Source organism: Benincasa hispida, chromosome 8 (assembly GCF_009727055.1).
Source record: "Benincasa hispida cultivar B227 chromosome 8, ASM972705v1, whole genome shotgun sequence".
In the NCBI taxonomy this organism is placed as follows: domain Eukaryota; kingdom Viridiplantae; phylum Streptophyta; class Magnoliopsida; order Cucurbitales; family Cucurbitaceae; genus Benincasa; species Benincasa hispida.
In genome coordinates this window covers 23,628,940-23,755,710 of record NC_052356.1, presented here as the reverse complement: position 1 = coordinate 23,755,710, position 126,771 = coordinate 23,628,940, and the positions used below count along the sequence as shown (strand labels likewise).

The 126,771-nt window shown below is 33.0% G+C and overlaps 4 protein-coding genes, 1 long non-coding RNA gene and 2 other non-coding genes across 12 annotated transcripts; 2 read left to right on the top strand and 5 right to left on the bottom strand.

Moving 5' to 3' along the window:
• Window positions 1–8,411: 8,411 nt before the first annotated feature.
• LOC120083208 (acetyl-CoA acetyltransferase, cytosolic 1) lies at window positions 8,412–20,989 on the bottom strand. 2 transcript variants are annotated; one of them, XM_039038861.1, is made up of 15 exons: window positions 20,865–20,985; window positions 20,688–20,757; window positions 20,441–20,539; window positions 20,185–20,358; window positions 19,976–20,081; window positions 18,795–18,933; window positions 18,105–18,182; window positions 17,957–18,022; window positions 11,945–12,030; window positions 11,488–11,587; window positions 11,301–11,411; window positions 11,170–11,211; window positions 9,869–9,955; window positions 9,533–9,618; window positions 8,412–8,700 (listed from the first exon to the last, which is right to left on the bottom strand). In XM_039038861.1, the coding sequence occupies exons 2-15, from the start codon at window positions 20,722–20,724 to the stop codon at window positions 8,667–8,669; spliced, it is 1,245 nt and encodes a 414-aa protein (XP_038894789.1). In that variant the 5' UTR covers window positions 20,725–20,757; window positions 20,865–20,985; the 3' UTR covers window positions 8,412–8,666. The 2 variants fall into 2 exon arrangements, with proteins under 2 accessions (XP_038894789.1, XP_038894788.1); XM_039038860.1 differs by lacking the exon at window positions 8,412–8,700 and adding an exon at window positions 8,773–9,246 and having other exon boundaries at window positions 20,865–20,989.
• Window positions 20,990–24,948: 3,959 nt separating this feature from the next.
• Window positions 24,949–25,873, bottom strand: LOC120083460 (protein C2-DOMAIN ABA-RELATED 11-like). Its single transcript, XM_039039229.1, has 3 exons — window positions 25,724–25,873; window positions 25,521–25,619; window positions 24,949–25,441 (listed from the first exon to the last, which is right to left on the bottom strand). Exons 1-3 carry the CDS (start codon window positions 25,841–25,843, stop codon window positions 25,163–25,165), a joined length of 498 nt encoding a protein of 165 aa, XP_038895157.1. The 5' UTR covers window positions 25,844–25,873; the 3' UTR covers window positions 24,949–25,162.
• A 19,680-nt stretch (window positions 25,874–45,553) lies between these two features.
• On the bottom strand, window positions 45,554–46,800 carry LOC120083625. 2 transcript variants are annotated; one of them, XR_005483482.1, is made up of 2 exons: window positions 46,198–46,800; window positions 45,554–46,050 (listed from the first exon to the last, which is right to left on the bottom strand). It is a non-coding gene; the product is annotated as an uncharacterized LOC120083625 (long non-coding RNA). The 2 variants fall into 2 exon arrangements; XR_005483483.1 differs by having other exon boundaries at window positions 45,554–46,016.
• A 33,793-nt stretch (window positions 46,801–80,593) lies between these two features.
• Window positions 80,594–108,516, bottom strand: LOC120082433 (sister chromatid cohesion protein PDS5 homolog B). 4 transcript variants are annotated; one of them, XM_039037599.1, is made up of 33 exons: window positions 108,119–108,514; window positions 106,781–106,984; window positions 106,504–106,685; window positions 103,920–104,046; window positions 103,614–103,832; window positions 101,736–101,952; window positions 101,008–101,153; window positions 100,754–100,899; window positions 98,824–98,973; window positions 96,208–96,256; window positions 95,937–96,128; window positions 94,766–94,948; window positions 93,138–93,292; window positions 92,933–93,059; window positions 92,674–92,823; window positions 92,528–92,587; window positions 92,221–92,357; window positions 91,991–92,108; window positions 91,675–91,809; window positions 91,363–91,559; window positions 90,614–90,770; window positions 90,347–90,490; window positions 88,391–88,486; window positions 87,672–88,307; window positions 87,407–87,514; window positions 85,770–85,849; window positions 84,012–84,063; window positions 83,789–83,875; window positions 83,651–83,688; window positions 82,412–82,474; window positions 82,179–82,333; window positions 81,179–81,660; window positions 80,594–81,093 (listed from the first exon to the last, which is right to left on the bottom strand). In XM_039037599.1, exons 1-33 carry the CDS (start codon window positions 108,209–108,211, stop codon window positions 81,052–81,054), a joined length of 5,127 nt encoding a protein of 1,708 aa, XP_038893527.1. In that variant the 5' UTR covers window positions 108,212–108,514; the 3' UTR covers window positions 80,594–81,051. The 4 variants fall into 4 exon arrangements, 3 of the variants coding, with proteins under 3 accessions (XP_038893527.1, XP_038893525.1, XP_038893526.1); XM_039037597.1 differs by having other exon boundaries at window positions 81,179–81,672; window positions 108,119–108,512; XM_039037598.1 differs by having other exon boundaries at window positions 81,179–81,672; window positions 88,397–88,486; window positions 108,119–108,512.
• Window positions 86,701–86,921, bottom strand: LOC120084310. Its single transcript, XR_005483673.1, has one exon. It is a non-coding gene; the product is annotated as a small nucleolar RNA U3 (small nucleolar RNA).
• Window positions 108,517–116,330: 7,814 nt separating the features above from the next.
• On the top strand, window positions 116,331–122,759 carry LOC120082575 (tRNA (guanine(9)-N1)-methyltransferase). The gene is made up of 3 exons (XM_039037811.1): window positions 116,331–116,859; window positions 119,878–120,237; window positions 122,285–122,759. Exons 1-3 carry the CDS (start codon window positions 116,440–116,442, stop codon window positions 122,516–122,518), a joined length of 1,014 nt encoding a protein of 337 aa, XP_038893739.1. The 5' UTR covers window positions 116,331–116,439; the 3' UTR covers window positions 122,519–122,759.
• A 2,076-nt stretch (window positions 122,760–124,835) lies between these two features.
• TRNAT-CGU lies at window positions 124,836–124,907 on the top strand. The gene has a single exon. It is a non-coding gene; the product is annotated as a tRNA-Thr (tRNA).
• Window positions 124,908–126,771: the final 1,864 nt, after the last annotated feature.

Here is a 126,771-nt window from a genome sequence, read left to right as displayed (position 1 = left end):
GCTCTTTTCATTGGTCCTTGAGGCATAATGATTGCCTCATGATTGGATTGACTTGGAAAGTTCTCCCATGGATGTTTAGCTTGAGATCCAATTAAGCTAGTTTGAGCTTGGTGAGCTTCATTTTCCTTTTCATTTGAGTTGGTTCAATCTTGCTGAGCTTCTCGGTTGGTCAGTTCCTTATCATTCTCCCCCTCTTCATAAGGATTCGTCCTCGAATCACAATTATCTACATCAAACAAGGATAAGTCAGCAACATTAAATGTAGCACTCACTTGATACTTACCCGGAAGATCAATTTTGTATGCATTATCATTCATCTTTTCTAAAACTTGGAATGGTCCATCTCCCCTTGGATGTAACTTGGACTTTCTTTGGTTTGGAAAATGCTCCCTTCGAAAATGAACCCAGACCCAATCTCCTGGTTTCAGAATAAGTGGTCTCCTTCCCTGATTCACTCTTTTGGCAACCTTTTCATTATGCTTCTCAACTCTTTCTTTCACTTGCTTATGCAGCTTCTTGAAAAATTCAGCTTTTGACTTGGTATCAAGATGAACAAACTGGTTAGTTGGCAAAGGTACTAAATCAAGAGGTGTCTTAGGGTTAAATCCATAAACTATTTCAAAAGGTGAACATTTAGTTGTGCTATAGACAACCATATTATAAGTAAACTCAACAAACGGCAAAATTTCCTCCCACATACGAAGATTCTTCTCAAGAATTTCCCTAAGCAACATTATTAACGTCTTATTGACAACCTCAATTTGACCGTCTGTTTGTGGGTGACATGTGGTAGAAAACAACAACTTAGTTCCTAATTTTTCCCACAAAACTTTCCAAAAATGACTTAAGAACTTGACATCTCTATCGCTAACAATTGAATTAAAAATGCCATGCAACCTCACAACTTCCTTAAAGAACAAATCAGCAATGTTCTTGGCATCATCAATTTTACGACAAGCAATAAAATGTGACATTTTGCTAAAATGATCAACAACAACAAATATGTTATCATGCCCTCTCCTAGTTCGAGGTAGACCCAGAATAAAATCCATAGACAAGTCACTCCAAGGTGCATTAGGAACAGGTAAAGGTGTGTACAAGCCATGTGGCCTAGACTTAGATTTAGCTTCTCGACAAGTAATGCATGTACTACAAACTTTGTGAACATCGTGTTGCATGTGTGGCCAATAAAAATGACGCTTGAGTTCATCATATTTTTAAATTCAGAAAAATAACCCATCAGACCACCCCCCATGTGCTTCCTTAACAAACAATTATCTATATGAACCCTTCGGAATGCAAAGTTTATCTTTCTTAAACAAGAATCCATCAAAAACATAAAAATTATTTACTGTCATTCCATTCACACATTGGGAAAATAAATTACCAAAATCATCATTGTTTCCATACATTTCTTTCAAAAACTCAAATCCTATTAATTTAGAAGATAAAGTTGATAGCAAACTATATCTCCTAGATAATGCATCAGCCACAATATTTTCCTTGCCACTCTTGTACCTTATAACATATGGAAATGATTCAATGAATTCAACCCATTCAGCATGATGACGATTTAGCTTATCTTGTCCCTTGAGATGCTTCTAACTTTCATGATCAGTATGGATGATAAATTCCTTTGGCCATAGGTAATGTTGACAAGTTTGTAATGCTCTTACCAAAGCATACAACTCTTTATCATAAGTTGGATAGTTTAAAGCAGCACCATTCAATTTCTCGCTAAAGTACATAATGAGTTTTTGTTTCTGCATTAAAATGACTCCAATCTCTATTCCACTAGCATTACACTCAATTTCAAATGTATTTTCAAAGTTAGGCAAAGAAAACAAAGGTGTAAAGCTTCATTTTTCTTTCAAAACTAATGCCCTTTCTTGAGATTCTCCCCATTTGAAAACAATATTCTTTTTATTAACCATCTCATTCAATGGTGCAGCAATGGTATTAAAGTCCTTGATGAACCTCCCATGAAAAGATCTAACTTCACTAGCATTTTTAGGTTGTGGCCATTCTTGGATAGTTTTAACTTTCTCATTATCAACTTCAATACCATTTGCAAAAATAACAAATTCAAGAAAGTTAATCTTATCTAGACAAGACAAAATGCACACTTTTTTAGATTGGCAAACAACTGAGCTTTTCTTAATGCAAGTAAAACCTTCCTAACATGCTCCACATGCTCTTCTAAAGACGTGGAATAAATCAGAATATCATCAAAGTAAACTACCACATATTTTCCTATGTATTCACGCAAAACATGATTCATGAGACACATAAAAGTACTAGGAGCATTGGTAAGATCAAAAGGCATAACTAACCACTCATACAATCAATGCTTAGTCTTAAATGCAGTTTTCTATTCATAGCCAACTTTCATCCTAATTTGATGGTATCCAGACTTAAGATCAATTTTAGTAAATAAAACAGATCCATGCAATTCATCTAACATATCATCAAGTCTGGGTATAGGATGACGATACTTTACCGTAAATTTGTTGATGGCTCTACAATCCACACACATTCTCCAAGCTCCATCTTTCTTTAGAACCAAGATGACAAGAACATAATAAGGACTGAGACTTTCTCTCACATATCCTTTGGCAAGCAACTCATCAACTTGCTTTTGAATTTCTTTTGTCTCGGTGGGTTAGCTCGATAAGTTGGTCTATTTGGAATGATTGCTCCTAGAAGGAAGTCAATTTGATGTTCAATCCCCCTTAGTGATGGCAACCCACTTGGTAGATCTTCAGGAAAAATGTCCTTAAATTCCTGCAACAATCTAAGAAAAACACTAGGCAAAGAAGTTTTTGAGTCACTAGTTAGAAAACATGGCCTTTGCACAAAAGTACAAAGATTGGTTTAGTAGAAACCAAAGCTTTTCTAACCTCACTATTTCTAGCTATCAGACTCTCTGTTCTTTTTTTCTCTCTTTGGGATGTTTTTCTTTCTTTCCACTCCTTTCTTTTTCTTCACAATTATTTTTCTCACTCTCATCAGGAATTTTCTCTTTTTCTTTCAAATTATTTTCTTTTTTTCTTTTGCCATTCAATGAATTTTTTTTCCTCTTTCTCATGTTTTTCAACTTCCACTCTCATTTTCTCTAACTTGCATTGCTCATCATACACATCTCTGGTTGACAAAGGAAGAAGAATGGTTTTCCTTCCATCTTTAGTGAATTTGTAGCGATTAAGATAGTCATCATGAATTGCTTTTCTATCAAATTGCCATGGCCTTCCCAATAAAATCTCTCCAGCATGCATAGTTGCAACATCACATAAGATACTATCATTGTATCTTCCAATAGAAAAAGACACAAGACATTGTCTATTGACTCTCACTTCCCCACTATTGTTCAACCACTGAAGTTTGTATGGTCTAGGATGTGGTATCGTGGTTAAACCCAATCTTTTGACAAGTAATGTACTAACAACATTAGTACAACTCCCACCGTCAATGATTACACAACATGCCTTTCCATTTACATGACATCAAGTATGAAACATTGTTTCCCTTTGCGCCTCCACTAGATCTTCTTTGACTTGAGCACTTAAAGCTCTTCTAGTAAAAAACACATCGCCTACAATTGGTTCTTCATAACTTCCATTACTAGTCTCTCCTTCTTCAGTTATTTCTTCCTTATCCTCCTCATTTTCACTTCCCTCTCCCTCAGTTACTACCTCACCATTATGGATGATCATTGTCCTTTTGTTTGGACAATCTCTACTGACATGCCCTAACCCTTGACCTCTCTAGCACTTAATATCTCTATTTCTCTCTTTATGCTCTTCTAATTTAGTCTTCCCTTTCATAGAAGACTCGTCTTTTTCTTTAGAATTTTCTTTCACAAATTTATCTCTACTTCTAAAATCACTTCTATTCTCCTTTTTCCATGATGAGTTGAAAGAAGAAGAAGGTTTAGAAGAAGTGTACCTTGTTCTTTTGGTACTCAATTGTTTTTCCACTTTGATGGCAAGATGCAACATCTCCTCTATGTCAAAGTATGGCTACAAATCAACCTTGTCAACAATCTCCTTGTTGAGGCCTTTCAAAAATCGTGCCATGAGAGTCTCCAAGTCCTCATCAAGATCCGATCCATCAAAGTGTCCATCTCTTTGTTCTTCCACAGACTTGTTCCCTTGCCTCAATGCTTGAAGCCTTTGTGCCATATCCCTTTGGAAATGATTTGGAACAAAGTGTTTCCTCATGGACTCTTTGAATATCATGAAATAATTGGTGCTTCAAGATTTCTTCTCCTTCCTGTCATTAACTTGTCCCACCAAGTTTAAGCGTAATCCTTAAATTTAGCAACACAAAATTTAACCTTCTGCTCGTCACTAAAATTATGGCAAGCAAACACATTCTCCACCTCTTTTTCCCATTTAATGTAATCCTTTGGATCAGTTTTTCCAAAGAACTTTGGAATTTTAAATTTGATTCCCCCCATATTATGATCAATCGGAGCTACTTCTTGTTAAGCTCGCCTTTGAAAGTTTTGATATCCTCTCTCTCGACCTCTTCTTCTAACCACTTCTTGCTCAACACGTCTTTCTCCTTTTAATACCTCAAGTAATGTAACTTGGTCACCATCCAACGCGTCAGAACCATCACCCTCATATTGGTCATCATTATGGTGAATTACCACAGGTTGTGGTGGAGGAGGCAACACTCTTTCCCTTGCCCAATGCTCAATCTCCAACCTATCCAAATGATCTGTCAATGCTTCCATAGTACGAATCATTCGCACCATAACTCCTTGTTGTGCCTCTCTCAAACATACTTCATTAACTTCAACATCATCTTGATTGGCCATCCTGCAAAAGAAAAAAAAAGTAAAAGAAAAAATGGACCTCACTAGCACTCCCTCACGTGATTACTCTCTAGAAGATGAAAAAGTCACTCGTGTTTGCACTCAATATATATATAGAATTACTCCTAAGACTAGAAATATCTCAAACTTCAGCAAGTCTTATAGTATTCTTATGAGAATCATGCAAGAACAATATCAATTTAGCTAGAAGGTGGAAAGTCACAAAAATCTCAAATTTAGAAACATAAGTGTGACGTACTGGAATGAACTTTTAAGAAGCAAATCTATAGGAGCTAAAAGAAAATGAAGACAAAGAAATTTGGTAAAGGATCACAAAAATATATCAGAATGAGCAAAAGGTGTGAATGAAAAGATGGAAATGACAAAAGGATGTAGATATGATTCTTTTTTTCTTTTCTTTTTTTTTTTGGACTCCTTTCGAATACTCACAATGCTTTAAAACTTGCTTGAGATTTTTTTTTAAAAGCATAAAACAAGTGAAGTAGAATATGAAAAGTCAAAGAAGATGATAAGTCACTTTTAACCATTCCTTTTTCTTTTTCTTTTTCTTTTTCTTTTTTTTTTTTTTTTTTTTTTTTTTTTTTTTTGCAGCAAGCACAATAACGTATGAAACAAGAAAAAAAATGAGAAGATGAAGAGTCACAAGAAATATGAAAATAGATGAACAAAGAAAGATGATATAGAAAAGAAACAAGTAAGGATATAATCTCTTTAGAGCCAAAGCTCTTATACCAAATGATAAAGGGAACTACCTCAATCACGTTTGAGAACTCCCCCCTAAGCAAGGTAAACCCCGACAACAGTAATAAGAATAATCTCGATTAACTATTTAGTAAGCAACCCCAAGAAAGCTAAACAGATTTGGCTTGGAAGATTGATTGATGATCAAGAAGAAAGGAGAACTTGTTCCTAACTTCAAGATTTCGAACTCTCCACAATCTAATTGATCAAACTAGATTGAAAGTTCTAATACATGCATTCTAAACACAAGAATACAAAGAAAAAGCATAAAGCTTGAGAGAATAAACTCTAATGAAATTTCATTCAAATTCAAAGTGTGTTCCAATGACCAAACTACATAGGTATTTATACTAATTGAAAAGACAACTTGAAAGGATACAACTTTTCACCTAATTGACTAGGTTCAACAAAACTCTTCAACTACATACATGAACCTTAATAAATGTAAATACATTGAAATAAATTAATACATCAAGCATTAAATATGGGGATGAATCTGAATTTCCAGATTCATTAGGACTTTTGGGTGCCCAAGTGACTCTTGGAGCTTGAAGGATTGCAACTCTTCATGATGGGCTGAAAATTTAGCTTGGAAACAAGCATTTAATCCATCTTCAAGTCTTTTAGCTCTAGCTCTTTTCATTGGTCCTTGAGGCATAATGATTGCCTCATGATTGGATTGACTTGGAAAGTTCTCCCATGGATGTTTAGCTTGAGATCCAATTAAACTAGTTTGAGCTTGGTGAGCTTCATTTTCCTCTTCATTTGAGTTGGTTTGATCTTGCTGAGCTTCTCGGTTGGTCAGCTTCTTATCAACTTCTATCACCTTGAGGTTTAAGAGGTCTTTAATATTTTCTAAGGAAGCAATGTTTGCTTCATATCTCTTAGGTAGTGAAACTAGAATCTTCTGAACCAATATATTGTCAGATAAATCAGTTCTTAATGCTCTTGCCTTGTTAGTAGTCCCAATCAACTTATCTGAGTACTCTTTAATAGACTCAAAATCCTTCATTTGCATTCTCTTGAATTCTCGCACTAAGTTCAACACCTTCATGCCTTTAATCATCTCATCACCTTCATACTCACTTTTGAGGAACTCCCATATCTCCTTCACTAACTTCAAGGCCATAATTCTATTGAATATGGCGAGAGACACAGCTTCATATAGGCAAGCTCGAGCCTTTTGCCTTCCTGGTGACCCTCTCCTTATAAGTCTTGATCTGATGTATTATTGGGTTATTAGGAAGTGGAGCAATCTCATAGTCTTGCTCAATTGCTTCCCAATAATCATAACCCTCTATGTAACCTTGTATTCTGATAGCCCAGCTTGGTAATTCTCGCCATCAAACACAAGTGGGGCTAATGAAGAAAGATTACTTGGTCCTTACTCCATCTCACTCAATAAACAAGTGTATCACTCGGTTTCTCTTAGGGATATCTCACTCTCACTCTCACTCACAAGTCCCTTAAGAATTCAGCTCTAATATCAATGTAGTTCTAACTATTAAGAGAGAAATGAGAAAATGGAAAGTATATTCATTTCATTCTAAAATGCTCCATATAAATACACATTTTAAGTCTAAAAATAGATTCCACAATGTTAGTAACGAATCTCACTAACTCCATAAGAAACTTAGACTCGACTACAACTAAAAATAACCTCTAACTATTTCCTAGAAACCAGGAATTGACTAAACCAACACAAAACTAGTTTGCAGTTTTGAGTTAGTAACGTATATACTGTGTTAAAATATAATATTATGCCTAAGATAAATTGTGATATATACGAATAAGCTATATATAATAGTAATAATATATTCATAAAATTCTTAATCATATATGTTGCGTATATGTACGGAATATGAATATATGGCCTGTGAATATCGATTTAAATTAATAGCATAAAACTTACAGACTGAATTTGCAAAATAAAAAGGATGGAAAGACGATGAATATTGTTCTGAACTTGGACGAAGTTTTGAAAGTAGATAATTATATATTAATAAGGGAATGAAAAAAATGAAAGCAAAGAAATGGAGAAGACAATAAATCAATGCTTACTTAAGTGAGCTTATTACTGTGAAGTATCCCGTTACTGTGGATGTCACCAATATTATGAAACAAACGACGTGAAGAATGAAAAACGAAGAAAATGGCTAATACCAAAAATGATAAATTTAGAAAAGAAATTGTATATGGCTAAAATAAAGGAAATTAAAAATAAATTTATATAAAATTGAATCTGCATCAAATACTTTTGTTTAAATTTAATAAAATCGTGGAGAAGTACTAAATTTATGGAAGGAAATAGTTGAGAAAAAGTTTCATAAATGAATCTCATACGTTGGTCAAGAGGATAAATTCTCCATATTTTCATTTAAAATCTAAACATGAAAATGTTAAGAAAAAAATTTGTGGACATTTATGAAATTGTGTAATATGACCTCTTTACCTAAATATTCATTTTAGAAAAAAAGATTACTATAGTAAAATAAATCTAACTTATTTACAAATATAACAATATAACAAAATGTTACTATCTTATCTATTCATATATCTTGTTGATAATTTTGAAAGACTAAAAACTCTCTTTTTTTAATTTCTTTCTAAATAATAGCTGGGATAATGTCGTGATTCTTGCCATCTTCTAAAAACGTATCTAGATTGCTTTTTTCATTGTTATTTCTTTCTAAATAATAGGATAATTTATAAATGAGCTTCAAACAATGGATTTCTAACTGCAGCCATCAGACAAGAGTGTAAATCTAGATCTATTTGGTCTCTAATAAGACATAGTTACCCCTTTCTATACCTGCAAATTAGAAAATTGCTTGCTATATTTGCAATTAATTTACTTCTGCTCTATTTCCCAAGCACTGCATAATTTAATAATCTCTTGCCTCTTGAACTTGATGATGGGACTTTTTTAACACTAAATAGAAGCAATGTCGCAAAAAGAAGATGAAAGAAACCTTTTATTACATGCCTAATTTTGCTGTATTACATATGATACACTGAATCATTAGTCCTCTTTCTTTGAATGTAGAACCCAACTAATGCCTTTTGAGAAGACCAATTTGGATCACAGCTTGGAATGTCGAACTCGAGCCGCATGCCTGCAACACCTTAACTCAACTCAGGATATATTGAAACTTAATCTTTCCCTAAGAAATATAATGACCATCAAAAGTAGTAAAAGGAAGTCGAATTATGAAGCATCTGGTAAATAATATCTCTACAGCGTTGCAATCAGGACTTTCACAAGGAACAAGGCACATGAACAAGCTACAAAAGAAATTAATCCCATGTGTTAACTATTGCTTAAACTTAAGAACCAGTTCTAAAAACGTCCCGTCATATTGAAAACAACGTTATCGGCTAAACATGATGTTTCTAAAAATGTTTTAAACATGACCATATCTAACTTAAGTATAATGCCAAATATGATATGCCAACTTAAGAATCAGTTTTTTCATAGACAAAAAAAGGTCTCCAATCCAAAAGAAAATGGAATCTCAAAAACATTTCAGCTCATTACCTTCGAAGAAATGCTTAAAAATTTTCAATGTCAAGCATAGTAGGCTACTCGGTAGTTTCTACAGATAAATAGCCCAGTCATTCTTATAAAGAAGAAGAAAAGGACACCAACTCCCATAAGCAATCTACATAGGATAGATTAGCAATGCAATGAAGTTCACTGTTGTTTAAGTTCATACATGATGAAATTCAAACTTGTAACTTCCTAGTTGATGATATATTATATGCAAGGTCGATGATATATATATGCCTACACCAATTAAGCTATGCTCAAGTTGCTATGAAGTTCAATGGTTATTGACAATGATTTTCATTTGATTTGCTTAGTGAAATCGTATTCTATAAAACATCAGGAACTAGCTAATATAATCTATAAACGGAATATTTCCTTCCAAGTTTAAAGGAGCTTACATGAGTTCAACCACAAGAGCAGATGCTCCTCCACCACCATTGCAGACAGCACCAACCCCATACTTGCCATTTCTCTGTCTTAGTACCTGTATCAAAGATGCTTCTTCAATAAGAATGCAACCGTAAGATAAGGCAGAGAACAGCAGTGAATATTGGTCAAATATACTTCCGCCTTATCAGCAGTCGTCCTAGTCTCTCAACTATTATAGTTATTAAAGGAAACGTGACAGGAAATATGGAAGAGAGACAAAGAAAAGGAGACATCAAGAGATTTATCTTTAAAAATTTAACCAACTCTCCACTACTGCCCAATCTGCGGGAAGTAACAAAAATTACCCCTAACAATGTGACCAAAATCCGAGCTCCACTACAGCCCAATGGGTGTCCCAAAGATACAGCTCCCCCATGAGCATTAACTCTATCCTGCATCCAACCACATGCACCAAAATAAGAAATCACAAAGGAATTTCATTTCCTTTCTGTGTATCTACTATCTATATAAAACAAGACAAAAGCTCATAGCTGGAAACGTAAAAACATTCAAAATATTGATCCCCCATGTGTAACAAGCCAAAGATCTTCGTTTTCTTCTGTTTTTCCCCTTTCCCAGCTTAGCAAGGGGGTCCCAACAATAAGGACAGATTTAATATGGGCCCGGGGGACTTGAGTACCCCTCAACTTTATGCTCTTTATATAATTATATATATATATAAAGAAAAAAAACTGGCATAGTATTAAAACCACTAGCTAGCTCAACAGTAAAACTGCCTTATCGCCATTTAGACCCAGGTTTGAGCCTCATTCTTTACATTTATTTTTACTAAATAATATAAAGTCCCGGCAACAAAATTTCTGGATCCGCACTGCCCAACACCAGGGGAGGAAACTAAGCATTTCAGAAAAGAATTACAAGAGAAAAATCTGTACCCAAGATTCCACAACCAACAAGTAACAACTGTTTTAGCCCAGAAGGAAGCAGAAATTTGAAATAATGGACAAAAGAACGAAGAATCAGACAGGAAAAAAAAAAGACAGAAGACAATCTTTTGCATCCAACAGTCCACCCAGAATGGAATAAAATTCACATCCCCCAACTACTACCATGAACTTCTCAGATAAAAAATATATATATATTTAGAATAAAAGATGTCGGCAAGGGAACTTTCCGATTCAATTTCTTTTTCCATCAAAGTTTCTTTTTGAAACTAAGGGTCACTTAAGAGACCTATGTGGATATAAAAGAAAAATGGAACCTCCTTCAACCATTTAAAGTGTAAAAGAACGTATTATTTGAATTGAGCTACCCAGTAACCAACCCTCCGAGGAATAAGATCTAGACACCATCTACGTATCAATTTGATACAACCTGCCCATTCTCATCACACCTCATGAAAATTCTTCACCAAAGCCCCTTCTTTCTTCCTGGCACCAAAATAAGGAGTTCCTGAAGTGGACAGAAAAATGCAAACGAATAGTAGCAAAAACACTACGGAGTGAGCCTTCTACCATGGGACAAACGACATGTCCAACAACCAACTTTATGCATCAATAACCATATTGCTAACCAGTACATAATTAGTTGAACCCTGAAGAATACCAAATGTGTGATAAATTTAATAAATGACAAGAAAACTCACAGGATCAAGACCAAGCAGCTTCTGATTGGCAAGAGCCACGACCTGAAGAGAAAAATTATAACAAGTTAACAAAAAAATCGTGCATGATGTAAAAAAATGCAATTGCAGTAAATGAGAGGACAAGTTCTTACGGAAAAGGCTTCATTAATTTCATAATAATCAATTTGAGAAGCATGTAAACCAGCATTTGAGATAGCTTTTGGGATAGCTAGGGCAGGAGCCGTTGTAAATAATTCAGGAGCCTGGTAGTCATTTTTCTTCTGTAAGCCACATGATCTTACTCCAAGAAGAGGATAATAACATCAAGAACTTAATTACCTGAGCTGCATCAGCATATCCTTTAATTACAGCAATTACTTCTAAACCAAGTTCAAGCGCCTTCTTCCCACTCACCAGCACTAAAGCAGCAGCACCATCACTGTCCAAGATCAAATTATCAAATATAATCCAGCTGCCTACAACTCCTCTCTATGGCATCAACGGAAGAATGGAAAGTAAATTTTCAAGGTACTTCACAAATCAGTGGCTGAAGAAAGTAAACCCACTGATAACCAAATCTTTCCAAAACTTATGAATTTAAGCAAGTTTCTTGTGTGCTTTGAAAATAAAATTAACATGATACCAAATAAATAACCGAATAACATTGATGGCTATGCATTTCTGCATTCAGTTCTGCTCAAGAATCACCTCAGGACCATAAGTGATCTCTTCAAGACAACACATACAAATTTAATTAACAGCAAATATGCAAATACAATTTACAAGAGAGAGAAACCTTATGATAGAAGCATTGCCAGCAGTAACAGTACCACCATCCTTTTTAAAACTTGGCCTGAGCTTTCTTAGTTTTGCAGCATCGAACTAGCAAGACACAAGAAAATTGGTTGAATCAAGGTAGAATGTAGCTTCAAAAGTCCATATTCAGCAAAATGGAAATTCTCAATATTTCAGAAAACTAGTAACCTCCCAGAAAAAAAATATTTTCAAAAGTAGAGAGAAGAACCCTAACCACACAAAATGAATAACCCCCATTCTATTTATACACTTCATTTTAATCTTATTTCCATCCTATCCTGCCTCTCACATCAAACTATAAGGCTACAACAGAGCAACAGAATCCCTTTTTACCCCTACGAAACAGAAATCTTTTGTTAAGGTCAAAACATAAAGTAGATTAGTGAAAAACAACTCCAATGTAGATTAAAGGAATAGGTAGTGTGATTGAAAAAAAAAAAAAAAAAAAAAAAAGATAAAAAAAATAGCTAGAAGCACTCAAAGTTGAGGTTTTAACTTGTACCAAAAAAAAAAAAAACATCAAGATTTCTGTACGTATTATTAATCTTCTTGTTGTTCTACCATGGCAGCCAAAGAAGAACATCCATTGACTTGAGACTCTAGAGCTCTACCCTTGAAAAAAGAAATTCCACTCTTTGGCAGCAAAATCAAAGTGAATAAACAGATTATCCATATGAGGATCTTTCTTTCGCACGTTAACCTGTATTAAGACTCTTAGGAGCTGTTTGGGACGCAAAATTGAGATAGAATGTCTGAAGTTCATATGTATGTGGAGTTCATATATCTGTATTTGGAGTGCAGAGTTATTTGGTCTGAGTTCATATGTATCTATGTTTGGAGTGTAGAGTTGAGTTCATATATCTGGATATCTGATGCAGTTTTTTAAACTCTAAATAATATGCTTTTATGATTACTATTTTTGTTTTGAAACTTTTTATTCAATAATTCTACCCATCTTTGTTTGAATAAAATATGGATTGCAATTTTTTTCTTTTAATTTTTAAAACTTTTCTTTCTTTCTTTCTTTCTTTCTTTCCCTTCTTTTTTGGACAATGAATAACAATTAATCCATTACATTTCTTGTAGAAATATGGTTAAATAAAATGAGAAACTAAACCGAAATCAAAACTTTTGATTCTAGCTCATTTTTCTCCATAAATTTCATTATCTTCTTTTTCTTCTTCTTCCTACTGTTGCTCTATATTTTTACTATATCATGATTTTTTTAATTAAATCTCCCCCATCATCTAACAACCAATGGAATGTCACCACATTTCTTCAATAGTCTCACTTTCATTTCCTCTAAATTTTGGAGGGTCTTTAGAAAACAAATCTTTATTGTTCACTAATTCTTGTTAGAAAATGTGATAGACCCCGAGTAAAGAAAGTATATGAACAATAAAGGAAGACCAAGGAGAGGCTAGGTAATGAGAAAGATAAAGTGTAATAAAAATAGATGTGGACCCTAGGAATATTGTTAGTTGAGGGGGGAGGGGAGGACGTCCACAAGAGAGGAGGAGAGTATTTGTAAGGCCATTGAGGCCATGGGAAAGGTAGGAATGATTTTGTGAGTAGCAATCTCTCTTATGAGATTTAGAGGAGAAGTAGGGAGCTCTCGAATACTCCCTTGCTGTTGATAAATAAAGGCAACTTGACTTAGGCCTATCAACATGTTCCAAATTTTTTTTCCATTTTGTGGGGGTTTTTTTTTTTTTTGGTTATATGTTACATACATACTTTTCGTCTAAATATTCTTAACACTTATTTGATATGTGAATTCATTACGTATAAATATTGCACTTAACGTACGCAAAATAATATTTTTTATATAATCAACAACCTTACAACATACTTTAACAGTCATCAGTCTTATAGTAGTCGGAAGTGGTTGTCGAAGTGGATTAATCGAAAATGATTTTTGTTAGAGTTTATAGTCGGAAGGTGGGTTGGTAAGATGCTGAAGTCGATCAACATGAACGTGTATTGGAGTTGGTTGTCGAAGTTTTGTCATCGGATGTGGAATTTTCAATCCGGAGTTGGTCGGGCGAAAGTGGTCATCAAATTGATCATCGAAGATGATTTTTGCTGGAGATTATTAGTCCGGTAGGTGAACTGTCGAGCCCCAAAGTTAGTCCCGCATGAAGGTGGTATTAGAGTTGGTTGTCGGAGTTTGTCCGGTTCAAGGATGTTGTTGAAGCCGTCTGAGTTTGGCCGTCGGAGTTGCTTTGCCTCAAAGGTGATCAGAGGTGATTTTCATCAAAGTTTGTAACGAAGTGGTGTCAGAGCCTAAAAGGTGATTTTCAAAGTTGGTTATCTAAGTTTGTTGTGGAGCCAATTGGTCGTCGGAGTTGGTAGACGATAGGTGGGTCATCCGGAATTGGGCACCGGTGGTCACAAGAGAGGAGGAGAGGATATTTGTAAGGCCATTGAGCCATGGGAAAGATAGGAATTGTGAGTAGCAATCTCTCTTATGAGATTTTAGAGAGAGGAAGGAGCTCCTCAGAATACTCCCTTGCTGTTGATAAATACAAGGCCAACTGACTTAGGCCTATCAAATGTTCCAAATTTTTTTTCCATTTTATGGTTTTTTTTTTTTTTTTTTTTGTTATATGTTACATACATTTCAACTATATATATTTTTCGTCTAAATATTCTTAAACCTTATTTGATATGTGAATTCATTACGTATTAATATTGGTACTTAACATACGCAAATAATAATTTTTTTATATAATCAACAACCTTACAACATACTTTAACAGTCATCAGTCTTATAGTAGTCGGAAGTGGTTGTCGAAGTGGATTATCGAAGATGATTTTTGTTGGAGTTTTATAGTCAGAGGTGGTTGGCAGAGCCTGAAGTCGATCATGAACGTGTATTGGAGTTGGTTGTCGAAGTTTGTCATCGGAGGTGGTTTTCAAATCCCGGAGTTGGTCGGGGCAAAAAAGTGGTTCATCAAAATATTAATCGAAGAGTGATTTTTTGTTGGAGATTGGTAGTCGGAGGTGTCTGTCGGAGCCCGAAGTTAGTCGCATGAAGGGGTATAGAGTTGGTTGTCTGGAGTTTGTCATTGAAAGGTGGTTCTTGAAGCCTGCGAGTTGGCCGTCGGACATTGCTTGCTCAAAGTGATCATCGGAGGTGATTTTATCATAAAGTTTGTAGTCGAAGGTGGTTTGCCAGAGCCTACAAAGATGGTTTTCGGAGTTGGTTTATCGAAGTTTGTTGTCGGAGCCAATTGGTCGTCGAGTTGGTAGCACGAAGATGGTCCATCGGAATTGGGTCACTGGAGGATCCACAAGAGAGGAGGAGAGTATTTGTAAGGCCATTGAGACCATGGGAAAGATAGGAATGATTTTGTGAGTAGTAAACTCTCTTATGAGATTTAGAGGAGAGGTAGGGAGCTCTCGAATACTCCCCTTGTTGATAAATAAAGGCAACTTGACTTAGGCCTATCAAAATGTTTCCAAATTTTTTTTTCCATTTTATGATTTTTCTTTTCTTTTTTTTTTATTATATTTTACATACATTTCAACTACATATATACTTTCGTTTAAATATTCTTAACAATTATTTGATATGTGAATTCATTACATACAAAATATTGCACTTAACGTACGCAAAATAATATTTTTTATATAATCAACAACTCTACAACATACTTTAACAAGTCATCAGTCTTATAGTAGTCGGAAGTGGTTGTCGAAGTGGATTATCGAAAATGATTTTTGTTGGAGTTTATAGTCGGAGGTGGTTGGCAGAGCCTGAAGTCGATCACATGAACATGTATTGGAGTTGGTTTGTCGAAGTTTTTCATTGGAGGTGGTTTTCAAATCCTGGAGTTGGTCAGGTGAAAGTGGTCATCAAGTTGATCATCGAAGATGATTTTGCTGGAGATTGTAGTCGGAGGTGACCGTCGGAGCCCGAAGTTAGTTGCATGAAGGTGGTATTAGAGTTGGTTATCGGAGTTTGTCGTCAAAGGTGGTTGTTGAAGCCTCGAGTTGGCTGTCAGAGTTGTTTGCTCAAAGGTGATCATCGGAGGTGATTTTATCAAAGTTTGTAGCCGAAGGTGGTTGTCAGAGCCTACAAAGGTGGTTTTCGGAGTTGATTATCGGAGTTTGTTGTCGGAGCCAATTGGTCGTCGGAGTTGGTAACACGAAGGTTGTCGGAGGCTAGAAATTCGTTGTCGGAGTTGATCGCGCGAAGGTTGTCGGAGTTCAGAGTTGGTCGTCGGAGCTGTCATCAGAGGTAGTTGTCAGAATCCGAATTTCGTCTCTAGAATTGTCATCGAGGGTGGTTGTCAGAACCCGGAGTTGGTCGTTGGAGTTATCATCAGAGGTGATTGCCGGAGCTTAGAGTTAGTTCTCAAAGTGTGACAGTGGCGATGGGTGGAACCACTGAAAATGTGGGAAGAAGGGTGAGTTGGTAAAATATATCAACTCAATTCCACCAACATTTAAAGTTGTGTTCAAACAATGAGCTAGTATATTATACCAACTCAACTCAACTCATGTTGTGAGCCAAACACCCCTTTATAGCTATTAGAATAGATAAATATGGGGTTCCATATCAAAACCAACCGACAATGAGAAGAGTAACTCAGGTAGATTATAAATCTTCATTTTTTCAAAATATGGGATTTTCAATATGCCCATCAAGATGGTGTCTCTTTCAATTGAATTCCACTAGTTTTTTTTTTTTTTTTTTTTTTGGGGGGGGGGGGGGGGGGGGGGGGGGGGGGGGGTGGGACTGAATACCATATTAAATTATATGGAGTTCTATCTCAATTGATTTTGAGACTGAGTAACCCATGCACCTTTATAAAGATTTTGAGGTCTCCCATCTTTTCTAATGTGGGACTCTCAACATGCCCCTCACAATGGTGCCTTTTTGGGCTTGGGTCAGATCTTTTTTTCCTTCTTTGAACCAAAGACTCATTTGAGTTTTATGGGCTCTCTAATATAATATTAGATAAACATGGCATTCGATCTTAAAACCAATTGGCAATGAAAGGAGTAACTCATGTACCTTATAAGGATTGTGAGGTCTTTTCATCTTTCAAATGTGAAATCATCCACAATAGCAACAACCAAGGAAAAACTTGGTTTTCTTTGAATTTCTCCTTCCTAGACCAGGTCGTTTGTAGGTTTTTCCAGTTTACTATCACCTGTATTAAGGAGAAATTTTAAGGATTTGCAAGAAAACGCACCCTTCAGACATGCATGAACTTTGACTGATTCTTACAGTAAAGAGACTCCCCCTAATTTTTAATTGAATCTATAGCCCATTCCTGAATTTCACTATTCAAAAAAAATTCTTTTCAATTGAAGATCTCGAGTAACATAACTCACTAATAGTCTTCTCTCAACACAATAGTACACCCATGTAGATAAGCGTCTGCATCTTGATCTCTCCTGCAGAACTATTACTTTGCACATTATTATGGAATTGTTGTTGAAACTTGTTCTGGATTTGCTAGGCTTGCAAGAGAAAATTTTGTTTCCCCACGAAGGAGCTTCTTTTAAATCCTCCCTTCCAGTATAAGTGTAAAGTCCTTTGGTATGTTTTTCTTTTCTTTCCCCCCATTTTGTGAGAAATTTCGCTTGAGAGGAATTATTGTTGCCTACAAAGAAATGAGAGGGGGAACAACCCATTTCCAATTATCCATATGATTTCGAGTTCCAACAACCATACTATGCCCCTACCTGGAAAGTCTTTAAGAACTTTTTCCAGAACTTACTAATGTTAGCAGGAACCTGAAGTCAGTTCCTAACTTGAAGCAACAAACTCATAATTTTCCTTATAAATGCTTCATTCTAGGCTCAAACAACATCTCTCCTAATCAACTAAGAACCATTTTGATGCCAATTCCCCTGGTTCTCTATGGTACCCTAGCTACATTTTCTTAAGCATGTATACAATACCAAGTGTTTGTTAATTGCGTGAATAAAATGAATATTGCAGTGTTTTTTACTATAATTAGTGACACCCTACCTGTCTTAGGCTTTCGTCCTTGTCAAAAATTGAAGATGGCTTCCCTCTTCCGGAAGGAACCTTGACCTAAAAAATTCAAGCCATTAGTTGGGTTTGATTTATAATAGAGAATTCTGAATGCATTCTTATAACGGAATAGAAACCTTACCGGAGCTATTTCCCAGGATAATAGACCATTATTTTGTGCAGCAAGTCCTCGCTCAAAGCTCTTAATAGCATATGCATCCTATTGAGGATAAATAAGAAACATAAAAGAGAGTACCTTACAGAAGGGTTATTAAATTGTGTAAAATTACTGATGAAACCAAAAGTGTAAGCTTATAGATTTTGAAAATTTTAATATTTATGTTCAAATTCTAACACTCGGCTCACAGTTGGAAATTAGTATAAGGTCCAACAAGTGAATATTAGTATTAATTGAGGAGGAAATGACATTTCCAAGAGTTTGAAACAAGACATTTAATAGCCTGCCAAATTGCCACTAAACTAAAAAGCTTACCCTCATGGGTTATGTTTACGATAAATTTGAACTTTTATTAATACTTTAACATACTGTTATAAAGATGGATCATTTCTCAAAAACATATAGCCATAAGAAGAAACATTTCCCAGAAAATCAGAGTATTTCAAGCTAAGTGTTTCTAACTGGCTTGTCCTATCACAAAAAAGTTCCGTTTGATGGCATTAAAAAGTTTGAGGCTCACAAATCGAATTTTGAACAAAATTAATTAAGATCTTAAAACTTGCGAGGGAACTAAATTACCTGCTCAAATTGAACTAGTAAAACTTATTAATAGTACTAACTACTAAGCGAGGCTCCCCATCTGATAAAGTCTACCTGCTCTTCTCTTGTAATGGAATACTGGCTGGCACATATCTCAGCACAAACACCCATGGCAAAGTCGTTGTAAGCATCCCAAAGACCATCTTTAAGCATACCATCTACAACAGTATCATTTCCAAATCGAGACCCTTTTCTGTTCATAACTTTGAGTCAGGATGAAAAGTAGATATTCCTCTTTGAAAACAAGAGCGATAAAGTCTTTCGTTCTTCTCAATGAAAGCTAAGTTCCATTGAAAGTGGAGAATCAAATCAACAATTTAGGTGCAATAACAAGTTTATGGCATTGAAAGTGGAGAATCAAATCAACAATCAACAATCAAATCCCAGATTTTATAAAGTGTCTACTAAGTCTCTGAATTTTCAATTTTTTTAATAGGTGCTTGATCTTTAAGGATTTTCTAGGTTCTTAAAATGTGTCCAATTGGTCTTTTAATTTTCAATTTTGTGTCTAATAGGTCCCTGACCTATTCAACATTCTTTTAAAATCCAAAAACTACTATACACAAAATTGAGAGTTTAAAGTCTCATTAGATATAAAATTCAATTATATATCTATTAGATGAATTATTTTAAAAAAAACATTTGAATATTACAAAGTTCTGTTTAATACAAAATTGAAATTTCAAAGACCTATCAATCGAAATTGAAAGTTTAAGGACTTATTAGATAGTTTTAAAATTGAGAGACCAAATAGATACAAATTTGAAAGTTTGTTTAACCTTATTTTTAAAGGATGAATGAAGAGTAAAGAAAATATTTCAACAACCATAAAGATAGTAGCTCAAGGAGAAAACAGCAAGCCATATACCAAAACAGAACATAATCAAAATTTCGACTCCATGAATAGGAAAACTCTGAGTTTGAATTCTCCAAATAAAGTTTTGTTTTCTTGTAAAGGGGGGGAACACTGTGTTTGACAATTCACCCTGTTCTAGCAATTTCATATTTGCATTTGTTCATAATAATCTATAGTCAATCAGATAACCAATTTTTTTACATTGAAGCAAACGTGTTTTATTGAACTATATCCTTGGATTAAAGTTCATGAGAGCAGCAACAAGAAGAAAGGAATGTCAGCAACCATGGGAACTTCATGATGTTTTTCTAATTCAATCTATCAAGTGATTAATATAAAATAGAACAATTTAAAAATGGGGAGAGGAGAAAAGGCCAACCTTACTTCTTGGAGATATTTGGGCGCATTAGACATACTTTCCATACCACCAGAAACAACAACATCATTTATTCCTAACTGGATCGTGTGCGCTGCAATCATTGTAGCTGTGCCAACAAAAAAGAAACAGAAAAAGGAGCGTTACATTTTCAGAATCCAGTACTCATATTCTATAACAATCACAATTTTGATGGATGAAGAAACAAACACCTTTCATGCCGGATGCACAGACTTTATTAATAGTGGTGCAAATAACAGAGTTTGGTATACCAGCACCCAAAGCAGCTTGCCTAGCAGGAGCTTGCCCTAAATTTGCACTGAGAACATTTCCAAAGAATACCTCTTGCACAAGAGACGGATCAACATTTGCCCTCTTAAGGGCACCTATAAACATCTTTCCACTTCAAAATAGGGTAATCCATTCAGGAGAAAACATTGAAGTTCAATTAATACGATAAAAACTTACATTCAATCGCTATAGAACCGAGTTGGGTAGCCGAGAAAGATGAAAGTGAACCAAGGAAGCCACCCATTGGCGTACGAGCAACACCCACGATACAAATATCTGTGCCAACATAAATAAGCACCGCAAATTACTATCAACTGTAAAAAGAAGAATATAGAGGCGATCCCAGTTCATGATTTCATCCATGGAAAAGGAAAGACAGTTCAATCAAAACAATTATTGTTTAAATAGAGGTGAATTAGAGAACCTCGGGGGTTGATAGAATCGCAGGAAAGAGGAGCCATGGGAGAGGTAGGAAGAGAAATCAGAAAGAAAACCTGTACAAATAAAAAGGAGAAGAGAGGGTGAAATTAGGCGGTTAACAGAGAGAGCATACTAGTAGTAGTTGGATTAAAAATGGAGAATTGGAGAAGAACATGATCACCTGTGAAAATGATTTCGAGAGAGAGACAGAGAGAGAGAGAGAGAGAGCGAGAGAGCGAGGCAAAATAAAAGTTAGAAAGACGTATGTAGAAGTTGGAACTTGAAGACGTCTTTATCCATGGAGATGCGTGCCCATTGAAAATGTCAAGTATTGAATTATCTTTCCGACTTTGTAATTAAAAGTGTTGATGTGAATATGAAATGAGAAATGTGAGTTGATGGGAATAATGAAGTAACAAATCTCTTTAATAATTGGTAAATTAAACGATTGATAGATTTTTTTGTATAAAAAAAATGTTAAATTATTTACAGAGATGATATATACTTATAAACCGACGATTAATAATAAATTTCTATCAATGATAGCTATTAATAGACTTTTATATTAAAATTTTGTTAGTTTCTTCTATTTTTCTATTTTGGAAAATTCCTCTAAATGATTTCAATCACAAATTTTTTTATCATTAATGTCTCGTTTGCTAACCATTTTGATTTTGATTTTGGGTTGTTGAAAATTAAGTTTATTTCCTTCTTATTTCTTATATTGATTTGCATCTTACAATTGTTGAATTCTAAGCAAAATTTCAAAAATAAAGACAAATTTTGAAAAACTACTTTTTTGGTTTTCAAAATTTGGATTTGTGTTTTAAACTATTGACAAAAAATAGATAACAAACTAAGAATTCTGGGAGTGTAAGTAGTGTCTAAAGCCTTAATTTTTAAAAATAAAAATAAAAACAAAAAACAAAATAATTACAAAATGGACTCAAATATATTCTTATACTATGGTAGACTCAATTCGACATTCATCACTCTACTAAACAAAAGTCAGAAATTTTTTTTCTTTTATTCTTCCTTAGGACAATTACCTTGGGAGCCGTTTAGTTTGTTTAGTAGATACTTAGAAAAAAAATGGTATTTGAGAATAAAAGATTTATGTATGTATATTTGATGAAAGAATCATTTTTATTGAATAATTACTAATAAGTATTATTAAAAATTAAACACATTAAATTGAGTTAGATGTTCAATTGAACTATACCCATTTAAGCAGGAAGACTTATATTAAAATTAACTAATTAATTTTTTTAAATATTCTTGGTTACACTGATTTAGTATATTTTTATTAATAAAATAATTAAATAAGTATATGTTATTTATTTATTACAATCTAATTATTTAATTTTAGTCAATTAGATTTTAACATCATTAATTACAAAATTTATTTGCATCCATTAATTTTTAATTACATATAAAAATATATTTTAATCATCAATGTACAAAAAAATTAATGTAAGAAAAAAAGAGAACAAAATATGATACGTTAATAATGAAAGTATATAACTACTAGAAAAATACTTTAAAACAATTGCATGATGGATTAATAATGAAGTATCTACTTATAATAGCTCTCAATAAATAATTGATTGATTAAAAAAAAAATAGGTAGTCGGTTATAATTATTGAAAAATGAATTTTTGTACAAATTTAATTTATGCCTATGCCAGTGTGAAATGGTGGAAGCCATGTTGAAACTGGGGATTTCATCTTTTCGGATTGACAGTATTAAGGATTGTATTTCCACATTGAATTTCTTGGTCCTAGTCAATGGAAACCATATAAGAAGTTCTTCCCCCAAAGAGGAATCAGGCAAGATGACATATTGTCCTTTTATTTGTTCATCCTTTGTGTTGAGAGCATATCCTCGATCTCTAAAGGGAGTCCAACCAATGAAGCAAACACCCCTTTAGAGATCGAGGATAGGCTCCTAAGCCCAACCTTTGTTTGGGGCTATGGTTTAGGATGTCAGATTTTTTATACTCTTCTCTATGGGTTTGAATAGTAATGTTATTCAAATCCATGGATTACACTTTTTTCTATTTTTTTTCTAATTCAATCTTGGAAGTTTGTCGACCAACTTCCAAACCCCATCTTTAGTAATTGTCATCGGCCAATTTCGACTGCCACCTCCGACGACCGTCGCCAGCCAACCTCCAATCACCACTTTCGTTGACCGCCATCAAAGAACTTCCGGCCACCATCGGCCGGAAGGAACGATGAAGTTCCATTGCGAAAACGGGGATCGACCGAATTTTTAACTTTCATAGAACAATAAAACTACAAAGAACATTATGCATTATCACATAAAAATACAACACACATAAAAGAGGAGGAAAAGAGAAATAAGGGTTTGGAAAATCTTACCGTTGAAGAACCATCTCCGCAAATTTCCTCCTCTGATCATAAACAATCACGATCCAAGATGACCACCACCACAAAATCTTCCTCTATATTCTCTTTAGAGGAAGAGAATCACATGAGGTCTGTCAAATGAGAGAAAAGAGGGAAGGGATCCCACCAAAATTAAATTCAAAATTTTAATTTTTAACAAATCTAATAAAAATTAATATATACATTTAAAGTTGGTATAGAGGTAAATGTATAATTATATTTAAGTTTAACTTTGGTAAGTTTTATATTGAGTTTGAGATTGACGTATGTAAATTTGAGTTGGTTTGTTTCAATTCATTAATGTTCTTAGTTGAGTTTTAAGTTCTATCTTCATTTTGAGATTGGTATAAGGTATATTGAACATTAAACTTATTTAAATTTGTATTTTGTAGGTACCTTAAGATTTATGTTGAAGATGCATCTCTCGACAAGCTAAGCTAGGTTGTAAAATTATGTTTTATAGGTAATTTGTGGATATTATGTAATTTTATTTCATAGTTAATAATTTGTGGATGTTATGTTATATTTAAGACAAATAGTATTAGTAGTTGTTTATTTGAAAATTTCTTAAGATTCAAATATCTTTTCTAGATATTATTTAATATTGTAGACATCTAATTAATTTTAGTAATTTTTATTTTAGTTTATTGGATATTTGTAAGATTCAAATAGGTATGAAATTTGTTTAAAAAAACAAATATAAAATTTAGTAAATAAAGAAAAAGATATTTCCAATGCCTAAATATGTAATTCTGACGATACAGTGATCGGAAAAAATGTAATTTTACCGATGGTTGATTCATAGTTTAAGCATTGGAATAAGTAACCATCTCCCGATACCAGTTGGAACAGTCAACATAAGTTGACTTCTCCCAACGACAGAAAATTATTCTTACCGTTGGGAGAAATAACTTTTCCCGATGGTATCATTTAGGGTCGGCAAAAGTCTCAATCTTTATTCTGTTAATATATCTGTTTTTCCCTATGACAAGGCTTTTTCCAGTCGGGGAAGGTTTTCCTGACGACGTTGTCCTGACAATACTGTCAACGATTGGATTACCATCGGAATAGGTTTCTCCAACGGCTTTTTAAACTTTTTTCAATGGTCGCCATCGTCGGCAAAAGTCCGAATTCTTGTAGTGTTTCTCACACACACCTCCATGTCCATATGTTGTCATACACATACCTTCTTTTCCTATCGTCTTTACTTGTGAAAAAAAAAAAATCATTCCACCTACAATTTTGATACTCTAAACTTCTCGTACTATATTAATTTTAACCTTAAATTTCATCAACTTGTACCTCAAACTTAAGCGAGTTGAATTTTTAACTTGAAAGAAGAAAATGTTATAATTTTTATTTAATACAAGTTGTTGCTTGAAAAATAATTAAAAAAGAATAACTCTCATATAATTTCAATGAATTATAAAATTTATATGACAAGTACGGACGAATTGGTTCATTTATGCAAATTAAGCTTGGGATTATTGAAATTAATGATTTATATTACATTACATTTTGTTAATTGAACTGAAAATATCAACATAGGATTTAATTATATAAAATTGAAAGTTTATTGTAAAATATGATGTAACATAACAAGTTTATTGGATAAATTTCAAATAAATGGAGAAGTTTCATTATTATTATTTTTTATTTTTTTATTTTTTTTGCCAATATATATAGTGAGACTTTTGGCACCTTGGATATTCCAATTATCTTACGCTCTACATTGGTTATGTTAAAATAAAGAGTAACTTACGGTTGATCATCCTTTGTTCATATTTTACTACTTTATCAAATATTTGAACATATATGTCAACAAGAACGTAGTTCAATTGGCATGGTATTTATACTATCGACTTCGATGTTCGAGATTCGATTCCTCCATTTCACACTTTAATTACAATATCTTTTAAAAAAAAATTGAACATAATTGAATTCGAGTCCAATAAATACGGGGTGGACGAATCAAAGTCTTAACCTAGAAAAATGTGATTAGAACCTATCCTAAGTTAAAAATTGTTCCTTTCAAATTTCCCCCTTTACAATTTGTAACCCTAATTTCTACTCTTCTACGTACTTCATTCTCACTTGAATCTCTCCGGACTCCACTCCGCTGAGGCGCAACCAAACATCTTGCACCACCTCGCCGTTGATACACCGTATGGAGTATTCTTCTGCCACGCAGTCGTCTTTTCCCGGAACCACCTTCCTCAGCGTCGTCTCGCCGACCGACATTCTCAGAATCTTACTTAATCGACTTGCAGACTGCATTGGTTGAAGGTTAATCGATGCTCGTCCCATCTTGTCGTCTCGCTTGAACAAATCTTTGTCGAACACTTCCTGCGCAAGAAGAATCAATCCTGATGAGATTTGGAAAGAAAAATAGAGAGATTAATCTCGAGATTGCAGAATCACTTACGAAGTTTAAAAGTCTGGTAGGTTCAGAGCCGATTGTGAAATTGAGTTCTTCATTCCATATTGGATTTAAGTTACTTTTAATTACTTTGGTCTTTGCTTTCTGTGTAGATTAGAAATAGAGAATGGTTAATCGATTGCGATTGTAAATTGCATAATGAGATTTTGGAAGAATAATTGAGATTGATAATTGAGAATCAGAATCACCTGTTTCCCCAATTTCACGACGACGTACGGATCGCTACTTCTGAAATCTCGAATTACGAGATTTTTCCCTTGGACTATGATCACTTTCAGCCGCCCCGATCTCGAAGCCTCCATCGCCATTACTGAAATTTTGAATCGCTCTTCAAAAGTGGAGTTGAGAAAGCTTGTGTTGAGGATGGATGAACAAGACAGAAAAGATTTATGGCTTCAAAGATGAAGAAATTCTAGATTTTAATACACAGAGCCAAATCCATAAAGGTAAATCTCATCTTGAATCTAATTTTCCTTTTAATTGCAAACGCAATTGGAAATCCACTTAACAAAGTGACAAAATTCCGCTTATTAGTAACAAAGAAACAAATTAGATGCAGAAATGCTAAATTTTGGTTCATTGCTATGGATCATAAAAGTTTAGAGAACTACTAATCCTAAAAGTGGTTTTTAACCGATGATTCGTGTCCCTAACCTTAGATTTCTGTTCATCATTCTAAACTAATTTTAATTTAACTACTTTTTTTTTTTGCATTATTATTATTATTTATTCCATGGGTTTGTACTTTGTAGTGGATACTTTTGGTCGAATTCCAACTTAGATTATGTAACTTTAATGTTGGAGTAATTTTTAATTTATTTAAATTATGGTTGTTTAGTTTTATCGTTTAATACGCGTGGACAGAATTTTGCATAATACACTATTATTGATGCAAATTGGATGAGGTCAACGGACTTAGAGAGCAGATTTTTTTTTTTTTTAATTTTTTTTAATTTTTTAATTTATTTTATTTATTTTTTACTTTCTCTTGGAAAGTTGTAAAAAAAAAAACCGTAATGCAAAAATGTTACTCTCTTAGTTCTATTACGATTTTTTTTTCTCCTTCCGTTTTTACCCGACACATTATATAAATCTTTATACAATTATTCACCTATAATAAAAAAAACCATTCAATCAATTATTACAAAATAATTTTATAAATATTTGAAAATATTTCTATATTTCTATATATACGTAAGAAAAAAATGGACTAAATTTTAAAATTTAAATAAATTTAAATAATTCAGGTATGTATATATTTATATATATTGAGAAATTATAAATATGAATATGTTCAAAATAGAAATAAAAAATGTGCCACCTTGTATTGAACCATTATCCTTAAATTAATCCAACTACATAGCCATGTGCCTTCTAAACACTAAAGCACGGTCCAATCTTTTGTACCTCACAGTTGAGGGGCACGTGCCCCCTATTCCTTAACAGATCCACTCCTATTCGTAATTAGGATTAAAAAAAAAAAACTTTTAATGACCTGTTTGGTTCATGAGAATAAGAGATGGGAATAGAAAATAATATTTTATCACTATGTTTGTTTCAAGTTTTTTAACCGTGGGAATGAGAATATCTTATTCCAAAATATTTTATACTCTCATATAGAGGTTTTGCATAACTATCCAAAAAAGGTGGTTTTCTCCAATTCCAATAGGTTCTCTCTCTCTAACTTTTCATTTTATTTGTTTTTTTTTCTTTCTTGATAGTTGATATTGTATAATTGATTTAATAATTATAAATATGTTTAAATTAAATTTATAATTAACATATGTAATTAATTTTATTAATAACAATGCTAATATAATAGTTTATTTTATTACTATGAACTAATATGAATAAAAATAATTATATTTGTTTAAATCTCTTTTTATTGGCAATATATATTAACATCATAAATTATTTATTAAAATTATTAATTGGTCTTTTAAAAAATATTATTTAATTAATTAATAATAAAATAAGTTAATTTTTTAATTAAATAATCTTGTACACTTATACTACTTTTTAATTTATAATTATAGTTGTTTTTTAATTAAAAACATTGCTCTCTGATTTAAAATTAATTAGTCTATATCAACTTGTTTTGTATATATATAGAAGGGTTATAATTGACATTAATCTATTAGTTAGTTAATTCTTTAATTAACACAGCTACAGAAAAGAAGGAAAAAAAATGGATAAATTAATTGCCAATATTATTTTCATTAAAAAAATTGATGATATAAATGTGTAACATAAAAAATTTAATTGATAATAAATATATTATAATTACATAGTTATTTTTGTAATTCATCTGTAGTAGTACTAATAGTAATAATAATAATAGTAATAATAATAATAATAATAATTGTTTGTTTAAAAAATATTTAACTAATTTTAATTGATAAGTAATTCTGATAACATTTCTACATAAAATTAAACACAGGAATTCTTGATTCCCAGACATTCTTAATTCCAGGACATACACAAAATCTTAAACCAAACGGCCTTAAAGGTGTATTTGGCTCAAGGAGTTGTGAAGTGTTGGAAAGTAAGAGTTACGAACTTCACTTCTTATTTGGCCCGAGGAGTTGGTAGGTCCCATTGCTAAAAACATCGATTTTATATCTTATCAAATCCTGGAAATCCAGGATTTTTAGGATTTCCAGCTTCCTAAATTTCATTACTCCTTACTTTTCAACATTTCACTCCTTATCCCAAACACCCCTAAAATTTAAAAAAATTAAATAATATCCTTAAACTTTCAAAAAAAGTTAAAAAAAAATACTTGAACTTCATAAAAGAGTTCAAAAAATACTTTTACAGTTAGTTTTGGATGAAAAGTCTTATGAGCCCTTTGGTTTAAGGTTTCATAGATGTTAAGACTAAAAATGCTTGGGAATAGGATACTTGACAATATAGGAATCAAAGATTGATGTATTTGGTCTTGCATAAGAAATGCTATTAGAATTTGATGAACAAAAAATTTGTTTTTTTTATGAAATTAAGCATTATAATCTTATAAAAATTTAATATGTTAATTAATTATACAATAAATGTCATTCAATATATTGATAGAAATTAATTAATTAAGAATCAATAATAATTTTAGTTATAAATATTTGCAGAATTGAATAATCTATCATTAAATTAATCAATTAATATATTTAATAAATGTCGTATTAATAATCATTTTTAATGAATTAAGTTCAACGTCAGTAATTTTAAATTTAATTAAATAATATAAACATATATTTAAATAAACAATATATTATATATAAAAGTGAAAATGAGATAAAATATGATATGCTAATAAAGATATCATTTTTTTTTATAAATATGATATGTTAATAATGAATGAAGTAACAAAAATTAATCATAATAAATAATTAACCGATTATAAATAATCAATAAGATCATATGTTCACAATGAAAGATCAATTAAAATTAATCTCAATAAATAATTGTTTGATTATGAAAAAAATCCAATAAGCAAGCAATTATATTTGTTGAAAAATAATTTTTTTTTATCTAAATTTAAATAATCTCAATTTATTAATTAAATGTATAAGATATCGTTAGTTAATTAATTAATAATTTATATAAATAAGTAATTGCATTCATTTAATATATTTTTATCGTAACAATAAAGTAAGTAAATATTTTAATACATTATTATTTACTTATTAAAACAAATATTTATATTAATTTTGTTAAACTAATACTAATTAATTAACTATATTCAAAATAAAATTATATATAAAATCAAGAATAGAAGAATAGGGAAAAAAAAACCTGCAATTTTAGAAGGAAAAGAAAATCGTGTGGAAACCATGTATGTGAATTGCTTATTCCTAAGCAAAGTATTGAAAACTAGGAACAAACATGGATTTGGGATGTCTATGTCAATTACCATCCAAAACCCCCTTAAACCAAACAGTCACTTAAGGGGTATTTGGTGCACGATAAAAGCAAATAGTTGAGTTGAGTTGGTAATTATTATCTGGAAAGTTAAATTATCTAGAGAGTAGAGAGTTATATTGTTTGTGTTTGGTTTACAGAGTTGAGTTGAGTTGGTAATTATTATCTGGAAAGTTAAATTATCTAGAGAGTAGAGAGTTATATTGTTTGTGTTTGGTTTACAGAGTTGAGTTGAGTTGGTAATTATTGTCTGTGTTTAGGGGCAGGGTTAAGTTATGTTGACTTGGGGTATTTGATGCTATTTTTCTAAATAAAATTGATTTTGTTTTTTTTTTTCTTTTCTACTATTATTGATTTTAATTTTCAAATATACACATATTTTCCTAATCTTTCCAAGATAAAAACAAAAAAACTTCGAATTCTTTTTCATTCTCAAAATATAAGAAATTCTCTACGAAGTAGTCATATACAAAACACAATTTTAAATTCAACCTTTTAAACACTCAAATAGGATTATTCCATTCAAAAACCTAACTTAATCATTAATTACCATAAAAGTTTTTTTTTTTAAAAAGGGGAAGGATTAGTGCCATCAAATGAAATTATTGGCATTGTTTTAGATAGAAAGGATGACACTTGACCAATTTGTACAATATGGATTTACCTTTTTCTAAAACCATTGAAAAGATTTTAGAAATATTGATGTCTATTTTTTCAACTATTATGTTGTATTAGTGTACAAATTATCTTTTTTTTTAAAAAAAAAAAAAAAAAAAAACTTGAACCATAATTTTAAATTTCAATATTTCATTAGAATTATGTAATATTTGAAAACATCAAGGGATAGGTTGTTTAAAACATATGGTAGTTTTGTTTAGTGAAACAATAATAAGACGTCATATGTAATATTTTTTAGATCTAAGAAAAAAATGAAATATAAGAAGAATAATTTTTTTTCGAATAGGTAGTATTATTATACAACAAAAAAGGGATCCTACAGCCAAGGCACCACAAAAAAAAAAAAAAAAAAAAAAACCCTATAAAAACAGTGCACAGACGGAACAAGTAGAACAACCCAAAAGAACGAAACACTATAACAAACCAAAGTCTGAAAACAAACAAACCAACCAGAAGAAGAAAACAAAAACAAATAAAATCCACAAACCGGGGACAACACAAAAACCATAGAAACCAAAAGGAAGCTAAAGACAACGAAAACAAATAAGATAGAGAAGGTCATGAAGATCAATCCACCAAGAAGCAGCACGCGCACGAACCATAAAGACAATAAGCTAAAACAAAGTAGACGTCGTTCTTGGACGCCCGCCATACAACCGACAATTCCTCTCTGGCCAAATATAGTATATTGATGCAAACTAGGAGACTCGAAATAACTTACTCCGAACACCCTTACCAGACCCCATCCGACACACCCAACTCAACTCCATATCCCACCCAGAAACTCGATGAGACGAACTCAACAGACGCACCACACCCTCCCAAACCTCACCCCTAAACACACAGTCAAAAAATAAACGATTATGAGATTCTATCCCACCCACACAAAGCAAACATGACTCATCCACCAACTGATCCAACCTCCTCAACCAATCCCGAGTACCTAATCTATCATTCATCGCCAACCAGGCACAAAAGAAATGCCTCGGAATATTACTCCATACCAAACTAGACATGCCCAAGACATCCTAGGACGCTTAGGACACAAACTCTCCCAAGCACTAGCAATAGCAAAATGACCATTACCACTCGGAACCCAAACCCAACTATCATCAACACTCACCTTCAGCACCACATCTTGAACCAGTCCCCACAATTCAAGAAGTTCCCAAGTAGTCATAGGCCAAAACCAACAACCATCAACAGATAAGAAATCTGACAGTCTAGTCTCACGACGGGTGTCAGTATCATAAATCACACACTCTTCATAATTTTCCAGGATAGACCCCCTAAGCAACCACAGATCCCACCAAACAAAACATCTCCTCCCATTACCAATATGCATTCTGACAAATGGTTTAAGCCTATCACGATAGCGCAAAATTGCCCTCAAACACTACGATCACCCCACCTCAGTACGAATCGTCCACAACGACTGGCCCCAAAGCACATACACCTCCATCTATGCAACCTACAAGGAACCAAACTGCACCAGCTATAACCATAACAATTTCAAAATAGCCGCCACATTCTAGGAAGTAGTGTGATGGATACCCAAACCCTTTTCAGATTTCGGCAAACAAATCTCATCCTAAGAAACACGCACACCCCCTACCATCAACCCGCCCTCTCTACAAGTAAGCCCGTAAAATACGATCAACCTCATGGCCAATAGAAATAGGCAGCACAGACACACTAGACCAATATAATTGGAAACTCCGCAACACCGACCAGACCAACTGTAGACGACCCACAAAAGAAAGGGATCTCGTAGCCCAACTCTTTACTCGAGTAGTAATCTTCTGAATCAGAGGTAGTAGAAGAAGAATAATTAGATCTAAAAGAATAACCATATAAAGAAAATAAAAAAAGAGAAAGAAAAGGGAAAATAAAACCCATACAAGCCAGACAGAGAAAGAAGAGAGAAAATGAGAAAGATGAACCAAAAGGCGGAAAAAGAGAGAAGATGAGTAAATATTAAGAGACGCATAATAGATAGAAATGACAAAGTAATTGAGGGAATTAGGAAAGTAATGAAAATGTATGGGAAAATAGGTGAAATAAGAGTGATGAAATGGTGGATAATTAAACCCACCGCTTTATTTTTATCAGTGGTCATTGAAATTGGGCAAACGGAGGTGGTAGTTGGAGTATGTCGCCGAAGTTGCTTGTGCGAAGGTAGTCGTTGGAGTTAGTTGCTAGAGTTATTGTCGGAGGTAGTTGGTGGAGTCCAGAGTTCTTCGTCGAAGTTGGTCATGTGAATGTGGAAGTCAGAGTTGTTTTGTACCAAGGTGGTTGCTGGAATTGGTTGTCGGAGTGTCGTCAGAGGTGGTTGTTGGAGCTCGGAGTTAGTCATTGGAGTTAGCCATCGAAGGTGGTCATTAGAGTATGTCGCCGGAGTGTGGTGGCGGTAATCGCCAACGGAGACCGATGGGTGGAACCATTAAAAACATTAGAGGGAGAGAGAATTGGGGAGAGTTAGGGTGAGTTGGTAAAGAACCAACTCAACCCCACCAACATTTAAAATTGGTTGTCAAACGTTGAGTTGGTAAAAAATACCAACTCAACGCAACTCTCCTTGGGTTGTCAAACACCGTCTTAGTGTTTTGTTTTAAAAATACCTAAAACTTTCAAAAGTTTCAAAAATATCATTAAACTTAAAAAAATATCATAAACATTCTTATGATTAGTATATAAAGAAATCATTAATACCTCATTAACCTCATTAAAAAAGTAATGCTAAACTTTACAAATTTACATTGTTACTCTAAACCTTTAAAAACTAAATTAAAATACTCTCATAGATCGTATAGTGATCAATTGTTTGAAGTTTTATTGAGTTCTAAAATAACTAATCTTAAAGAAAATTATATAGATATTCTTGTTTTTCCGTATAGACACTCTCATTTTTTTCTATTTATCTAATTCTTACCTCAATTTTTTCAAGAATCAAATATAAACCATAACTTTAAGTTAAAACATAAAACTCAATAAAATCTTACAAAATCTCACAAAATTTCAAAGTCAAAATCTTCTCTTAATATTTACCAAAACAACAAATTAATGTTCAATTTTTTCTAATAGTTGAGAGAATTCAACCTTTAAATTCAAAAACAATAATATAAGACTATAAGTTTTATATCACTAAAACTATGCTTATCTTGACAAAATTAAAAGAAAAATTATAAATTAATTGTAAATTAATGCCCATTGACACGATCATATATGTTTGCTTATGCAAAATTTCTCAACTTCTTACAATGAATTAATGGAAGATGTATGAGATAAATATGAGATGCAAATTTTTAGATTCATCTCATATAATGGAGGATGTATCTAAAAATTATGTCAACTTCTTACGATGAATTAGATCTTTTTTAAATAAAAGAGTTGATTTTTTAGCTAAATTCGAAAAGGTAAGAATTATTTTTTTAAAACTATTTTTTTAATATTAAAAATTTAGTTTGGTTTTTAAAAAATTAGACAAAAAAATGTTAACAAAATAAGATATTAAAAGGTAAAAGAGTGCTACCGACTTATTTTAAAATTAAAAACTAAAAACCAAATTATTCTAGAATAAGATCTTAAAAATCAGATTTGTTCGAACTTTCAAAATATATATATATATATATTAGGGAGCATTGTTTTGGAGAATTGAAGTCGGAATTGAAAATCATCACCTTCTTTTTGACATACACAATGTGTAAAATATGTATAAAGAAATTCGACTACGTACTTTTTTGATCGTGAACTAATAAATATATCCTATAATGTATGATACGAGAGTGTAGTTGATGACCAGGGTGATACAAATGCCTATAACCAATGTACTTTTATCTTCTTCTACATTTAAGTACTATCTTTTTATTTCTAAAAAAAGGTACTATCTTTTATATATATTACAAAAATAGATGTCTAATGAAGTGTTCTAAAAGCCATTTGTCACTCTTCTGTCTCCCCATGTGTCATTTCTCATGTTGTCCATATCTATGTTGTCCATGTATTTTGTAATTATACATTCTTAGTATTCATGTAATTCTAGTACTTGTCAAATTGCCTATTTATAGTGAGATCTTGCCACTTCATAATTCCACTCTAAATTTCCACATTATCTTATTTATCTCTTTTCTAAATTTTAGTTATTTATTTGATATATTTAATATTATATCTAAAGATTAATGAGATTTCAATAAACGATGTCATGACAAGAAAAAGATAGAAGCGAACTAATGTAGTTATTGACAACATTTTTATGTATAATGTTACACTTGATATTATATATGAAAATGAGGATTATAAACCTTAGTCTGTTGAAGAATGTCAATATAGAAAAGATTGGCTCCAGTGGAAAGAATGAATCAAATTCACTTTCAAAACATCAGGTTTTTCGACTAGTAGGGTGAACACCAAAAGGTGTCAAACTTGTGGGATACAATTGAGTATTGATTATGAGGAGACGCGTATCCTCCAGTGGTGGATGCAATTAGATTAAGATATTTAATTGGTCTAACTGTGTATGAAAGCCTGGACATGGATTTTATGAATGTTGTCACAACATGTTTATATGAATCTCTTGATAATAACATTTTTATGAAAATCCCAAAAAGATTTAAGATACCTGAAACATATAAATCAATTTCTTGAGAATTGTATTCAATAAAATTTATAGATCATTATACGGATTGAAATAATCATGACAAATGTGGTACAATCATCTGAGTGGATATTTGTTGAAAGAAGGATATCAAAACAATCCAATATGTCCATGTGTTTTTATAAAGAAATCATAGCTAGAAATTGCTATTATAACTGTATAGATTGATGACTTAAATATAATTGGGACCCTTGAAGAGGCTTCAAAAGTAATAGAATATCTTAAAAAAGAATTTAAGATGAAAAATATCAGAAAAACATAATTTTGTCTTGGCTTGCAAATTGAACATTTAGCAAATGAGATATTCGTTCATCAATCAACTTATACAGGAAAAATCTTAAAAAGATTCTATATGGACAAAGTACATCCATTAAACATTCCAATGGATATTTGTTAACTAGACATGAAGAACTTCTTGGTCTTGAAACATCATATCTTAGTGAAATTGACACATTTATGTATCTTGCTAATAATACAAGACCAGATATTACATTTTTAGTAAATTTATTAGTTAGATATAATTATTCTCTAACAAAAAGACATTAGAATGAAATTAAGCATACACTATGTTATCTCCGATGAGCGATTGATATGAGTTTGTTTTATTCAAACAAATTAAAATTTGATATAGTTGGTTATGCAGATTCTGGATATTTATCTAATCCACACACAACTAAATCTCAAACATGTTATTTATTCATATGTGGAGGAACTGCTATATACTGGCGATCAGTGAAACAAATCATAACGATCACTTCCTCAAAGCATGCTAAAATTCTTGCAATTCACGAGGCTAGTCAAGAATGTGTATGACTAAGATCAATGACTTAGCACATTCGTGAAACATGTGACTTGTCTTCTAGTAAAAATCGAAGACAACACAATATGTATAACCAAAATCAAAGGAGGATATATTAAAGGAGATAAAACAAAACATATTTCACCAAAGTTTTTCTACACCCATGATCTCGAAGAAAATGGTCTCACTGTACAATAAATTTGTTCGAAGGATAACCTAGTCACTTATTTACAAAAGCATTACCTACCACAACCTTTGAAAAATTATTCAACAAAATTGGAATGCGGCGATTCAGATATTTCAAGTGATGTTTCCACGAGGGGGAGAAAATATATTGTATTCTTTTAGGATTATTAAATTATATGAAATATTTATACTTTTTTCCTTCCCTGGGATTTTTTTTCCATTGGGTTTTTTTTCTAGTAAGGTTTTAAACGAGACATATTTCATATATAATGGACATCTAAAGAAGAGTATTATATATATTACAAAAATAGATGCTCAATATTCAGTGTCCTAAAAGCCATTTGTCACTCTTCCATTTGCCCATGAGTCATTCTTCATGTTGCGTGTGTCTTGTAATTATACATCTTTAGTATCCATGTAGTTCCACTACCTACTTACCAAATTGTCTATAAACAATGGCATTATGTAGATATTGAAAGTATACACATTAGTGAGAAAATTCACTTGATTATTCCACTTTGAATTTTTGTATTATCTTATTTATTTCTTTTCTAATTTTTAGTTATTTATTTTATATATTTAAAATTATATTATATTTGTTTTCGTGAATCTATTGTGCATCGTTTCACACCTCAATTTCACAACACTATCTTAGATCTTTATTTTATTTTTATTTATTTTCTTTTTTCTTCTCTCTTTAATCACTAAGACATCTCCGATCAATTTCTGGCCTTATTTTTTTTTTTTTAGAACATCCAAAATTATCAATCTCTTCCCACATCATTTCTCATGAACTATATATACTTTATACAAATTCTAATTTCTTTTTAAGTTTTCGTAATGATTCTCTTTCTTATTGTTTTTTGCAGGAAGAACTCCAAACAAGTCCTCTTTCTCCGCATTTATTTATTTTTGAAAAATTACTTATCACCTTTTCTTTTATATTTTTTGTATCGTTTATGAACATTATATAACTTGCAAATGTAGTATTTCGTTATGCGTTCTTTAGATAACTGTTATTTATGGTCTCCAAATATCTTTAATTAATGCTTCTAACATTTTAAAGGCTTAAATGAAACTGGTCACTTGATCATGAAAATATTAAATCTGCTCAGAAAGATTTATCTAAGAATGCTATAGGTTGGTCTCTCTACTGAAAAGGGAGTTATTTCTCTAGTATCTATACGATGGGATAAATAGAGTTTATTTAAACTAATTAAAACTTTTTAACAACGTGAACCCAATTTAAACAAATGGATATATTTTATGCTAGCAAAGTAATTTAAACAAGAAATTCATGTAAATAAATTCAATCCAAAATAGCCAAGTAATTAAAACTAACACTTTTAACTTTTAAGCATCTAATTTAATTTTAGTAAAAAGATTGAAATGAGGTATGTAAAGATAAATTCAACCAATCTAAATAGACAACTAGGATAAATTATAGCAATTAATTTCATGCAAATAAATAATAATAATAAATTAATTGCAAAACTAAATAAATTGACACCATGATTTTAATAGTGGTTCTACCCAACCTTTCTACATCCACTTTCCAAGCTTTTCTTGGGTATGTCACTACTAACTTGACTCTTTCCACGGCTTAAGAGTCGAACCGTGTTATGTTCTTTTTTCAGGTGCAAGAACAAACTCGATCCTTCCACGGTTGAGGACCAAACCGTTACTCTTTTTCTAGGATCAAGAGAAATTCTTACAATAGTTTACCAAAAAAATAAAAATAAAGAACACACTTTTAACTCTCTCAATAGAGTGATTTAAAAGTTGTAATACACAATAAATTAATCCTCACAACTTAAAATATCTCTCTCAAGAAAAAGATAAAAAGAAGAAAATTGAAACTTGGAGAGAACAACAATGGAGGCTATGTGTTTTTGGAGAGGATTGAAAATTAATGAAAAATTGTTGTGTATAGATAAGAAGATGAGTTTAAAAAGAGAGAGAAGAGGAGAAAATCAAATTCAATTTGGGCCTTTAGATCTTGATTAAAAAGAAAAATCAATGATGGAGATTTTTTTTCTTTTTGAAATAGACATAAACAAAAAATGATATTAAATTTATTTTCTTTTTAAAAACCCAACAAAAAGCAAAAGTCCATCATGTGTCCAAAATTAACCGTTAGACACAAAACATAAAATAATATTAAATTCATTTTCTTTTTAAAAGCAATCAAAAATCAAAAGGTCATCATGTGTCGCTTCTCTGTTACTACAAGTGGCATCTTTCAATTGGTCCACTTTGATGAGAAAACCACGATATCAGCTCGAGATTTTTTCATTAAACTTGTTTTGGTTATATCTTCTTTGTTTGAACTCGATTTGAGTGATTCAAGTTGCATTAGAATCGTTGTTCCGAGCTCTATGCAATGGACACTTTGAAACACCTAAATTCTTAAAAAATAAAAGTAGATTTGTTATCATCAAAACGTTAATTAATTAATTAATTGAAATTATGTGTGATTAAGGGCCAAAAAACTAACAGATTCCTCACACCTCTACTAAGAGAAAAACTTTTAGCCCCTAATACTCCACAACACTGCTTGCCATATCCATATCAAGATTGTCTTCCAACCTGGTACAACTTGCATAAATTATGAAATTTGGAGGGAGAGAGAGCCAAATGTCCAATATTTTTATATTTTTGGCAACCCTTGCTACATTTTTGTAGATAGGGAACTTAGAAGAAAGTGGGACCCGAAGAGCAATGAAGGTTCTTGGGGTACTCTACAAAGAACAAAGCATATAAGGTATTTAATAAACGTATTTAGTGTTTTATGTAGTTAATAATAAGTGATGAAGATGATTAGCTGGTTCTTCCTAATGTCGCAAAAGATGTTCACACCATGCCTACGGACAACAATGTGAGCGATGGTTATGAAAATGAGGCCTCTGATTCTGAAGAGGATCACAAAAACAAAAGCCTCTAATTTTGTTGCACATTACAACAGATATAATATTAGTTCTAAACTATCATCGTAGATTACAATAATAATGACTATCAAACGTCATCTAAACAAAACAACTTGGAATAGAATCAATGTCGGTTTACAACTGTCATCTAATATGCATACAATTTTGGGATACAATATAACATCATAACAAACCATCATCGTATATATATGGTAACATGAGTATGATGTTGGTTACCAACTAACTGTGGGGATTTATGTCCTAAATCTTGTAGTCTGTAAATCTTTGTAAACAAATTATTAATAAATAGATTATTATCTATTTTCAAATAAGTGTTATTTGTTATTTACATAACTCAAAATCTAATAAACTAAGATCCAAGGTCATTTATTGTAACTTGAACAATATGTAGAGTGAATTGTGCTTAAGAAATAACCTAAAAGGTCTATAGTATATGGATAAGGTTTGATGCCTTGTCCGGGTAAACTTATATATATGACCCAAGTTGTAAATATTACAAATGTTATAAGTGTTACAAATGATTTGATCCAAATCATTTATGTCAAGACATGTTAGTGGGGGTATCCTATACAATGAGTTTGTATAAGACCAGACCATGAAATATATAATTTCTCTTTATAACACCATTAATTAAAGAGATTTATATTTCAAACGATAACCAAGTAACTCGATCTCAATCCTGAGTGAGTTATGAACTCCTGCTCATGAGCATCGTTCTTTGATTTGTATAGGTGAGAACAGTCTTAGCTGAGTGAGTTATTATTCCATCAATCTTAAAGAGATGTTTCATTGAAGTAAGTAGATTTAGTTTAGATTAGGTTTAATTCTTGATTTTCTTAGTTTGAGGCATGAACTTTCAAAGTCAATGCTTGATTTTCTTGGTTTAAGGCTTGAACTTTCAAAGTTAGGGCTTAATCTCTCATGTATATTCTTGAATCTACATGTGATATTATAACTTTCAAAGTTATTGACATTGTATTATGGTGCATGTGGCAGGACATGCTGATTTAGCTGAGAAGTTTGATTTGAAGACACTATGTGCTATTGGTATGTTGCATTTCTTCCATTTTTCATTACCTCTAGTCATACATTTTGTCTAGAAAGTCGCACATTTAAATATGGCTTGATTACCATTTCAAAAGTTTATTACCTTCTTGGTTTAAATCCGCTTGATTACCATTTCAAAAGTTTATTATCTTCTTAGTTTAAATACAACTTTGGCTGAGGACCTCTCTAAAATTAGTAGGAGCAGGGGAAAAAGGAAAAAAAAAAAGGTAAAATGGAGATTTTTTGCTTGCATATTTTTAAATTATTATTTTGATATTTCTTGCTTTATTTGAAGTCATTTGCACTTTCTCTTTTGTATTGTAGTTGGGCAATGACTTGCAAATGTATTTTTTTTTATTTTTTCAATTTTTATAGAAATAAACTTCTTCCTATGTCGAAAGTCATTCTTTTTGTGGTAACTTGTTACGTAGTTACATTTATGTTGAAATATGTTGAATTAGCCCTAAGGGCATTTTTGTAGTTTACTCTATATTTGCTAAATTAGGGTTTCACCTCATCCTATTTATATCTGAGCTTGGGGTCTCTTGGATGTATGACATTAAAATAATAAGACATTTTCTATCGTGGTTTTTCTTCCCTGAATTAGGGTATTCCACGTAAATTGTTGTGTCGTTTCTTTCTTTTCTATTTCAATATGGTATCAGAGCAAGGTGATGAAACCCTAGCCCTGATAGAAGAAACTCAGTCATCAAACTTGATAGGTGAAGGTACACTGGCAGACACAGCTAATGTGGCTGTGATTCAAGCAGCAGTTGATCGATATCTCCAAACCATCTTAAACCTAGCGCAACTCGACCCATCTGGAGCCCCACGACCAGATTTCAATAACCCAGTCGGCGCCACCTTGAACAGCTTCAATCGTCGAGCATCATCAACCTAGTCAGCGCGTATCTCGGACCTCAAACTCGGCTTGAATTGCGTTCGATACAGGGCTCTGGTGGATTCGCTCCAGCCGGCACGCCGAACAGCTCCCAGACGCAGCAAACGCAGCGTACCAGCCCGTTCCAGCTGAACATCGTTAATGAGGGTCCTTCGACTTCGCACACGATCAGTCTTGACTTCGCACATGATCGGGTTTGCTCCAGACAGCCGTGGGTTTGTTCCAGCTGCCGGATCGGGTCAGATCGGCGCGTTTTCTTCAACCTCACAGCCGATCGCCGAGCCCTCTGTCCGATACCCACTGTTGCAGCCGTCTGGAAGCAACGTTGATCACCGGTCGCCGTATTTTGCCGCCGATGGGATTCCGACAGTAGCCTCTTCACAGTACCATGGTGGACAACCTCTTCCTCATGTGTACCAATTCAACCTCAGTTTTGAATGGACAATTCCGTTGAAGAAAATCCCATGACCTATGGACAGAAACACTCCAGATCTGAATCTCATGGGGAACTCCAACAATAATTGGTTAGTCTCCAATAACAAATGGCCGCCCTTGGAGCCAGATTGAATGACCATGATTCTTCCTTGATTTATTCAGAAAATCTGGTATCAATGTTTCCTACTCTTCCTACTGCTAATCTTTTATCTGGGACTATAGGAAACTCTGCAGGAATGATCACAGGAGAGAAGCTGAATGGACAAAATTACTTCTCTTAATCCCAAACAATTAAAATAGTTCTTGAGGGACGCCATAAGTTTGGATATTTGACTGGAGAGATACCACGACCGAATCCTAGAGATCCTCAAGAGCGTGTCTGGAAGGCAGAGGATTCTTTGCTCCGCTTGATGTTGATCAGTAGCATGGAACCACAAATTGGGAAACATTTACTCTATTCAGCCACTGCCTGAGATATTTGGGATGCAGTCCGACGGTTATATTCGAGGCGTCAGAATGCATCCTGCCTGTATACTTTACGTAAACAGGTTCATGAATGCAAACAAGGGAGCATGGATGTAACGTCATACTTCAACAAGATGTCTTTGTTATGGCAAGAAATGGATCTATATTAGGAGATCATCTGGAATTGCCCACAAGATGGAATTCAATAATCGAAGATAGAAGAGGTTGAGCGTGTGTATGATTTTCTTGCAGGGTTGTACCCCAAATTTGATACAGTTCGGAGTCGAATACTAGGGCAAAAACTAATACCGTCTCTCATGGAGGTCTGTTCAGAGGTTAAATTGGAAGAAGATAGATCAAGTGCAATGAATGGGTCGGGTGTTACCACTGTAGAGTCAGCTGCCTTTGGGGTGAAATCCGCTGGATCTGATGGTGACAAGCAGAATAGTAAAACACCCCCAGTTCGTGAGCATTGCAAAAAACAGTGGCACAAGAAGGATCAGTGCTGGAAACTGCATGGTCGCCCTCCGAATGGTAAATGTCGCCCTCCAAATGACAAGTCGAAATCTGGTCGTGCTCTAGTGAGTGAATCGGTTGAGAGGGCCACAAAACCTTAGACACAGCCTCTAGTGACCAACCCTGGTGATTCAGGTACCATAGGGATCGGAACAGATGCTCAATCAGGTAACCCTCAATTTTTTAGTTTCCTTGTTGAAGGGAATGAGTTATAGATTCTAGATCCAAGAGCGACCGATCACTTGATTGGCTCATCCGATCGATTTCTCTCGTACTATCAAAGCGCTGGAAATGAGAGGATTCGAATTATGGATGGATCCTTTGCTCCTGTTTCTGGAAAAGGCAAACTGTCACCATTTCAGGGATTAACTCTACAAAATGTCCTACATGTGCCCAAAATTTCTTACAACTTGTTATCATAATAACAAAAAAATTGAACTGTAGAGTTGTCTTTTCACCAGATGCTGCTTTGTTTCAGGACTATAGGGTCTTGCGATGACCAACTTTCCCCTTGATTCCCTACGGGTGCCTCATTATTATTATCCATGATTCTTCTCTGCTTAATTCGGCCCTGATGTGCTCTTGTGCGAAAAATACACCTGATCTCTGGGTCAGCTTAGAATTTCTGGACGCTCAAGTACTCATAAACCGTCAGACTGCTCTCCGCGATAAACAGCCAGTACAAAGAGATCTGTCATGCAAAATATCACAAACGTATTCAATACTAATCGTTACCAATCCCCGGCAACGGCGCCATAAACTTGTAAACTCAAAATTTATTCTCTAAGTATATATAAGCATATATGGATATGGACGATGATGAATGAAGATGGAGGTGGAATGTGGATGCTGTGTTATGCTTATTTACATTTCATGCGATACTACTTCTAGATGTATGCGTTATTAATGGAATACTTATAGTATGCTATGCGTTGTCACAAGTTTCCTTGCGCTGAAACCAAGTATACTTCCAACACAAGTTTCCCAGAGTAATCCAAGGTCGAACATAGGGATTGTTGTCGTTAATGCGTTACGTTCGTGATATATGCGACCTGTTTTACAATTAATAAAAGAGTGTGTTCGTACAGGAAAGTAAATTGCGAGAAACATAAATTGCAATAATAAAGTAAAAGTGCGATAAAAGTAAACCTAAACTATTATGATACAAGATACATGATACTGAGTTCGAGACTGACTGTGAAGTTTATACAAAGGATCATGGTATGCGGTGATAAGTCTTTATGTATGAATCAAAAATAGAAAGAATAACTAATAAAACATCGCAAGTTATTAATTGCGTTAAAGATATAACTAAGGTTCCACTTTCCCTTGGCGTACACCTCTTGGTGATCGACCGCGTTCCCACATCTCTGTGCTGAAACAGGGATGAACGTAATGAATGCAAGGTTGCTTCCATCTCTGGAAGTACGTCTCACTTTAGTTAACGCATTCTTCCAACCTTCTCTTGACAGGCAGAAGGACATCTTCATTTCTGCTCTCACAGGTGAAGATGTCGTCTAACATGTTTTTAGCTAAACAAAACTATTTCTTTAGCACAGATTAATTTCCTTGCTTAATTCTTACTAATTACCAGGGGATTAAGAAAACATCATGAAGAAAGCGATTCATGGAAAAACAAAAATAAACAGAGAGATGATAATGGAAATGGTCAATACAATTAGTACTAAGATTAAGTGTCTGATACATGATGTGAATGATAGAGATTAAGAAGATGAGTACAAGTGATGAAAAGAGATAGAAACAAATACAAAAGAGTGCCAACGTCTTGACACAGATCTAGACGGTGGATTTGCTTGCCTCTTAGACTTGCTCGTCTGATAGAAGTGACCTTGGTACAGAGCTTCAACGGCGGGGATTGAAATGATTTGCCCTGAGACTCACCTCTCGGCCTTGTCTCTTAATTCTTCCTGGATCTACTCCGATCAGCACTCAGACCAGTCTCTCTCTCAATATACAAATATCAAAATATTCCCGTATCTAAGTATATTTTTGCAATGGAATTGCAGAGGCTATTTATAGGCTAAGCTTTGACTCTTTGCAATGTGGTCCCCACTTTATTGTTAAGGCATTTCCTGAAATGGTGAAGTGAATATTCCTTCTGTTACGCAATCAATCTCGTCAGAAATGCATAACAGTTAGCGGTACACGCGTCAGAATCCTCCGCAATTGTGTTGCTATTTTGCATCTCCGATTGTTTGCTTGCATGCGGTGTTTTTTTTTTTTATTACCGCATGCGATTGAAGTTAAGCTCTAGATCGACGGTTGCATGCACCGTCATTGCGTTGATCGTCTCTTCATTATTGATTGACGGGCGCAATGTGACGGAAATGCGTTGTTCATTTTATCTTTGAGCCATGAACGCATGCGATGACTTGATTTCCTGCAAAACAAAATGGAAACATCCTTTTCTACCATCGCAATGGTGTTAGTGGGTGTATTTACCACAATTTATAATTCTTGCATTTCTTAGCTAATTTTCATACATTCGACGTAACTTTTCTCTCTTTTAGCCGCAATATCTAAATAAAACAGTATAGATAACTTGTATTTCTACAAGTTATCAACTCCACACTTAGCTAAATTTTACTAAATAAGGCTTAGCTCCAAAACTAAAGAAAAATCCATTCAACACTTAGAAATTTCCTTCTCTTCAACATAGGATTTAACTTGTACTTAGTTAATTCCTTTAATCATCTGCTTAAGTAGGGAAAATGGAAATTTGGGTTTCATAGTTACACTCTCCACAATTCAATGATCCATATCTATGTCTTTTATTGTTCTTCAAATCATGTACAAATCTATAATGCCAAAAAGATGAACATTAGTTTCAAATACTAGATACTTCCATATGGCTACTATCTCATACCGTCATACAACAATTTTCTAATTTTCATCCTACCCCTTGGCTTCAGTTTATCCTAGTACTAAGTTTATGACTTTCAAATGGTTCCAGCTGTATTAAGGATTGCAAATGAGAATCCATCCCTTGAAAATTTACAGTATAGTCATAATTGTCAAAAACACCTCTAGACTCGGTGGTGGTATCTAATAACTAGTGGTAGCAACTCTAAATGTCAACTATAACTAAATAATTGGTTGAAACATCAATATTAGAAAACAACAATTTGACAGGAATCCCATTTTGTTTAAATTCAGTTTCGGTATGGATAAAAGATCTTCCTATGTTAGAAAGCCTTTTTAGAAATCAAATGGATTTGGTCTTATACATACATGAGGAAGGTAATCAAGAAAGGAAAGAAGAATACTTCTATATGAAGAATACTACTATCACTTAGTTCATCCACAATACACTTAGTTTATCCATAATCTTTAGCACTGTCACCCCATTAATAACGATAAAGGATACTATAAAACATCCTAAAACTCTTAAGCTTTTCAACATAATGGAAGTCATTAAGAAATTATTCTTGAAACTTCACTCTCTTAGGGGAGAATTTACAAAAAAAAACCCTAGCTAAAACAGTACAACTACATAACCATTCTCTATGCTTCGTACATATTCTTTTCATGTTCAAGAGAAGCTAACCCAATAATATTAAACAGCAGGTTGACAAAACAATATTGAATTTGCACCCATACTTCAATCAAAAAAGGACCAAAATGGCTCATTAAATTCATCCAAAAAAATAAAATAAAATAAAAAAGAAGCAAAGCTAGTGAACATGAACAATAACTGAAGATCAAAATTATGAGTGAGGGTTCGAATGAAAATGAACATTGAATTAGTAAAGCTCATTGTGTATGGGCAAACTGGAAATATGGGATGCTGATAGTGAGAAAAACTTACAACAAGGGTGCTAACAGTGATAAACTCTCATTGAAATATCAGAACCCCAACCAAATTCACTCTCCCAATTTCTCTCCTTTCTTTAATTCCACATTGTGTATGGGCAAACTGGAAATATTGGTGGAATTTGGTGTGAATGCTTCTTCAAATGGATGTGAAGTACATAAATGAAAAAAATAGAGAAGTGTAAATTGAAACTCAAACCAAAATAGCTATTAAAATCACCAGTATTGAACTTGCCCGAAACAACCTTAAACTAGTTTTGGAAAGGAATTTAGAGCGTTCTTACCCACTGAAATTGCCCAAAACAACCCAAACCCTTGCTGATCGGTGATCGAATTCGCTTAATCCTAGAAATTCGGAGCCATAAAGTAATGGGTGTTTCAAATCCAACGTCAAAATTAAATGGGCAAGTGTGTCGAACCTTACCGAAAGGGAGGAAAATGCCGCTCCATGCTACCGAAAGTGATGAAATCGTGGGTCTACACTAATGAATGCCGGAACAGGGGAAAATCGGGCTGCCGGACACACGGATCTTGACGACGACAGTGACGACTGGCGGTGCATGGCTGGAGGGAATGAGACGCGGTTGGCTGGCAGGGCGACTAAGCGGATCGACTGGGCGGCAATCTGTAGGACGGCTTCGATCGACGGTGCGAGGGACGGCGACAAAAGGCTGCCGATCGGAGTTTGATGCAGGCGGCTGTGAAAGAGGGGCGGGGGGGTTCCACGTGAAAGAGAGGAAGAGAAGGAGAGATTTGGTGCTAGGATTCCCTTTTTTCCCTAATCACATCCCTCAAATCAAATCAATATTTTTTTTTCAATATCAAACTTTCCACCTTTTTAATCCCTGTTTCATATCCTTCTTTCAACAATGCTAGATTGAAGAGCTATCTTAGAGGATATTTGTTGTAGTGAAATACTTTACGAGGTTGTAATATTGAAAAGGTTAAAGAAATGAAGTTTTTATAAAGATATATAGGTGGAAATTTGGTTGATATATAACTTCAATGCGTGTATTGTTTATTTGATTGGTGAATGTATATCATATATATATCTAATGTGGTTGTTGGATTAAATTACAAGAGCAATTATAAGTAAAAACGTCAACATTAATTTTGCTAAAAAAGTCACAAGCAAATTTCTTGACTTTTTTCCTAATCAAGATTATAGATATACTTGACATGTTTTAACAGGTTAAAAACCCTCATATTCCTGACATTTCTAACATGTCAAGTGTCATGATGTTTTTATATCAAGTGTCACTTTTCTTGATGTTTTTAAAACATTAAGAAAATCGCCATTTTTAACATTGGTTTCCTTGATGTTTTTTAAAATGTCAAGAATAAACGTAAAAAAAAAGTGATTTTTGATATTTAAAAAAATCAATAAACATTATTTTTGTAGTTGTGTTAGGTTGGGAATGACTCTGAATCTTTAATCTACAATAAATGGAGGGAGAGAAACGTGGGAGTCAACAAGTTTTTTTTATATGTATATTGAGTTTAATGAAAGCGAATATAATCAGATCAAATCTTCAACCTTACTTCATTAATTAATCATGTTCAAATTAACTGCAAATTGCATTGAACCATATGTGTCAAATTTCAAATTGATTATTTATCAATAGAATTTTATTTGGAATTTGTCGGTAGGATTTAGTATAATGAAAAAGTGTAAGGGTTGAGTTATATGAAAAAAGATACAACCGTATAGTTATATGTATACACATGTAGGATGTATTAATTTTATTATCTTTTAAAGATTTTCAATTTTAACCTCAAAATTTTATTAGATAGAGCTCAAGTGAGATAGACAGTAATATTTTTTTTTTTTTTTTAGAAATGGATTAAATAGAACGTAATTACAATTACATTTTTGAAGAATACATAATCAATTTGGAACAATTTCGTCTTTAATAGGTTGTAAAAAAAATTTAAAAAAAACGATTAACAAATCAATTAGACATGGAAATTTATGACTAATAGAAGGTTGAACTTACAATATTAGTTTAATAAATAATCCACATACCATTGGTTAGGGCAAACCTTTTTTTTTTTAACCATTTGTTTTTATTTTTTCTTTTCTTTTTTTTCCCCCCTAAAAATTAAGTTTATTTGGTTGTTTTCAATTACAAAAAAAATGAATAAAAATATTTACAAAATATAGCAAATTTTTAAAACTGTCAATGATATCTTGGATACTGATAGAATTTTATCAGTATCAATCAATATACACTGATAGACATTAATAGAAGTCTAAACGTCTATCATTGATAATTCTAAAGTTTTGCTATATCTTGTAAATACTTTTCGGTTTTACCATTTGAAATAATTTTCCACTAATTTCACAAGTTTCTTTTTTTATGCCATCAACTATTTACCAACATTTAAAAAATCAAGTCAAAGTTAGTAATTTTCCAGAATTTTTTTTAATTATTTTTAAATTTTAACAACAATTTAAATGTTTCTTCTAGAAATGTGAAAAGGAAAAAAACCCCAAATTTTAAAAATAGAAAACTATGGCTCCATTTAATAATAATTTCATTTTTTTGTTATCGATTTATGAAAAATTAAGCACATCTCCTCCAAATTTAGTTTTTATTTTAACATAACAAAACATAATCAAACCAACGATTAATTAAAATTTTCAATCTAGATTAATTATTTCATGTTGTTGAAAATGTTTTTATAAAAGGCAACGGCTACTTAGTGGAGCGTGGTTGAGAGTTTCAAAATAATAATTCTGGGCGGCAACCAACGGCTAATTTGGAGAGGAGCGTGGTTGGTGAAGGCTGAAAGAAGGGTTATAAAAGGCAGATGATTAATTAAAATTAGGGTTTAGGGCTTTCATATTTTTTCAACCAGATTGAGGTTAATAATAATTACCTATTTTCAAATTTCTCTTCCTCCTTAATTAATTACTTTCTTTCCTTAATCTTTTTCTTCTTCTTTCTTCCTTTCGTTCAATTGCCCTAATTTTCATCTTTACGATCAACATCTGGACTGAATGAAGCATAGCCTCTAATTAACCAACTCTTATTTTATTAATTGATTACTTACATTTTTATTTTGTTCTATCTAATTTCAGATTGATCATGAAAGAAAACGGGATTTAAATTAATGCATACGCTCTCCTCTCAGGTTTTTCTAACTTCATTCATTTTTTTTTAATTAATTCTCTGGCATTTTTCTAGTGTTTTAAGGATATNAAAAGTGTTCTTATAACATCTTCTTTTCTTCCTATATTTTTTAAAATCCTTCCCCCAATTACTTTCTCAATTTCAACTTTTGTTTCACTTAATATTTTGTTTTTGCAAAAACCTTCAAAAAGTTTTTATCAAAATATTTCCTCCAATTTTTTTTTCTTCCTTAATATTTTGTTTTTGAAAAATATTTTCTCAAACTCTCTTTATTTCAATTTAGATTTTAAAAACTCTTTTTCAAAACGTTTTCTCAAATTCTCTTTATTTCAATTTTTTTTTTTTAAAAAAAGAACTATTTTTTCAAAATGCTCTCAAAAACTCTTTTTATTTTTTGTTTTTTTAAAGAAAAACTTGTTCAAACGGTTTTCTCAAACTCTTTTTATTTCAAAATTTGTTTTTAAATTTTTTAAAAAAGTTTTTTCAAACTCTTTTTAATTTCGAATTTTGTTTGTTTTAAAAAAACTCTTTACAAGAGTTTTCTCAAACTCTTTACAAGAGTTTTCTCAAACTCTTTTTCTTTTAAATTTTTTATTTTTAAAAACTCATTTTCAAATTTTTTTTAACAACTCTTTCCAAAATGTTTTGCCGAACTCTTTTTATTTCAAATTTTGTTTTTAAAAAAATCCGTTTCAAAATATTTTCTCAAACTCTTTTTCAATCTTTTTAAAAATAATTATATTTCAAAATGTTTTCTCAAAATCTTTTTATTTCAAATTTTGTTTTTAAAATCTCTTTTTTTAAAAAAGGTTTTCTCAAACTCTTTTTATTTCAATTTTTTAAATTATTTTTCAAAATGTTTTCTCAAACTCTTCTTATTTCAAATTTTGTTTTTAAAACTCTTTTTAAAAAGTTTTCTCAAACTCTTTTTCTTTTAAAATTTTTGTTTTTAAAAACTGTTTTTCAAACTGTTCTCTCAAACTCTTTTTATTTCATATTTTGTTTTAAAAACTCTTTTCAAAATGTTCTCTCAAACTCTTTTTATTTCATATTTTGTTTTAAAAACTCTTTTCAAAATGTTCTCTCAAACTCGCCTCATTTCCAATTTTGTTTTGAGGAAAAGTACATTCTTGGTCCCTAGATTTTGAGTTTACTTTCTATTTAGTCCATAAGTTTCAAAATATTACATATTTAATCTTTAATTTTTTAGTTTGGTTTCAATTTAGTCCATAGTTAAAAAATTATAATTTTACCATTGACATTTGAGTTTCGCCTTAATTTGGTCACTATATATTTTAAGATTTATACTTTTAACCTCGATTAATCACTAAATACTCTTTTCCATCTTTAGTATTAATTTATGTTAAAAAAATTTAAAGATCACTAAATAATTATAATTAATTAATTTTCTCTATTTTCTATCACTTCTTAAATTAAATATAAAATTTCATAAAGATGGTAAAATGAGTATTTAGTAAAAAATTGAGGTTAGAAATGTAAAATCTTAAAAATTAGGGACCAAATTGAAACACAAATGTCATGGATAAAATTGTAATTTTCTGATACCCATGGAACTAAATTAAAATCAAACTCAAAATTTAAGAACTAAATGTGTAATATTTTGAAACTAAGGACTAAATAGAAAATAGACCTAAAACCTAGGGACCAAAACGTATTTTCCATCCAAACAAAATTGGAAATAAGAAGACTTTGAGAAAACCTTTTGAAAAGAGTTTTTAAAATAAAATTTGAAATAAAAGAGTTTGAGCAAACCGTTTGAAAAAGAGTTTCTAAAAACAAAAAATTTGAAATAAAAAAGAGTTTGAGAAAGCAGTTTAAAAAAGAGTTTCTGAAAACAAAAAAAATTGAAATAAAAAGAGTTTGAGAAAACGCCTCGAAAAAGAGTTTTTAAAAACAAAATTTGAAATAAAAAGAGTTTAAGAGGACCCATTGAAAAAGAGATTTTAAAAACAAAATTTGAAATAAAAACATTTTGAGAAAACACTTTGAAATAGAATTTTTTTAAAACAAAATTTGAAATAAAAAGAGCAATATTTTGAAATAGAGTTTTTAAAAACAAAATTTGAAAGAAAAAGAATTTGAGAAAACAGTTTAAAAAAGAGTTTTTTTTTTTTTTTTTTTTTTTTTTAAAAAAAAAAAAAAGAGTTTGAGAAAACCTTTTAAAAAGAGTTTTTAAAAACAAAATTTTAAATAAAAAGAGTTTTGAGAAAACTTTTGGAAAGAGCTTTTAAAAAAAAATAAAAATAATAAGAGTTTCAGAAAACATTTTGAAAAAAGCTTTTAATACAAAATTTTAAATAAACAGAGTCTGAGAAAACCTTTTGAATTTTTTCTTTTAACAAAATTGGAATAAAAAGAGTTTGTGAAAACATTTTGGAAAGAATTTTTAAAAACAAAAAATTTGAAAATTGTTTTCAAAATATTTCTCAAAACTCTTTTCACTTCAAATTTTTGTTTCAACTCTAATTCAAACCTCTTTTCAATATATTTTCTCAAACACTCTTTACTCAAATTTTGGTTTTGAAAAATCTTTTTCAAAACTCTTCTCTCCCTTAAAATTTTGTTTTTAAAAACCCTCTTTCAAAATTGTTTTCAAAATATTTTCTGAAACTCTCCTCATTCAAATTTTTGTTTTAAAAATTCTCTTTCAAAACTTTTCTCAAACTCTCCACTTCAAATTTTCTTTTAGAAACACTTTTCAAAATGTTTTCTCAAATTCTTTTCACTTCAAATTTTTGTTTTAAAAACTCTCTTTCAAAACTCCTTTTCAATAAAATTTTGGTTAATTTCTCTTTCAAAACTGGTTTTCAAGATATTTTCTCAAATTCTCCACACTTAAAAATTTTGGTTTTTGTTTTAAAAATTCTCTTTAAAAACTTTTCTCAAAATACTTTTAAAAACTCTTTTCTCAAACGCTTTTCAAAATGTTTTCTCAAACTCTTTTCACTTTAAATTTTATTTTTAAAAACTCTTTTTCAAAACTGTTTTCAAAATAGTTTCTCAAACTTTGAACTCTTGTCACTAAAAATTTTGTTTTAAAAACTCTTTTTCAAAATCGTTTCCTTATCTTCTCAAACTCCTTTTTAAACTTTTTCTCAAACTCTTTTTCACTTCATCTTTTGTTTTTAAAATTGCAACCTATTCCATTTTGTCAAACTTTTTCTCTTCCTAAAACTTTCAAAATCTCTTCCCAACATATTTTCTCTTCATTTTTTTTAAAAACCTCTCAAAAAGTTTTAATAACACCTTCCAAAATATTTTCTCAAAGTTTTTTTCTTTTCCAAAAAAAGCTTTCTCATTTATTTCTCTTACATTTCTATATAAAATGCCAACCATCCTATATATTTTCTATCATATTTAGTTAATTTTAGGTGATTTAAGAAAAGTTGATGGGCTGGAAATCAATTTTTCTTTATCACCTTATTTAATACTTCAGGTTTTATCTTATTTTATCTAATTTTTAGTTATTTTATATGTTCGTGGTTTGACTTTCTATTTAATTAGTATGACATCTTTATGCATCTATGGATTGTTCAGAACTCGTTTTTTTTTTTGTCTCTCTCTTATGTTGTCTATTTTATGCAACATTCTTTTGTTTCACTTTTCGTACATCGATGTAGAATCTTCATTATGCTTCCTTTTGTGTGAGTCCTTTAGTTTCACTTTCGTTAGGGAAAATTACAGAGCAGTTTTTATGAATTCTTTTGACAAATTATGGATTGTATTTTGTGTGTGTTTATTACTTTATATTTTTATCAATCTCATCTATTTGAAATAGATTATTATACTTTGTTTATGTTGGACCAATTGTAGAATTTTATTTTTTCTTTTGGCTTGTTCTTTTTTTTTTTTAATACTTATTCCTCTCAATTTGTTATTTCATTTTTTGTTTCTCTGTATTGTTGTTTTTTTTAATGGGACATTCTTAAATGTAGATTGTTCTCATATTTTCATTATCTTCTGTTACTCTACTGTTGTCTCTTTTATATGGACATTCTTTAGTTTCATTCTTTGTATTCTCTATTTTATTATTATTATTGTTATTATTATTTTTTGTATTTTTTTTCTTTTACTCATTTGTGGAATTTATTTTTCTTTGACATTGTTACATTTTTTCACTATGATGACCTTCAAATAAAGTTTTCACCCTCTTTTATTGTGACCTGATGGATTGTTCAGATTTCTCACAATTTCTCTCTTTTGTTGTTTCTTTGGTATATTATATTTTTTAGAATTGTAGATAACTTTCTTTGGTATTTCTTTTTATTTTATTCTCTTTATTTTCTATCTCCTTTATTTTCATATGTGTATGTGTATTTTTTTTTAAAGATATCACTCATTTAGTATCTTTCTCTTTTAAAAATTTATGCTTTACTTTTAATTTTTTTTTTCCTCATTTGATCATTTTCTTGACATAGATTATTATATTTTATTTCTTTGCGATGAATGATTAGTTTTGACTTTTACTCTTTTATGTGACATTCTTTTAGTTGTTTTATCTTATTTGGTACATTTGTTGAACTATGGATTGTTCAAATTGGTTTCTCTCTTCTATTATATGAGTCTAAGTACACTATTTTTTTAGTCCTATTATTTGGTATATTGATTTGTTAGTGTATGGTTACACGTTAATTTTTTATGTGTTTTTATTTGTAATGGTAGATAAATGTATTTGTGCTTCATTTTATTTTATATCTTATATTTTCTCAATTCTTTAAAGGATTTATTTTTTGTAGTAAGTAGAATTTTGATTATGCGTTACCAAGCAATTTTAACAACTTTCTTGATAAATAGATTGCTTTATGGGTCTAGTAGTCTTATTTTTATGTGTTTACTAATTTTGATACTTTTTCTTTTTCTCATTCGACTGTTTTTTAGAATTTATTTTTCCTTTCCATGCTTTTGAGAAGGAATGACTGAGTTTCTTTTCACCCTCCCTATTGTCTTGTAACATTTTTATTTACTTCTATTTTTTGGACGTTAATGTGACTTTTCTAATTCACTTTTGTACTTTTAATCTCTTTTACATATGACCTATTCTTTTTTTCTTTTCTTTTGACATTTTCTTATTTTTATCTTTTTTGTTATATTATTTGGTACATAATTTCTATATTGAATTGTGATTAATTATCATTCTTTCTTTTATATTTTTTTTTCTTCAAAATGGATGCAACATGAGGACTTCTCAAATGGTAATCTAACTTAGGAGTTTTTTATGAGATTTGGTACATTAGTGCTGGTATGATCGCATCCCACTCTATCGATCTCTTATATTGACATGCATGTATATTATTTTCTTTATTCTACTATTATTTTTTTTAGTACAAGTTCTACTATTAGTGGGTGTGATTTGTTAGTTGTGCATCATGCTATACATTAATTTCTTTTTGTATTTGCATTATGTGTTCAAAATGTTCAACCATTTTCCTTTTTTTTTTTTTTTGTGACATTTTCTTAGTTTTATCTTTGTTTGGTTCTATTGTTTGGTATATTGTTTTTCTATTGAATTGTGATTGTTCAAATAATGATCACTCTTTCTCTCTTATATTGGCATTCATTATTTTCATTTTTGTATATTATTTTCTTAATTCTACTATTATTTTTTAGTGCAAGTTCTACTATTAGTTGGTTATAAATTTGTTAGCTTAGTGCATTATGTTGCACATTGTTATAACTATACATATTTCTTTTTTTTATGTGACATTCTTTTTAGTTTATCTTGGATTTCTCTTTGAGTTGATATTCATTAGTTTTACTTTTGTATATTTTTTTCTATTAAAGTAATACTTTAACTCTCTTTGACGAATTATGAATTGTTCCTGTTTTACTTCTATCCTTTCAATTTTGTTGGTTTCATTTTCTTAAATTCTCATTGACATATTACAAGTTGTTTTCTTTTAATTTTTTTTTTCTCTTTTATGTGGACATTCTTTAGTTTCAATTCTTTCCTATGTTTTATTTTATTTTATTTTATTTTATTTTTCCTTCTTTCAAACTCATTTGTGGAATTTATTTTTCTTTGACATTGTTGCATTTTCATTATGATGGCCTGCATTTTCATGAGTACATTTTTTATGTAGTCATGGGTGTTTTTAGAACTAGATTGTTATGTTTCATATCTTTTGTACCAAATGTAAATTTTTATTTTATTATTATTATTATTATTATTTGGTATGTGTGTCCATCTAATTTTGTATAATAATTTTTTTTTATATTATTATGTTTCATATATTGTTATATTATTATGTTATATTACTAGATTGTTATATTGTTATGTTTCATATCTTTTGAACTTAAATTTTTTTCACCCTCCCTATTGTCTTGTATGACTGTTTTAATTTAATTTAATTTAATTTACTTCTACTATTATTTGGATTTTTCTACTGCACAGTGGGTTGTTCAATGTTGTCTCTTTTATGTGATTTGTGTTATTTTCACTTTTGTACTTTAAGTTCTTTTACTAATTTGGTCATATTTTATTTCTTTGGGATATCAAAATGTAGAATTTATTTTTGTTTTAGCTTGATTGTATTTGGACTATTTACATGGTTCAAAAAAATTCATCTCTTTTCTTTCTTTTTCCTTTTTGTTTGGGTGACATTTTCTTCGTTTTATCTTCGTTTGATCCTATTATTTTTTGGTACACTATTTAATTTCTACTGAATTTTTATTGTCATTATTTTTACTTTTATATCTTCTTCATTCAATCATTAGTTTTTTTATATTATTTTCTTTGATATACTATTAGCTTTTTTTTAATATTATTTTCTTCGTTCTACTATTAGTTTTTTCTTAGTACAAGTTCTACAATTATTTGATATATTATTTGTTAGTTTTGTGTATTATGTTACATATTATTTTTCTTTGGGCTCTTGATTGTATTATGACTATTTACAAGGTTCCAAAGTTCAACCATTTTCTTTTTCCTTCTTTTTTTTTCTTTTTTTTTTTTTTTTTGGTGAATCTACAAGAGGAAACGAGATCAAAATGGTAAGGTACAGACTTTTAAGGCTCGACCAAAATGGTAAGGTACACTATTTAATATATACCCACATATATACTTCTCTCCTTTTGTCAAAACAGCCTTTTTGATTGGCAATCTTAAAGAGAGTATCTACGTGGCTCAACTAGAGGGGTTTATTGAACAGGGTCAAGAGAAAGAAGTTTGCCAGCTAATATTTATGGGTTGAAACACATCTAGATCCTGAAATATAATATTTGATACTCCGATTAAATCTTATGGCTTTGAACAGAATGTTGATGAATCTTGTCTCTATAAGAAAATTGTCAACGAAACTGTAGTATTTTTAGTGTTGTATGTTGATGACATTCTACTCATTGGGCAGATGTAGGATACCCGACTAACGTTAAGTAGCGGCTAGCAACACAATTCCCAACGAAATATTTGGGAAAAGCTTAGTATGTTCTTGGAATCCAAATAGTTCAAAATCACAAGAATAAAACGCTAACCCTGTCTCAAGCATCCTATATGGACAAGATATTGTCTAGATATACAATGTAAAATTCCAAGAAGGGTTTACTACCTTTCAAACATGGAATTCATCTATCGAAGGAATGTCCTAAGACACCTAAAGAAGTTGAGGAAATGAAATGTATTCCCTATGCATCAGCAGTTGGTAGTCTGATGTATGTCATGTTGTGTGCACGACCTGACATATGCTATACAGTAGGAATCATCAGTATGTTTCAATCCAATACAAGATATGATCATTGGACTGTTGTTAAAAATATCCTCAAGTATCTTAGGAGAATAAGGGACTATATGCTCGTATATGGCGCCAAGGATCTGAACCTTATAGGATACACTGACTGTAATTTTCAGATCGATATAGATTCAAGGAAATCAACTTTGGGATCGGGGTTCACTTTAAACAAATGAGCTAGGTTGGAGGAGTATTAAGAAAAATTGTATTGTTAACTCCACCATGAAAGCAAAATTGTGATTGTGTTTATTGATTACACCCTAGTATACTTTGAGAATAGGGAGAAACATGCTGAGCATCTAAGAACTGTGTTGCAGACTTTACGCGAAAAGAAGCTATTAGCCAAATTCAGTAAGTGTGAGTTCTAACTGGATCCAATTGTTTTCCTAGGGCATGTGATATCTGTAGAAGGTGTAAGTATAGATCTTTAAAAAAACTGAAGCCATAGTTAAATGGAAGGCTTACAATGGTATCAGAAGTCTGTAGTTTTCTAGGTTTGGCTGGATATTATCGATGATTTGTCGAAGGATTTTCGAAAATGGCTTTACCATTGATAAATTTAACTAAGAAGGGTGTGAAGTTTGAATGGACTGACAAGTGTGAACAGAGTTTCCAAGAGTTGAAGAGGATACATGTGACGGCCCCAGTATTGATTCTTCCGATTCCAGGGATTTTGAGGTATATTGTGACGCTTCACATCAGGAACTAGGTTGTGTTCTTAGGTAGGAAGGAAAGGCCATTGCTTATGATTCTAAGCAACTAAAGAAGAGTGAATGTAATTACCCAACACATGATCTAGAGTTGGCAGCTGTGGTGTTGGCCAGATTTAGAAACATTATCTATTTGGTGAGAAGTGTCAATCTATACGGACCACAAAAGTTTGAAATATATATTTGATCAAAAAGAGTTGAATTTGAAGTAAATAAGATGGTTATAATTGATCAAGGATTATAATTGTACGATAAATTATCGCCCAGGTAAAGCGAATGTTATAGCTGATGCATTATGCAAAAAGTCTAAGTATCCTAAAGCTTCACTTAATGTTATTGACATATATTTGTTGAGGGAACTGAAGAGTTCTAACGTTGTTGTATCTGTGAAATGAACTAAAAGCCTATTTGCTCATTTCCAGGTGAGACCTTTTCTGATTAAAGATATTATTAAGAGTCAACCAGAAGATTCTGTACTCAGAAGGTTAGTAGAAGTGGTAAATCTGAAACAAAGAATAGATTATGTGTTGAGAGATGATGGAGCTCTACGCACAACAGATTATGTGTTCCTAATGATTTGACCTTAAAAAATACAATCCTAGAAGAGGCTCATAGCTCAGTGTATGCTACGCATCCAGGAAGTACCAAGATGTACAGAACTTTGAAGAAACGTTATTGATGGACATGTATGACGCAAGAGATAGCTGAATATATAGCCAGGTGTTTGATTTGCTTGTAGGTTAAACCAGAACGATAGAAATCAGAAGAACTCTTGAATCCCCTTCCTGTTCCATAATGGAAATGGGAACATGTGACGATGGATTTCCTATTTAGTTTGCCTCGAACTTCTAGTGGTTTTGATGGCATATGGGTGATTGTTGATAGATTTACCAAGACAGCTCGCCAATTAAGATTACATTTACACTTGATAAGATGGTCAAGATGTATATTAACAGGATTATAAGTCAGTATGGAGCACCCTTGTCCATAGTGTCAGACAGAGACTAAAAAATTACTTCTAGGTTTTGGTCCAGTTTACAGCAAGAATTAGGCACTAAATTGTATTTTGGTACAACTTTTTCATCCTTAGACAGATGGTCAGTCAGAAAGAATGATCTCTTTAGAAGATATGCTATGAGCTTGGGTGCTTCAGTTTAAAAGAAGTTGGGATTCACATATACCTTTAATGGAGTTTTCATATAATAACAGTTATCGTTCCAGCATTGCAATGACTTCTTATGAGGCTTTATACAGTCTAAATGTGATACTCTTGTATGTTGGAATGAGGTAGGAGAGAGAAAGTTGTTGGGACCCGAGTTCATGCAAGCTACAACTTAAAATATAAAGATCATCAAGGAACAGCTTAAGATAGCTCAAGATCGACAGAAGAGAAGCAAATAAACGACGGAGAGACTTGAAGTTTGAGGTTGAAGATAAAGTTTTCCTCAGATTACCTCATTGGAAGGTGTTCTTCGATCTGGAAGGAAAGGGAAACTAAGCTTGAGATATATTGGGTCGTATGAAATTCTAGAACGTATTGGACCATCAAGTTACAGGTTGGTGCTGCTTATGGAGTTATCAAGAATTCATGATGTGTTTCAACTATCACTACTAAAGAAGTACATACCAGATCCGACACATGTCCTTGAATCTCAGCCAGTACAATTGGAAGAGAATCATACGAGGAAGAACCGCTGCAGGTGTTAGACCTGAAGGAACAAGTGTTACGAAACAAGACGATTCCATTAATAAAATTTTCTATGGAGAAACCATGCAGTAGAAGAGGCTACTTAAGAGAGTGAAGAATAGATGAAAGCTAGATACCCTTAGTTGTTTACCTAATGCCACTCACTAAATTTCAATGACAAAATTCCAATAAAGAGGTAGTAACTTGTAAACCCTTGATCTTGAATCGCTCCTAAATGAAAGAATTAAAATAATTAATATGGTTTAAGGTCAAAGATTATTAATTGAAGGATAATTAAAGTTGAAATTTAGTTTAGAAATAAAAAGGGAAAGGGAATTAATTTAAAAGAAAAAGAAGAAATAGAAGAAAATGGAACTTTGGAAAAGGAATAGAAATTTAAAGAGGAATTAAAATTTAAAAATATATAATAAATAATTTTATTATTAAATATTTTTTTTAAAAAAAAAAAGAAAAAAGAAAAGAAAAGAAAATGAGCTAAGGAAGAAGAAAGAAAGTCGATGATGAGAGGGGGAGAGTTGATGTCGGTGATGGCTATTTTCTGAATCGAACTGATAGCACTGGAAATGGACTATCTATCTTCTTCTGCTTAACTCAGGGTTATTTAGCTACTTAATTTGATTAATTTAGTTATTTTGTAGGACTCGAGTATACAAGTAGTCAGATTAAGCGTTCGGGAAAAAAAGACATTAAAATGATGAAGTTAGGAGCTAAAATGATCAAATGAGAAAGGAAAGAAGGTTGCTGCCCTGTCGAGCGTTGCAACGCTCTTATTATACCTAAGTCCAACGCTAGCTCAATACTATTGGACAGAATGCCCGAAGGCAAGACAATGTTGCAACGCTGCCCCAAGTGTTGCAACGCTCCGGAATGCCCCAACGCCACTGTCGTACCGCTCGTCAACGCTGCCCTCTTACGTTCTAGGACATAATAGGCAGCGTTGCAATGTTGCGTGGTTTTACATACATGCAACCTCAACGCGTGCGCAACACATCATCAAGGCAGCATTGTGACGCTCGACCATTATGCGCTGTAAAAGAACAATTTGGGTCAGCCGATTACATCATACCAAGTACACCCGATCTTGAGCACCGCCACTTTATTCCAACCTTGTTTTAGCTCCCTTTTGCACCAAAATTTTGTAAAAATTTCTTCCCCATTGCCAATTGTATTGATTTCGAACATGTTTTGAGGCTAAAGGGTTTACCGTTATCTTGGGTTAGTTAGTTTAATTTCGTTCCAATTCGATTCTTGAGACTTGTATTGTAATTCTGTGAGTTTATTATGAATTTATGAGAATTTATCTTGAGCATATTCTTCAATTTTTGTGTATGAGATAATCTGACAAATTAGCTATGCATGTTTAATTGATTGCTTTGATTAGCCTTAATTTGTAATCGTTAGGTAGTCTAGAAGCATGAGTTAAGTTAGTTTGTTGTGTTAAATTGGGATTCCATTTGGCAAGCATTTACTTTCTAACTTAGATAAATCTCGCTCAATTAATTGATTAGATGATGGAAATCGGTTAATTAGCTTAGGCCTTGAATCTTAATGATATTGCTTGATTGGTTGAGGATTCTCGATTTTTTGTTAATTAACTTGATTTGTGGACTACCGATTAGGATTTTAACCGAGTAGGCTAAATTTTAATTCGAATATTCTCACGCATATTTTGAATAGTCTATGATAGAATTGATGAGAAAAGAATTAAACTTTAAAGATCCAAGCTAAGTATTTTGTTCGATTGATTATTCACACATTCGTTTGCATTGCGCACTTTTCGTTTTCACAATTTTTCATAAACCCTCTTGGTTACTTCCTATAAGTTCCAACTTTTGAGGAATCCAAATCGTCTCTCTGTGGTTCGACCTCGGACTTGCTACTTGTATTACTAGTTAGTTTAAGGGGTTAGTTTGGTGCATACAAATTTTATTTGAGTAAGCGTGGGTTCACGAACGACAGTGAACCTAGCGGCCGACCATGAACTCCCAATTTTTTTAAGCCAAAACATAAAGGGTTGAGTGGAGAAGTGTCAGTGTTGAAGAAGATGGTGAAAAAAAGGAAAATTTTGAGGTGAGTCTTCTGTTTGTACAGATTGAGCAAACTTCAGTGTTTTGAAGATCTCGAGCTATAGAAAACGATTTAGGGTCTGAAATTTGGAGGTAAGCTATTCAATACATGCTTTCACAATTCTTATGAACTATAGTTGAGCTAATTCCTATTGGAAACGACTGGAATGATAGGAAAACAAAAGATGATCAAATTTTTGGGCAAACCTGAGCAAGCTGTGGTGTTTTGAGAATTTCGGGCTTTAGAAAATGAATCTGAAACTGAAACTTTGAGGCTAGTAAGTTAAGATGTTTTTGCAAATTTTGGTTGGAAGTTGACGAATTCATAGGAAAATCGAAGCTACTCGAAAATTCTGTCAAAACAGGGCAGTAGAGTTTTGCAACAGATTCTGAGTTATTCACGAGTTTTCGAAGCTTCAAACTCTCAAGTTAGCTAACTCAGATGTTGATTAAACTATTTATGCAAGAAATTTAAAGTTATTTGGTTAGAAATTGATGAATTTAAGTTTGAAAGTGCTGCTGGAAAACATGGTTGAAATTAAGGCTGAGGGTTGAAGATGAAGTCTGGTCATCACCTATTGTTCGTCATTAAAGGGTAAAATGGTTGATTTTCGGGTTGACTTTGTAATTTTAGGTTAATTAAGATGTTTTTAAGCATGTTTTGAGGTTCGACTTGAGTAATTTGATTTCCATAAGTTTTTTTAGAGATAAATAAATATATTTAAAAAATATTCTAGCTTTGAAAATTATGAATTAAGATCTTGGGATTAATTCTTGGATGTTGGAATGATTTAAACAGAAAAAGTATAACCTTAAATTTGTATCTGAATCTCAAGTCAAATGAAGATAGGGAGGCATATCTGTTGGGTTTTATGTTCTAAAACTCATAGTTTATAAACAATAAACTTATTCTATTAATCAATATAGATGTTAATGAAGTTTGGTTCAATAAAGTTGTTATTGAATGTTTGAATTGCTCATTTCGTTTTAGAAATAACCTAAATTCAATAAACCTTAATCCATGGCTATTACATGAGTACTTTGTTGGAAATGTCCTAGAACTCGCAGTTCGTAAATTTTGTGTTAAACATTCTATTTATCAATAAATATTATTGAGTATTTTATTCAATAAAGTTGTTGATTTTGCGTTCTATTATAAAAATCAAATAAACATATCCATGGCTATAGTATGAATACTAAGCTTTATGTGGTGACATAAACAAGATCAAATTAATAGTATATAGCCTAAATAGACTATAATTATATGGATGAAATTGGGTATCTCATCCTGCTAACACTATTAGATGCGGCATATTTTGTATAGGTGATACAAACGTTGTGATCCACAGATCATTCATGTAGAGACAAGTGGGTGAGGGTATCCTATGCAATGAGTTTGCGTAAAGACTGGACCACGAAATAGTCACTTTTCTTTATAACGACCGTTTACTCTTAAAACTGTCTATTTCATACTAAAGTAACCTAGGATAACTCGATCTTAATCTTGAGCTAGTTATAAACTCCCGTTTATTCAGGATTGTCCTTTGATCTGCATGGGTGAGAATAGTCCAACAGTACTACTTAATAAGTTTTCCATTTTGGGGATAAGACTAGATAGATAGCTGAGGACATAGCTCTACGAGATGGAATTCGCTCCTACCCGTTTTAGGGTTAGCAGAAGGTTATTCTCTTAAGTACTGATTCCAGGTCTTGAACAATCGGGGCCCTGCCTTCTCATGATAGAGAGGGACGTGATTCATAATTAGTATTATGAATCAATTATTCATTAGAGGGTTAGTGGGAACTTAAGGAACAAGATGTATTTATAGAGGTAACATGGTAATTTTGACCCAGCTATAATTACGAACAATCTGTGAAGGATTGACTTACTGATTATGGTTTACATGGATAGAAATATATCTATGGTGTGGAGAGTACAACTATTGAGTTATAGTGATGTGCTATAATGGTTAACGAACAGTAATTAATTCAGTTTAAAGAGTTTAACAGATTAATTACAAATCGTTGGAGCTCATGATCTGTAGGTTCATTAGGTCCCTCTATTAGCTCATAAATTGGAATAACAAATTGAGTATTAATTGGATGAATTTTGGAATTATGGTTACGAATTTGAAATGTTCAAATTCAATTTTTAGGGTTTTCAATTTTGTATTTGATACAATAAAAAAACGTTTAATTTAGTTGAAATTAAACGAAATTGGAAAATCAATTAATATTTAAATTACGATTTAAATATGAAATTGAATCATATTGGTGAAATTGGTGTTTTATTAATTTAATATTGAGATATTAAATTAATGTTCTTTTAATTAAAATTAAAATTAGTTTTATTTAAATTAATTATTTTGAATTAATTTTATAAAACTAATTTAAAATCATTTTTTCTTTTTAAAATTAGTTTTAAGTTAGTGGATTTTTCCAATTTTAGGAAAAATCTACTAACTACAATTTAATGGAATCTCACCAAATTCCAATTGATTTATGCAATTATCACCAAGTAGGTGGTGCCATCCATACAGCCCTATTGGTTTGCATGATTTCTATCTATATATAGAAGCTCCATGCAGAAAGAAGAGGATTCTGAGTTTACTTACTAAAGTGCTAACGAACTGAAAACCCTACTCGACCCTCACTAGTTCATCCTCAATTCAGCTTGATTTTAGTGTTTCCACCACACATTCCTTCTTGACCATAGTAGAGAAGACCTTGGTGGTGGTCTTCTTGAAGAATCAAGCTCAATCTTGGTGAAATTCTATTGAATTCGTGGAAAAGATCTTCAAAGGTAATGTTTATTTTAAACCCATTTATGGACGTCATATGAAAAACATGTTTAAAACTCAAATTAATTGTAGTTTAAGTGCTTATTGATTCTGAATTCCTCCATTGTATGTTATATTACTCTTTCATACTTGAACCTTATGTGGAGACATAAAAGTGGATCAAGTTCGAGTAAATAGCCAAAATGGTCTATAGTATACAGATAAGATTGGGTACCTTATTTTAGGGACACTATCAGATGCGGCCCACTTTGTAGATGTTACAATTGTTGTAAAGCAACACACGACGTGACCTTGATTCGTATGGAGAAATGCGAGCAGGGGCGTCCTATGCAAAGAGTTTGTATAAAATCGGACCAAGAAATACGTCACTCTTACTTTATAACGTTGTTTACTATTTAAGACTAACTATTTCAAAGCGGTGACCTAGGTAACTTGATCTTAATTCTATGCTAACTATGAACTCCTATTTATTCAGGATTATTCTTAGATTTGCATAGGTCAGGGTTGGCTCAACAGTGCCAGCTGAATAAGCCTCTCACTTCAGAGATAAGACCGAGTAGATAGTTTGGGACATAGGGTGTAAGATGAAATTCACTGCTACCCGCTTTTAGGGATAGTAAAGAGGTTGTTCCCTTAAGTGTTGACTCCGGGTCTTGAACAAGGGGCCACACTCTCTCATTAGCCTGAGAGGGACTCAATTTAGTGATTGGATCACAAATCAATTGCTCATTAGAAGATCAGTAGGACTTAAGGAATAAGATGTAATCTCGAGGGTAAAACAACTTTTTAACCCAACCGTTATTACGAACAACCTGTGAATGGTTGCCTTACTGATTATGGCTATATCGAGTTGACACAATTATATCTACAGTAAGGGGAGTGAAACTACTGGACTTTACTAGAGTGACTTGGTAGTTAACGAATTCTGGTTAATTAGGTTAAAGAGTTTAGCCGGTTAAGGGATTAATAATTATATACAGATAACGATTTAACGAATGCTGGAGTGATGAGTAAATTTGAAGTGTTCAAATTCAAATTAAGGGAATTAATAATTATATATGATATAATTACACGTTTAATTGATGAATTAAACACAATTAGAGAATTGGATAATATTTAAATTTGATTTAATTACATGAATAGTGATTCATGTTAGGGGATTGATTTTCTAATAATTTAATTTTGGATATTAATTATTGTAATTAATTAAATTAATTTTATTTAAAATTAATTATTTGAATTGAAAATCTTAATTTTATGAAAATTCAAAATAAGAAAATCAATTTTGTTTTTAATTTAAGTTTTAGAAATTTAATTAAAAATTTGACAATTGATTTTTAAAATTAAAAAAATGTTTTTTAAATTAATTTCCATTTTGAGTGGGTTTTTCCAAAGTTCAACAATCAATTCCCAATTAAATCTCACAAGGAGCTGGTGTTAATTGGCTATGCAATCTGATTGCATGATTGAGGTGAATAAAACCTCAACAGATCTGAGCTGGTTGGGGTGGTTTGCATGGGTGATTTGCAAGAAAAAAGTTAAAGAAGATCTTTTTCATGACTTGAACACAAAAACCACCAAAACCAAATCATCGTCTCTCAAAATTCCCTTGAATTCAAATTCATTTTAGATCCCACAATCCAATTTAATGTCCTAGAGAATAGTAGGGTCTAATGTTCTACATTCGTTTGGAGTGAAGAATCAAGCTGCATTCGTGGATTGGAGTTCTATAAAGGTATATTAGAAACTCACTTTTTTATTTTATGAACATGCTTTCTTAGTTGCTAAAATTGAATGGATTAGAGTACTAAATGATTCTGTTTGCTTCTGCTAATTACATACTAATGCCAACAATTGGTATCAGAGCATGATTTAAGCACTCAATTCGTGTTAATTTTAGCTTGATAAGTGATTTTCATAGGTTGTATGAAAATGGTTGTTGATATGGATAATTTCAGTTTTGATATTAAAATTCTCTTCAATTAAGTGTTAATTTTTGTAATTTGCTCTTTGTTTATAGGCCTTAATGTGTGATTAAGAGTCTTTAAATTTGTTACAGTCAATAGAGTTGTAATTAGGCCATAATTGAAGAAAGAAGCAAGAAAGGTCAACTGATGAAAACTTGCTGTGAAGCTACTGCTAGGTAGTGTTGCAATGCTGCCCACAGAACGTTGCAACGCTGTTCTTCAACAACCTGTGGCATTACAATGCTTGGTGAAGCATTGCAACGCTGCTCATCCTAGCCCAGATTGAACACACGCGTCCCAACTAGAGGGAAGTGAACCACTTCAATCGATTCGGGTCTTGGAGGTCTGATTCATCCCCTTTTTGGTTAGTAAGTTCTTGACCAAAAACGGTAAATAAATAACTATAGAAATATGAGTTATTCTAAAATTAGTATTTAGTCAAGATGGTCTTGCTTCAGTGAAGGAGTATTTGACTGCCCCTCGTTAGCATCTATTCTGACTCACTAAAGTATTGTTGCAAATAAAATAATGAAATTTGGGTATTGGATTTATAAGTAATTCACTAATAGATTTTGTTTATACTTTCAGAGATGATTAGCTCATTAATATAGTTACTGGCTTATGAGAAACTTAATGGGGACAATTATGCTACAAAGAAATCAAACTTGAACACAATACTAATAATAGATGAGGAATGTCCTCTTAACCCTGGCTCGAACGCAAAGCAAACTATTTGGGAAGCATATGATTGGACAAGAGCAAATGAAAAAGCTCGAGCCTGTATTCTTGCAAACATATCTGATGTTTTGGCGAAGAAACATGATTGCATGCATACCGCAAAAGAGATTATGGAATCTCTACGGCGGATGTTTGGACAATCATCCTTCTCTCTTAGACATAATGCCATCAAATACGTTTATAATTATCGTATGAAAAGCGGGGCGTCTGTTAGAGAACATGTCTTGGACATGATGGTCCATTTCAATATAGTAGAAGTAAACAGAGTTGTTATAGACGAGAAAAGTCAGGTCAGTTTTATTCTAGAGTCTCTTCTGAAGAGTTTCTTACAGTTTCACACAAATTTGATGATGAACAAGATAGAAAATAACTTGATCACTCTTCTCAATGAGCTACGGACTTATCAGTCCCTCTTGAAAACTAAGGGACAGGAAGCAGAGGTAAATGTTGTCACTGCAGATAAAAGAGTATCGTCCTCTAAGATAAAGTCTGACTCTTCTTCTTCTTTCAAGAACAAAAGTGTTTAGATGAAAAAGAGGAATGGGAAGAGGAAGGCTCCTACTAACAGCAAAAGCAAGGCTAAAGTTGCACACAAAGGAAAGTGTTTCTACTGCAACAAAGATGGGTACTGGAAAAGAAATTGTCTGAAGTACCTTGCAAAAAAAAAAAAAACAAACAAAATCAGGAAATTAGTTTTTTAAGAATGCTTGCAGAAGAAAAGATAACTCTCAAGGTTGTGAACTAGGGAGGCTATCTCAGAAAAATCAGTGGGAGTTCTTGAAGTTGTTATCAAAAGATAGATCCATTATATTAGATACTGTACTTCTTGTTTATGAAATGAAATGTTTTATATCTATCTTTGTAAGAACAATTGTATAAAAGTATCCTTTTGACATAAATGAAGTGCTCATTAGCAAAAGAAATATTTTTATATGCTACTATAAAACAATTTCTATGTTAAAACCGACCAAAGCATAGGCCATTTCAAATATTTAGATATTTAAAACAGTTGAAAAAAAATAAAAGGCAAAGGTTTCTTCAAGTACTTATCTTTGGCAATTAAAGATCAGGACATATAAATCTTAATAAGATTAAGAATGGTTAAAAGTGGTCATCTAAATCAGTTAGAAGACAACCCTTTTAACATTATGTGAATCTTGTTTTGAAGATAAGATAACCAGAAGATCTTTTATAAGAAAAAATTTTAAGAGCCAAAGAACCCTTGGAACTCACACATTCAAACTTCTATAGTCCAATGAATGTCAAGCACACGGAGGGTATGAATGTTTCATCGATTTTATTGATGATTATTCAAAGTACAATTATATTTACCTAACTCAACCATAAGTCTAAAACACTTGAAAAGTTCAAGGTGTATGAAAACTTGTTAGGTAAAACAATTAAGACACTTCGATCAGATCGAGGTGGAGTACATAAAATCTCCAAAACTATTTGATAGAATATGAGATCTAGTCACAGCTCTCTCGGGAAGAAAAATAGAAGCCTGTTAGACATGGATCGGTTGAAAGATGAGTTGTGCTCAGTTGCCTAAATTTTTTTTAGGAGTATACAGTAGTGACTGTTATATAATTAAAAGGTTTTCTGAAACTCCATATGAGATGTGGAGAGGTCATAAAAGCTATTTATGACAAGAAAAGGATGTTTACATATTTCAAAATTTGGGAAAGACCGGCATATGTGTTGGTATCGGACCCTAAGAAATTCGAACATCGTTCAAAATAGTATGCTTATCCGTATGTAACCCAATAGTAGTATACTTCTTCAACTCAGAAGAAAATCAAGTATTTGTATCGACAAATGTTACTTTACTTGAAGAAGTATACATGAGTGATAGAGCTAGTATTGTTCAAGTTTCCATAGCAATTATAGACTGGTTAGATGAATCTTACTCAAAGAGTTGGGAGTTCCTCGACGTATTTGGAGGGTTGTGTGATAGCCTAGCCATAACATGGGTTTAGTAGAAACTCAAGCCACCAAAACTTGGTGATGGCATCGAGAATCAAGAAGTTGGGGGTTTAAGATGTGTTCCTTATTTGTTGATAATTAGAAGTCTACTGTATACTGATATGTTTACAGGGGTCCTCTAGGCTAAAGTGTTTGAGGGTCACCTAGTGAGTTTAGGACTACGGGTTGTATAATCTAGGGCAAGTAGGAGAAAAACCCATAGGTATACCGTATATGATACCTAGTGAAGGCAAACTATGGGTATGCGACGCCCTAGTTTATTGTATTTCTCTCTAGGAACTCAAAAGCTCAACATTATGTATATAAATATGTGTTACTACTGAAGTTTTAGTCCAAGTGGGAGTTGTTGGGTTTTACATCCTAAAACTCATGGTTTGTAAACAAGAAACTTACTATGTTAATCAATATAGATATTTATGAATTTTGATTCAATAAAGTTATTATTGAATGTTTGAATTGCTCATTTTGTTTTAGAAATAACTTAAATCCAATAAACTAGGATCCATGGCTATTATATGAGTACTTGAGCTTTATGTGGAGACATAAGAGTGGATCAAGTTTGAGTAAATAGCCAAAATGGTCTATAGTATACAGATAAGACTGGGTACCTTATTCTGGGGACACTATCGGATGTAGTCCACTTTGTAGATGTTACAATTATTGTAAAGTGCTATAAACAAAGTGATCCCGATTCGTTCATGTGGAGACATGTGAGTGGGGACGTCCTATTCAAAGAGTTTGTTTAAGATCGAACCAAAAAATAAGTCACTCTTACTTTATAACATTGTTTAGTATTTAAGATTGACTATTTCAAAGCGATGACCTACATAACTTGACCTTAATCCTGAGCTAACTATGAACTCCTGTTTATTCGAGATTATCCAAATTTGCATGGATGAGGGTTGGCTCAACAGAGCCAGCTTAATAAGTCTCCCACTTCAGGGATAAGACCGGGTAGATAGCTAGGGACATAGGGTGCAAGATGAAAATCACTACTACCCGCTTTTAGGGATAGTGGAGAGGTTGTTTCCTTAAGTGTTGACTCCGGGTCTTGAACAAGGGACCTCACCCTCTCATTGGCCCGAGAGAGACTCAATTTAGTGATTGGATTACAAACTAATTGTTCATTAGAGAATCAGTAGGACTTAAGGAACAAGATGTAATCTCAGGGGTAAAACAATATTTTAACCAGCCGTTATTACGAACAACCTGTGAAGGGTTGGCTTACTGATTATGGTTAATCGAGTGGACACAATTATATCTACAGTGAGAAGAGTGCAACTACCAAACTTTAGTGGAGTGAATCGGTAGTTAACGAATGTTGAATACTTAGGTTAAAGAGTTTAGCCAGTTAATCTTGGATCGTCAGAGCCCATGATCTGTAGGTCCATTAGGTCCCCATACTAGCTCACAAAGGGATTAAACCTTAGAATAGAGTGACGAGTAAATTTAAAGTGTTCAAATTTAAATTAAAGGAATCGATAATTATATACGATATAATTACACGTTTAATTGATGAATTAAATTGAATTGGAGAATTGGAGAATATTTAGAATTGATTTAAATATTAAATTACATGAATAGGAATCTGTGTTAGGGAAGTGGTATTTTAATAATGGATATTAAATTTCTTTAATTAATTAAATAATTTTATTTAAAATTAATATTATTTAAATTGAAATTTTGAATTTTATGAAAATTCAAAATAATAAAATCAATTTTTTTTTAATTTAAGTTTTAGAAATTAAAATTAAAATTTTGAAATTTGCTTTTTAAAATGATTTTTTTTTTTTTTATAAACCAATTTCCATTTTGAGTGGGTTTTTAGTGGGTTTTTCCAAAGTTCAATACTCAATTCCCACTCAAATCTCACAAGAAGGTGTTGTCAATTGGCTATGCATTGCATGATTGAGGTGAATAAAACTTCAACAGATCTGAGCTGGTAGGGGTGGTTTGCATGGCTGATTTGCAAGAAAAAAGTTGAAGAAGATGTTCTTCATGACTTGAACACAAAAACCACCTAAACTAGATCATCCTTTCTCAAAATTCCCTTGAATTCAAACTCACTTTAGATCCTATAATCCAATCTAAGGTCCTAGAGAATAGCAGGGAAGATCAAGTAGTGGTCTACATTCTTTCGGAGTGAAGAATCAAGCTGAATTCATGGATTGAAGGAGTTCTACAAAGGTATATCAGAAACCCTCTTTTTTTTTTCTATGAACATTTTTTAGTTGCTAAAATGGAATGGATTAGAGTGTTTAATGATTCTGTTTACATCCGCTAATTGCATGTTAATGCCAATAATTAGAATTCCATCTTGTACCCTATGTCCTCAGCTATATACTCGGTCCTACCCCTGAAATGGGAGGCTTATTGAGTCGGCGTTGTTAAGCCAACCCTCACCCATGTAAATTTAAGGATAATCCCGAATAAACAGTAGTTCATAGTTAACTCAAGATTAAGGTCAAGTTACCTAGGTCATCGCTTTGAAATAGTCAGTCTTAAATAATAAATAGCATTATAAAGTAAGAGTGACTTATTTCTTGGTCTGATCTTATATAAACTTTTTGCATAGGATGCCCCGGCTCGCATGTCTCCATATAAACGAATTAGGATCACTTCGTTTGTAGCACTTTATAACAATTGTAACATCTACAAAGTGGATCGCATCCTATAGTATCCCTAGAATAAGGTTCTCAATCTTGTTCTTATACTATAGACCATTTTGACTATTTACTCAAACTTGATCCACTCTTATGTTTCCACATAAAGTTCAAGTACTCGTGTAATAGTCACGAAACTTAGTTCATTGAATTTAGGTTATTTCTGAAACGAAATGAGCAATTCAAACATTCAATAACATCTATATTGATTAATAGAATAAGTTTATTGTTTACAAACCACGAGTTTTAGGACATAAAACCCAACAAACTCCCACCTGGACTAACACTCTAGTGGTAACATACATTTATACACATAATGTTCAATTTTTGAGTTTTTAAAGAGATATAATAAACTAAAGCATCACATACCCATAGTTGGCCTTCACTGGGTATCATATACCTATGGGTATCGACCTGAGGGGACAAGCTAGGATCGAGCTAGAATTTGTGAGTGACACTTATTTAAAAAAAAAAAATCAATTTTCAATTGAATTCACTCTGAAACAGTTTGCCATTTAATTGTAAAACGCGCACCTTACTTTTCCTTTTTAATTATGTTTATTGTTTGAGTTAAGCAAAGTTTTGGGGTTAAATATTTAAGTTAGATTAAAATTGTTGGTTTTTAAGTAAAGGATAAGTTGAAGAAGGAAAATGTTTAAATATGGGAGCTTAGCTCTCAGATACTTATTAATCTAGCCTTGCAAAGAGAATTTCTGGCTAATTGGTCGTGAAGAGGGGTGATTGAGCATCAAGTAAACATAAGGCAGGAATCAAGTAAATGCTGCCGACATCGAAAATAAGCGATCGAGGAAGGGTCGAGCATCGAGTGTAAGCAAAAAAGGAAGGGTCAAGCATCGAATATAAGCAAGGAAGCGCGTGCGTCAAGTACGAGTGATCAAGTAAGGAACGTGCATCGAGCAAGCCATCCAGCACCGAGTTTCCCATCGAGTATTCAACAAAGAGCCATTGAATTTTCCATCGAGTTTTTCTAACGAGGTTCAAGTTGCTTAAAACACTCAGTTTTAAACTTTTCTTTTAGTTATCCAGATAGATGGCTTAATCTAGGCCCTTAATCTACACTAGTAAGTGAGGTAGCTTAAGGAGATTTCATGCAAAAGGGTTGGACGATAGTATAAAAAGCGAAGAGAACTTCAAGAGCTCATTTGGGACGATTTTCTCAAGCAAACCATAGGAACTTGGTACCATTGGAAAGCTCTATGAGTCTAGTTTTTGAAATCGAACCTTTGGAAGGGAGTTCTTGCTGGATAGAGGGCCGGATAAGGAAGGAAGATTCGAAGGTTCATTTTCAAGCATTTTCGAGCACTCGACAAAGAATCGTAGATCTAGACCAACCACTTGGAGTTTCAAGCTAAATTTTAAGGTTGTTAACACCATTTCAAGAAAGTTTGTAGAAGGAACTTGTGTAAGATAAGGTCTGGGGTTCGAGTTACATATTTTGGAAGTTAAACCTAGAATCTTTGTTCAAGCAGGGAGTTGCGATTTAGGATTTTCGGGAGAGATTTGAAGGCTAAGGTTAAACCACAAGTAGTTTTATGTTAAAACTTTTAGGTAGCATAGTTAACAAAATTCTAAGCATGTTTGAAAAAGGAACTTTCTTAAAATGAGTCCTAGTTTTCAAGATATTGACGTTAGAAATTGAATTTGAAAATTTTGGAGGAACAGGAAACTTCATGCTAAGTATGAGCTTGGTTTAAAAGAATAGTCTCAAAAGGGAGACCAAAGTAGTAACTAAACTCTTATTCTTTTATGTGTAGGAGCGTCCATTGGAAAGGCCTACCAAGCTTAGGAAAAATCAAGTCTAAAGATCCGTGAGTGACTAAATGTTTTAAAAAATATGTATCTAAAAGGAACATACGTTCCAAATGAATTTCATGCTAGCGTTCATGGGTTTTCCAAGCAACTATAGTTTATATTTATGTTTTAAAGGATTCATGGCATTTCTTAAGCATGATGTTTTAAGTCATTTAAATGAGTTTTACTAATCCTAGCACATGTTAAGTTTGAATGAAAGAGTATTACAAACTACATGTTTATAATTCGCGAAGTATGCATGTTGAATCGTAATAATGCTCTTATGACGGAAGCTAGGTAAGTGTTATGCCTAAAGCTTATGATACTCAAATCTTCTATGAATGATACGATTCTAATAAACCAGATACCTAAGGTATAGAAGGTGCCCGAGGAAGTACCTAAGGTGTTAATGGTACTTAGTAAACTCCACATGCACGTAGGTGGTTCTATATGAGAGACCAAAGTATCGGTCTCCTGGCCACAGTCTTTATAAAGGGACCAAAGTATAGGTTGTTGGGATTGGTGTCCTAATTCTCCCGAAGTCTCGTTGTTTATAATTATACACATTGTTTATGAATAAAATAACTGTTATTTCATTCTGACGTTTACTCATATCCAATAAACAAAGCTCCATGGTTATCTTATGTAAACTTAAGCATGTATATGAGATATACAAGTGGATCATGCCTTAAGTGATAACCTAAATATATCTGTAGTATAAGGATTAAGGAAGGATTCTTGATCCTTGTGACACTACGGATACGACCCGCTTTGTAGGGGTTTTCATGTGTTGTAAACTACTACAGATAATAGATCTTGACCATTCTGTGGAGACATGCAAGCAGGGGTGTCCTATACAAAGAGTTTGTATAAAACCGAACCATGAGATGACTAGACTCTGTATATAAAGTCGTTAATACTAGAGACTTACATCTCACCTAGATGACCATAGGTGACACGACCTCAATCCTGAATGTTTTAGGAACTTCTGCCTTTGGGGCAGTTCTTTGATTAGTATGGGTGAGAGTGGTCAGATTTCCAACTCAACATGCCTACCTTTTCGAGGACTTGTCTTATTTGGGAGCTGGGAACTCAATACACAAGATGGAATTCACTCCTTCTCCAAAGCAGGGGTAAATAGATAGATTGTTCCCTTAAGGGTTAATTCCAGGGCTTGAATATAGTGGCCACTCTTTGGAAAAGAGGACTCAGTCATAGTAGAACTATGACTTATGTTCATTAGAGGGATCAGTGGTACTTAAGGAGTTAGATGTAACTACAGGGACATAACAGTTATTGGTCGAGTTGTACTTACGGGCGATCTATGAAAGGTTGTCGCACTGTTGATTGGTTAAGATGAACACATAATATATCTGTAGTGATGAGAGTTCAGCGATCGGTCTTTAGTGGAGTACCTGGCAGTTAACGGATGGTGGATCCCGTGACTAAAGAGTTTAGTCAGTTATTCACGTACCGTTGGAGCTTCGAGCTACAGGTCTATAAGGTCCTCTTGGTAGCTCAATGGATTCAAGCTGAGGATCAGTTCTTGGTGTTGATTTGAAATGCTCAAATTGACAAGAGGTAATTCGATTATATATGATATGATCAGTGTGGTATATGAGATACATCTAATGGAGGATTAATGTAAATGAGATTTACATTAAGAGCTATGGAATAGAAAAAGAGCTATGGTTTATATGTTTCATGAGATGAAATATCAAAACTATAGATTATAAATATAGCATAAGTTGGTTATCATTTATATTTATAATAATATTAATTATTGGATAATTATCTCTTTTTCTCTAATAACCAATTGAGTGGGAGGTTATTGGTGGTTTCATGGTAACCATGAGATAAAAGGAAAAATGTTTTCCTATTTTTAGTGTTGTTTTATGATATGCAAAATTGTTAATTTGAGACTTCCAATCTCGAAAATTACTCACAGAGAGTTGTCTATAAATCAGATTTACTAAGCGACAGCTTGGAGTTAGCTAAACGATCGTGGAGTGTTCTTACACAATAGACACTCAGCTAGACGATGAGCTAAACGATCACATAGCTTTTACTAAACGATTGGGCATCGACCTATATGATAGGTTGTTTCATCTCCCATTTGCTCAATCATTTACACGATTGTTCTTCCTCCGGTTTTCTGCCTCTAACAAGTCCACACAGAGCCCACCATCTGGATTCTGACACCGAGAATACAGACATAACCTTCTTAGTGGTGTCTTACTCAACTCAACACAATTGAGGTTCTGTAGGGCCATTTGCGGTGTTAGTGGTGTTCGAGGGCTTGGCAATCGCTTAGTTCGAGTTCGCTGTGATCGTGCAGTGTAGCGGTCATGTTGGACGAACGTTCGTGTGTTTTTGTGTTGCTGTGATCAAGCGGTTCGTGACCTTGGCGATCGCTTAGTTCGAGTTCGTCGTGATTGTGCAGTGTAGCGGTCATGTTGGACGAACGTTCGTGTGTTTTTGTGTTGCTGTGATCAAGCGTTTGTGATCAAGGAACTTGAAGATGAGTCTTCAAAGGTTCGTTAATTCCTTCCCTTGATCATGTAGTAAAGCATGTTGCAGTTTCTGTTTTATGCATAACCATATGTCACCGTTTGTGATTGTAATTGTAATGTTCATATACGATTGAAATTTAGAAAGATCCTTCCGCTGCTCATGGAAATTCTCGTGTCCAATTTCCTTCATGGGTCTCACAGCTATGAATGGACATTGAGAGCTTGAGCTACGAATGCTCATTCTCAACTAAGATTTAACAGTATGTTTTATTATGACGCTATAATTAATGTATGAGATAAGTTGCTTGAGATTATTTCCAACATGTTTATTTGTTTACAATAATTTATATGAAAGGCTTGAGACAAACTGTATTTCTATGAGTCATTCACTGGGTAACCAAACTCACTGTTTGTAAATGTTTTCCTTTTCTCAGGTAGCAATCAATTTCCTTGCGCTTGAACCCACTGTTGCTTGCCACTCAAAGCTCGGTTAGGAAGGAATAAACTTAGGTTAAGCTTGTTTGATGTACACATATTTTGAGAGAGTCTAGGACTTTGTGGATTTTATTTTGGGACCCATGTTTCGTTCTTGTACTGTTTGTTGGACATATGTTTGTTTTTTTTCAGAATGGTATTTAGCTTGTTTTGCTTGTTAAAGTTATAGTTGATTTACTGCTAAGTCATTTTTACATTTTAAGGATTTTTAAGTAGGTTTCACTTAAGTTAGGCAGTAAGTGCTGACAAGTAGGTCGGTAACTACTGTCGTCATGTCCCCTTTCAATTTAAGAGAGTAAACTAGGAGGGAGTGTGACATTAATACTACATGGTAGTTGATTTTTTTGTATATAATTCTTATGTTTTTTTTCTAACCACGTTATAATGGATTGGTATAGTGGTTGAAAACTCTATTATTATGGTATGATAAAAATGTGTTGGGATTGATGTTCTAATTCTCCCAGAGTCTCGTAGTTTGTAAACTTTGTACACATTGTTATTAATAAAATAAGAGTTATTTTATTTGCATTTACTCATATCCAATAAACAAAGATCTATAGTTATTGTATGTAAACTTAAGCATGTATATGAGATATACAAGTGGATCATGCCTTAGTAATAACCTAAAAAGGTCTGTAGTATAAGGATTAAGGAGGGATACCTTATCCTGGTGACACTACGAATACGGCCCGCTTTGTAGAGGTTTACAAGTGTTGTGAACTACTATAGATGATCTGATCTTGACTATTCATATGGAGACATGCGAGTAGGGGTGTCCTATACAAAGAGTTTATATAAGACTGGACCACAAGATGATTGACTTTATATAACGCCGTTGATACTTAAGACTTATGATTAGTCTATTTATATAACGCCATTAATACTTGAGACTTACATCTCACTTAAACAAATATAGGTGACATGACCTTAATCCTGAGTGTTTTTGGAACTCCTGCCTTTGAAGACGGTCCTTTGATTAATATGGGAGAGAGTGGCCAGATTGTCAACTCAACAAGCCTACCTTTTTGGGGATTTGTCTAATTGAGGAGTTGGGAACTCAATTACACAAGATGGAATTCACTTCTTCCCCGAAGCAGGGGTAAGTAGATAGATTGCTCTCTTAAGGGCTGATTCCAGGTCTTGAACATAGTGGCCACAGCCTCCCTTTGGAAAAGGACTCACTCATAGTAGGACTATGACTTATGTTCATTAGAGGAATTAGTGGTACTTAAGAAGTTAGATGTAACTAGAGGGGCAAAATGGTAAATTGGCCCAGCTATACTTACGAGCGATCTGTGAAAGATTATCACACTGTTGATTGGTTGATATGGACATAGAAATATGTTTGTAGTGAGGAAAGTGCAGTTGTCGGTATTTAGTGGAGTGCCAGCAGTTAACGGATGGTGGATCCCGTGACTAAAGAGTTTAGTTAGTATTCACGTACCGTTGGAGCTTCAAGCTATAGGTCCATAAGGTCTCCTTGGTAGCTTAATGGATTCAAGTTAAGAATCAGTTCTTGGGATTAGTTTGAAGTGTTCAAATTAACAAGAGAAAATTCAATTATATATGATATAATTGGTGTGATGTATGTGATACATCAAGTGGAGGATTAATGTAAATATAATTTACATTATGTACCATAAAATAGAAAAAGAACTATGGTTTATATGTTTCATGAGATGAAATATTAAAACTATAAGTTATAAATATAATTTGGTACGTTGATTATCATATTTATTTATAATATATTAATTATTTGATAATTAAATCTGTTTCTCTAATAACCAATTAAGTGGGAGGTTATTGATGGTTAAGGTGAACATGAGTTAAAAGGAAATATGTTTTCCTAAAATTAGAGGTTGCCACATTCAGAAAGTTTCTCACGACAAGCTATCAAGTGTCGTTCACAGAGACTAAACGATCGTATACTTTGTCTATACGATAAGTTGCCATTTACTAAATGATTGAGCACATCGTCTATATGATAGACAGCTTGCTATCTCCCACTTGCTTGATCGTCTACACGATTGTTGTCTTCCAGACTCTTCCTCAAGCCAAGTTCATACAGAGCCCACAACTCCTGAATTCTCACACCAAGAATACCAAGGTAACTATTGTGGTGGTGTCCTCACTCAACTCGATTGGTTTCGAGGATGCTTGGAGATTGAATGAGGGAGTTTGAAGAATGGTTCTTCAAAGGTATGCATACTCTATCCCTTGATTCTATCATTTAGCATACTGTAATTGTTCTTGTACTGTAATTGTTTATGTTCAATTTCGAATAGAATTTGGAACGATCCTTCCGCTTCTCATGGAAATCTTCATGTTTACGATTTCCTTCAAAATGATGTCTAAAAAGATGTTTTGACTATCTGAGCATTACTCTGGATTACTGAAATGAAAAATTAGGATACTAAAGGACAAAAGAGTGAAGGTATCCGACCAAGCCTTTGGGACTCGCTGTAGCACACCTATAGGCTTTGGGTCGTGTGTTGGGGTGAGTAGCCCTTTGGGGACATTCTACGTGCACGTATGAGAGATTATTGAGTTGTATGTACCAAAAGAAGTATATCTCAACTAAGTTTTCGACGTTGAGTGTATTGAGCAATGCTCTACCTCAAATAAGGATTATGGGTATAAGAGTTGTTGAATGATTTACAACGATATTCAAATAATTTTTAATCGATTTTCTATATGAGCTTTTAATTATCTAAATGTTTTGATTTCATTTCTTAAATGAGTCCTGAATCTAACTGTTTACCTATTTAATGAAAATGTTTACCAATGAAGTTTTTTTTAAAAAAGGATGTATTATCTATCACTCATTGGACTTTCAGCTCACTCTTTTAAATGTTTTCCATTTTCCAGTAGTAAAAGAGTTTCCAAAGCCTAGCTTGCTAGAGTCTCGCCTGCCATCATTGAGTTACCTTTCAATTCTAGCACCTATATGTTGTCATATGTACATGTTTTCTTTTGACAATATTATTGTAAGCATCACATATGTGTCAGTTCATGTGAAGGATGATCTGGTGCATGTTTGCTTATAATTGGACTTAATGAGTTTTTGCGTTAGAGATAGATGGAAATGTTGGTATTACCTCCGGTTATTATACTACATTATGTTTAATGATTTTACATTAATGCATTTAGTAATGTCCTACTTTTGCACAGAAATATGAAAAAAATCGTGTCATATTCGATATTTAAATGATTATGATCTGGGTTTAAACAAATGTAGAGGTTGACAATGGATGTCATAAAAGGGTTGATGTTTATTGTCCTCACGCCTCTCTTAGGTAAAGAGACTAACCTGAGAGAGGGAGTAACACATGGATGATTCATAATAAGCTTTTAATGAAGTGTGATCGATGAGTAAATATACTTTTTAGGAGTATAAATTATGAACTATGTACTTTTTCCCTTCATTTTTTTCCCATTTGATTTTGTTTCTAGTAAGGTTTTATCGAGACATACTTTCATATATACAATGGACATCTAAGGAGGTATTATAAATATATAATAATAGATGTCCATTAGATACTCATACTTAGTGTCCATTGATCATGTGTTGCCCTTATTTCTTAAAATGTTGTCCATGTATCTCAACATTACACATTATTAGTGTCTATATAATTCATCTCCTACTTACCAAATTACCTAGAAATACTAACATTTGCTGAATTTTGAAAGACACACATTGGCCAAATTCCATTTTAGAGAAATTTCTTATTTCGTATTTTGTTGATTTATTTTATTTTATTTATTTATATATTATGTTTTATTTATTTTAATATTTACTTTATTATTAGATTATATTTTCTCTATATCCATGTTCTCGTTTACGCCGTTATACTCCTCAAATTTACAACACTTAATTTTTTTGTCTGATATATTTTTAAAAATAAATTATACTATCTGGAGTATTAAGATAAGATACATTTTTTATGACTAATAAACTTTCAACTTTCAATTTTAATTTTAATTCAACCTTCAACTTTTAATTTTAATTAAATCTTATTTTTTATTAAAAAAAATCAAATAAATCAATAATTTATTCTATACACATTTAAAAATTAAATTTAGGAACCACTTGAATACAAAATTAAACTTATTAAACACTTTAAAATTTAAGAGCGAATTAAACAGGAAAAATTGAATGACGAAACTTAGAAGCTAGAACAGACATGAATCTACGGGTAATTCAACAAAAGAAAAAAAAAATACAAAAATCCATGTTTACAACATCAGTTTGACAACACTGTTAAAAAGCAATTGTTTCATCATTTTGCCCCTTTGACAATGACCAACCAAGAACAACAAAGCAAAGGAGGAAGGAGAGGAGGCAAATGAATCATTCATATACTGGACATTACAATTCAACCATGAATACGTTATCTGTAGTAACATGTATATTCAAACTATACATGTGGCAATTTTTAACATATAAATCAGAAAGGTCATATAAAGGCAGTAAAGAAAAGAAAAGAAAAGAACAAACATCATACGAATATATGCAAGAGACCTACTAATCTATTCCCTACTGCAAAAACTAGTAATCCTTAATATTTTGATCCCCTAAACATAATAAACTGTGACTGCTATGTTACATTCTACATGTAGCTGCTGTGAAGCAACTGGGTCAGTATAATCTATTTGTCACATTTTTTTGCTTACCGAAACTGGCACCCACTTGGCACCTATGATCCTGTCAGCAGCTCGCTTGGAATCCATCATAGCCATTGGCCGTTTGAAATTATTTGACAACTATACTAGGTGACCGAGCAACTCTGTATGTGTTCACCTCAAGCCTCGTTTTCCTGCTCGATGCTTCCACTTGCTCTGCAATTGATGAAAATTTGTGATATAAGCTTAATGTATTGCATTCGGTAATTGTAAGGCTGGTTACTGGTTAGTTATGACTTACGAGAGGCTCATCATCAGAAAGTTCATCAACCTCGCCTTTCTGCTCCTCTCCGGGACTACTTTGTTGTTCGAATCCGGTCCCTTGGTTCTTTCCAGAGTCGGAGTCGGAGTCGTCAATGTTTTCTCTTGAACTCGACTCGTCAGCTTCCCTGTCTTCTTCATCAGCTTTTTCTCTTGCATTATCAACATGCTGCTCAAAACTCTCAGGATCTTCATCAAGTTCATCAACATCAGGCTTTTCTTCTTCATCGTCAACATCAGGCTTCTCTTCATCATCATCAGCATCAGGCTTCTCTTCTTCTTCATCATCATCATCAGCGTCAGGCTTCTCTTCTTCATCATCAGCATCAGGCTTCTCTTCTTCATCATGAACATCAGGCTTCTCTTCTTCATCAGATTCCTCGATATGGTGATCTCCTGCACCTCGTCCTCTTGAGTCCTCTCGGTCTGTGAACTCCTTGTCAAGAGTCTGCGTATGCTCCCCTTCAGAATCACCTAGGAGGTGACAATGAGCTCTCAGGAAAACCAAAAAACAAGTAATATTTGCATAATCAGGGACAACAAGGCTTTTACTACAAAACTATAAAATATGTTTGATCAAAAAATGTATGCCTAAATCATAGCGCAACCATTTTCTATAAACATGCCAAGAAAAATGAACTCATTGTTGTGTGTTAATGTATCTAAAGATGATGCGACAAGTTTTTGCTGGATGTTGGAGAAAAATGATACAATTGTTTATAACAGAACAAACATGGAGATGTTAAAACTAACATCAATTGTGTGGTTGACCTCAAACTCCATACAATTTCACAGACTAGGAAATAAAACAGTCCAGGGCAGATACATAAATATGACTCCATATATTCTCGAAAACTGGGAGAAAGATGTCCCCTAGATAAATGATGATGCATAAACAACTTACTACTTCCATGGTAAGAACTTCATGGTACAAGGGTTATATGGAAGAGTTTCAACCTGGAAAAGAAAACATGTTTTACCTGAGTCCACTTCGTCATATACATTAGACCTTTTGGAAGTTCCAGGGTTTGAAATGTCTGAACTCCCTTTCTCGCCAGCATCCGAAAATTTTAATTTTGATGCACCATTTTGACTATGTTTTAAATTTTTCTTTGGTGTCCTTTTTCCTTTCGTTCTGGAACAAAGCAAAACTTCATCCAAGTGCTTTATAACAAATAGAAAAGAAGCAATATCACTACCGTGGGTCACTTACATTTTAAATGGTTTCTTAATCGAATGTGAACCATCAAAATCTTTATTCTTCAGTCCAAGCGTACTGCAAAAGAATTTCAAACACATGGAGAAAAGGACATTATATACTGCAATAGAGGCAGAATAGCATCTAGATGTGCATACACAAAGTAAACAGTCATTCACAGTAGGGTTCATCCCCATGGGTTACGCTCAAAGAAAAGCATTAGATGCAAAACTGAGAAAAGTTGGAAATGATGACAATATCAAATTTTGGAGATTCCTTGGTAAAGGCAACTCGTTTAGCTCTGATCCCCTGAATTTATCACCTCGTGAATTAGCGAATGGAGGAGCTTTTTTCAGGTTCAGAATTTGAATTACAAGGCCCTTAGTTGACAAGAAAGTTCCTGAGTAGGCAATGCTGGTTGATAAGGTGAAGCGTGTGAAACTCTCAGAGATCTTGGACTCTAGATTTCAGAAGATGTTGATTTGATGCACTTTTCTCAACCGTTGACTTTAAACCAGCTTTCAAAAAATACAAAACCTCATCGAAAATCTAATATCCCAGAGAGTTAAGTTTTCTCGTGTCACCATATCTCCAAAGAATCAATACTTTATTTTGAATAGCCGAGAGTCAGAACTTCGCTCTGGATACACGGAAGCTGCCCTGCCCACCTCAGTGCCCGCACCCAGAAGACATCAAGAGTTTTTGGTCATAAGACGGGCTTGCCTCAAGGTCCGCTCCTTGAGGGCCTCCAAAGAATCAATACTTGAGATGAGGATTTAAATTTTTTTTTTAAATAAATAAATAATAAAAATAAAGAAAAAATTAAAAAAAAAAACTCATTTTTCCCTAGTCATCGCCAATGTATGCTCTCTGGAAACACTGGAAACATTTGGCCCATTTATTCCTTCAATCCAGCTCTACGATAGAACTTGGTGTAAATCGATTGGCAGATTTCAGCTAGTCTTGCTATCCATGATATTTGCTAAGAAATTTTAATTGCAAGAAACCGTGGAATTTGATCGATCTTCTTGATGGAGTTCCAACTCCAAGGATTTTTGTGATCATCGCCCACAAAAGGGCATTGTTCCTTTTCTTGTTAATATAATGCTTTTTATGGGGAAAAAGGATACTGCAGTTTCTGCAATAATAGCTAATTTGAAATATGTTCTTGGAAACCAATTAATCATAGATTATTACACGCATCTAAATGTGGTGATGGAAAAATGAAAGAGACTTCTGAGAGGTAGGACTTACACTTCGAGGGAAGGAAGACTCTTGGACAGTTTTAGTTTCTGTGATAAACCGAAAAGATCATAAGAATCTAATTTTCTGATAAAAAGATGGTCAAACACTTTTAGGCAATATGAAAGAAATGGGCTAAAATATCCATACCTTTGATGTCTTGCGATCACTGTCAATGACCTCCCACCGCTCCTTCTCAAGTCTGAGAACTTCAACATCTCCATCATCATATAGTATCTTGTACATTAAAGTCATCGAATGGAAATTATAAGGTACTTTGCCAGGCGTTGAGCACAGAACAAATAATTGGCTTTGTCAAGCACCAAGAACCAAAAGAAATCAGAAAATGAAAGGGCTAGATGGTGCAGCTTACCACATGTTTCCTTTTTATTGGGTCATAAGATTTCACTGTGCCTTTATAGAATCTGAAAATATTAAATAGTGATATACATCAGAAACGCGCCTATAGTAATATAATTTTATAAAATAAATCCAATAAAACCAGAATCAGTCATAAAAAAAACTAGTGTAAGGGACTTCAGCGATTATAATAATTTTCAAAGCAAACAAGAATAATTGAATAAGAACATAAATAAAAAATAAAAAAATTTAAATTTAAAATATATATATATATAAAAGTAAACAGACTTGAAAATAAATTTGTTTCGTCATTTCCTTTCAATTCAAAATTTATTAAACAAGAGAAATGACAGGTGCGAACCACCTCAGGTCCGAGAGATACATAAAGCCCCATTCAACTAAAGCAAAACTATTGGTGCCTGTGTGTGGACTATGTGTTGGGGGTGGGTCAAAAAACTTTATATAACACCACTACAGCACTCTAAAATAATTGCCTCCAGCCCTCAACCTTCCAAAACTTCAACCAAAAAAAAAAAAAGAAAGAAAAAAAGAAATAACAGTCTGCCGCAGAACTGGAGAATGATGTCAGAATCGCACTTGCACGGAACCCACGAAGTAATAGCGGCACTAGCTCTAACCCCCGAACATATCAGCCAACTCAAACTGAGAGTGCCAGCAGTACAGAGGAACAATTTGCAACCTCCAACCCCACATTTCAGGAAAACAGGTCTCAGAAAATGGGGTTGGAGAAGGTTTTGAAAAACGTTAGAAAGCAATTGAGAACATTTTTCGTGGGCTTTGATGGTTATTGAGTTATCTTATTGGTAATTTGGATTGAGCAAAGTAGAAATATCTCCAGCCTTCTAAGCTGAAGAGAGAAGTTTAGACCAAATCTGAGATGTTTTTTTTATTCTCGTTTTCTTCCCTTCTTTTAAGTTCAAACCAGAACCTTTTGCAATAACTCATACGCTGTTGTTTTAACCAACTGAAGATCCTTTTTGTGATTCCTTCAATCCTCTTTGTATATTTTGTACATCGAGATAGTTCTATACCAAATTATATATCATTACTAAATCTTTCACAAAAAGGATACCGGTAAGCGTTCGAAGGATGAACATGTTTTCCCATTAATTTTTTCAGTTGATTTTAGCATTTTAAGACACGACATTAGAACCAAAAAGGAAAAGGAAAGGAAAAGGAATTTCTTAAGATAAAACTGCAGAGAAAAACGATGAAGGAATTCAGAAATTCTTGGTAGAAAGCCTGAAAGGGGATTTGCGTTGAGTGTAGATAAACGTGCAATCAATCGGTGGTTGAGCTTGAGCCTAATGCTTTGAAGAACAAAACTGATCTACCCAAATCAATCAAAGTGGAGGCTTGACCCAACAGTCCCAGCCCAGCACTAATGATCCATGTTGGGCCATGTGCATTTCATAACAAACAAAACCTGCTTAAAATGAAAGATCATCCTAGCCCAGCCAATGATATTCTAAAAACAAAAAGGTGACTTAAATGCTCAAAAGGGCTTTCAATTTAGAAATGGATGAACTGCTGTTTCATCTACATTCAGAAATGAAGCGCAACTAAAAACTAGGCAATGATAACGACAGATTTTTTCAAACTTCGTTTTTCCTCCTAAAAAATATCTTTTCAGAAAAATAAAAGAATAGCAGTAATGATCATTATTATTATTATTATATTAAAAAAAAACACATGCACACAGATAACAGGAAAAGACTATCTATATGAGACAAATAAGGTAGATACTCACTGTTTATCCATGGGCCACCAAACTTTAATTCTGCATCCTATTAAGTCTTCAATATCATTTTCACCATACTTGAACATGCACTACATTTATGAACTGAATCAGGTTGGGCGCCATGTAATTTAAGCAAGAAAAAAAATATATAGACTTGGTTAAGCCAATAAATTTGAAAAATATCTAATAACAAAACATAATCTCTAAGTTTGGAATAACAATATGTTCGATAAGTACTATCAGAGTGATGGACATAGAAACATTTTTCATTGTCTTCCAACTTGATAGGAATAAGATGTCAAGTGTATGCAAGTTCTTTAATCAGGGAACTTTCTTTCTCAAAAAATTAAAAATCAACCCTCCTTTTCTCTTGGCATAGTTCACTCCATAATGATAGCTCCCTTCAAAAACCTTTGGAGAAGGGTGCTGGGGAGTCTTTTGAGGATGTCGTTAGCGTTAGTAATTTTGCTTCTGACACCCATTTATATGATGACAATTCAAGCTTGAGAGTTAATAACGAGTTTTTTGGTTTATGTCTTCTTTTTAATAGTGAGCATTCCAGTTTGGTAGACGTTGAGCTTGAGTTATCTAACATTCATCCTAAAGATGGTGAATTTATTTGTCCTACTGCCTCAGATAAAGATCTCTTGCGTTACTTCAAAGAATTTGGAATCACTCTCTGTAAGGGTTTGCCTTTTCTTTTTTTTTTTTTCCTTCTTAGGATAGGAAACGAAATTCATTGATAGGATGAAGTTACACAAAAAGAGAGACTCGTCCAGTGGGATTCTAAAAGAATGCTCAAATTATGTAAGAGAGAATTTCAGCTATAATAGATTAGTGGTTCCTTGTTTTTACACCAAAAAAGAGCATAGAAAACAAATAAACCTAAAAGTTCCCCTAGAGCATTTTCTTTGTGGATTCTCATGTTGCTCTATGTTGAAGTCTATCAGACCGCCATGTGACCATCCCAGCAGGACGAACCTGCCGAGAACGATCCTCTACAGCCGTCAGACCAAGGTCCATTGAACCGTTAATCACACTCTAGCCGCAAGGCAGTGGTTCATCCACCAGACTTTGGAGACGACTTTGGTTCTTGTCTCCTTAGAACTCAAGGACAGAGATCTACAACCTATAGGATTTGTCATGTTCAAGTAAGGTCACGATTCTCATGTTGCTCTACTTTTGCATTGATGGTGTCTAGAGGCAGGCTTTTCATTGTTTTATGCTGATCTTTGGGGAGCTTTGAAGGCTGGGATTATTGCTTTTTTTTTTTTTCTTTTCTTTTTCTTTTTCTTTTTTTTGCTGGTTTTTTTCAGGAATCAGTGGTTGGTACTATTTTTCCTCCCTTCTTTTCACTCCCTATGCGAGTTCGTATCCTTGAACTTTTATATTATTTTCATTTATTAATAAAAGGTTTGTTTCTTGTTTAAAAAAATTTGGAGGCATACATCAGTCTGTGATTCGTCAAAAGAAAGCTTTGCACTTCTGTTGGTACATAGAAGACTAATCGTTGGCACACATAATTAAGATTCAGATATTAATGCCATAATATATTGAAGGTGCATTTTTTATGTCAACAGAAGAACCTTAAGATTAGTTCTACGTGTTACATACTTAGATTAATATGCATATCACTAATGGCATACCTTTGCTAGCCCTGCAATGCTTCTTCGTTTCCTCTTCTTGACAGCCCCACTTGAGGATTTTGAGTTGCTCGTGTTGTTCTTATCAACCTTTTTCAGCACACCAGAATGCTGCAAGTTAAACAGGAGGAATGGTGGGTGTAAGCTGTCCCAACTCCGAATGCTCATGATATTTAAAAAGATAGAAAGAAAATAATAAAATAAATGCAATATATATTATACGTATATAAAGGGGGGAGGATGCAGAAGACATAGTTAAGGATGCCACCTTAACATCAAGGTCACTGGAACCTTCAAGGTCATTTTCCTCATCATAGTGACCCATGCCTGAGCCTTTGGCTTTAGATTTGGAAGAACCCATGGGCTTTTTCAAACATGAGACCAACAAATCTGACCCGCCACCAATCTTCTTCGCCTTGTATACATCATCATCTGAATCATGGTTATTCCCAATGTCAATTTCACTCGATTCTAGTGGGGAAACTCCTTCTTGGAGTGAGGTATTTCCCGAACCAGGTGAACGAGCCTTTGAAGTACTTTTGGGTCTAGAACGACTATGGTCAGATGATGACCTTTGATGTTTTGGGACTCGAACAGATGTTGCATCACTATTTTTTCTTTTTTTGCACTTTGAAAGCATTGCATCCACATTTTTTCTCTTAACAGTAAAATCTTCATGACCATTGGTTGATTCAGGTTGGCTAGTATTACTCAGATTTATTTCCCTCACCATTGTCAAGATATCAACATTGTTTTCTGCATTTTTCTTTTCAACCAGTTTCTTCTTGACCTTTTTATTCTTTTTTTCCCTCAATCCATGCGACTTCATAACTTTAATCATTTTTCCAAGAGGCACATCATTTCCATCTTTTTCATCTTCATCCACACCAGCTTCTGTAGAAATCTGATGATCAAATATCATGTTAGGATTTAGGAAGTTAAAGAATGATGCAGTGATAAATAAAATCACTCAGTCATAAAACATACAACAACCTCAGTTGATTCTAACTTGAGTGACTCAAAGTGAGCCAAAACACTTTCATCTACCAACCACGTTTTTGCTTCACCTTCAGTTTGACCAGCCTGTCAAATACATGTGATCACATCAGTAAATACATATGCCGTCGTATTCTTTCTTTTTTCCTCAATGAAAGTCATTGATTCTTTGATAATAATAAATAAAATAAAATAAGTAAATAAATAAATAATCACCAAACCACAATGCAGGAACCAAGTATAAAGCCTCCGCTTGTATTTGGGAGCAAGGAGGTAACACTTAAGGACCCTATTTGGATTCATTGTATCAGAGTCTATCAGCATTACCCATCAATTCTACAATTAGCTGATCCCCAACATTCAATATCATTACAATACTAAAGGATAATGTTGAAGAAATATCTTTTAACATTTTTCCCAACGGTATGTCATAATTCAGCATGTGTATAGATATTAATTTATAAAATAGTTAGTAAATGAACTCATAAACAAATAACAAAAGGGAAAACCAGCTGAGGTGCTTCTTAAAACTAACGGCTCAAACAACAGAGGAAACAAACAAAACAAAAGTCAACTATAGGGATTGCTATGACTGTTATGATTTTACTTATAAGAAAAAGTTATATTAAGCCAACAAAAAGGAGAAAAACAGCCTAGAGGCCTGGTGAGATGGAAAAACCCCTAGTGAAGCGCCACGTCCTAATCCCGGAGAATTAGAGCTAGGCTGAATTTCTTGTGTCTTAGACACCATAAAGAAGACTTAATTTGTAGTGTGTTAAAGAAGAACTCAAAGTACACTATCTTCGAAACCCTCCGATTTATTTCCTTCCAAAATTTCTAAACCAAAGGCTTGCCTGAGTCGCACATTTCCACAAAATCTTTGCTTCACTCTGAGCTACAACCATCTACAGCTTCAAAAACCATTTCAAGAACGACTCCAGAAGACACAAAGTCAGGCCAAAAGTCTTTAAAATCCGATCTCAACCCCTCGAGGCATAAGGGCACCGGAACAATAAGTGCTCTATATTTTCTTCTCAAAATACTTCTGAAACTCTTTTAACAAGCAAGCCCATTTGAGGCATTGAAATCCGTCACTTCTAAACTGATTTCTCTCAGTATCTTAAAACTCTCTAAATCCTTTTAACCAACATATTCTATAAATTAGAGAGGGATAAAAAAAGCCGCTTGCCAAAGGATTTGACCTTTTTCTACGGAGGAGATCTTTACAAGCACCACTGGTCCAAGAGAAACTCTTATTTGACAAATTCCCTGTCCCAAGCCACCCTCACGAAATCCTTTGGTAACAACTTTCCATCTCACTAGATAAAAACTACCTCCAAGACTAATTTTAACTGTTCATTATTTTACATTGTCAATTTTCAAAAATACATATAATATTGATATCAATATAATATAGTAAATTGTGATTCCAGGTGATTGCACAAGAATGGAATTGTGAAACCCATAGACCCATGCCTATTTACCACACCCACACTTCCAAAAATTTCCTTTTTAGCTACTGTTAGATGATATAATATTAAATCTTTTGGGCCAATTGGTGATTTAAGATGGTATCAAAAGAGGTCGTCCAAGAGGTGATGTGTTCATGCCCCTACAATGTTATTTCTTTCCCAATTAATATGATTTCCACATGTTGGGTCTTCTACATATTTTAAGTCCACAAGTGAGGAGAGTGTTAGATGGTATAATATTAAATTTATCTTCACCCATTAGAGTAAGCTTTTTGGTCAATTGGTGATTTAAGAGCTACAACATAACTTTCAAGAGAAATTAACGTCCCTAGTTTTGTTCATACATCAAACAAAATGGACCAAACCTTTTTCTTCCAAATTGATGATGAAGAACAAGTATTTGCAAACTTGTTAAGTAAAATATAAATTAAACCAAATCAGGAAATACATATTTCGGGCAGAAGCTTTAACTTACAACAGAATCATCTCCTTTCTTTTCCTTTGTTTTGTACAGATTGGCAGGTAAAGAAACTGGTGCAGTCAATCCTTGTAAATCATCCTCTTTCAGGGCTAATCTCTTGATGATTGACATTCCAAGATCACAAATTGCATATGAAATCTGAGAACCCAATGATTAAAATTATTGGATGTGGTAGTCAGTGCCTTCTTTGATTAAGAATGTTGAAAGAAAATAATTTAGAATGGAGAGAATAGAACCCAGCAAGATATTTTGTATCCTAACCTTCGACTTTGTTGCATCAACTATATCTTCACTATTTTTAATACTATGAAAGATGGAGAATATGGTAGATATATTTTCCTTTTCCTTGTTGCTATTAGCCTCTGACTTGACATCTTCATCTTTATGAACTAGTAGAGAAAGAACTAGGTGCAATCGCCTGAAACATACAAAATGAGTCCAAAAAAATATGATTTTTTAAAATGTTATTGAATGGCTAAAGATGATTTAAGGAACTAATAAGTCTTGATACTAAATGAAAATATATCCAATATGATGCCTACATCTTTTATTTTTTATTTTTGGAGAAAACAGATGGCTACACCTTTACTTAAAAACCTATGGGCATATGTATAACAGTAACCCTAGCCCCTTTACTGCAAAATTTACGGCTGACTTTCCTAAGCTTCAAGCCTCCATTAAAGTACCTTTTTGAGGTTTTTCTGGTTCAAGGTATTATTGGGCATAAGATCCTGACTGTGATAGTTTTTGCTGTTTTATATGAGTCATTTGACTTGAAATGAATTATAGAATCTTCCAAGATAGGACTCTCTTCTCAAGAATTGCAGGACTTCTTTTATTTTTTGGTCACTAGATGGTGCAACCTTTCTCAGAGTTATTTGTCACCTCTGACTGTCTTGAGAGGATACCTTTTACTCCCTATTTTTAATATATATTTCTCATTAAGATATTGTCCTTTCTAACATATATACCCCTGGAACAAATATAAGTGATATTGTGAGAAAGCTTGCCTATAGACTAGTTCATACGCCTTGACATCCTTGCATTCATCAACATCTGGACATGAATGATGAGCAAGAGCATGAACCAAGTATGGTACTATGTATTCTGGATAAGCTGTAGTTGAATTGGTTTCCGATTGCATTGACAGTTGTCGTGCTTTAGCTTGATGATGCATTTGAATAATATCAGCCAGATTTTGTTTCTCCTGTTAATTCAATAGTACATGAAATTAAAAAAAAAATTGAAATGCCAACCATCCGAGGCAATGAGATGTGTGTTTCTCTGATGAATGAATTAACAGTTCAATCTAGTGTAATTACCTCATCGAACTCAGATGGATTGGAACCATTTATGTTAAATAAGAGTGCACATGCATATTTTGCATCCAACATTCTGTCCTTTATGTATTGATGAACTTTGCTCAAGAATATTTTCCCAGCTTGAGGGAACGTGATCTACAAGAAACCAAAACATTCAAAAGCACCAATTAATTTTACATTCACAAATAAACCACTTCTTTGGCATGATAATGACAAGAATAAGTTCCCATACTACCTTATATGGGATCAGACCACATCAAGAAGTTAAAAAGATAAAATATGACAGTTTGGAAGCACAAACTTTTTGTAGACTTGCCTCTGGTGTTTTTATAGTTAAGTGAAAAGTATTAATGGGTATCTTATCGTCCCATTGCTTGGATAGTCGAAGAATTGCCTTTGCAGATGCAAGTTTTAAATGGGCTTTGTCAACTGAACTGTAAAACAGGAAAGACTTTAGTACCTTTCAAGCCTCATACAAGGTTTGTCATACAAGACACTCCTGGACTATAATATCAATCAAAATCATACCGGTATTGATGTGACTACCTTGATTTGATATCTTTTGATATTTCTCCATGGGCAAGTATGTTACCAAGGATCTCTAGAAGATTATTGATTCCAAGACGGAGGTGAGCATCCTTGACAGGTAAATAGCTCTTAACCAATGTCTTAATGGCATATATCTGTTTCTCAGAAAAAGTGAAAGGCCCAGTGAGAGGAAAAAAAAAACAAATGTCAAAGTTTATGTCAACTCGTAATTGTCAGTTATCTTCAATCACAAATGTTTGCAAATGTGTATGCAAGTGCAGGTGGGCACAAGTAAGGGATAAAAAAACAACCCAAATTGACTAACCTTTAACAAGCAAGGTTCACTTCTATTCTCCCAAGAGATTTTTGCATTATCTCCCACTTCCTGAAACAAAAGCGTTACAATCATGAATCTACTTATCATCGTTATACTCGAGAAATATCAGATAGAACCCAGTGATGGAAACTTACAGAATCACATTTGAGAATCTGGTTTCTAATAAACTCTTCAATTTCCTTCTCCCTGGTTTCAAAAACAGGCATTGCTGTCTGAGCTATACATCCCAGAGACTGAAGTACAGCAGGCAAATGAGTCTTCTCCTCAAGCATATCCACAAGCCTCTACAAATTTTTTAAGAAGTTTTGAATTATACAAGGACCATCATGACGTCATGAGAACATTCCTTCTGAAAATGATTATTAGTTGGTACATGAGAATGTTGAAACAAACCTTGTATAAAACAGAGAGTGATTTTAGCCCATCGTCTTTTGTTATAGCAGCCAATGCATGTACAGCATACTTGGCCTGTCTTCTAGTGCCTTCCAAGCATGGCTGCTCTAGTATAAGGTCTATGGAGCTGGAGATAAATAACAGGAAGATGAGTGATACAATATTTAATAACCAAGTTCTAACAGGGTAATCTCTTCAGCTATACCTGGATGAGATGGCCAGTTGTTCACGGATTGTACCACCAGCTTTTGCTAAAACGTGCAGAATTCCTTCTTTTATAGTCTCATTGTCATCTTTAAGAAAATTGATTAGCTCCTCTTCGGACCCACTGAATAACACAGGACTGAAACGTGCAAGAATCTGGCAAAAAAAATATCCGGGAGAATTTAAACATGACCTTTTTATGAGAGACAAATTTTTTTTATAGGAAACAAATTTGTATGAGAGAAACAAATAACATATCATGGAATTATATATCAAAAATAAAAATAAAAGTAATTCCAAATTCAAATAAAATTTTAAGGGCCAAAACCTCAAGAAAGCAATTCTATCTCAAACTCCTCCTCATTTATCTAATTTGTCTTAAAAAGTAAGTTAGTTCCATTTGACCCAAAGGACAACACATTTTCAGAGGACCTCCATGCGCAGTCAATTCTCCAAATTTACATCCACAAAGTAGGCAATTAAGTACACCTTAGAAATACCCAACGGACATTGAATTGCAATAATAAGCTTGACTGTGAAATTACACTTTTTCTGCAAGGAACTAAACAAAAAATTTCAATGGAAGGTAAAAGGAATACTTGAAGTTATATTCTCTCTGTCCATTACCCAACACTTCTCACTTTGGCAAGGAAACTATCCTTTTGTTTTTTACTGATAAGATTACCAAAAGAGAGTACAAAAGGGAGGGAGATAACCACAAGCCAAGAAATTCCAATTACAAAATTTTACAGAAAGGAAACACCATGTGGAAGCATAGATTTTAAAACACACCATATAGATTAAACTTCGCTTCCTCTACATCTTCTTTCTTATAAGATATAAAGATCCATCGAAAGTGTTTTAATATCTGAAGTTGACCTTCGTGCCTCTCTAGACAGAGTATATTGTTTTAAGATATAGCAATCCATGGAGAGGAACCTAGGAACACACTAAGTAATACCACCACAACCGTATACCAGAAAAGACAGTTCAATTGTAATAACTAATCTTCTTTGCGCAATTATGATCTTTCATTTTCACCTCTTACTTTCATTGTTTCATTGTATTTTTGAGCATTAGTCTCTTTTCATTATATCAATGATTTCTGTTTCCTTTCAAAAAAAAATTGTAATAACTAATCTTCTTAATAACCTTCTAAAAGTCACGAACAATAGAAATAATCTGAATAAAATCAAGTTCAACATCACGAACAATAGAAATAATCTGAATAAAATCAAGTTCAACATCAAACTCATGACTTCCTTTTGAATAAACCCAGAATAGGCAGCTTGGTAAGCTTAAGCATAACCTTTGACACGTTAGAAAAACAGAATACATGTTTGAGCAGATAACTAGGCACAATCATTTAACACTTTGAAAGTATAAGTTCATCACATTATGTTTTAGATGTGCAGCAATTCTTACATACATTCATTACTTATAAACAAAGTCACCCAAAAGAAAATAAAAGCACACAGATTATTGTGCTGATACCTTAAACACAAACCACAATGTGCAAATTGTCAGAAAGGTCAACTAAAAGGCCATGGTACAAGAGAGTAGACAAAAATATCACTGAGATCATACTTCAGACACAAGATGAAAGATTAAGCTATGATGGATTTTTACCACTAACATAGTCATAGAAGATTTAATGTCTTGCATGCTACCAGCAGATTTTTTAATCTCCACTTCCTGAAGGATTTCTTTTACATGTTCCTTGTTGAAAAGTAAATAGGAACACTTCACGGATAATGAGTCCAGAAAATCATACAAGCGGTGTTTCTCACCCAGTATTTTCAGCAACTCATCCTGGAAAAAAATAATTAAAAGAAAAAACAAAAACAAACAAACTCATTACAATTTTTTCTTTGAATCTAAAGCAAATGCAGATTCGTTAAAATGACTGAAAAAGTAGATGGAGTTTTCAGTTTCAAAATAAACAAGTAAAACCCAACCGCAAATGCAATCTTTTCAGATTAATTTGTAGAAAGAGAGTAGCACAATAAAAGGGGTGGAAATTAGTTGGCAATTATGTTTGTCACTTCCACTTGGAGTGCCTTATGTAATCTACTTATGAAAATCTTTTGACTTATGCTAATTGGAAAGTTTTTCTGTAGGCTTTTTTCACCCAATTTTATTCAAATTTTTTGCTTACTAAAAACCAATAAATAATTCAGGCCTTCATAGAGGCTACAGCCACGAGCACTCAGAAGTTACTTAGGGAAAAAAAGGGTTGACTTGCATTAGAAAAGAGAAAGAGGGGGAGTGAGGGGAATAAAGAAACAAATTGCACAATGGGACAAAAAAAAAAAAAAAAGAAATAGTTTACTTAGGCCTGAGCAAGCGATACGATAAAACTGTGTCAAAAACAGAAATAGTGGGCAATTTCTGCACACTTTAGCAATTGAAGCTCCAGAGACAACTTAATTTCAGCACTCTTTAGCAGTTGAGAAAACCAAATTGTTTTGCCTTTATTCTTGGTCACGGGAAGACTACAAATAGTAAATAAAAGGTGGGAGACCTAGGATGTGTTTGGAATACATTTCCAAGTGTTTAATTTAAATAATAAGTCATTTTGAAAGAAATTGGAGGTTTGGCAACCACTCAAAATAACTTTTTAAATGTATTTTAATCAGTTTTTATCAAAAATGTTGAAATAAAAATGAGTCTTTTTAATAACACTTTTTTCTTAAGTCAATCCAAACGGACCTCTAATCCGCTCAATTCACAGACCAAATACTCCCAGGCTTAGCAAGTAAGAGATGTTTAAATGCCTATATGGTAATTCATTTCTCACCTGCAAGTTGCAAGCTTGATGGAAGTTGGTATTCGGATCAATAAGATTGCTCAAAATCCTCCAGACATTGGCATCTTTCAATTGATCAAGAATCTGAAAATTTTCCTCAGATTTTGCAGGATCAGCAAATAACCGAGACATAAGTCGGAAGCTGAACAGTATTTTCTTCTGAGTTTCAGGAGCATCACCATCCTGCATCTTACACTAATCAAAATCCCCAACTCTTCTCATCATAAGCAAATAAACTTTCATACATGGAATATTCACAAACCTGGTTCAACTGCCTAAGAGACAGGTACCTCTGCATCTCTAGCTGCAACCTGCAAAATTCGGGAGGTGGATAAAAACTCACTTATGACCCATTTGGGTCACTGGTATTATATGATGGGTATGGATATTAAATATAAGGGAGTTAAAAACCTAGGATGAAAATGTCTAGGATAATAAATGCCCCTACCATCATTTTTCTTTTTAATCTATAGTTAATGTGAGTATCAGTGTAATGCTCCCCTATCTTCCACTATTATAGCTTTTCCTCCCTCCTCTCTATCGGAGTAATCTTTTGTAATACACCAAAAGAATTTTATTTTTTTAGTACAACAACTACGGGGTGGGAGATTGAACCTCCAACCTTTAAGGACGGAGGTCATGACAATGACCAACTCATTTTGGCTACACCAAAAGAATTTTATCATTAGAGCTTTTGCTTTTTTATACTCTAAGGTAGGAGGAAGAGAGAAGGGAAGGGCAGGAGACTGGAAAGAAGAAGAGAGGAAGAAGTAGATGAGAGACAGAGGGTGGAGGGTGGAGGGAGGAGGGAGGAGAGAGGAAAGAGAATTTTTTTAATTCAAAATGTCGTGTCAATATTTAAATAGGGAAATGTATACTTTTTGCCCGTGGTTTGGTCTAGGTTGTATTTGTGTCCTTTAGTTTTCAAGCTCAATTTTCTCATGAGTTTTGCATTTGGTAACATTCTCGGTCCCTCCCATCAGTTTTTCCACTTATTTCTTGAAATAGGAAACAAGAAAATTAATTGATATAATGAAAGAGACTAATGTTCAAAATTACAAAGCTCTACCAAGGAGGAAAAAATAGGTCAAGTGAAATATAATGGAAATATTTAACCAAACAAAACACCAAAAAAATTATTTTAAAAAAATGGATAGAAAAATGTTTCAGTTTAGAAAATGTTTTTTTATATTTCATAACTTAAAAAAAAAAAAAAAAAATTATTTCTCTCTTCTTTCTCCCTCTCACCTCTTCTTTCTCCGCCCCCTCTCCTCCCATCATCTTCCTTCACCATCAATGGCAGTCACTGTAGTTCTTTTTTTCTTCTTTCCTCTCCAATTTTTCTTCTTCTCTTTCCCCTTCCATTCCTTTCCTTTTTAAATAAAATAAATAACTGAAACATTTTCCTCTCCAATTTTTCTCTCCTTTTTCTCTCTCCTATTCTTCTTTCTCCCCTTTCTCTGTTTGCCCTCTTTCTCGTTTAAAAAAAAAACAAAGATGAAACGAAGATGAACAAATAGACAAGCAGATCTAGGCAAAATGCTGGAAGGAGGGAGGTTTCTAGATCTTGTTGGACTTCGGTTGATATGACTGATCTGTGAACTTTTGGTTTTCCAAATTTTGAACAATTTGGCTTCTGCCTTAGTGATTTCTCCGTTTCTTTGTATGATTTACTATTGATTTTCAATGACGGTGCTTTCAGATGTGGTTTCAATTTATTTTTTTATTAATTTCTTTGATTTCAAATCACTGCTGGTCAAGAATGTATAATGTTGACTTCATCAACTCAAAAATGTTTGCTCCTCCTTTGTTGCTGCCTATCTTGTCTATACACCACTTTGTTCTTTATCCCAAAATTTTTTTTTTTTGGGTCTTCCTGGATTTTATTTCATTGAAACTTTTTTTCCCTTCTTTCCCGTTTAAAAACAAACAAACAGTGGGCCTCCCTCGTTCCAGCATTCTGGCCAGATCTTTTTAAAAAAACAAGTAAGAAAGGGGGAGGGAAAAAGAAGAGAGAAAAGGGAAAAAAAAAATTAAATGTTTCTTTAGGTTTTTTTAGAACGCCGATTTAATGGATTGAATGAAATATCCAAGAGTACAAAAGGGTCACGGGTCACGTTAGCTTTCAGTTAGTAATTAATAGAATAGCCGACAGAGAGACCAAAAATGCTTCCAAATGCAAACCTCAAAATTAAAATTTTTGAGTTTGAAAATCTAGGAACCCAAATGCAACTTAAACCAAATCTTAGGGACCAACAGTTTAAATTTTCCTTTAAAATAATAAAAAAAAAAAAAAAAGAGTCAAAAAAATCTTTTAAACCTATTTAAAACTCATGGACTAAAATGGTACATTTTGAAACATAAGGACCATGCATGCCTGATGTTCAAAATTGAGGTCTGAAAAGGTAATTTTTTAAAAAATAAATGTTTTTTTTAAAAAATAAATGTTTGTGTTTGGATATGTGTTTGGATATCCAAAATAATCAATATCTGAAGTTAAATGTATGTGTTTCTTTTATAGGTCATTTTACTTACGGAAAAATAATTTAAATTATTTGAGTTAATTACAATATTTATATGAGATAATTAGTAAAGAAATTAAAGAAATTAGAATTAATTTACACATTAACTAGAAAGTAATTGATGAGTAATTTTTCTCCCCTCTCTCCTATTCATTTCCCAAGGAAAATGTTCCATCTCCAAGAAGGATAGTAAAATTTCATAGTTCATGGGATACTTTTGTCCATGAATATTAATTATCTAGATTTTAAAAAGTAAACATCAATGAAACAAACAAAGGTTTTTTATATCCGTCAAAAAAGAGAAACATCCCAAAACCAAACAGGGCCTTAAGATTCTTGGTTTCAAAAATGCATACCTTTGTTTTTGCTCCAGAATCTTCTCCAGAGCCTTGAGTTCAACTTTGTCAAATGTTGAGAAGACTCTGAGCAAATGTGTAACTCTATCCTTCACTGGAAACTCAGATGGGAAAAGTGACCCACAAAGAATAGATTCAATTACATCAGATCTGCAAATTATAATCTAAAAATCAATAACCGGAGATCAAACTCATCCACTCACTCACACAACACAAAACCAAGAAATGAATGGAGATCCATACATAGAAGAATGGTAGAAATGCAATGCTTACGGCACAATGGCTATAAATTACAAAATAAAACTATCTACCATAAAATAGCTGGCAGTTCCTTCAAACAACTTTGAACACAGTTTACAGCAAGAGCTTGAAGCATGCAACAGAGAAAAAATAAATCAACCAATCTCTTTCCTTCAATGGATCAAGTACTAACTTGGCATTATATCAGCATGTTTGGTCTGGTTGTTCCCAAAAAGGAAGAATTCTTCCTATGGGAGGTCAGTCATGAACAATTTTGATAAGCTCCAAAAGAGGTCACCTCGGCTGTACTTATTCCCAGGTTGCTGTCCAATGTATTATTCCAATGAAGAAACACAGAATTCACCTTTTCAGTAGCTACATATTTTTGCAAGGAGTCATTGGATGGGAATTCCCAAGACCGGGTGATACACTATCATTTATCTCTCTGTTGCTTACAGGCCATCATTTTAAATAGAATAAAAGATCCTTTGGCTTTGTCATGTTTATGCCTTCTTTCGGAAACTTTGGTTGGAGCCTAATGCCCGCATCTTCATGGAAGAGAATCACGATATCGATAGAAACTACAGCTCTTTTAGCTATTACTTGGAGCAAGTTGTCTCCCTCTTTCTGTAATTATAGTCTTACTACCCTAGCTAATCAATGGAAGTGCTTTTTGGATTATTATTTGATAGGACCTTCTTTTGTATGCCAATTCATATTATCAATGAATGCTTACTGTTTCCTACCCTGAGGAAGGGGAATAAAATCCCCTACACAATGTTAATTGGAGAAACACCCAGAAGCCACGCTCCTTGGGGGGTCTAGGTAATAGCAACATAAATCAGAGGAACAAAGCTCTTGTTGCGAAATTGTTTTAGAGATTTATCCATCAAATATCAACTCTTTGGAATTGGTGCAAGTGGTGCATGCCAAATACTAATCTTTATCCCTTGAGCATATTTGGACGTTCCCTTCTTATGAAAGCTCACTAAAAAGTCTTTGCCATTACATCTCTAGGCTGAGCAGTAGCATTCGTGAGAGGATTAAAAGGATAAAAACTACAAGTTTTCTGACAGAACAATAAGTTCTCCGACAGAAAAATTCCGTCTTTGTATAACCAGCTCCTTTGCTTACAACTTCTGGACTTGATGCCGGAAAATTTGAGTGGTTAATGGTTACATGAAATTCTGTAAGAATCTTTGATCCCACTCCATCCACAATTCTGAAAGCAAAGCTTTGACCACATTCACCCATAATAGATTTGATTTTGGAGCCAAAGAAAACCCAATAAGAAGTTAACAATAATTGTACAGCTTGAAACGTCTGTTTCTCAATTTATTTCAAACCTGTAGTTCACAAACTTTTAGTTTCCTTAGCATTACAAGAATGGCTCCACTTTGTGTAGCTATTGGCACTTGTAAAAACATGTCATCGTGAGATTCCCAAGAAAGAAATTCAAAGTAGCAGTCCAAAATAATATTTATGTTTTTCAATGCAAACTCCCAAGGGAAGAAAATAAAAAGAAAACAAAACAGCAACAAACTAAATTGGTAATATGAAGGCATCCCAATTTTAACAAATTGGAATATGAATAATGGTGCTAGATTAAACTACCACACATTCCAGGAAAATGAAAAAACAGATTAAACTATTTTCATCTTATGTTGTTAGATGATTACACTTCACTGACCTGAAATCCTTGTCATAAAAGCATCTCAAAATCCTCCCAGGAATCCAGGTGAAATCGTCAGGATTGGTTGATTCAGCAGAAGATTTCACAGAATAGACCTTGTATATCTCAGCTAGCCTCTCCATTGTATATTTTTTAACAAGTAGCTGCATATTTAGAGAACAGGAAGAAACAGGAATTCGTCATGAATTATCATGATAGCCACTGCATAAAGTTCAAATCACAATAATAAATCATAGAAGATGGATGTTTACAGATTTATCTCGAAGACGTTCAGCAACAAGCTTTATAGTATCGAGTGGAATTGCATTCAAGGAAAGGCATGCCACATCGCAAATTACAGCAACAACTTGTTTCCGGACATTTTCATCAAAGTCCAATAGCCTGTCAGCAAGGGCAGCTACAGAAGGGCAAACCAAAAAGAAATCAGCCAACATAAACTGATAAATCACCCATCAACCCACAAGCTTAAGCATATGGATTATGGTAAATACTTTAACACTTCCTCTGAAAATTTGAAGAAGGCTCGACAAGTGGAAATCAAGATTAATGGGAAAGGAATGAGATCAAAGGTTTTCGTTTTTTTATCTTTTTTATAAGAAACTTGGAGAAGTATTAAAATTAATTATATCAATACTCACCAACATTATATTTGCAAAATAGTATAACCTTTTTTAAACCAATTTGCGAGGTGGGGGATCTGAGGCTCCGATCTCTTGGTCGAGAGTATATATTTTATGTCAGTTGAGCTATACTCATGTTGAACAAAACAGTATAATGTTTATATTTTCCTTTTGGTCTTCAAACACTAGCAAATTTTGTAATCATCCATTTTTTCTATCCATCGTGACCAACAGAAAGCTCCCTTATGACATTTGTCTAGGTTACAACTTTCTATTCAACAACCCCCCCCCCCAAAAAAAAAAAAATAATACTAATATGGATAAAAATAGAGCAGAAAGGAAGAAAATTTAAAACTTACAAATGATTTCAGATGCTTCATCTCTAAGAGGATTCGATACTAGACAGCTCTTCACATGCACTAAGACAGACATACGAACCTCAACGATTCTATCTGTCAGTCTTTTTAGAAACTCAGAGAAAACTGGCTGAAAAACTTCAGACATAGAAGAGCCAGGAAGAGAAAATAGATCTCCAACCAATCCAACAGCCTTTAGACGAGTATCCAGCTGATCAGTCTGCAGATATTTTTGAATATGGATAAGAAATAGAAAGTAATTAATAATCTAGAATACATATTGAACATTCTCAGTTTCCTATTAAAACAAGTACATATATTTTAGTGTGTATGTACAGGAACATAAGGCATTAACAATACCTTCCTCTCTCTCTTTCTTTCTTCTTTTTTCTTTTTTATCTTTTTTCCCCTTCTTGACAAGAAACACAAACTATTATTAACACTAACTTCCTTGTTGAAGAACTAAACACAAAAGTTATTTGCAAATATGGAAAGTCCTTATTCCACATTTCACATAGGCGTGTTACTATTTTTCTTGCTTTTGCAGATCTCCTAACCGCAAAAGTGATTATAGTACTGTAAGCACATTGACAAGGGATAATTTCACTCCCTTCAGCTAATGCTAATTGATAAGGGATCTGGAAAACTGAAAGAAAATTGGTGGGGTTGTATGCTTATGCATGGCTTGGGAAAGGGTAAGAATTCTGCCTCTTATGATAAAAGTCCTTCCACTTTGTCCCGACAACTTTTTTATCCAAAACTTGTTGCAGTTCAGTGTCCCTCCTTGCTTTAGGGTTAGAGATTTGGTCATCCACTCGTTAGTAAGTAAGAGTCCAGTGATCTTCAAGTGAGTGGTCCCCTCTCACATTTTGGACAAGGCAAGCCTACCATTACCAAATGAATATCAATAGAGGAAAGTATTCGATTAATCTATTAGGGCCTCTTGAACAGGGCCTCTCGGACATCTTGTATGATTAATAGCCCCCAGATTTTACAGGGGATTAGTGCTTGATGCTGAAGTCCCCAACTATGACCCCAGAATGAGCACCATGATCCTAAAGAGGCACCTTTAACAAGATAGCAACTGTACCTAAAAGAGGTACCCCTTTAGCAAGAAAGACTAAACCTGCCACAACCTCAAGAATAGATACAAAAAAACTCATTTCAAGAGCAGAACCAATCATATCTAAAGAAGAATAGACTTTCACTGCAATACAAGCCTCCATAATGTGTACCTCCCTAAAAGAGTTTCCAAGGCACACAAAACAACATTCACAAGTATTCCATATGAAAACAAAAGTCTCATCAATTCACCGATCCAATGGATTATTCCCAACTTTGATCTACCCCTAGTAAGAAAAGGTGAGATAAAATTTTCTGGCCACGTCCTACTATCCAAATGTATGATAAAAACTTTCACAGAAACCCACCCATTTTTACTCTAAACGATTCTAGCTTTATCTTTACTTGTACAATGATGTAAGGCTTAATCTAAGAAAACAAATTTGAAATGACAGTGAAATGACAGGGATTAAATCATTGCAGATCAAAGTTTGAGGACTAAATTGTTACTTCAGGAACCAAAAGTGTTTTAGAACCTTTCATTTTCAGTTATGTTCAAGCAAGCAAACATACTCAATAAAGCCTTTTAAGGCATGAAATTACAATAATTAGTAGACCATTCGACATATGAGATCACCTGCACACTTGCTACAAAATTAATGGTGATCATGTTTGAATTGTCACTAGCAGTACAGGGATGGGAAGCACAGAACTAAGAGTCATCAGTAGATAGTCCACCGTAAGGTTCAAAGAAAATCATCATGTTCATCCAACACCCCCCCACCCACAACCACTGAAATAAAAATATGAGTCGCTTACCAGTAACTCTCCTATAAGGTATGCAGCAATTCCTGATAGGATCTGAGGGGCACAGCGATATATGTCATAAATAACTTCATGGTAGTCAATCTGATTATATGGCGGTTTGTTTTCTCCTGACATTGAAGTTACAAGAAACTGTTTTACAGCAGCTTCAAGTTTTCCAGCAGAATTCTGTATGACATTCATAGCAAGCTTCCTTGCAGCCGAAGAAACGTTCTGGAATTCAGATCATAAAGCATCATTTCTGTAATAGTGTAACTACATATCAAAAAATTTGCATGTCCTGATAAGAAGGCTACTTACACTTTTATTGCGACCTAAAGTGGATAATAGAGTAAATAAGAGCTCCTCTCTAATGTCCTCACTCTCCTCCAAGAGAACAACCATTATAGTTTGCATTGATGAGAGAACACTCTCAGGATGATCCTCTCTGCATTGGTCAATTATAATTAGGTGTATAAAAGATGTCTTCAAATGAAGAAAACAGAGGGGGGGGGGACAAAAAAATTGTAGCACATACGTTAAAAAAACTAACAAACTATAACCGCAAATAATATTGACATTTCATTGAGGCTAATTATCTACTTGTGAAAACTGATAAACAGACACCAATATACAGCAAATGCCATTTGGAACCAACCAGACAACCAACAGATAAAAATTATTCCCATTTTTTGCAATTCTTTGACCACCAAAACAAAATGATAGGATTCAAAGAAGAACTCTCATTAAATTTATTAACTCAGGGTCGGAGAAAGGACATGCTAGCAAAGGAAGCTTTCAAAAGGCTCCCAACCTCCTATACAATCCTCATGTAATAGAATGAATATCAACTTACAACATTAATCTTCTATCTCGCTCTTACTACTAACTCATTAACTACACTCAGACTCTTCCAATACCACTACATCCTCGTGCTCTTCTACAATTACCCTCCTCAAGCTTGCCGAATATGCCGGCGTTCTTGGATCTTGGATCTTCCGGGATACGTGACACGTATAAGACTCTGAACACCCTACCCCTTAGAATATATCTTGTCCTGAAGGCAGGAATTATGAAATTTCCCGTTAAGAAAGGAGGTAGAAAGAAACCCGTAGATCAATGAGATATGAAGGATTGGAAGAAGATTAGAAAGCGTTGGAAGAAATAGATTTCCCGTTAATAGAGGTGAAATGTTCTGAAGTTGAAATAGATGGACGGAGATCTTTCCACTGTCTTAATAATACATCAACATATATTAGCATTATCTGTTTTGTGGATCCTAAAAAAATGGCGGTCCCCATGGTAGAAGTAAGTCATCAGTCCCAAAGCAGAAGGGTGTTGGTTAGCCCCCAAAGTCTTGCTTAACTGGGACAAGATTTGACTCACAGGCCACCTGCCCACCAATGCCTCTATCTCAAACAGACCAATGAACATGGGAGTAAATTGATTACGTCTTTTAGCCCCCGAAACTGTATGGTTGAAGTTTGAGGTTAACTCAATTCCGTAAAATTGTACATCATACCATGTAGAGGATGTATAATGTCACATTTCCCAATGTACACTTTCTAATTGCATCTTTCTCAAGTAATCAAGTGAAACTGGTGATGTCGTGCTGGCTTTACAAGGAATTGTGGGAGAGAGTCGTGGCTATAAACTAATTAAGGAGGAATGAACTTAGAGCCACTATGATAGCTGGTGCTGTACTACTCCAAGGAACTCATTGAAACCACTATAAAAGCTTGTTTGTTTTTATAAGAAATCGCTTTATTGAGGGAGTTACATTGACGCCCTTGTACTAACCCAAGCTTTTTTTGTAGATTGAAAACTTGAATAAAAGCTTGTAAAGGGAGTTACAACTGCACAATTGATAGCCTCATTTCCCCATAGTGGTACAGTTCAAGTGTATGGAATGGATTTTGAATAATTCCCTAAAAAACAAGCCAAGGGAGTTGCATTGACGCCCTTGTACTAACCCAAGCTTTTCTTGTAGATTGAAAACTTGAATAAAAGCTTGTAAAGGGAGTTACAACTGCACAATTGACAGCCTCATTTCCCCATAGTGCTACAGTTCAAGTGTATGGAATGGATTTTGAATCATTCTCTAAAAAACAAGCCAAGGAAGAGCTTGCACCTATCAGTCACAATGCTTCTACGCATCCCATAGAGTCTCATAACCTTTTCCACACCAGGAACATTGAATACTAAGTAGTATTTGATAAAGATAACTCACAAACAATTTGTCCACCTCGACCCAATAATGCCCTTGTGGGTTTTAAACTTGAAGTTTGAATATGAAGAAGGAACGATATCAAACACCTTTGGAGGAACTTTTAATGCTCAATGTACACATCACAGATTGCATATCATTATCGTCAAAAGTTGGATCATATACAATATGAAAGCATGTAGATACTCTAAATAAGGATCGGAATTGTCAGTATGCTCATTTTGAAGTCTCTGGTAATATCTCTGAGAGACCATCTCAATTTCCACACAATAATCATTAAAGCCCACCAACTTCTCTTCCACTGCGTCCAAGCATGTTTCCATTTTTACCATTTCAGAAGTCAACTTCTCTTATATCATTTTGATAGGATTCAAAGAGAGATGTTCATTATCTGATTCCTATAAACTATCAAGTATCGCTGTCATCCTCTTTCTTAGGCTATTTACCTTCTCTCTGCTATAACTTATTGTTGACCACACACATTCTACACTATTTCTCCTCTAATGCCCAACTACCCATCTATGCTCCTCTACAAATACTTGTATCTTCTAAAGTATGTGAAGAGTTTTGGTTTATCAATAAACCTAAAGCAATTAGACAGAGTTTAGCCATTCGGTGGATAACTATATAGAACGAATCAATAAATGAACTTTTATGCGCTATGAGAATTAAACAAACCTGGCAACGGCAAGAAATGTGCTGAACATTTCATTGACCAGATCATCACAATCAAGGTCCAACATTACAACGCACGACCTATATTTAGCAAGTGTCTCCAAAATTACAACTCTCCTACCGAATGAAGGACCAGTAGTATCATTTAATCCACTAAAAGTGCCCACTATCAAGTGAAAGATATCCTGTAAGAAGATGGACTCAAGTCAGACCACCACATAGTCTACCTAATAAATCAGACTTAAAAAGTACACGATCCAGTTCCATTGGGAAGTATTACCTTTAAAACATCATCGCTATAAGGAGCTTCAGGGGCTGTTATACGTGTTATTTCGCAAATACACGTTGCAACTAGAAGTTTCACATCTCTATCTTGGTGTTGAAGCAATTCTGGCTTGATAATTGCATTGATAAAAGGTTGCATTGACTCCAAAATTGAAGCTGACGGTGACTGATCCAATTCAGAAAGGTATCCTACAGCTTGCTGCAAATTGAAAGACAGCAAATTATGAAACACGTGAATCATATAGCAACCTTAGAAAGAGTCAATTTTAGTAATGACTAAGTTTTCTATTCTTCAAATCCTAGATTGCCAAGTAAGGACTCAATAAATTGCTGTTCTTAGCAACTAACGGTAAAGAGTAGAAGTAAACTATATTCTTTAGCACATTATTAATATATGGAAAGTTGAAAATCTGGAGCGAACAAGGGGCCACACTTGAATGAGGCATAATTACGAACATCGTGCATAATTCTTCCAGAATATGACCTAACAGCTCCATCTTCCTCAACAACAAGATTTAGTATGGTGGGTTCATCAAAAGAATGGGTTGTTATTACCTCAAAATACGAAGTAGTGCGATCATTTAGTTAGAGATAAGAGAGGAGAGAGTAGTCAAAGCCAAGGGAAGTAGAATTAAATTTCCTTCGAGCGTCTATTGAGTTGAGTAGTTTCACTTAAAGAGTATACAGTAGTTGAGCAATTCATGAGAATTTCGAAGACAAGCGACTCACCGGCAACATGCATGCATCAAATCCCAATAAAATGACAAATTTTCACTCGAAAAAACCTAGATCCTACTGAATCAAAACTTCCAGAGCTGAATGCGAAACTGTTTGGTCGAGAGAATTACTCTTCGCTAATTGTAGACAGAGACGGCGAAGAAAAAGAAAATCTTCAAGAAAATCAATCAATAGCACTATCTAGCATAATCTAACCCAACACCCGCAATTGAAGACACAACAGTGAAGAATTTTGACTACAGAACAGACTTCTCAAGAATTCCCCATTACAATTCCGGGAAAGTACAAAAATGAAAACCCAGAAGCCGAAAATGCTCGCTCTTAAAAAGAAAAAACAAAACAAACGACTCAGCTAACCATCCCAGACGAGGAGAAACGAGATTCAAAGCTTCAATTACTCGAAGCAACCAACACATCCAAATTCCACAAAACAAAAACCAAAACCCCAAATTGAACAGACGAGTTCCAACCCATCTCTTTGTCCTCGTCGAAAGAGAGTAAAGACGAGCTTGAATTTCGCTCAAAAGCTAAAAAGAACATAAAACCCAGTAAGAAGAGGAGGTGAAAGAGAAACAGAATTAGAGCAAATGGGTACCTTTAAGAGCTTAATGAGAACATCTTTAGTGGTAGGTGGAGTCTCAAGCTTGGATCCCACCTCCTTGAGCTGGTGCTGAAGCTTTTGAGCCATGGCGGAGGGTGAAAGAAACGGAATCGTTTCTGAATCTCAGGGGAACAGAGAGTATGTCATGGAAAGTCAAAAGGGGGAATAGAGATTGAAGAAGAAGGGAAGAGGGTTAGTTTGAAGAAGAAGAAGAAGAAGAACAGTGGAACTATGAAACTCAATTTTCTCTCTCTCTCTCTCTCTCTGTCTCTCTTTCTTCGCTCCGCTCTCCTCGGCTCTGTCTCTTCTCAGTGGCTATCGGGGCATGGCAAAGACGGGATGCGAAATAAGCTTTTTGAGAAATTTTTGACAAACTACAACTACAAATATCCTCAAACTAAAACGCCTCACACTCTCAACTCTTTTTTGAGTTCAACTTAAAACTTTCAAATTGCAAGATCAATCTCTCACTTCATGCTCCTTTTACTTCACTTAATTCTAGTTTTCACCCTAAATTTTCCCAATATCTATTTTTTTTTCTCTAAAAATGTTAAAATATTATTTTGTTGTTGTTTTCAAATATAATAAAATGGACTAAAATATTTATAAATATAACCCAATATCACTTTTATCATGAATAAATTATGACACTTTATTATATTTGAAAATATTTTTAACATTTTTTATTTAAAATAATTTTCTTTTATTTTAATCTATATACTTTTAATAAATCTTAAATTTAGTACCTTAAAATTAATTAATATCAAAATGAATTAAAAAATAATTTATATGTGAATATTTTTTTAATTTTATAATAAAAATGTTAATAGACAACAAAAAAAAAATTATTTTTAAAGAATCAACAATAATAAATTTAAGATTTATTAAAAGTATTTCGACTAAAATTTAACTATTTAAAATATAAGAACTAAATTTGGACAGACATCAAAATATAGAGACTATGGTAGTATTTGAACCAAAATTATACTATTTTTGTCCATATGTTAAAGTTTATTTCATTTTAATCATTGAATTTTTAAATATTTGAATTCTTTCTACTCTCAACAAATCTTAAAAATAAAACATAAAAAAAAAAGTCCTCATTCGGTGTGAGATGTCCTAATTCTCGTACTTTTTTAAATAAAAACACTAAAATAAATAAGTTTCAAGTACATTAGATTAAAAGGGTAATTTAACATTTTATTTGCAAATAAGTTTCAAGTACATTAGATCAAAAGGGTGATTTAACATTCTATTTGTGAATAAGTTTCTAAGTACATTGATAAAAAAAATGGTAATTTATGCCTCGTATGGTAATCATTTGTTTTTTGTTTTTGTTTTTTGAAAATTAAGTTTATTTCATTCATATTTCTTATAATGATATACATCTTTCTTAAGTACGATGGTTGAATTTTTAGCCAAATTTAAAAAACAAAGACTACTTTTTGAAAACTTTACTCGGTGAAAAGTTGATAATAAATAAAGAAATTTGGATGTGGAAGTAATATCCATAGACTTAATTTTCAAAAATAGAATAGTTATCAAATGTGGCCTAAAAGCTACTTTTTTAAATTTTCAAAATTTGACTCAACTTTTTAAACCATTGATAAAAACAAATAATGAAGAAAGAAAATTTTATGTGTAAAAAGTGTCTATAGGCTTAATTTTCAAAAACATAAACAAAAAAAGACACAAACAAATGTTACCAAACGATGTCTTGAGTTTTTATTTGTTTACTCAAAGAGGTTGAGGATGAAAATCTCTACTATATGAAAATACATATAAAATTCATTACAAGCCAAAACGAGCATAACTTAACTAATATGGTATTTGTATTATGATACTTTTGAGAGAAAAAAAAATCACTACAAGAGGAAACTTTCTATGTTGTCATTTTTTATTCTATTTTTACAACAAAAAAAAAATATATATATATATTAAATAAAATATTAATGTTCATACTATCAACCTCACGGTTTGAGGTTCGATTCCTCCACCCCACACTTTAATTACAATACCTCTTTAAAAAATTGGAAGTTTAATTTATGCGGGATAAAACTTAAATTTATTCATCTTTTAATGAAGTTACGTTTATGAAGTGTTTTTTTTTTTTCTTTCCAAAATTCGTGGTGTATTAATGAAACAAATAAATAGTATATTCAATGACCCAATGTTTTTACATGTATTTAATCAACTTCAAGCGAGATCATTCCTCATAAAACATAACTTCTTTAATATATATATATATATATCATGCTTCTATTAAAACTATGTCTAAAATTTTAACTTCAAGTTTAGCATCGAAAAACATAAAATAATAATATGTAAAACCAAGTAACATAAAACTCGTTATGTGGCTCTAATTTAATTAAACTAAAATTTTGGAAAGTTGTCTCATGACTTCTCCTCTTTGCTATCAAGACAATAATCGATAAACTTGTCATCGTCTACGTGACTACCTAAAAAACATAAAACTAGGAGAGCTAGTATAGAAATATTTTGTAAGTGGTTCATATCATAAGGAACCTCCATACTCGATCACATCGATCACATACAACATGTTTGCATATCCTATCATAGTACATACATTATGAGAAGAACTAACTAAACTTAGTTGCATTTGTTTACTTAACCTTACACGTGTACTTATATCATTGATTTGATGTCATGCTATGTATAAATACTCCATACCATAATCGTCAATTCCACATGTAATATTTACAAAGTAATTGCCTCTTATAAATACCATAAAAATGAATTAGTTTTGTCTCTTACGGCCTAGGAAAAAGCATACTTGTCATACTATACATCCAAGTTGCATAGCACAACGGCTTAATTTAGGTATTTCGTGCATAGTATATTTTTATCTAATTATTTGGCACATAAGATTGCTAACTAGACTTCATTGCAATGCAACAAATAATTACTATGTCATACTTAACCTAAACATGTATTACTAATCAACATGCTAGCATAAACCGTGAGAAGCAGAAAACCATGAAATTCATGTCCTCATGATCCCTTTCATTCTGGCATTTCCCCACATCCCCTGCAACCTGGCTACGTCATCCTCACTTGCCTCCCATATTTTAATGTCCTCAGGATCCCTCTCATTCCAGCATTTTCCTGCATCCCCTGTGACCTAGCTACGTCATCCTTACTTTTAAACATGCTTTGTCCTCACTCACATGTATCCTAGGAAATTTCTCAGGAGGTCACCCAACGTAGGATTGCTTCAAGCTAAGCACGCTTAAATTTGGAGTTTTTATGATCGAGCTACCGAAAAGAAAGATGCACCTTATTGGTATGGGTAGTAACTTTAAATTATTTTAAGTCTCTCTTAACCATACTTTCATGTCCTCATGATTCCTCTCATTCGGATATGATATCGGTTTATTCATGTACCCCTCTTGAACTCGAGTCGTTACAAAATTGGACTTAATGTGAGACTAAAGAACTAAATTTGACTAAGTTAAAATAAAAGTAAGTATGATTTTATTTATAATTTAAAAGGAATATATATATACACAACAATCTCTTATTATTATTTTAAATATTGACATGACATCTTACAGTAAAATAATAGATCATCTCTCTTGTTTTTAAGATTTGAAAAATAGTTCTAAATGATTGTTGAGACTTCTCAGACCAGTAGTTGACTAATGAAAAAATGATGTAACATATTTCAATTTAATTGTCGACCCATTTCGTTCACTCGCTTGGTGCGGCCACGACTACAAATAATGCTTCCTTCTTGCTCTACTTTATGATTTTCTCATCCCTTGTGTTTTTTATTTTTCTTTCGTGAGCGAACATAGAATAAAAAATGGTGTTCTTTGGTGGCAATGAGAGGAGATGTTGAAGGAGAGAATGGAGGAGAGGGAAAGGAGATGGATGCCACATCATTTCAATTACATATTAAATTAATAAAATTTGTTATGTCTGCTAGCTAACTCATCTTTTAACTGCCACACCATTTTTTCGTTAATCAATTAACGGTCTCTCCATGACCATTTAGAACTATTTCTCAAATTTCTAGGACTAAAGTGTTCATTTTGAAATTTAAGGGACCAAACAAACGTCAATTTTAAATCTTAATGATTAAAAGTGCATTTTACCATTTAAAATGTAATTTCAATATTTAAAATATGTTGGCCATCATGCTGGTTCTTGTACTTTGAATTTTATTCAATTTTAATTTATGTGATTTTCATTGTTTGATTTCAGTCACGGTACTTTTAAAAAACTTTAAATTTAGTATTCATTATTAGTTTATTGTTGAACTTAAAAAAAAACAATTACTATCGATTAACATTTTATCGTAACACTCGAAAACATATTCACATATTGTTTTTTTTATCCTACATGACAATTATTATTATTATCTAACAATTAACTTTGAATGACTAAAATTAAGATTGTGTAGTTATAAAGTATATTTTCAATATATTTTGAGGGAAAAGGCAAATAGAATTCAACAAAAAATGTCAAAAGCCAAATAATCCAAGAAAAATTCCACATATATAAAAAATATCAAGCTATTTACAGAAATAGTAAAAAAAAAAAACACTGATACAAATCAATATTTATCAATAATTCAATCAGTTTTTATCATTAATAAATACGACTAAACTTCTATTAATCTTTGTAAAAGAATATTAAAATTTTATTATTTTGTATAAATAATTTTTCTTATTTTTCTATTTTAAAAAATACGTGTAACCTTTAAATATAGTTCAATCGAAAAAAAAAAAAAAAAAGTGTTTCTTTGTCCAAAAAGTTGACTTAGAAAGCAAAAATTTCATGGACTTTAAAGTTATGGGCTACTTTATTATAAGATTTCCAAATAACTCTAAAATTCACCATCTTTTAACTTAGATAACAAACTATAAATCTAACCCAAACCAACTTCGATATAAGAAAAAAAAAAACGAAATTTATGGTATTAATTATTTCGATTGATATATTCAACGTCAATTTCAATGCACTTCAACATTTATGTAGCTCCGGAGGAATTCAATCATTATATATTTAATCATATAAAAACTAAGATAAAATTAAAGTGCATACTAATTTAATTGTGGACTTTAGTCTTATTCTTAGATATTGGAATAAAGTTAGAACATAACTTGGCCGTCTATGTAATTTCTGTTTCCCAGTTTTTTTTTTTTTATTATTTATTTATTTATTAAATTATTAGTCTCTCCTCTTCGGTAGTTAGTTCAACTCATTGAAACTAATAAAGAAGAGAATAGACCTTCGATTTTTCTTTTTGGGAATTTATTAGATATATAATTGTGTTGATTAATTAATAAAATTATAATTTTACGTATATTGTGAATTATCAACGTTAGCATAACTCAACTAGCATGAATTATGTACTATCAACTTCGAGTAAGTTCAATTTTTTCATTCATATATTGTCAGGAAAAAAAAAACTCTATATCTATTAGAGAAAAAGCTAAACTAAAGAGTTATAACTCTAATAATTTGAATTTGAAAGTTATTTCTTATGCATAATTTTCTTTTATTGAAGTTATTTTTTCAGAGGAAAAAATATTATTTGATTGAAGTCTATGGTTGTCGAATACGTGAGTTTAAGAATCTTGATTTTTAACCATAACAATATGTTAGTTCGAGTATGTGTGAGTGAAGGTAAAATTTAAGTAAGGTTTAGTGTATGTTTGACACTTGGGGAGTGATTTTAAAATGGTCAAGATTATTTTTATCATTTTTTTATAGGTATGAAATACTCATCTATCACTAAAAATTAATATAATTTTAATTTTACATTTTTAGATGTAATTTTCATATTATCAAAATTGATTCTAGATGATTAAAACGTGTTTCAAAATAATTTTGAAAATGACAAATCACCATAAAACGTCTATGCAAACATTGAGGAAAACTTTTTCTTAAGTATATATATATTTTTTATTGGAAATGACAAAATCACTCTGAAACATCCAATTCCGTCTTCCACTACTTCTTGTTCCTATATCCAATGTTCCCAATGACTCCACCCAGTTGCCACTCCAACGACCAACTCCTGCGTCAATCAACGCCAACAACATGCTTCGACGACCACATTTGATGACTAGTTATTTTTGACGACCACCTTAGTGTGATCAATTCCAGTGACTGCCTCCGACGTCTAACTCCGATAATAGCCATCATTGGTGACTACTATCGATTCACTTCAGATACATGTTTCGACGACCACCTTGATGACCAAACTTCGACGACCACCTCTGTATGAAGCCTATTTCAAACAAATTGTCTCTAGCAACCATCTCCAAACGCCCAACTCTACAGACTACCACCTTTGGTGGCCAACTTCGATGATCACCTCCAATGACCGATTCAGACCACCAACTCCACGTATTGTCTCAGACAACCAACTCTAACTTGTCAAGCTTAGTTGATCATATATATATATATATATAAAAAGTTACTAGTGAAAATGTTTTTAAATACAAAATTAATCATCTCATATATTAATTTAACATTAATAGAAATACTCAAAACATAGTCTACTCAAACAAACTCGTGTATAAAAACAATTTTAACCAGACACATTTATATTCTTATTTTAAATAAATTTATAAAAAAATGTTTAAATACAAATGATTTAGCGAAAATCATTTTACCATGGGTGGATACCAGCATGATTGCATCTTATAAGGCTCTCCACTTATTTGTTCGGCACCCGAGGATTTTGCAAACATAGTTGAGTTGGGGTCTGACGCCACTTTACCATCACTTGTTAGGGACAAAAAACCTCAAATACTTCATGATGGTATGATATTATCCATTTCAATATAAAAAGATCATGATTTTAGTTTTGGTTTCACTCAAAAGACCTCGCATCATTGGTGATAGTTGTCATTTTTCATATATCATTATCATCCTCTTATCTGGTAAATGTGAGACTTTAATCGCATTCCCAACACTAACATGCATGCATAATAAACCATAACCTACCATTTGATACAGGATGTCATAAAAGTCCTAAACCCCTAAGTGACGGTTTGTTTTTTGGGAACGTAGATAACCAGAATATCTAGATGCCTGCCGTTATAGATACACAAAATTATAAATGTCCAATATCTTTAGATAACCGTATTTGTTTTGTAGGAATCTGCAGACATCCTAGAATATTTTGATAATTGTATTTGTTTTATAAGAATTATATTTGATAAAGTTTTAAATTTAAATATTTTCAAGAATGTCACTACGATTGTTTATTAATTTACAATTTAAATATAATTGAACTTATATATCATATTAATTTTTTTCCATTTGAATTTATTTTTAAATTAATACCATTTATATTGTTATTTTATACGTTATTTTTCTCAACAGGATAATACAACAGAATTTAATACTCTTTTATAAAATAAATATTAATTTGAATTTAAATTCCACTATATGACAAAAAAATGACTATTTATTTTAATTATGTGATGCAATGAATAGTGATATATGTGTATTTGAAAAATCCATATTTATGACATCCAAAATTCTTGAGATGCTTTATTTGTAAGGACATCATAGAATGTTTGAAAATCTCTAGATGTCAAGACATTTTACAATATCGCAAAACAAATACGGTAATCTAGATGCCCACTCCATAGGATTCTAAAATGCTTGGAAAACGAAGAACCACTTAATGTCCTTTTTTGGTACATATTACAACACTCATACATTTCATTAATGTGAAAGTATATTGTACTTTTGTTATCTGTATAAAACAAAAAAAATTATTTACCTTAATTACAACGGCTATATGTACCATTATAAAATCTATGCAAAGGTTTTAGCTTAACATCCCAATTGAATATACTTTTTTTTAAAAAAATATGTGTGATATTGAAGAGTTAGAAAACAATTATGCCGATTTTTCATATCTATCCACACACACCAATTTTTTAAAAATACATATTATATAACGTGCATAAGATGTTTAGATCACCAACTTTATAAATTAGTGTTAAATAACTTAACCTCAATAGATATGTACATTTATAAGTAATTTCATATTTATCTCTTTTTCTATTTTTGTAAATGTATAGAAAAATTTAATATTACAACTTTGAACTTGAAAAGGAAACTTCCAAACTCAACATATTAACTTCGGACTTCCTAATTTTTTTTTTCTCTCAAAAACCCTCATTTTGAATTTTTTTTTTTTTTTAAAAAAAAACCTTACAAGGATGGTTTCAGTTTCAAAGTTCCAAACTGTCAAATATCTTTTGTTCATCAGTTGAGGCAATTGCAGTTTACCCTAGTGTACTGATATCTCGAAGCCAACAATGGAGGCCGTAGAAGAGGACCAGAGCGCTAAAATGGATCCTCCTCCTTCCCCTTTCGCCTTCAATCCTCCAGAACCGCCCCTTTCCAAGAATGCGAAGAAGAAGCTACTGAAGCAACAACGATACGAAGCGAAGAAAGCGGAGAAGAAACTTCAGGCTAAAGAGCAGAAGAAGAAAGATATTGAGCGCAAACGGAAGGAATGGGAGGACACACTGGCGAGTGTTACGGAGGAGGAGAGATCCAAGCTGATCGAGTCTCGGAGAAGTCTGAGGAAGGAGAGGATGGGGAAGAGGTCAGAGGAGAGGGAGAAGAAGATTGAGAGGCTTAACAGAGCCAAAGATTGTGGCCAAAATATTGTCATCGACCTTGAATTTTCTCACCTCATGACCCCTTCGGAGATTCACAGTCTTGTTCAGCAGGTTTTTTCTTGTTACTCATTTCAATTGGTTGATTAATTGTTTGTGGTGCGAGTACTGAGTAGTTTTATTGACTTTTAAAATGCTGTCTGTTTAAGAGGTTTGTTAGATGTTTCTAGTAGATGGAAATGGAATGAAGGGCTTCTTCTATGATGTTCCTTAAGAAGGGTTTTCATTTTTTTAAATATATATATATATATATATATGTGACTAATCTCATGGGACAATCTACATTTAGGTGTCAAAGAAACTCTTAATTAAATCTTAAGTTGGTAGCTACCATGGAAACTCATTCCTCTTAACCCTTATCAATACTCATGCCCTTTATATAACACTAGGCCAATCTATCAGAGGGAAAACTGGTTGTTTTCTTGGAAGACCATAGACTTGGGAGGTGATTGAAATGTAGTTTCTTAGTCAAATAGTTTGAAAAGGCTAGCCTTGGCAGACTCGACTCTTGCTTTAGTAGTTGATAAAGTGACAATTGGATGTTTCTAGGAAGACCATCAAATGCTGCCTGAGATCAACACAAACTCATGACTTGAAGTGCTCCTCCTATCATTTCAATCTCCCACATAATTACTACCGAAATTCATTTTTCTTTATTTTTCTTTCCCACTTTTGTAGAACAACCCATCATTTTTGGTCTCTTGCAAGCAATAAAGGGTCCTTTCAGTATCCAAAAAAGATGCAGATACGTTAGATTCTCCCTAAATCTTGTGTGTTGCAGATTAAATGCATCAAACTACCCACAGTTTGGTTATAAAGTATGTTGTTCACCTTCTTTCTCCTTTCCTCCACGGTCTTTATTTAGTTCCAAGCCAGACTCAGTTGGAGTACATATAGAATTGCAATCCTTCATTTGAAAAGTATTCAAAATTTCTTGCTACAAACCTATGAAACTTCAAAGAATCTCTTGTGCACAATCTTTTAAAGAAACTTTCCCTCCTTTTCCCCGCCCTTTATGTATAACCAAATACCATAACAAGCTCTTGGAAGATAAATATTAGTTAAATAGTTTTCAGAAAGTTATATGTATTATGCTCATCTCCAGTTTTGTACATAATGGTTTTAGTTGGTAATTGGTTAAATTTTTTTGTCTTTGATATGCATTCAACCAAGTGAAGCTTCCTCAAAATTTCCTTAGTGTGTTGGATAAATTCCCCACATATTTTGACGATGAATGAAAGGTGTCTATAGATCATATATTAAGTGGGATATTGTATATTTTGATCTTAAAAATAATTGCTTTGCCTACGGCACTAGACACCAGTTGTAGTCGGTAAGATACTCTACTGACTTTCTAACATGGTGCTTGCTCAAAAATGTTAGTGGAGTCCACTTATCTATTAAATGGAATTGAAAGAGACCAATAATAATGATCTACATTAGAAGGTTAGTAGGATATCCCACTGGCCATGTTGTAGCCAAGCTTTATTCTTTTGATCTATCTCCCACAAGGAGGAGTAGCCTGAGCTTCTACCATGGGATCCTTATCCTTCATTTCCAACATTAGAAGTCTATGTGTGTACTTATACAAAAGAAGGCAAATTATGTAACAACGGAATTACAGAAAACACTTCCATTGGGCAATAAAAGAAGTAAGGTTATAGGAGCTAAAGAGAGGGTATAATTCACACTAAATGAGAGCGAGTGAATGTAAATGCATTTGTTCGTATTCATCCTTGATGTCTTTTTTTTTTTTCAAAAAAAATAAAGTCCACTCACCAAGACCCAAAATTTGCAGACAAATGATTTTCCTTAGTAAGCTCACCAGTGGATTTGAAAATGTGACCTCTTGGGAAGTGTTAATCCTTGATGTTGAATTACTTATCCCCTGGTCTATTAATGTCACATATTTCCAAGATTGATGTCTGAGATTTTTATATGTACTCCATCCCTATTGATATTGTGATCTTCCTTCACGTGCTCTAACTGAACCAAATGGTTTGGGACTTGCCGTCTGCACCATTGTCCTTGGGTACCCTTTATGGTATCGTGGAAGGGTTCCCAACCTTCCCTCCTCCTGCAGGAATAATGGGTGCATTTTTCTATTGCCATATATATATATATTTTTTGAAATTTTCAGCTAAAGCATCCTTCAGAGATATTCTCCACTCAACCAAATAGTTATCGATCAATATTCTTAGAATAATTTGGTATTAGATTGCACTGAACCTATAGCCGTAGCCTTGTAACGATCACTCAACCATTATATGGATACACATGGTTGACAGAGTGAAAGGAACTATTGCTTCCTCATTCTGACAGCCTTGGATAATGGATACCTTCCCACACCTACTAGCCGCCTCACTCTTAAATCAATCAAATGCTTGACTAATCTCACCCTGTCAAAAGACTCAAAACTCAAAACCATGGAGAACCATGGGAGGATGGAGACGAGAGAATAAAGAATAAGAGTTAGCATCATAGGATCACTCTTTTTCCAAAATCTAAACTTTCTACTTGTTTAATAAAAACATAAATTTGTAGGTTTGAATTTAGCTCTGAATCATACGATTGTACAAGTTTACTAATGGGAGACGATGACTTTATATCGCACCTAAATACTCGGTACTTCTACTAAGGTCTGGGATGAGCTCTATTTAATTAGAATAGACTAAGATGCAATATTTTTTTTTTTTTTTGGGAGAGATAACAACTGCAAAGCATGACATGTTTTATTGAGTAGACTTTTTCTACATTAGTTAGTTATCATGCCATGACATTTTTGAAATACTACATTATCCCTATGCCACAGCATTCTATAGCTGATTTTTTGTTGTCTTCACATTTAGTTATGGTCAGGACACTGCTTTCTATTTGTGATGTCAAATAGGATCTTTTTCAACATTCAAACGATTCACTTCTGACTACTGTATTGAGAACTTTAACGTTTTATCCTCATGCAGCGTTCTTTATTTTGTTTGTTAATTCTCAATTAATTTAGCAAGAAATGATTTGATGATCTCCTGAAAACAGCATAGTTTCTGAGTATCTTTATTGGGTAAAAACCTGCAGATAATGTATTGTTATGCGGTGAATGGAAGATGTCCTTCTCCTGGTCATCTCTGGTTGACTGGGTGTAATGGAGAAATGGAGACCCAACTGCAAAGGCTTCCAGGATTTGATAAATGGATCATTGAGAAGGAACATAGATCATATATAGATGCTTTGCAAGACCAGAAGGAAAATTTGGTATATCTCACAGCAGATGCCGAAACTGTGCTCGATGACCTTGATCCAAAGAAAATTTATATCATTGGTGGGTTAGTCGATCGTAACAGATGGAAAGGGATTACCATGAAGAAAGCACATGAACAGGGAATTCAAACCGCAAAACTTCCAATAGGAAGTTACTTGAAGATGTCTAGCTCTCAGGTATACCTTGGTCTTTACATGCTAATCATTTTTATCCGCATTTCATGGACCCTAAATTTGAATTTAAATTAAAATTTTTATTTTATTATTACTACTTTTTTGTGAAAAGGAAACTAAAAATTTAATTAAGATAATGAAAGAACAAAACAATACCTACGATATACAATAAAGAGACAAACATCCTAAGGATCAGGAGGCGCATTCATGGGCTCTAAATCCTGTCATCCTAAACTTATAAAAATGGCAGATTAAGAATTCAAGTGAGCTCCAATCCTTATAACTTCTTATTTTTATAGAAAAATGAAAGAACGTACAAGGCATATTAGGAAAAGAACACCTCAAAAGGGAGCCCTAATAAAGCTACAAAATAGGACTCAAATCAAATAGAATAAGACCTAACTGACAATTAAAAGAACCCTTGTGATGGCAAAGAGACGATGAATTTAGCAACTTCCCAAATCTCTTTCCAAAATCTTTTAACCCCTTTTAAAATTCTACCATTCCTCTTTGACCAAATACCCCATGGGGGCAAAAGAACCTTCTCCATCATAGAACAAAATCCATGGTCGGTTCTAAATAGATAGCAAATGACACCAAAAAGCGAATCCAAATTGATTGCATGAACCAACTACTCCAAAGAATATGGTTGAGATCCTCAAGATGCTTTACACAAATGCACCAATCCAGTACTAACAAAAGGAAAGAATATCTTTGGATGCTATCCTAAGTATCAACTTATCCATGTGCGACTGGCTGAGCAATGAATTTGACCTTCTTTGAGATCTCAGCCTTCCAAAGACAGAAGAATGGAAAAGGGGGATATGGAAAGCTCCTGAAGCGGGCTGACACCTCTGTTGTCTCCTTATTTGAAGGACGATGAAAACCCAAATGGAATTGAAATTTCTCAAAGAAAGGCAAAACTGAGTCATGATGCAAAGATGCTCATCTCCGATGATCCCACCCAACACAATCCTCTCAAAGACAAGTATTTGAGTCATCCCATACTACTTTGGTTCCTAACAATACCCATTTTCGGAAAGTCGACGTCTCGATGGCTACTCCGATGGTACCTCACTCGCCCACACCTGGTTAGAACTCTCCACCGATTCCACTTCAGAATGTCAACAACCGGCTCTAATACCATTGTTACTTAAGCACCTTGGAGAACCACACCCCCTGCTAGCTATTGAGGAGGTAGAGCCAAACCACTTAAGTACCACATTGGTCATCCCATTCTAATCAATGTGGGACAAAGACATCTTATACTACTTTGGTTTCTAACAAGTTTTTTTTTAAAAAAATATTTATTTATAATAATTAAAAAGAAAAAGAAAATTAGAGACTTAAACCCTACAATTTGAGACGCACTCAAACAGGTATAGAGCATATTTGCTCATAATAAGTGCTAGATGATTTAAAATTAAATTTATTTCACCCATCAACTTACGCTTCTAGGTCAATTAGTGAATTAAGATGGTATCAGAGCAGGTGGTCTAGGGAGTTCTTGTGTTTAAGCCCTTGCAATGCTGTTTCCTCTTCAATTAATATTGATTTCCACTTGTGGGACCTTCTTCATATTTCAAGACCGTAAGTGAGGGAAGTGTTAGATGATATGAAATTAAATTTACCTCACTCATTAGCTTAAATTTTTAGGTCATTTGGTGATTACCATGTGCGACAAAGCATTAGGCTCTATAAAAGAGCGCCATACCCACTTAAGCCTCATTTTACTATCTTCAAGTTACCTTGGTAAAGCGCCACGATCCAACTTATTTTTCTGGATAGAAACTGAGACAATATTGTGATATAGAATAATGTGATGAATAACAAATAGGAGATGAGGCATCAACCTGCAACAGCGATTACAAAAAAAATCTTCCTAACCAAATTTTGTAGGGGTAAGTGGATCAATTAGGCTTTATTTTTGGCAAAAACCAAATGAGCTTAGGCCTTTGAGATTACCTACCTACTAGATTACAAATTGACTTCTTATAATTTAGTAATTGTTCTCTTACAATATTTTGGACTTTTTCCATGTCATTTCCAGGTCCTTACTGTGAATCAAGTCATAGAGATTCTACTCAAGTATTTGGAAACAAGAGACTGGAAGGCTTCTTTCTTTCAGGTTGTTCCTCAAAGAAAAAGATGTGGAGCTGATTCTAACAGTGACCATCCAGTAGATGAGGAAGAAAATGGAGATGGAGATGGAGACGGAGATGACGAACACGAGATGAAGAAGACCAAGTGTGATGAAGTATCTTCCAGTGACGATACTTTGTAATGGCTTTGACCAATTGTGAATCAAGTCAGAGATTCTATTCTAAGTATCTTATATTTTTTGGTAGGCTTCTTTCTGAGTTAAAGGATTCTGATTTTTTCATTGTCGACTAGTTTATAATACATACAACATAGATTGAAAGGGAAGATAAATTTTGTAAAAATTTAGTTGAAGAGACTACTTCTTTACTGATGAAAACAAACAAACAAATAAATCCTAACTATACACGTTTTTCTTGGCGGTATTTCTGCTCGAGCTGTTTTGGTCTTTGTGATCACTCTAACAAATGGATTATAATTGGTAAGAACCAACGTTAATATAACTTAACTGACATGAATTTGTATTGTAACTTTGAAATTTGAAGTTTGATCTACTCACATATTATCGAGAAAAAAAAAAAAAAAACAAAAAACAAGGGCCACATTTTTTCAAAATGTTTTATGCCTGCTTGGGTGGCAGATACGAATATGGATAACACTTGAAAGTTAAATACTTAGAATTTAAATATATGGGATTTAGATAATAAATGTTTGTGTTTGAATGAATAATATTTAGGAGTTGAATATTGGTTTGTTTTATAGGTTTTTCTTTTGCTCAAGAAAAAGTAAGATTTAATTGAAAAATATTCTAATTAATTTTAGTATTTATATTAATGTAACTATCAATAATAAATAAATAGATTAAAACAATTGAAATTAATTTAGATATGAACTTCGATCTATCTGAGGATAGCTTGACGAACTAGGAAATATATTTTTGAGTAGGAGGTTAAATGTTCGAATCTTCTTACTTCAACTTTAGAACTTAAAAAAAAAAAGAAGTTAAAATACTATTTTGGTCCCTATACTTTGAAGTTTTTTTCTTCAATTTTTGTTCATATACTTTCAATTTTTAATTTTAGTCCTTATACTTTCAAGTTTTTTTTTTCTCGTTCACATACTTATAATTGTCTAATTTTAGTCCCTATACTTGCAAAAAATCTTAAATTTAGTCTCTTGAAGTTAAATTTTTACCAAAATTGGTTAAATAACAACAATAATTTTTATGCAATAAAATACAATATATGTAATGTTGAATGGGTATTGTTCTCTCTCATCTCTTGGTGAAGGGAACTACCTCAATCACATATGAGAACTCAACCCTCACAGCTGTAATAAAAATAACCCCAATTAACAAAATGATAACAATTCCAAAAAAGTTAAAACAAATTTGGCTTGGAAGATTGATCAAAGATCAAGAAGAAAGAAGAACTTGTTCCTCACTTCAAGATTTTGAACTCTCCACAATCTAATTGATCAAAATAAATTAAAAGTCCTAAAACGTGCATTCTAAACACTAGAATATAAAGAAAGCATAAAGTGAGAGATCAAACTCTAAGAAAATTTTATTCAAAATTAAAGTCCTGTTACAAAATGTGGAGATTACAACAATATTTAAATTAATAAAAATAACAGTATGAAAGATCACATCCTTTCATCTAATTGACTAAATTCATTTGATACCCTTTCAACTACCTCATAAATATAAATATATGAAATTGCATTGGTACATAATTCATTAAACATGTGGATGAAATCTGAATTTTAAGATTCATAATGACTCTGGATGAAAAGGCGCCTTTTAATGCATGAATAGTTGCAATTCTTCACCATGAATAGGAACCTTAGCTTGGAAGTAAGCATTAAATGCTCCAATTCCTATTATCGGCATTTATTTCCTTATCATCTCTCATATTCATTCTTTTGATAAAAAGTTTAAATACTAATTTGGTCCATTTACCTTTAAAAGTAACTATTTCGGGGTTTTTTTTCATTTTTATCTGATTTTCCCTATATTATATGTTAATATTTTGCAAATAGGGACCATGATAATCTCTTTTCAAAAGTAGAAGCATAAAACAAAATGTTTTGAAAATACATAGACGAAATTGAATCAAAATTCAAAGTATATAGACTAAATTGAATATTTTAAAATTATATATATCAAAATGAACTAAAGTCGAAAGTATATGGACTAAAATAATATTTAAATAAAAGATTTATGACATAACTCTTTTAAATAAATTACAAAAATAAAAGACTAAGAGAAGATAGAAAACTGCCCACTTTAATGAAAAAGTTATGCTATCAATTTGATTTCAGTATTTATCTCTAATACTATGTTAATGCATATATTTAAAGAAAATTTATGTACATGTGAAAGCGATGAATTCATAGTTTTAGAATGAAAATCTAATGTCTCTACATTGATTGACTTATTAGTTATTTGTTTATTTGTGTTAAATTTTTTTAATAATTTGATTCGTTACTTACCAACAGTTGCTTCCATAGCATAGTGGTAGTGCGTTCGCTTCGTAAGCGAAAGGTCGCGAGTTCGATCCTCGCTGGGAGCTTTTATTTTTGTATTACTACTTAAATATAAATAAATTCTTTCTTAAGTTCTTACCAACAAAGGCTCCAATGCACATCAGCAAAATTACATACTTTATGAAAGAAGATAGAAAACTACTCATTCTATGAAAAACTATGCTACCCATTAAAAAGGATTTTATTTTATTTATTTTATTTTTTACTATTATTATTTATTTTTTAAGTTATCAACAATGACTTTCACAAAATATAGTGGTAGAGTACATTTACTCCGTAAGCGAAATGTGAGAGTTCAATCCTCTCATAAGTAGTTTTAAAGATAAGAAAACACGAAAAATAAAACTCAATTAAAGCCTTATTATCTTTACACAAAAACAAGCCATACTAATTAATTTTGTAGATATAGCAGAAGTATGAAAGAACAGACTTAAGAGTAAGAAATTGAGAAAAGAAAACCAAATGGTGATAATGAACGCTACAAGTAGAAATATCCATTTAACCCGTAGGACTGAGACCTCACCCCAAATGAGGTGGGGAATCTTCGATTAGACAGGAAATGGAGGAGGGAGGGAACAGGAAAATATTTTTTCCTGTTGGCTAAACGAGGAAGATGATTATATTTCCTGCCCCATCCCACTTTCCCGCTCCGCCTCGATTATAGATCCATTCCTCTGCCTCGTGCTCCCCACTGGTACTCAATCCATCATCGTCATTCGTCCAACGCAACCATAGTCGACTTTCATCCAAATCTATTGTTGAGCCACAATTGTGAAGGGGAATGATAGCCACAGTGGAGAAGGACAATGAGAAGGGGAGGAGGGATGGTTCGATGAACGACAGTGTGGCAAACCTTGACGACTAACGATGACTGGCTGCGACAGGCAAACGACGAACGATAAGTGATGAATACCATGTTGGGGTTGATGCCCTAAATCTCATGGGTCATATAGTTTGTAATTGTATTGTATAAACAATTTATTTATTTAATAAAATCTAAGACATTTTATTAGATATTTAGTAGCATTAACCCAAAAAACTAATAAACAAATATCCAAGGTTATCTTGTATAACTTAAAAGTGTATATGGAGACACACAAGTGGATCGTATTTAAGTGATAACTTGAACGATCTGTAGTAGATAGATAAGCTGAGTACCTTATCTTGGTGACACTACGAATACGACCCGCATTGCAGAAGTTACAATTGTTGTAAAGTTTTACAAAATGATCTGATCCTAATTATTCTTGTGGAGACATGTGAGTGGGGATGTTCTATACAAAAAAGTTTGTATAAGACAGAATCACGAAATGAATAGTCTTACTACATAACACTATTGATAGAAGAGACTTACATTTCATCAATATGACCATAGGTGACATGACTTGAATCTTTAGTGAGTTGTGAATGAGCCTATGAAGGCGATCCATTGATTTACATGGGTGAGAGTGGCCAGTTTAGCGACTCAATAAGCCTACAATTTTGGGATTCGTCTAATTGGAGAACTAGGAACACAGTGACACAAGGAGGAAATCACTTTTCCCTACCGTTAACGTAAGTAGATAAATTGCTCTCTTAAGGGCTGATTCTGGGACAATGTGACATCACACACTCTCTTGGCCCGAGATGGGCTTTTGTGATAGGTGGATTATGACTTATTGTTCATTAGAGGAATCAATGGTACTTAAAGAGTTAGATGTAACAACATGGGCAAAGCGATAATTTTTGCCTAGTTGTACTTACGAGCAATTTGTGGAGGGTCATTGCACTGTTGATTGGTCATATCAAATGGACACAAAAATATATTTGTAGTGCAACGAGTGTAGCTGTAGGTCTTTAGTGAAGTGACTAGCAGTTAATGGAAGTTGATTAATTTAATTAAAAGAGTTT

Bases quoted from the DNA above. Each gene is read 5' to 3' on its own strand.
- LOC120083208 (XM_039038860.1), bottom strand. From the start codon at position 20,724: ATGGCTCCTCTTTCCTGCGATTCTATCAACCCCCGAG. The intron at 12,031-17,956 runs GTAGGGTGTCAC...GTGTCTTGCTAG, and splicing joins AGGACGAAAGCCTAAGACAG to TTCGATGCTGCAAAACTAAG. The intron at 11,212-11,300 runs GTAAGAACTTGT...TTTTCTCTTCAG, and splicing joins AAATTAATGAAGCCTTTTCC to GTCGTGGCTCTTGCCAATCA.
- LOC120083460 (XM_039039229.1), bottom strand. From the start codon at position 25,843: ATGGCGATGGAGGCTTCGAGATCGGGGCGGCTGAAAGTGATCATAGTC. The intron at 25,620-25,723 runs GTGATTCTGATT...TAATCTACACAG, and splicing joins TCGTGAAATTGGGGAAACAG to AAAGCAAAGACCAAAGTAAT. The intron at 25,442-25,520 runs GTAAGTGATTCT...CTTCTTGCGCAG, and splicing joins CTACCAGACTTTTAAACTTC to GAAGTGTTCGACAAAGATTT.
- LOC120082433 (XM_039037597.1), bottom strand. From the start codon at position 108,211: ATGGCTCAAAAGCTTCAGCACCAGCTCAAGGAGGTGGGATCCAAGCTT. The intron at 96,257-98,823 runs GTATGCATTTTT...CGAATTTTGCAG, and splicing joins ATTCTGGAGCAAAAACAAAG to GTTGCAGCTAGAGATGCAGA. The intron at 84,064-85,769 runs GTGAGTATCTAC...TAATATTTTCAG, and splicing joins TGGTGGCCCATGGATAAACA to ATTCTATAAAGGCACAGTGA.
- LOC120082575 (XM_039037811.1), top strand. From the start codon at position 116,440: ATGGAGGCCGTAGAAGAGGACCAGAGCGCTAAAATGGATCCTCCTCCT. The intron at 116,860-119,877 runs GTTTTTTCTTGT...AAAAACCTGCAG, and splicing joins TTCACAGTCTTGTTCAGCAG to ATAATGTATTGTTATGCGGT. The intron at 120,238-122,284 runs GTATACCTTGGT...TGTCATTTCCAG, and splicing joins TGAAGATGTCTAGCTCTCAG to GTCCTTACTGTGAATCAAGT.